Raw genomic sequence first — 121,896 nt, 5'->3', positions numbered from 1 at the left:
GACAATGATGGACATACATGCATGCGCTCACCACGTGAATACACATATGTGCTTGTACATAGCACACATGCACACATTACATGCACATACCTATGCGTGCATACACATCACACATGCACACATACAATTAAAAGTTAGTTTTTTATTTTACTCTTTTTATTTGGGAGGCTGTATCTGAATTAGGAAGAAGGCTAGAAGACAGGGAGACCTTGGGCAGGAGCCCAGAGCTCCTTCCCCAGCACAAAGCTGCGGCCCCTGACCACCACCGTATTGGTCCCAGAAGCAAGGGAGACTGACATCTTTGAGAAATGTGTCTGTCTCAAAAGTAAAGCACCAGCCAGGCAGCTTCAAAACTTAGAGGGTGTGGCCACAGCTACACCTACCCCTCTTTCTGCTTTCCAGGGCCTCAGCCCAGCCAGCTGCCTGGGCAGAAACCCTTGGCAGGATGCAGACCCATTCCAAACTTGTGGGAGGAAGACAAGCAGCCAACGCGCTGGGACCCAGAGTTCCTAGGTGGGAGGAGGCGTAGCCTACAGCTGCCTTGCCTTCGCTAGGGCAAAGGTGATGAGAAAGGAGTCCCATTGGCTGTTGCAGGGAGTAGGGACAGCACTGTACCCCCAAAGCCTAGACCAACACCCCTGGGCGTCACACCTGGCCTGCTGCAGGGAGCAGGGAGGAGGCCAGGCATTCTATCCACAGCCTTGGTTCTGAGGTGCTGGCCAGGTCCCAGAGAGACTAGGAAGGAAGAACTGGGCACCTGAGCCAGAGCAGCTCAAGGTAGCTCTGTATCAGGTGGGAGGTGGAAAGCAGTGCTCAAGCCACAGTCCAGCCCACCCCTCGGGGTTTACTGATCAGAGCTGGGAATTCTTGTGGTTGCCAGGCCCGTCACACACACACACCCCTTACCCCCCGGACAGAGAGAGGCTCAGGTTGGAAAGGGCAGTGATATAGAGCAGACCGTGCCCTTCCCTCTCCTGCCCCTCACAAGGGGGAGGGCGGCCAACCGAGGAGGAGGAGGAGGAGGAGGAGGAGGAGGAGGAGGAGGAGGAGGAGGAGGAGGAGGAGGAGGAGGAGGAGGAGGAGAAAGGGAAGGAGGGGGAGAAAGAAGAGGAGAGGGAAGAGGGGGCAGGTAGTGCTCTGCGTGCAGCGTACAGTCTCCAGCGTTATCCTGAGTCCTACCCGGTGCTTGGCATGAAGGGAAGATTGAGAGCACTGGGGGCGGGGTCTCAGATCCACACAGTGGTCTTCCCTTCCCTGCTGCTGGCGCTGCCCTTTTCGGAACCCGCTCTGGGCTTGGCACCCGACTGGCCCTGGCCCCCGCCCGTGCCCTTTGATGTGGCACTGCCTGACCCAGAAGCGGACGCGCCAGCCCTCCGGGGCCCACGGGTGGCCGCGAGGAGGCTGGGGCAGGGCGGGCGGTCCTGGTCCCCGAGCGCTTGCCCGTCCCGCAGGGCCCGCAACGCCAGGCTGGCCAGGTCTTCTTGGTCGTGGGCGCGCGCGCGTTCCGCCGCTCGCACCACCAGGCTGTAGTCGGGCGGGCAGGCCAGGCCCGCGGGTGCGGCGGGGAGCAGGCAGGGAGGCGGGCGCTGCGCGTGGTTGGGAGCAGTGGGTGCAGGGCGACGTGCGCGCACCGCGTCCTGCGCGCTACCCAGACCCAGGTGTGCCATCTCGCAGAGGTTGAGCAGCAGGCAGAGGCAGCTGACCACGTACATGATTAGCAGGAAGACCGTCTTCTCCGTGGGCCGTGACACGAAGCAGTCGACAACGTGGGGACAGGGCTGGCGGCTGCATGGGAAGTAAGGCGGCACCTCGAAGCCATACAGAAGGTACTGGCCCACGAGAAAGGCCACCTCGAAGGCAGCCCGCGCCACCAACTGGGCCACGTACACGCGCATCAGGCCCTCGCGCTGGATTCGCCGCCGCCCGTCGTGTGGTTCACTGGGGCCTGGCGTCCCCGCAGCCTTGGCGTCCCCACCAGCGCCCTTGACTGCGCTCACATCCTCCATCTCGTCTTCCTCGCCCAGGCGCTCAGCTGCCCCCTGCTCTTCATCGTCCTCGCCCAGGCCCAGCATGTGGTCCTCCTCGCCCAGGTCGATGGGCTCGGGCCAGCTGGGGTGGGACGGCGGGGACAGTGGTAGGGGCGCGGGAGGCGCGCGGGGCCCGGGGCTGCGGCGCGAGACACGGCGGCGCTCGTACTGCGCGGCGCGGGCTAGGCGGTGCACAGCATACCCAAGATACATGACGGAAGGCGTGGAGATGACCACGATCTGGAAGACCCAGAAGCGCACGTGGGATAAAGGCGCGAAGGCGTCGTAGCAGACATTGTCGCAGCCCGGCTGTCTGGTGTTACACGTGAACTTTGCTTGCTCGTCCGAGTAGATGGACTCGCCTCCCACAGCAGTGAGCACGATGCGGAAGACCACCAGCACTGTGAGCCACACCTTGCCCACGAACGTGGAGTGGTGGTGGATCTCCTCCAGCAGCCGGGTCAAGAAGCTCCAGCTCATGTTGGTCATAGGGGCGGGGGGCGGGACCTGTGGGCCACAGGAGAGCTCAACCCTGGGTAGGGGATGTGAAGGAGCAGAAGGGGGGAGAATAAAGATCAACAAAGGGCCAGTAGGAACGCTGGGACAGGGGTATGGGGCAGGGATCCTGGCACCTGAAGCCAGGGCTCCAGAAGGGCCCTCAGTCACCTTCCACTGAAAGAACAGCCCCTCCAGGAACGCAGCTCCCACCCTAGACCCTAACTCTGTCTGTGGGGTGCATACACGGAGAGCTTGGACTTGGGTGGGCCAAGGACTGAGCCCAGGCGGACAGAAGACAGGCTGCCTTGCTCCAGTTGACCACTTATCCCCGCCACCTCAGACTTGATCCCAGATCCCTGTGGCCTGGAGTGCCTGGTGCCAGCCACTCATGCTCTCCCCTAACCCCACAGGTAAACCTGACCCTGTGCAAGCCCTGCCCATCCTTTAACAATGGGGACACCAGCTTAGGCCCTGAGAGCCACAGGGAGTCAACTGGATGAGACAACTTAGTGGAGTCAACAGGCAATCAGAGGCCAGCACCACTCAAAGTCTGGGGACTGCATGGTCTCAGGCCACATGGAGTCCTGCTTGGAGCATGGGGTGAGGGGCTCCAGTTTGTCCAGCCCTCTAGTGCCTCACCCAGTCCAATTCCCCCATTGCACACACACCCTGCAGCTTCATGGGCTCCTAGGCCCCCCAGCAGTGCGGCCCTCCCCACTCCATACCCTGCACAGGGGCTCTGGTCCCTCTGCCTCTGCATAGGACCCACAGGCTCCTGTATGCCCTCCCTCTGGTCCAGCTGCACCAGAAGCTGCCGTCCGACTCTCCAGGCTGCGCCTCCCTCTCATGGGCACCCTCATGTCCTCTGCAAGCACAGCGGGAAGTCTTAGCCAGGTAGTGAGGTCAGACATCTTTCATGGGTGGAATCGTGTCCATCCAGGCAAAAGTGACCATAAGGCACCTGTGACAGAGTTAGCCATGGGCCACACACACTACATCCCAGACCAGTGCCCTTTCCAGACCAGCTGACCCTTGTGTGGGCCTGTGCCCAAGAGAAGGGGCTCTTTGAGCAAGGCCATACAACGCCACCCCCTGTGCCTCCAGGGAGGCAGGGAGGGGCTGCACCTCCAACACCCACCTTCCATACTCCACAGCTAAGGCTAGTACCTGCTCCTGGATAGTTGGAGGAAGGAGACCCCTGAGTGCCTGAAGCTTCTGGCCCCTTCCCTCCTGGAACAGGCCTGGGAGACAGTATGGGCAAGTGTGGGATGGAGAAGCAGAAAGGAGCCCTCTTTATGCAGCTGGGCCTCTCTCCTGAGGGGGAGGAGGAGGGAGGAAAGAGGGGTAGCCAGGGTTCCTGGGGAAGTGACCCCACTTCCTCACATTTGTGTGCACGGTCCATCTCAGAGCTACACATATGCAGTGTAAACACAGATGCACACTCACGCATTCACTCAGACACATGCATGCGAGGTGTACACCCAAACTCAGACATGCTTGTACACTCACATATGTGTACACATATAAACAAATACACTCGTGCAATTACCTGAAACACACACTCAGATACATGTACGATGAACTCACAGACATGCATACTCAAGTATGCACACTCTTATAAACACAGGCACACATCACCCCACACACACATGCAGTCAGACATGTGTACACAGACATGCACACTCAGATGTGCACATACACAGACACTCAGACTAATGCAGACCCGGCCCTCCAGGGCCACCTTCTCCTTGACTCTGCCTCAGGGACACTGTTGAAGTGTCCTCAGGCCTGAGGCTGGCTGTTCTTCCTCGGTGCCAGCCTTCACTCTCCTCCAGGACCTGTTCCAACCGTGACTTGACACATCATAGGAGGTTGAGGCCTACACTACCCCTGCGGGAACCCAGAAAGGGGATGGCAGAGCAGCCCCAACTTTTTCCCTTTCCCCTCAGAGATGGGGGCAGTCTCAGGGTGCAGGCAGACCTGACCTGTGCTTTGGGGTTCAGTGTAAATAACTGGTTCTCTGGGGGACAACTTTGTACCATGTTTGGCAGTTCCCATGGTAGAAATGCTTTCCCCATGCCCTTGACCAACCCAGGAGATGTGGCAGGGGGCTCAAGACCAGCTCTTGCTGGGCACAGGTCAGACTTTTCCCTGGAGGGCTCACTAGGTGCAGTCAGGACCAGAGAGAACAGATGTGTGAGGATGAGAGTGGCCCTGTGGGCGGTCAGCTAAAGGGCCATCCTGGGCAGCAGGAGGGGCAAAGAGTAAACCTTCTCTCTCTGTTCTTTCAGCACCATGCAGGAGCTCAGACAGTCTCTGGGCAGGGGGTAAAGGCTGTGGCTTTTCAGACCGGGTGCAAGGCCATGTGCTTGTACATGTGTGTGCAGGGTCTGTGTCACACATGCAGTCAAGGTGCAGTCATTCCACAGTTGAGGGGTTGACCCCACTTGGGTCTGATCTGGACAACCACGTGCCCTGGTCTCAGTGAAATGCATGGGGGTCCTCGAATTCACACATGGTTCAGCAACTTAAGAAATGTGCCTGCTGGCCGTGGCCGGTTGGCTCAGCGGTAGAGCGTCGGCCTGGTATGCAGGGGACCCGGGTTCGATTCCCAGCCAGGGCACATAGGAGAGGCGCCCATTTGCTTCTCCACCCCCCCTCCTTCCTCTCTGTCTCTCTCTTCCCCTCCCGCAGCCAAGGCTCCATTGGAGCAAGGATGGCCCGGGCGCTGGGGATGGCTCCTTGGCCTCTGCCCCAGGCGCTGGAGTGGCTCTGGTTGCGGCAGAGCGACGCCCCGGAGGGGCAGAGCATCGCCCCCTGGTGGGCAGAGCGTTGCCCCTGGTGGGCGTGCCGGGTGGATCCCGGTCGGGCGCTTGCAGGAGTCTGTCTGACTGTCTCTCCCCGTTTCCAGCTTTGGAAAAATGCAAAAAAAAAAAGAAAAAAAGAAATGTGCCTGCTGCATCTAGTGGTGCCAGAGTAAAGAAATGCTAGCAGGGACCCACCCCACCCCCAACACTGCCAGGAGTTCACAGAAGGAATTCCTGTGTGTGTCCAAGTCCAGATTAACTTGGGCAATAGAGTGAATAAAATAGTAATATAAGATTGGGTTATAGGTTATTACCAAGGTATAAAATAAACAAGTCCTACTGATACAAGTAATTGAATAAATAACTAAATGGGGAGAAGAAAATTCTAAATAGTTTTTGCAGCCACTATGCCCTCCAGGAGGGGAGTCGTCCACCTCCCTATTCCTCAGGGGTGGCTACCCAGAGCTCCCCTACCAGAGCATGCAGCAGGAGGGGAGAGAGGAACCTGGAAGTATTCCTTCAGGTGGGCACCAGCAGTGAAAAACCGGGTTAGAGCATGGGCTGTGCTATAATGTGAGGAGGAGAGCACTGCTCCTGTTACCTTCCTCGTAAAACCTCAGCCCAGATGACGGTGAGACAACAGGAGACAAGGTCCAGGAGGGGATCCTACGCCAGACCTGATCATCAACACAACCAACGACATCAGGCAAGGGGCTCTGAGAGGCCGAGGGGTCCAAGATATGCATGCTACATGGGACCCCAGGGTGAAGTGAGGACCACATGCCTCATAGGGGAATTGGGGCAGCAAAGGTCTTGGGAAAACTAAAGAATCCAAGGGAAGTGTGGGCTGTGGTTTGGACAGCATATCATTATTGGTGCATTGACTGTGACAAGTGTGACATGGAGAATGGGTGTGGGAGCTCACATGAGAACTCTTCCTGGTCTCTATAATTTCTCTGTAAAGCATATGCTGTAAAATAAAAACCTTAATTGAAATAATCCCTGCCTGGCCCTGGCCAGTTGGCTCAGTGGTAGAGCATTGGCCCAGCGTGTGGAAGTCCTAGGTTCGATTCCTGATCAGGGCACATAGGAGAAATGACCATCTGCTTCTCCACCCCTCCCTCTTCTCTATCTCTCTCTCCCTCCTGCAGCCATGACTTGAATGGTTCAAGCAGGTTGGCCCCGGGCACTGAGGATGACTTCATGGCCTTCACCTCAGGCATTAAAATAGCTCAGTTACTGAGCAATGGACCAGCAGGCCACAGGTGGGCAGAGCATCCCCTGGTAGGGGGCTTGCCGGGTGGATCCGAGTTGAGGCGCATGTGGGAGTCTGTCTCTCTGCCTCCTCACCTCTCAATAATAAAAAAAGAAAAAGAATTCTTGCGCTATCATTCCAAGCCCCTTTCCCCACATTTCTCCCTTGGCCGGCATGTATGTCTGTCTGGAGGCTATAAGCTCAAAGTAGGGATTTTGGCTGGTGACCTGTCCTGGTTTCAGGGGGCCTGTCAGTGCTGCTGGGAGGCTGCAGCCAGCAGGGGCTCAGCTGGGCCACTGGGGAGGGGGTTGCCGGCCCTTCAGGGATCCAGGTACTGGGGGTTGTCTGGGACCTTTGTTCACAGAGAATATCACCAAAGCACATGTAGGTAAGGGCTGCTCAGGGATCCAGGATGAGGTTTCGGGGGGTACCTGGGCACCTCTCAGGGGTCAGGGTCTGGGAGGTGACAGATCTTGAATAGTCAGCAAGGGTGTTGCGAGGGAGAGATGACTGCTCAGCCAGGATGGCACGAACAGGGACTCCCCATGATGACCAGTCATCTCCTCCCAGACCCTGGAGGGTGGCCCCTGTGGGCCTCAGTGGGTGTCAGGATGTTCTATCCTGGGGAAAGCTGGCCTGCTACTCCCAGTCCAGACCCAGAGGAGGTCTGCAGGGTTTGGAGCTGGGCTCTCTCTGCTTCAAATACCCCATTCTGACGTATGAACAAAGGTCCTGGGGGTTGGAAGGAGGGCACGCACAGCTGAGAGCCAGGCCATCCTGCAGTACAGCATGCCATGACCTGACCAGCAATTTCCTTCCCATGCCTGGCCAGACTTCCTCCCAGCACCGCTCAGGGCCATGCAGATGGGACTTCCTCTGCTGAGGTGAGGCTGTGGGTAGGGTCCTAGTGCTCAGCTCACCATGCCCCACCACACAGCAAGGAAGCCCTGACCTGGGAACCTTGGGGCACTGAAACAAGGAGTCTCAGGCAGTGTTTTCCTCTCCCTGAGGATATAGGGACCCTGCATGTACCTGGCTCTGACAGCCCTAATCCACAGGTAAGCACCCAAGAGAAACTCAAGGTAGATCTGTCCTGTGTAGCTGAGGACTTAGTTGGAGCCCAAAGCATGCCTGCACCTACCACCTTCTGAAGGGTCCTGGGGGTATAGGCCTTGCTCAGGCCTGGTGCTGCACGCCCACCTTCCATCAGGACCTTAGTACTCGTCCCAGGTCTTGCTTTGTCAACTCTGCAGTGATTCCATGGGGTTCTGTCTTTCCACGCCCTCCCTAGGACACTTCACTCCTGTCCTGGAGAACTTCTACAATTGTACTGCAGTTCAAATGCATACTACAGCCACCCCTGCCCCCAGCAGTCCATGGAGGGTTATAAACCCTGACAGATTGGGTCCAAGGGAGCCCATGCTCTCAAACCCCTCATTCTTACAGGGTCCTTATGGACGGCCTCGTCCATGTCTTGACTCTGACTCACACACGTGTGCACACTCACATGCACCCGCCTTCCCTTCTGGTAAGCTCCCTCCATGACAGGAAGGTTAGTCCCCCCACCCTGTGTTCAGCAAATGCAGAGGAGTGAAGACACACCTGAGCTCTGGGAAGGGTGGGTACATCTGAGGCAGACTCCATTCCCTCCCAGGGCTATGACAGTGCAGGTAGCTGGGCTACGAGGGACCCCAAGGGAGCAGAGAACCGCCGAAGCCCTGGGGCCCCTCTTCACTGTAGCTGAAACTGGGAAGTGAGGGGGAGTTCTTCCTGAAAAGGTGGAGGTGTGGTGGGGGTGAGCCTGGGGAGTGACTCATGGTGGTAACTGTGCACCCTCTAGATTTCCCTAGGCACTGGTAGCCCAAGGCAGAATGCAGAGCCCCCACCCACCTCTGCATGGTACCCACACTCCACTCCTAACCCTTACCTCCACTTCCCAAACTGCCCTGGGTAAAGCTGTAGCAGCCAGCATGCTGCCACTATTCCCAGTGAGAAGCATACCTCATTCCTTTTCCTCTGCTCTCCCTAACTCCTACAATGTCCACCTGCTCCTCTAACAACCCAGCACACAACAGACCCGAGCAGGTGTAGGTAGCCCTGTCCTGTGCAGCAGCCCTGACCACTCCTCCACCAGCCGCTGATACTTGCTGGGCCCTCTGCCCACTTCCACTCACCATCCTTCCCTGGCAACTCAAACAACTTACATCTGTAGCACACTGTGGGGCCTCTCCTAGAGGATATGGGTCTGTTCTACTAACTGCTGACTCCTGGGGTCCAGACCTTGAGGACCTGGGACCCACTAAGACAGAAGGGAAGAAAGCCCCAGAGGCTGGCTGACGATGGGACTGGAGGTATTGAGGGTAGAGAGTTGTAACCCCAGCTTGACTGTTTATGTATAGGGGAGGGGCTCCCAGATTTCCCCCAGGCCGGAACAAACTGAGGCCCCAAACTCTGGAAAAACTGTAGCTGTCTGATGGGCTGGCCAGTTCCACACAGTATGAGGGGACCCTGCTGTGGGGGGAGGTGCCGGGCACACACCACCCCTCCCCTCCCCCTCCCCAACTGGCCTAAGCAGCACAGCTCTGCCTCCCCCCACCCACAGGTTTTGTGACATCAGAAGACACTGCTGGTCAGGACATATCCATGAACTTGAGAGACCCCCAGAATGAAAAGACAACTAGCCAGGCCCAGCACCTGTCACCTCCTGGGATGGCCATTTCAGAAGCCACACAAGGCCTGAAACCCCAGCCAAGAAGGAATGGTGATACTGCTCAGCCCCAAAAGGCACCCCATACCTGGTCCCCTGGACAGCACCCTACCTACCTTTTTCAAGTCACAAAATGCAAGTCCCTCTGAGCCCTTCCACCTGCTGAACGGTCAGACACTGGCCTCCAAGGGTGTGCAGCTGGCAGAGTCCCGTGCCCGACCCAGGGCTACCTCTCACCACCAAGCACAATGCAAGGGGAGGGTTTTCAAGGGCCCCATTGTTCCCCCCAAGGCCCAGGGTCTGAATCCCTGATTGTCCCTGGAGCTGTATGGGGCCAAGAGAAGGGGCCTCCTCAGACTGCACAGTGGGTTGGGAGGCAGCTTGGCTTCGCCTCACCTTTGCTGGGGCCTGTCCAGTGCCCCTTTGCTCACTGCTGTGTCCAGGCCCAACTCCCTCCAGGCTTCTTCCATGTATCTGGGTGTACAATGCCCAGCCTCCCTATTTCTGCCTGGGCTCCCTGCCTTCTCCACATGTGTCCACTGTCTTAGTTCCACCTCAAAAGCAGGGCCTGGGCAAAGACTATACTACAGGCAACCACAGCTGCCTTTCCCCAAGACAAGTGGCAAAGGAGGTGTCTACTCAGATGCCAGGGAGCCTGGAATCCCAATAGCAGCCCCCAGGTACCCTCCCTCAGCTGACCTCTCCCTGACCATCTGGCCAGTTGAGCTCAGTAGGCTGTGCTTAAGGCTGAGAGAGCACATCCCACATATAGGCCTCTAGCCCCTGAAGCATCAGCTCCTCCAAGTCAACAGCGTCTGTTGCTCGCCACCCTCACCTGGCTTAGGGACCAGGAGGGCTGGCTGGGGCAGGATGAGCCCCCAGTACCCTGAGACAGTGGGAGAGGGGTGTGCTCTCTAGTAACCGCACCGACCCCTATTCCCATCTGTGCCTCAGGGCAAGAAGCAGCCCAGCCTTAGGGGACCCCCAAATTTGAAGATGGCTCCTGTTGGCCTTCCAGACATGAAGTTGGGCTATGAGGAGTCTGGGGGACCCCCTAGTGTCCCTGGACAGGGCATCCCCGCTGGTCACCAAGATGTGGAGCTGGAGCAGGTGGGAAGCCTGTGGGAAGTAGTGTGCGGTTGGGGAGCAGCCCCACTGACTAACAGCCCAGAGCAACAGATATGAAGTGGAACCCACTGCACGCAATCCTCCTGGGGCTGGCTGTTTGAGAGGGCTGCCAGGAGTGGGGGTCCGGCAAGAAGGATGCAAGGCCAGGAAGCAATCCCTGGGCTCAAAGACACTAACCAGCAGCTCTTTATTAGGCCGGACCAGCTCCCACGTGAGAGTGGGACTGATCAGAAATGGGCATGGGGAGTGAGGCAATAGCTGCAGGCAAAGCCACCTTGCCGGGGACACACTGGCCACCAGATTGGGTGCAGACACCGCTTAGGGAGGGCACAGTTGTTGGCATTCTCAGGAGCAGCCAGTTCCTTGGACCTTCTTGATTTCCTGTAGGAGAGAGGAAGAGGGGCTTGCCCTGGACCCCAAGTCTCCTGTACTGGGCCCTTGCCAGCATAGCAATTTAGACCTGTCCCTGGCGGAGCCCACCTCCAAGAGCGCCTCCTTCAGGGCTGAGTAGGCCTTGTCTAGGCTGTCGTTGACTATGATCAGGTCAAACAGGCCGGGCTCCTTGCCTGGGATGAAAAGGGGCAAGGCCAGTGGAGGCTCACTGAGAGGTGGGGGAGCTGCAGGTGACAGCTCCTGCCCCTGCCTCTCACCTCCGGCAGAGGAGTTGTCTGCTATGGCAGAGGGTGGGGGCACTGGCCACTCCTATACACTTACTGCTTTCCATGTCTGCCCGGGCAGCAGCCAGCCGCTTGGCCAGACTCTCCTCCGTCTCTGTGTTCCGCTGCCGCAACCTCTGCTCCTAAGGTGCCCAAGGAGGGTCAGAGCCTGTGGGCAGCCCTAGCCCTCAGCCCACCCCTCCTCTGCCTGGCTCCCTGCCCCCACCAGGACTTCCAGTGAGGGTGGCTGCACAAAGATGTAGATGGGCCTCAGGTCGGTCTTCTTTATGCTGTGCACCCCCTGGAGGTCCACATCCAACACACAGATTTGGTTCATGGCCTGCACCATACGAACAGCAGCTTTGCTAAGGAGGCAGGAGGGAAGGGACCACTCAGTCAGGGTTCCTTGGGTGCTACCACCCCCACCACCTCCACTGCTGTCCCCTGGGGTCCTGCTTCTGAACCTGGCAGGAAGGGGGAGCCTACAGGGGCCCATCCTGACTCCAGTATCTGTTCCCCCTTTCTGGAAGTACTTCCTCAGTAATCCTTGCATGCTGGGCCCTCTGCTAGGCTGGGGGCAGCAGCGGGGAGGGACAGATGGCCCTGGCTATCTGTGCTAGGCTCAGGGGTGCCCACCATTTAAGGGTAATGGCAGCCTCAGTAACCCCCTTTGAGGGGCAACCACCCTTGCCAGCTGCACCTGGGGTGGAGCATGACAGTCCCGTGGGGTTCAGGTACAGGCTGTGGACAGCAAGCCAGGGGGTCGCCTTTGCAATGCTGATGCTCTGGGTATGTGGGGGGCAACTGTTGCTGGACTGGAGACCTTCCCAGGCTGCCCTACTGGTTTGAGGGAGGTGAGGGGACCTCAGTGAAGCCTGCAGACCTCTGAGACCCAGGTCCTCTAAGTTTTTACTGCACACCAGTCCATCACATGGTTTCCTGTTCCCACAGTGGGCTGGGGCAGAACCAGAAGAGCCCAGACTGCTGACCCATCTTGACTACTGTAAGGCCGGGTCCTTCACCTGACAGCCACAGAGAAGCCCTTGGCTAGGCTGCTCACTCTAGGTCCCTGGGAGGTCTGGAAGGAGAGTGCGTGCCAAGTGTGGCTCACCTAGTCCCATACAGGTTCCCCGAGAACTCAGCGTGTTCGATGAAGTCCCCAGCAGCAATGTCCCGCTGCATCACCTCCTTGGTCACAAAGTAGTAATCTGCAAAGAGCAGGAACTCTTGAAGCTACTCACAGCCTGACCACCAGGACCTGTGCAACCTTACATAAGCACAACTAGCTCTGTCCTGGGTCTGTCGGCCCATCTGTCCACCCACACCTACAGCTCTTCTAGCCACTGGGCAGGGAGATGTCTGAGAAACGGACTAGCACCACTTTTCATACTGTCCTTACTGAAGGGGGCCTGGAGAATCCCAGCTTCCACAGGGGAGATTGGGGGGACTTCAGAGCTCTGCCTCAGAAAGGTGCAAACATTTTACTAAGATTACAAAAGATGCTTCTGATGTCATAGAATCCTAAATGCGCACGCTAAAACCTCACCTACATGACTATACAGAGTGCAGCACACATGCCAGGAGAGGTGCCCCACAGCTGCCTGGTACTGGGATCAGAGCCCCCACCAGCCTCTCACATGGACATCCGGTGTTAGCATGAGATTTGATGCCTATTACCTAACTAGCCTGCCCATCCTGGAGGAGGGCCCCCACCAGATGAAGAGAATGAGGCCTCATGCATTATCCTGACAAATGGGGTGGGGCACTAAGTGGCAGGGCCAGCTCACCTTTGCCATTCTCCTCTCCCGGCCTTGGGTCCCTCGTAGTGTCTAAAAACAAGCACCTGTGACCCACCTGGGACATCTAGAGCCTGCACACCCCACCTCCAGGGCTTTTTCACAGGGCCCAGCTCAGCCTGTGTGTGGGGCTTAAAGGGGGGGTCAGCATATCTCAAGTGTGTAAGGGAGGGTCCCTGAGAGTGACCCCAGCATGGGCAAGTCCTATATATGGTATATATGGGGGGTGGGGTCCCAGGGGGGTGAGCAGGGACCCCCAAACCCCTAGGACCTCACGGGACACGCTGAACCCGAAGATGCTGCCATGCTCCTGCAGGAGTCTCTTGAGCAGGGTGCTCTTCCCGGCTCCAGAAGGTCCACTCAGGACGACAGGCCTTGGTCCGGACATCACTGTGGATGAATGAGAACAGATATCAGTGAACCAGAGGGACCCCAGTGGGTTGGGATGGCTGTAGTCGCACCCTCCCAACTCTCCTCAGGAATCAAACAGAGCTGAGGGCCATACTCAAACCCTGGCTACAACTCCCCAGTGGGTGGGTGACCTGGTACCACAAACACACCACCTCCCCAGCTGTGGAGCCTGGACTCTACCCCACCTGTGGAGCCTGGACTTCTGCTGCTGGGAGGGAAATATCTGGGTCCCCACCCCTGCATCTCCTGGCACCCTGCCTTAGAGGTGGCCGATGTCAAGGTCAGCAGAACTCAAGCCCTGTTCTGGGAACTTCCATCAGGAAGTGAGGGGTTGACCCAAAAGACCACAGCTTCCTGACTACCTTCCCCATCTCTGAACTCATTGGAAGCCAGCAGGATAGTGGTGGTCCCTCTCAGCCCACAGCACAGGGCTCAGACATCTGCCACAGGAGAGAGCAGATGAAGGGGGTGAGTTTGGCGAGGCATCACCCAGCCAGCTCTGTACCAACCTGACACCCAAGCTCCCTATCCAGGATAGGACCTACCTCCTGGGTGGGGTTCGGCCACTTCAGTCACCCTGGGCTGCTCAGGATGATCTGAGAGAGGTGGATAATCCCAGTCTGCCCTAGCTTCTTAACACTAAACTCCTCCCAGGGCAGTTAGCCCCACTCACTCAGTGCCTTGGGGAAGAGAAGGCTGGCTGTTCACAGCCCTTCTGAAGTGGACTGCCCACTCATCCACGGAGCTTGATGGCAGGAAGGCCAGGTGCAAGTGCGCCCCACCAGAGGGAAACCCCTGGTGGGCATGTGGGAGCTGAAGCAGCTCCTTACATGTGCCTGGCCCTGCAGGTTGACTGGGAGGCCCCTGGAAAGGTCAGGAGGCCCCCAAGATGCAGTCAGTGGCTAGCAGACCAGTAATCAGGCCCAAGAGGGATGGGCTACTTGGCTCAAGGCCACCCTACTGCAGCAGCACTGCTTTCCTAATCTACAATGTAGGCCAGCTGGGTAATCTCACTAAAGCACTGCTATTCTGGAACTATCACACCATATGCATGTTCCCTGGAGGATAAGATGGGAAACACACAGGAGGAAGGAACCCAGATGACCCCATAAACACTCATGTGCCATCTCCAAATGACTTAGATCCTTGGCCACCTGTGAGTTTACTATTACAAAAGCCCCTCGTTCCCATATGGAGGTAATCTCAGTGGACTCCCAGCTCCCCTCTGGTACCCTGGCTTTCCCACAGAAATATATGTACCATATACACACCTGCAGGCCCGAGCACCTGGCTCCAAGCCCATGGCCACTGCCCAGTAGCAAAGTGCAGCCCTGTCCCTCCCATACGGCCCATCTCTCCCTCACTGGCACCCTTCACAAAGCCACGCATTTTGCAAGAATGTCCCACAGGCATCCCAGCCTACTCTGCTGGGTCTGTCCTGACTTCCTAGGCACTGGGTGACCAGTAAGGGGAGTAGAGGGAGAATCAGCAAGGCATCACCAGGTTCCAAGAGCTGAGGAGGGTAGGGACTAACCTCCACACGGCCCAGCCTCAGGCCAGGCACCTGGGGTTGTCCAGTGGCCTAGAGCTCCCAGACATGATGGTGTGGTTGGCGCTATAGGAACATGAACTCTTCCAGGGCAGGTGCAGCCCCAAGAGGAGACATGGTGATGGCCACAGCAAAGGACAAGAAGGCCTGCCCAAGTTTTTTTTTTCTCCACCTGAGTCTTGATCACAGCAGCAAACTCTCAACCCAGTAGGCACTCAACCCCGCAATCTACCCTCAGGGAGGAGAGGACTCAAAGGTTTATCTACCCTCTTGTCAGAGACATTGGGAAGCACCATCCAGGGGGCTGGGAACACCGAGAAGGGAGAGTAGTGCATCCTACCTGCTTGCACAGAAGTCCTTTAGGGATGCTGTGCTGTTGTGTGCCTGTCATTATCCCACCCCCACTCCCCCACCTCTCCCACCCCCTATGGGCACCTGCCAGCCCCTAACTGTAACCTGGCCAGCAGGACCCAGTGCTCCTTCAACATGCTTCTCTGGAAGTTTCTGCCATTCCCCACAACTGCAGTCAGGTCACACTTCCTGGGCACGAACTCTCACACCTGGAGACTTCAAACCTGCACAGGACTAGTCTTCAGCCAGTATCAAACACACACTGAGTCCTAGCGCTGACACCCACACAGTGTGTGTGGCACAGATCCTACCTGTCACCTCACATCCAAATGCACTTCACCCTGCAGTGGGACATGGGGGATGGGGAGCCTGTCCCATCAAGCTGCACCTCCAGACCATGGGGGAGCCCTTACCCCCAGGCCCACTACCTCCCTGCACTGGGCCAGCAGTGAGCAAGGGGTGTGTCTGCACAGGACTGGCTGGCGGCTGCAAAGCTCACTTCCTGCCTGGTTCCATATCACCATGCCTCTAGCCACTCCACACAGGGCTGAGCCCCCAACTACATAAAGCCTAAGCTCTGGGCCCCCAGTGCAGCCATCACCTGCCCTCCTCTGTAATCTCATACTGGCAGGGTCGAGCCTGCTCAGCCTGACTAAGGATTTGTGTGCCGAGTCTTAACAAATCCCACGTGGAGGCTGGATCCCAGAACACAATGGCTGACCCACACATACCACACTGGGGTAGCCTGGCCCTGCATAAGTGCCTAGGGAGCTGCTGGGGACAGGGCTCTTTCTAGTTACCATGCAAGAGAGCTCTCACTAAAGTCACTTCCACAGCTCACCCAGCATGGGACAGTGCTTTGGCCTCGAGGCCTCAACAATCAAGTAAGTGAAGATTGACTCTGGCCCCAGTGCCAGTAGAACCAACCAACTGAATGTGTAAATAGCAGAAGTCCTCTCTTGGGCAGACAGAACCCTCTTAGCTGGGGGCGTTTTCTCCACTCCTTGACTACCCTGGGGCATTCTGTGTTCTCCACTCCTTGACTACCTCATAACCCCAAACTCTAGCAGCCTGGCAAGAAATGGGAAAGCACACAGGACTGTGATAAAAACCCAAGATGCAAGCCAGTGCATTTTGAAATGTCCTCTGCTGGAACCCTGCCCAAGGAGCACCCACTGCAGCCAGGCAGCCTTCTTCCAAGAAGCACCTCCTCTTTCTGGCTTCCAATTTCATCCTGCTCTGTCCCAAGAACCACCTCCCTCCCAATCCTCCACAAGACACCCAAGATAAGGTGTGACCTCTGAGAACACGGAGGAAAGGCCATGTCCTGCTAGCCCTCTTGTAAGCTACAAACATGATGGGGAGGAATCTGGCTCAGGACAGCAGGGCATGTCATACACCCCAAACAGGCACTGTGGGGCAGTGCTGTGTGTGGGGGACATACCCTGGCCAAGTAGCCTTGACAAACAACTTAGACTTTGGGAACACGGCTTGAACTGAGATAACCACAAAGTGGTCAGCCATTTCCTTCTCATGTCTCCCCAAAGTGGGGTAGGGACTATTCCTCCCATGAGAGAGGAAGCTGACTCCTCAAAAGCGTGGGCAAGAGCCATGCTGTGCCTATCTCGGTGCTGTGTGGCTTATCTGGATCTCTTTCCATAAAGGAGAAGGACCAGGATTCAGTCCTGAATCAAATCCCAATTCTGCACCATGGGCAGGGGGCAGAGGAAGCACAGGAGGGGAAGGGTCCCAGGCAAGCAAGCTATGAAGCAGAAGGAGCACAGGCTCAAAAGAGAATCAGCCTTATCCTCACAGAGAGAAACTAAGACTCACAAATGCAGGGTTAGCAGAACGTGGAGGAGACCGAGGCCCAGCACACAATTGGTCAGCAGGGCCTGCCTCCATTCTAGTGCTCCCAATGGCTCACCCTCTTTTTTTTTTCTTTTTTTTTCTTTTTTTATTTTTTATTTATTCATTTTTTTTTAGAGGAGAGAGAGAGAGGGAGAGAGAGAGACAGAGAGGAGAGAGAGACAGGGGGGAGGAGCTGGAAGCATCAACTCCCATATGTGCCTTGACCAGGCAAGCCCAGGGTTTTGAACCGGCAACCTCAGCATTTCCAGGTCGACGCTTTATCCACTGCGCCAGAACAGGTCAGGCGGCTCACCCTCATTACTGACCTTCTCTCCTGGAGGGCTGGATTCAATTCTACCCCCAACCATATCACAATATTCCTTTCATGTCTATACCTTCTCAAATCAATTGAACATATTTTTCTGCACAAGGCTGAAGTTCACAGCTAGGTGAAAAAAGAAAAAAAGTAATTTTGTATGGCTGAAAAGTAGTGAGTCCACTACTATAACTCCTGGAATCTGCTCCTCAAAGAAATTGCTGATATAACCCATCTCAGTCAAAGATCAAGGCCCAGGCCCTGGCCGGTTGGCTCAGCAGTAGAGCGTCGGCCTGGCGTGCAGGAGTCCCGGGTTCAATTCCCGGCCAGGGCACACAGGAGAAGCGCCCATCTGCTTCTCCACCCCTCCCATTCTCCTTCCTCTCTGTCTCTCTCTTCCCCTCCCGCAGCCAAGGCTCCATTGGAGCAAAGTTGGCCCGGGTGCAGAGGATGGCTCTGTGACCTCTGCCTCAGGTGCTAGGATGGCTCTGGTCACAACAGAGTGACGCCCCAGATGGGCAGAGCATCGCCCCCTGGTGGGCATGCTGGGTGGATCCTGGTCGGGCACATGCAGGAGTCTGTCTGACTACCTCCCAGTTTCCAACTTCAGAAAAATACCAAAAATAAGTAAATAAATAATAATAATAATTATTATTATAATAATAAAGGATCAAGGCCCAGTTCTAAGTGAACTCAGAAACTAAACAAAGTCCAGACACAATAGACCTGTCAGAGTTGTGGCACTGACCTTGACATAAGTGAGCTTGGTGTCGCAGGCTGTTGTGTGGCATTCTATCAACAGGAATAGAGTGGGGACTCATGTGGCAGGAAATTAAGTGGTAAGACAGGACACCTCAGTCATCCCAGATCACTCTTGGAGGTGAAGGGGAGTTTTCCTGAATCCCTTACAGCAAATCATGAATCGGAAGGTCTAAGAGTGACAGAAAAGTCCACATTTGGACAGGCATGCTACCTAGGAGACTCACAAGAGGCTGACTACTAAGGGCAAGTCTTGGTCCCCTCTTCCTGTTCCTGGGGGCCCCACCACACACCAGGCAGCTATCACCTCAGCTTACAGTTTCCCTCTACCCCAGTGAAAAACAGTGGTAACAGGTGAAGTGACACACCTCACTGTTCCTCCCCAAACCAGCACCTGGATGAACTAGGCTCATTCCCTCTGTTCCCTAAAGAATGTCTAAGGATAGCAGATGGGACAGCTCCAGCAACCTAGACTTAAGTGTCTGGGCCTGAGGGAAGCGGAACATCAAATTACCACACCCACAACTCATGAATGCCTGCCCCAAAAGTCCTGCTCTTGGATGCAGTATCTGCACTGGCCAGTAGTGCTGGCCGGGGCAGACCAGAAACTTGCAGTCCTGGGGGTTCCCACGAGCTGACAGGGAATCTGGAGACTCTGCCATACCAGGCTCCTCGGGCGGCCACGTCATGGCCTCTCATCTCCCAGGGTGTTCGGCTCTACCGTGTGGCCCACCTTGGGGAGGAGTGTCAGGCTGCTTCCCCGCTCTGCCCCTCCACATCTCTCAGGGTCCACAGTGACATCCACAATTAATCCTCATGCTGCAGGGCTTTTACAAGCTGTGTGGGGCTTCGCGCCAGGGGAATTTCCTGCTACCTTTTGAGAACTGAAAGGAGGAACCAGTTTTTCATGTGTCTAAGTAAGAAAAATGGCCATCAAAAGCACCTTGAACACCCAGACACACAAACACACAGGCTACAACTTCAAAACGAAGGGCGACTCTTTTCAATGCAGTCAATTCACCTCCATGAAACACGCACTACCCTCCTCGTACCACCCGCTCTCCTCGCTAGGACTCTCTGATGAGCCAGCCCTGGAAGCCACTGAAACCCGCCGGGGAGTTCCGGTGGCTGTCCCACGAGGCCCGCTGACGTCCGGGCGCAGGAACCGCAGCGAGACCCAGGAAGGCCCCCGGAACTGCGCGCCAGATGCTACTCACCCTCTGAGGGGGCGCGGCCCAGGACGGCCGCCGCCAGCCCGGCCAGCGGGCGCCGCAGCATGAGCGCCACCGCCCCCACCCCCGGAGATTACGTCACAGCGCCGCGCCGGCGAACTTCCGCTAGCGGACACGTCAGCCCCGCCCCGCCCCTGACGGCTGTACGTCAGCGCTGCTCGACAGAGCTTGTGACCGAGAGGTGGGGTGCCGGCAGTACCCTCTGCAGTGACTGTGCGCGGGGGCGGCACGCCCCCTCCCGCTTGGCCGGTGCTCTCCGTCCTCCTGGTCCTCGAGACCGCCTCGGAGCTCAGCAAAGGCGGCAGGTTGGTGCCGCGTCGTGCGTGCGGGAGGGGCGTCCCAGAGGGCGGTCTCAGGTCCCGCTGGCATCCACTTGGGAATCTTGCAGCATTCCCCTCTTCTGTTGAGTCATTCCCTAAGCGGAGGGAGGGCTGCAGATGCCCTGCCTTGACAAATAGGGGACACTGAGGCAGACCTGTGCTTTCCTGGCAGTAGGGTCGTTTCTTGGGAGTCTTAATACCTAGACCTCAGGCATTTGGTTTTGAAACCTAATACAGTGTGTCCGTAAAGTCATGGTGCACTTTTGACCGGTCACAGGAAAGCAACAAAAGACGATAGAAATGTGAAATCTGCACCAAATAAAAGGAAAACCCAGTTTCTGTAGGATGGTGTGGCAGCATGTGCGCATGTGCAGATGGCAACATAACACCGTGTATACAGTGGAGCAGCCCACGGCCATGCCAGTCGAGAACGCTACAGAGGAAAGTTCAGTGTGTTCTTTGGCTCGCTAAATTCGAATCCGTGACCAAAGTGCAACGTGAATATCGGCGCGTTTATAACAAAGCGCCACCACATAGGAATAACGTTACCTGGAGGGATAAGCACTTGAAGGAAACCAGCAGTTTGGTGGAGAAACCCTGTTCTGGTAGGCCATCAGTCAATGATGAGTCTGTAGAGGCTATATGGGATAGCTACCTAAGGAGCCCTAAAAAATCTTTGCATGAGCCCACATCGAACTGCACGGAATAGGTATGAAACTGGGAGAGTTTTCCTTTTATTTGGTGCAGATTTCACATTTCTATCATCTTTTGTTGCTTTCCTGTGACTGGTCAAAAGAGCACCATGACTTTACGGACACACTATATCGCCGCAGAAACCGAGGCACAGACAGATGATTCACTGGTAGTCAGGGATTAGGAACGTGACTGTGGGCCACAGCTCCCTCCACGTGCCGCAGGGGCCCATATCTAGCTGGATTTTGTAAGAATTAAATGACCTTGGAGCCTGACCTGTGGTGGCACAGTGGATAAAGCATCAACCTGGAAACGCTGAGGTTGCCAGTTCGAAACCCTGGGCTTGCCTGGTCAAGGCACATATGGGAGTTGATGCTTCCTGCTCCTCCCCCCCCTTCTCTCCCCTCCCTATAATGAATAAATAAAATCTTAAAAAAGAAAAAAATGACCTTGGAAAACAAAGTGTGAACCAATCTCATTGTACGTTGCACTTATTCTCAGGGCAGCTTTCTGGCTCCCTAACTCACCAGAATGGGTCCAGGTCCAGCCCAGACTTATGAATCAGGATCTTGGGGAGTACAACCTGGGCATCTGCAGTCACAAACCTTCCCCACGTGATCTAATGCAGGTCAGGGCTGAGAGCTTGACTGGTTACTGGGAGAGACTGTCAGGGACCTGGGAATAACACGCCTATTAGGAGATGTGTTTGGGTCTGCAGCTTTTTTCCTGTCTGGGATTTGGCAAGGATCAATTATGTGGAAAAGCCTGCCTATTAATACGTTTCTTGTTCAGCAGGTCACTCACCAGGCCAGTGATTGACTTTGGGTGTCTACATGCCACAGTGGTCCTCAGGAGTAATGGCAGTTGTGGGCAACATGCTTGGGTAAGCACAAACTTCCAGCCCCTCTTGGATTGCTGTCATGGTGCCACCCAAAGGAACGTCAACTCGGGAGCCTCAGGCTATGCTGCTGGAGGGAAGCCTCCCGAGCCAGCATGTTTTTCTGGACAATATACACAAATACACATGTACAGACACCTTGACAGGGTCTTGAGAGAGGAATAGAAGCAACTCATGACTGCTTAGTATCAAATAGACATTGAGAGTCTAGCAGAGGAGATAGGCCCTCAGCCCTGGGTTTCAAGTAGGAAGTGCAGAGGGTGGGTCTGAACCCAAATTTGCATAAAAGCCAGGTTGGAGGGACGTTGGAGGTCATAAGGCAAGGCCCCAAGTGGGTGAAAGATAGGGGTGGGGCTCTGGCCTTGCCTCAGAGCACTTGCTCTGCCCTGTGCAGGAGGTCTTGGGTATCTGTGGTGTTCAGAAGCGAGTAGTTGCCACAGGTTTTGATATGCTCTGGCTGCCCCAACAGAATGCCACAGAGCAGGCAGCTTATTTCCCATGGCTCTGGAGATGTTCCTCTTCCTGTTTTATAGATGGCTACCTTTTTAGAACCAGTTTCCATTTCTTATAAGAGCACCATTCCCACTGTAGGAGCCCCACCCTCATCTCATCTAACCCTAATCACCTCCCAAAGGCCCTGCTCCTAATGCCATCTTATTGGTAATTAGGGCTTCAATATGTGAATTTGGGGTAACAGTTCACAGCACCAGGTCTGTGTTACCCTAAAAGGCAGCTTCCTGCTCCATGCTCGCATCAGGGCTTCAGACATCTAGAGACTGCGATACTAAGCCCTCTGTCCTCAGTCTGGAAGCTTTGTGTGCTTCCCCCCCAACTTGGCCTCTTGACTTCCCCCCTGCCCCTGGCTTCTATCCCCTTGGCTTGTGGAATTGGAGTTGCTATGACCATATCCCAAACATAGGAGGTCACTGTGAACCTCCACAGGAGCTAGCTGACCTGGGCTCAGGGGGCACACTGTTCCTAGCACTTGCTGTTCATTAGCATGTGTCTCTGCAGCCTGCTGCAACAGCATGTGGTGATGGGGGCTGCCCCAGTAAGCCGCTGCCTGCACATGTCCTCCTATCGGGCTGACAGCAACAGAGCCTTGCTCACTCGTGTGCACAGACAGGCCTATGCACGCCTCTACCCCGTGCTCCTGGTCAAGCAGGACGGCTCCACCATTCACATCCGCTACCGGGAACCCAGGCGAATGCTGGAGGTAAGCTTAGCTCCCTGGAGTGTAGGGCTGGGCTGGATGGGGGAGGGGGGGGAGGGGAGGGGAGGGCAGGCAAGTCATGGAACTCATTCCACATACTAAGATAGACAGCAACAGCAGACTGTGTAAAAAAAAATGTTCTGGGTGAACAAGAAGAACTTTCTTTAAAGAGTAAAAGCTTTGAAGCGTGAGAAGCAGACATCCAGAGAATATCCTGGTCCCTTCCACTGAGCGAGTGCCCACCCTTCCTCCTTCCACAGATGCCTGTAGATCTGGATGCCCTGTCCCCAGAGCAGAGGCGGGCGTGGTTCAGCAAACGTGAGGCCCGGTTCCAAAGGATAAAGGAGGAGCCAGAGCTCCTTGATGACTTTGACCTGGAGCAGTACAAGCAGTTTTGGACCAAGAAGTGACCGTGCCCACAAGCTTCCCTGGCTCAGTATGCTGTAGAAAGAAGAGGAGAGGCATTTGTCTTCAATGAGTATCAAAATTTTAAATCCACCTTGTCTGTCTTTCATACACCTGCAGGAGGGAGCTATCTGCAACTGAGCCCACTGCAGAGCTTAGAACTGAGTCAGATTGTGGTTTTAAGAGGCTCAATGGGCACATGAACTGTTGACATAAGTTGTGGGTACTCCTACCACTGCAGGAAATGCCTGTTACTGCCCAGCCACTCATCTCGGCTCTGGATCCCCATTAGCACTGTCTTTGCCTCAGTACCAAGGGCTCTACCCGAGCACTGCAACATGGGGAATGGGTGGGATCCAAGGATGTTAGCACTTAATCTGCAGCTCTTCTGCTCTTGTTCTCTCCAGGGCTTCCCCAGCCCTGCCCACTGGCAGTGGGAAGGTGCTGCCTAACAGGACAAAGGGAGCATCCAGCCCTGTTGCTAACTTTTTAGAACTTAGCTACTAGCCACAGTGGGCTGCCACCTTCTGCCCAAGGAGTAGGTTTCATACCAAGGGGGGGGGGGGGAGGCGTTCCTGCAAGACCCAAGGGGTAATTACCAACTTTTACATACAAGCAGTTGACTGGGCCTTGGGCTACACCTTGTCTTGTCCTGCAGGTTGATCCTAGGACTTTGGCTGTTAGGCTTTCTCATAAAACTGAGAGCCTGTGGTAGAATACTGCTATATAGACAGTGGGAGCCTGACCTGTGGTGGCGCAGTGGATAAAGCGTCAACCTGGAAATGCTGAGGTCGCTGGTTCGAAACCCTGGGCTTGCCTGGTCAAGGCACATATGGGAGTTGATGCTTCCAGCTCCTCCCCCCTCCTCTCTCTCTCTGTCTCTCTCCTCTCTAAAATAAATAAAATAAAAAAAATTTAGCCCTGGCCGGTTGGCTCAGTGGTAGAGCGTCGGCCTGGCGTGCGGGAGTCCCGGGTTCGATTCCCGGCCAGGGCACACAGGAGAAGCGCCCATCTGCTCCTCTACCCCTTCCCCTCTCCTTCCTCTCTCTTTCTTCCCCTCCTGCAGCCAAGGCTCCATTGGAGCAAAGTTAGCCTGGGCGCTGAGGATGGCTCTGTGGCCTCTGCCTCAGGCGCTAGAATGGCTCTGGTTGCAACAGAGTGGCGCCCCAGATGGGCAGAGCATCACCCCCTGGTGGGCATGCTGGGTGGATCCCGGTCGGGCGCATGCGGGAGTCTGTCTGACTGCCAACCCGTTTCCAACTTCAGAAAAATACAAAAAATACAAAAAAACAGACAGTGGGGAAGGTGTTCCAAGTAGAAGCCTGTGGCATGTGACCCTGCCTCTAATTACAGTCCTAGCTTACAGTCATCACCCCTGGCCCACTGAGCACCGAGCCAGCCATGTGCAGCTCCTGGATTACTGCCCTCCTAAGATCTGCCAGCCCTCTGGCCTGGTCAGGGACATACCCACCTGGGCAGCCTCCTGGGATCCCTCATCCTTCTAGCTGCTGTCTCAGCTCACTCTTACCACTCACCTTTAGGGAGACACCCAGTAACAGTGTCTGTGCTCACTGTTCAGAGCAAAGTTATTCATGACACTTGTTGAGTAAGGCAGACCTTAGGGTAGGGCTGTGGTGGTAGGTGCAGTGGAGGAGAGCGGCTGAGTGTCTCATGGAAAAGTAGGGCAGGGGTCAGTGATAGGAAGTTACTAAGAGTGCTGACCCATGGGTGTCTAAACCCACCTAACAGGATTGCTGCCAAAGGCAGGCAGGCAGGCAGACTTCTGTGGGGGATGAGGAACCAGATACATGGGGGGGGGGGGGGTCTTGCCCGAACTAACAGTGTAGAGATGTACCTAGAGGCCCAAGTCCTGATTGGAGAACTCTGGGAACAGAGTGGACGAGCAGAGTCAGAGTACTATCTGCCCTCCCTCCATTGGGGTGGGTGGAGGGCTCCTTATTGCTCCTCAGCCCCTCCCATCCCCCTTATCCTGTCAGCCTAAAATGCATCAATGCTGATTACTCCAGTATTCAGAGTATGATTGGGCCTTCCTCAGGTTCTGAAAGAATTGAGGGAGAAGGCGTAGAGCTAACCCTGCTGCTCCAGATTGCCTCCATACCCCCCAACCAGCATCTAGCCCTTGTCAGACATGGCAGTACTACCTCTGGACCCACCGTAGCTGCCCATGGTGCCCCATACCTTCCACCAGGACACTGCTGTGCAGCAGAGTCGCGACCCTGCAAAGGGCACACCTGTGGCTTTGGACTTGCTGTCCCAAACTGGAGGCCCCTTAACAGGGGCAAGTCTGGAGCTCTCATGTGGGGGAACTGAGGCTCAAACTTGACTGTGGTAGTGCACTTCAAAGGTAGGTGATCAAGTCCTGTCAACTTTCCATTGTGGTATTCCCCCAAACCCCAAAAAGGCTAGTGAACTCTGGAGACGGCTCAGGAGAGAAAGTAGAGGCCTCTCCATTGTCTTCCCACTGAGTACCTGCTGGCCACGTTAGGGGTACGTGCTAGGGCAGCGTCCTGTGAAAGAACCCTTACAAGTAACGCAGGGGACCTAAAGTCTCAAGCCTGCAGCCACACTACGGAATGGGCTCTGCAAGCATTTGCCCATTGTCACTGAGTTGGGTTTCTGACCCGTGGTGGTGACAGCAGTGAGCGCCAGGTGCCCATGCAGAGCCTTCGCCAGCTTCCAGGCAGTTCTGTCTGGTGTTGCCGCGGACCAAGCACGGTGCCGTGCACGTTCAGGCCCCTCCCCACCGTGACCACAGTAAGGTCCCAGCGCTATGTCCACGGCCTGGGTCCCACAGCTGTGGACGTGATGGTAGAAACTACGGTGTGGCTGGAGACTCGTTTTCCCGAATGTTCCTTGGGGGTGCCTGTTTGCGGGCCCCAGTACACGGGTCACATCAGGGACGGTGACTTTCGGGCGCCGCCTCTGGATCTCTGGCTCAGCACATAATGTGACTTAAAATTATGGCTATTGTGCCAGTAGTGCAACCTTGCCGGCTTGCGCCCTTTCCGGAGCCGGGGAGGGGCAGTAATTAAGTACGCGGAGGAAGCAGTGCGTAGGCACGGGCGGTGAGGCAGCACGGCGCGGATCATAGCGTCGTAGCGCGCGAGGCAGAATGCAGAGCAGCAGTCGCCGAGGTTGGAAAATGGCATGCGAAAGAGAGGCGACTGGAGGCCCAGTACCAAGTTCGGCTCTGCCGAGGCTGCCTGCGCAGGGGACCGGATCAGCTCAGGCGGAAGGACGTGAAGACCGACAAGCAGAGAGACTACTTGGGTGAGCGCGGAGCGGTGTTGCAGGACCTAGGAGGAGGGGGGCGGAGGTCGTGGATGCGTTGTCGTTGTCGACTAGCGGTCAGACTGGCCGCTGTCCCCTCAGGCAATTCGCTGATGGCCTCGGTGGGCCGCTGGCAGAAGCATCGTGACCTCATCTCGTACGTTAAGGATCCGGTGGGTTTCGCGGGGAAGAGCCGGAAGGAACAGGAGCTGGCGCTGTGAGTGCGGAGGACGGGAGGGGGGTCGAGGCGTGGCAACTACAAGAACGTGAGTGAGCAGCTTACCGTCCAGAGCAAGGAGGTGAGGGGGGTCCCCCCGGGGTGGGAGTTTGATGGGTCAATGCACCGCCACGACCGTTTCCCCGCCCTCACACAGGACTGTGGAGGTCTGCGAGCGGGAAGGAAGTGACTCCTAAGAAAAGGGAGTAGACCGGCTCCATGGCCTGGGCAACTCCCAGGTGTGGGTTGGGTATTCTCATGATGGGTGGAGGGCTCACAAAGAACCAGGGTGCGGATATTAGGGGTTTGGCTGTGTCAAACCGGTGCGGATATTAGGGGCTTGGCTGTGTCAGACCCAGTGGAAGCTGGTACCTGCTAGGAAGGAGGGAGGATAGGGAGGGTTTAGCTCACTCATATGAATGGCCTTGTCCCGAGAAGACAAGGATAGCTAAGCTGGGGCTGTGTTCACAGTAACCCAACCACAAATGTCTCAGGATCTCAAGGGTGGGAGGGGGTTGAGTGTCTCTTCCTGATGAAGGCTGGGGATGTGCCATCTCCTCTTGGGGATCCCCCCAGCTCACTGGCCCAGGAAACTAAGTTTGCTGTCCACTGTCAGGGTGCCCTACATGCCCCCAGGAACAGCTCCCTGTGCAGCACCACTGCATGGAGAGCAGTCGGCCAGACTCTCCCACCCAGAAGCCAAACCAGAGAAGGCAGAGCTGGTATAAGGGCTGGCTGAGGGTCCTGGAACCCAGAGGGTACGGAACTTAGGGCTCGCAACAGACCTGCCATCTCTCTCTTGGGTCAGTGATGTTCCTGGCTCCAGACCCCTTTTTCTACTGGGAGATTCTCTAGGTTGTATGCCCATGGCTGTCCTAGAACTGCCCACTGGAGCCCAGGGTGATCATGCAGTCCTTATGATGTGAGATGCCAGGTGCAAGGGGCCACTTGTATGAGCCCCGTGCCCCACATACTTCTCTAGAGGTCCCAGAATACTGTGCGGATTAGCAACCATTCTAAAGGCCAAGTGAGAGTGTGGTGTATAGGAGGGAGCATTACCTGGTGGTGAGTGTGCTAAAGAGGCCATGAGGTCTCACAATTTTCTATCTGAATGGGAAGGCCCCAGAGCTGCCAACAATGCCAGCTACTAAGGAACTTCACATAGTGAAAAATGGCAGTATGTGGTCAGTGGTTACTATGGTGGCCCCACAGTAGCCTCCCCCCCCCAACACACACACACACACACACACACACACACACCCTAGTTACAGGAGAGCAGGAAAGGGAAAAAACACAAGAAAGAAAAAAGCACAGGATCAGAACAGCTTCTTTGCTGTCCCTGGCTTCTGCCAGGTAGGTACAGCAGCTCTGCCTGTGGTGCCAGGCCAGATCGTAGGCAGCCTCTCATACTGGTCATTTACCAGTCTCTCCTGGGCCCGCCCATTGCAGGCCTGACTCTCACCCCTTACCCTGCTGCAAGAGGAAGGAAAGGCAAGATAGTGACTGAGGTGCCAGGCCCTGCCTACCAAGAGGACATGCCTACTCAGGAGAAGCCCACATGCCTTAGGCTCCAAATACTGCTACTTCTATTTTTGTTAATTCACCCTTTGTACCCAAATAAACTTTTTTTTTCTCTGAAATAAGAAGCAGGGAGGTAGACAGACTCCGCATGCACCCAACTGGGATCCACCCGGCATGCCCACTAGGGGGGCAATGCTCTGCCCATCTGGGGCTTTGCTATGTTACAGCTGGAGCCATCCTCAGCGCCCGGGTCCAACTTTGCTCCAATGGAGCCTTGGCTGTGGGAGCGGAAGAGAGAGATAGAAAAGAGAGAGGGAAGGGTGGAGAAGCAGATGGACGCTTCTCTTGTGTGCCCTGGCTGGTAATTGAACCCAGGACTTCCACATGCCGGGCCAACACTCCGCCACTGAGCCAGCCAGCCAGGGCCGCCTAAGTAAACATTTTAAGCTAAAGAATACATGTTGTAATACAAAGTGATGTGTGAAAATGCGCAAGACCACTTGAGACGTCATCTCATTGGTAAGAGGACTCCTGGTGACCAGCAGAGAGGTACCAGAGATGGCCTTATACCCAGAGACATCCTTGTTCCTCAGGAACTCTGGCCCCATCCCATGCCTCCCACTTTGCCTGCTGAATCTCCTCTACTTCTCTTAGGCAGAGCAGAGCTCCTGGCACACCCCACACCCCGCCCCCACTGCAGCTCCTCAGCTACAGTGGGGAAGTATGCCTACAGTCATCACCATCTCATCCACAAAAGAAATGAATACTTACAGTTGCATCTGAGTAAAGACAAAACTCAGGTGTAATACATTATGAAACATGCTGAATTTTGCTTCTGATTTTTAAATAAATAAAAAGTAAAGGCAATTCTTCTATCTTCAGAGCACTCAGGCTTGCTGCACACAGGGCTGGATGCCTCTGGGTGAAGGACATTTGGACTTTGGCTTGGCCAGATAGTGGAAGTGTCCAGAAGGGCTCCAGATCAGAGGGACACCCCCAAGGAGTGAGCAGTGGGGACTGGACTGCAGCAGAGAAAGACCAATGAGGAAGGCCCCCAGGGGTCCAAGGACCTATCCACACGTGTCCACAGGGAGGTGGGGGGAAACTGGTCTGGGGTGGGTCACACTCCCTGTGCCATCCCTGCCCATGTCCCAGGAGGCAGCTTCAGTCAGCAGAAACCAAGCACTGTAAAGACGTGGAATAGTTAAGAGATTTTATTCTAATAGCTATAATTACAGTGCTTGTCGAAATGAAAAACTGAAAAGTATACAAAACAGTTGATTACTAATCGTGTATTGAAAGCAGTAAGAGGTTCCACGACACTAGATAAACCAGTTCTGGGGTTTTCCCCAAGATAAAGTTTAACAGCTCCAGCTTCAGTATTTATCAAAATACAAAAGAAAAAAGTAGAGGTGGTTGTTTTTGATGTCAAATCTGACCCTTGCAGGCTGAGGGAGTGAAAGCACATGTCGACGGGAGCTCTGAGGAGCTAGGCTCTAAGATGACCAGCCACCTGTCCATGCTCCTACTGGTGATACCCAGACAACCTGGAGCGAGTGAGCATGGGGACCATGGGGGGGTTCCTGCTCTGGCCAGGACTGGTCCCACCAAAGCACCTACGCTGACACAAGGGAAGGCTGGAGTTAGTGAGTGGTGGCCACAGCTCCCAGCCTGTCCCCTGGGCCATGGTATAAGCACAGGTACAAGCACAAATGCTAAGTGATGCAGATGACCCAGTGAAACAGAGCCTATCAGGGACTAAGTAATCATGCAGAATGTATTATGGCTGGTTCTGCCCATCACACGCTCCAGATGGGAGACAGACCACAGAACTCAAGCCATTATTGTAGAACCTACACTAGGCACATTTCTCCCATCTGTGTGTTCGAGTGTCTCATCTTTTAACTATTTTTTAAAAATGCACTGAGTTTGGGTTAAAAACCAACCACCAAAATGAATCTCAACACAGATCTAAAGCCCAGAGAAGCGTTAGGCTGATCTGACAACTCCTTAGAGGCCCCAGGTGCCTAAATTCCCTTCTCAGTACTAAACAGTGAATTGATTCTCTTTTTACAATAAAAAAAGCTGAGTAATATTGCATAGGAGTACCAGAAACTGCCTCACTGGAAACAAGAACTATTTACATTAAATAAAAACCCGGTTGCAGGCTGCGTCTGCACATGTACAGCATGATGAAGCACACTGGGACCGACCATGGAGACAGCTTCTGGCACTCACACCACAGGGGCACATCTGCCACATGAGAGGAAAGCAAGGGTGAAGGAGGGAATGGGGGGGAGAGGAGTGCGGCTCACTTCTGGTTCCGGAGCTGATTGGACAGCCAGTCCAGTCCCTCATAGAGCCCATCCCCACTGGTGGCACAGGTGGCCTGAATGTACCAGTTCCTGTGGCGCAGAGAATGCAGGCCCAGCTTGTCTGTGATCTCAGCTGCGTTCATGGCATTGGGGAGGTCCTGGTGGGAGAGGCAGGGTGGCATGGTAACCATGAGTTTTCAAGAAGACTGGGATCCCTTCCCACCTGACCTGTGATCCCTTCAGATCCCCTGCCCCTTGGATGGCTTCTTCACACACAAGCATGTACCTGCTTGTTTGCGAACACGAGCAGGACAGCATCCCTGAGCTCATCCTCTGCCAGCATCCGCATGAGCTCCTCTCGGGCCTCGTTCACACGCTCTCGGTCATTGCTGTCAACCACAAAAATGAGACCTGCCAAGGAACAGGTGTCAGTGAAGATACCGAGGACATGCCACCTCTCTCACAGGCCCTGGCCCCTAGCCTCACCTTGTGTGTTCTGGAAGTAGTGGCGCCACAGAGGCCGGATCTTATCCTGGCCACCCACATCCCAAACAGTGAAGCTGATGTTCTTATACTCCACAGTCTCCACATTGAAACCTGCAGGAACATGGGCCCATGTGAGCCAAACCCCCCAGCTGCTGCCCCAGCTCCCTGTGGCCCAGCCTCCTCACCTATGGTAGGGATGGTGGTCACGATCTCACCCAGCTTCAGTTTGTACAGGATGGTGGTCTTTCCCGCAGCATCCAGGCCCACCATGAGAATCCTCATTTCTTTTTTGCCAAAAAGGCCCTTGAAGAGGTTCGCAAAGATATTCCCCATGTTGTAGACCAGAGGGAGAGACACTGGCCAGAGAAATCTGCAGAGGCAAGGAAGAGGTCCCTGGGTCTCTTTCTGTGCTACCCAGAATCACAGCACAAGAGTAGCTTAAAGGGCCCTGGCCGGTTGGCTCAGTGGCAGAGCGTCAGCCTGGTGTGCAGGAGTCCCGGGTTCGATTCCCAGCCAGGGCACACAGGAGAAGCGCCCATCTGCTTCTCCACCCCTCCCCCTCTCTTTCCTCTCTGTCTCTCTCCTCCCCTCCCTCAGCCAAGGCTCCATTGGAGCAAAGTTGGCCTGGGCGCTGAGGATGGCTCTGTGGCCTCTGCTTCAGGTGCTAGAATGGCTCTGGTTGCAACAGAGCATCGCCCCCCTTGGTGGGCATGCCGGGTGGATCCCGGTGGGGCGCATGTGGGAGTATGTCTGACTGCCTCCACGTTTCCAACTTCAGAAAACACACACACACACACACACGCACACAAAAAGAGTAGCTTAAAGACCACTCACCCTCCCACTATGAATGGGGACACAAACACACTGCGTCCTTCCAAAAACCCCATTTTCAGTTCCCAAGCTATAAGAAAAAACCCTGCCTGCTAGGCCTCTCAAGCCACCCACCAACCATCACCCCTGGAAGGGAAGTCTGGGAATCTTAGGAACAAAGCTGATTGTGTACCACCTACCATCCATGGTTTCAAAGGAATCCTCTCCAATTTAATAACTTTTCAAGGGGGCCAAAACCAACCAAACCAAGGCCTCAGTGTCTCTCAGTAGCCCCACCAAACCCCAGTAAAACACAGCCCACACAAGATGACGAACACACAGGGAGTGAGCTACCCCCCAATTCCAAGTATGAACCAGAAGCCAACCTTTCCCAACTTGCTGAGAGCTCAGCACTTGCCCTGCAGCAGAAAGGACACAGTGACCAACAACACCTGGGCACCGAGTCCAAGGCACAGTAAAGGCCCAGGGCAGCACTGCTGAGGGGGCTCTTTCTCACCAGTGGAGAGGGCCTGTGTAGTGTAACATTCATGTGTCAACATTTGTACCATGTCCAGGCCACACTCCCCAGACTCCTCTCCCTCAGCATAGAAGAATCACTGGGGCACCATCTAGCCAAGTCAGAGAGAGGAGAGGGCAGGAAGGGACAGGAGGCTATTAGAGGCCAAGGGCCAGGCTGGGAAAAGCAGGTTCTTGGTCCCAGATGGTTCCCAGGGCATGGGAGCTGCCTAGGCCTGGCCTCTCCACAATGTAGCACTTTCACAATTTTTTTTTGGACAGAGACAGAGCAACAGATAGAGACAGACAGATAGGAAGGAAGACAGATGAGAAGCATCGATTCCTCATTGTGGCACCTTAGTAGTTTATTGATTGTTTTCTCACATGTGCCTTGACCGAGGGGCTACAGCACAGTGAATGACCGCTTGCTCAAGCCAGCGACCTTGGGCTTTAAGCCAGCAACCATGGGGTCATGCCTATGATCTCATGCTCAAGCCAGTGACCTCAGGGTTTCAAAAGAAATAAGTGGTAAGCTTCTACTCTGGAAAACACAGTCAAGAGAAGGAGACACATTTGCAAAAGACATCTAACAAAGGACTGTCATCCAAAACACACAAAAACCAGTCAAAACCCAACAAGAAAATAAACAATCTGACTAACCAGATACCACTACACAGCCATTAGAATGGCTAACACCCAGAACACTGACATCAAATATGGGTAAGGATGTGGAACAATACAAAATGGTGCAGCCACAGCCACTTTGGAAGACAGTTTGGTGGTTTCTTACAAAACTCAACACACTCTTACCATATGATCCAGCAATTGAGCCCCTTGGTATTACCAATTCAAAGGACCTGAAAACTTACATACACAAAAACCTACACACAGATGTCTACTGCAGCTTTGCTCATAATAACCAAAACTGGGGAGCAACCAAGATGTCCTTCAGTAGATGAATGGATGGATAAATAAACTGCTACAACCATGCGATGGACTTTTATTCAGCACTGAAAAGAAGTCAGCCGTCAAGCCATGAAAAAGACGTAGAGGAAACCTAAGTGTGTATTATTAAGTGAAAGGAATCAACTGGCGATGGCTGCCTACTGTACAATCAGGTTATCTGACATTCTGGAAAAGGCAAAAACCACAGAGGCAGTAAAAAGATCAGTGGTTGCCTGGCGTTGGGGGGGGGGGGGACGGGAGGGCAGAGCACAGATGATTTTCAGGGCAGTGAAGCTACTCCTTATGATACTACATGGTGGATACATGTCATAATCCATTGGTCCTAACCCACAGAATGTGCAACACTACAGGTAAACCTAAGGCTAACTATGGGCTCTGGGTGATGATGTGTCCAGTAGATTCACCCCTTGTAATAAATGCACCACTCTGGTGGGAATGCTGGGTGAGAATTTCCCATACCACAAGTACATGGGAAATCTGTAACTTCATCTCAAGTTTGCTGTGAACCTAAAACCACTCCCCACAAAAGTAAAAAAATCAACATCTAAGACTGAAACACATTCAAGGCAGACTAAATTCCAGAACACCAAGAGTCAAAGAACTTTAAACTTAGCTTCTAGAGAGATCAGACAGAAGCAGTACTGTGAACCTGTAAATTCATTTTACTCAGTCATGATATCATTACTGTTATTGCTAAGGCCAGAACTTGTGATATCAAGGGTTAACCTTTACCTTCCAAAACAGACATGCTCCTTCATAAATATGAAAGTACAGCCAAATGAGGAAAGAGTCTGTGCCTGAGAAGCAGGATGGAGGACTGCTATTTATGCCTGTTTTATTGTTAAAGTATCCCCTTCACAGAAACCAACATAAAAATTGAAGCACCAAGGGGTTAAAAGGCTATCTGTATCCTCCCCAATCCCCATTAGGACAGAGGGAACATCTCCAAGCAAACCCCCCATTACTGGGTGTGGCCTCTGCATGCATAATCCCTGCCCCACCACCATGTCTGTGGGCCCAGATTACTAACATAGTCCCCACCCTCCCCACTGGGTTTTAAAACAGATCAAAGTCACTGATCCCCACAGGGGTAATGAGTCACCCTTGGTGGCAGAGCCAGGATAAGGATGAGCACCAATCTCAGATTTAAGACACTGTATGATACACAGCATATGGTCTTCCCTACTACAAACATCTGTACCTGCTCTGCAACTGGTCCAGGGACCCTGGTGGCTTCCTGGCCTGTCCCCTCAGCACTGTTTACTGCTTCGTCAGAGGTCCAGACCTAACCATACCTGTCATAACAGAAAAGTTCAATACTGGCCACGAGAGTTGTGCCACGTTTCTTGGCACAGATTCCACCTTGTGAGACACCCAGCCCATGCACTATTTCACCTTTTGCTCCACCAGAAACTAACATGCTCAAGTCAAAACCTGCTTTTCAGGTTCATTGTATTAGTAAGCAGAAAAGACACTGACTTGCTCAGTAGAACCACTTCTCCCCATCTTGGAGTCTGCACCTGACTTATCTAGAAGATGCAAGGGTAACTAACAAGGGAGCTTCTCGGCCCTAGACAGCCTCTAGGGTGGCATTCCAGCATGAAAGCCAAGAACAGAACACAATTCCCATATGCAAAGATCTACAGGCCAACAAACAAGGCCAATAATGGGGTCTCCCTGAGGAAAACATCATCCCACTCCAATAAACGACTGCTTTAACTGCTAAAGGGATGTAAGTGTGCCTGTGACCTCTACCTGTGCCCTCTGCACCTCCATTAAGCCTCAGTGGTTTCCCAAGAAGCAGGGACAGCCCAGGTTTGCAATCAGAGTTGTGCAACTTGTCTCTGCAGAAGGAAAGTCTGTCAGGTTTTCTGAAACCATCAGAGCTGGTCTATGTAACAGAATCTGTACCAGTGAACACCTAGATGACTTGAACTGTTGGGATCACTAGGAAGACGACACCACCAATGTGGAGAGTAGCTTAGAAAACAAAAATGTGACCTAGGAAACAAAAAGTGAGACCTGACCTCTACTCTGTGCTGCAGACGTGAGGGGCTGCATTGGTCTCCTCTGTAAATGGGTGTTCAGATGGATGAATTCCCTATTCAAATAAAAAGCTGAGTGACAGCTTTTTTCTTTTTACCTTTTTAAAAGTCAAGTTTATTAAGGTGTAAGTACATATGGTGAAATGTACAACTCAAAAGTTCATGTTTTAGTATTTGTGGAAAATTAGCAAAGTGAAGATTTCCCTAAGGAACTCAGATACATTACAAAACATTTTAAGTTTTATGAACAAGCAACTGCCTCTGGCAGTCACATATTCGAAAACCCAATTCATCCCTCACACACAGTATTTAAATTTAAAGGTGGCTCCCCCTATGTTCACAGGTGATGTGGGCACATGGTGTAACCACATGCTATAACTGTGCAAACTGCTTTTGGCGTATCACCTTAGTACTCTAGCACACCAATAAAAGAAAGCTTCAAGCCATTAATTAACTCTGCCTGTCAGCCCAACATTCAATTTCTGTAGCTCTAACAGTGGTCTGCAATTGAGTGTACTACATTTTGTCAATCAGTATTTAATAAAAATTTGTGAAAGAAGAAAACTGAATATGCCAATACTAGTGATAAGCAGGTATACCTCACAGGCCTAATACAACTGTGACAAAGATATGCATCAACAACAGGCTCAGGACAACATTCAGCCTAAGACACTCAATAGATCTAATTAGGTTGACAGAACTTTCTTTTCTTCCCACTCAGATATAATTGAGCACCACAAAAAGTCTAGATAACATCCACTTCACGTAGTTAAAAATACTTTCCTTACCCTGGCTGGATTACTCAGTTGGTCAGAGCGTTGTCCTGAAGCACATAGGTTGCCTATTTGATTCCTGGCTCAGAGCACATACAGGAACAGATTGATGTTCCTATCTCTCTCCCTTCCTCTCTCTTTAAAATCCATCAATAAATAAAGGCCTTGGCCAGTTGGCTCAGTGGACAGAGCATCAGCCTAGCGTGTGAACATTCCAGGTTTGATCTTTGGTCAGGGCACACATGAGAAGCAACCATCTGCCTCCCTTCCTCTCCTTTTCCCTCCTCTCTCTTCCCCTCTCGTAGCCAGTGGCTCAACTCAGAGCATCAGCTCCGGCTGCTGAGGATAGCTGGGTTAGTCTGGTCTCAGGTGTTGAGTTTGAGCACGGGCCTCAGATGGGGGTTGCTGGATAGATCCCTGTCAGGGCGCATGTAGGAGTCTATCTCCCCTCCTCTCATTTAAAATAGATAGATGACTTTTTTGAGATGAGGTTTAAGATCTCTCCGAACTACTTTCACATGTACAATACGGTATTGCTAACTAAAGCTACCACCCTGTACATTAATTATTGTATGTACTGGTAGTTTGTACCTTTTTACACGCCATCCCCTCCTAAACTTTCAATAAATAAAATTACATGCAACAATATTTTACAATAACATCATTCCAGACTATACCTAAAGGTGAATACTCTATTTCCCTATGTATAAGACGCATTCCCCCCCAAAAATTTAGGGTCTAAAAACTGGGTGCATCTTATACAGTGGTTGTAGATTTCAAATGCCATAGATGGAACCTAGGAAAAGGCAATATATGAAGACAGTGATTCATCATCAGACACAAGATGAGGACAAGCTAATGGATGGGAGTTTTGATAAAGATGAGGAGTTGTATGAATTTTATGAATAAAACTTGAGTTCAGCAACTTTATGTAATATTTTTTGCAAATTTCAGGCCCTAAAATTAAGGTGCGTCTTATACATGGGGAAATACACTACCTTAAAAAAATTTTTAATTGATTTGTTAGGAGGAAAGGGGAGGAGACATTGATTTGCTATTCCACCCATTTATGCATTCACTGGTTGATTCTCACTATGTGCCCTGACTGGGGACTGAACCCACAACCTTGGCATACCAGGATGATGCTCTAACCAACTGAACAATTTGCCAGGGCTAAAAATGAGTTTCAGTAAGACACTGGTTTTGTTTTGTTTTTTTTCAGAAAACTTTCAGCAAGTTATACAGGAACCAGTTAGGCACAAGGTTTGGCCTCAATGCAGGATTTTGCAACCCCCCCCCCCCCCACACACACACACACAGACACAAACATTCCTGAGGAAGGCCAGCATCCTTAAAGTGGAGGGCTGGTCTCTAACACACCCTTTGCACATACCTTCCACACCTGAAGAAGGGTATTACCTGTCAAGTCTGATTCTTAGGAGGAGCAACCAATGAAATTTAATTTAGATCATTCTTTGGCAGTTTAAGGATGAAATCCTTAAAATGACAGTTAGAAATGAGTTTCATTCATGTATATGCCTCTTGAACACCCAAGAGCCACCGTCACTGTCTACTGAACAGGCACCCAGCAACCACAAGACACATGCAAGAACAGCTTAATGCAATTAATCCTACTCATCACTATCTACAAAAGCCAAAGCATTTAATTGATTACCATATTTGTTTCGTAGTTCCCCTTTATTCAGTCTTAAAGTTTTACTTATCATTTAACATAACTGTACTCAAAGCACTTTACCAAACAGTTAATATTTTTCTGAAATCTACAGATGACAAATACCCAGATGGACTAGAGAGAATGAAAATAATATCCTGGCCCTGGCTGGTTGGCTCAGTGGTAGAGCGTCGGCCTGGCGTGCGGAAGTCCTGGGTTCGATTCCCGGCCAGGGCACACAGGAGAAGCGCCCATCTGCTTCTCCACCCTTCTCCTTCTCCTTCCTCTCTGTCTCTCTCTTCCCCTCCTGCAGCCGATGCTCCATTGGAGCAAAAGATGGCCCGGGCGCTGAGGATGGCTCCTTGGCCTCTGCCCCAGGCATCAGAGTGGCTCTGGTCGCGACAGAGCGACGCCCCCTGGTGGGCGTGCCAGGTGGATCCCGGTCGGGAGCATGCAGGAGTCTATCTGACTGCCTCCCCATTTCCAGCTTCAGAAAAATACAACAACAACAAAAATCCACATAGGACACTGAACCCAAATGTCATAGGGCCTCTACTGGAGTGAAACCAGGATGCAGGAGACCCAGAGCTGAGGCTTTGCTCAGAACTGCATGGATAACAGCTCTCACAGCTCTGTGCACCTGTCCTCATGGCAGAAGCCTGCTCCTCTGTATTTCCTCTTCCTGACTTGTCCCCAGGCAGGTTGTCCAGAATAAACCTACATTCCTGTTTTCCTGGAGCCGTGCAGGCACGTCTGAGTATTCTGGCCTGGGGAATGGGGCAACTTCCAGGCCCTACAAGCCTGGTGGTGGGAACTTGGCCCCCTGTTGAGGAGCCACCAGCACCCTACACCCCAATGAGCACTTCTACTCTGGCAGTAAGGTACAAATACCCTCTGTCTGACCCCAACTGCAGTTAAGTCTGAAGGACCAGTTTGTTACTAGAAGAAAAAATTTAAAGACCAAAAAAACAATTTGTGTTAACCCACAACAAATTAAACTGAAAATAAAGAAAACTAAAGTAATTTATGACTAAAATACAAAGCAGAATTTAAGAAACCATGGGCAACTCTAAAGCACCCAGACACCATGAGAAGTGTCCTACTACCAATCACTTATTAATTTTATAGGTTATTAGTAGTCCTTTGGAAATCAATTAGAATTCTTTCAATCCAACCCAGTGGGAACCAGAGCACCAGTAATTTGGGACTGGTTTGAAGGGCCTCAGCAAGGTGCTTGGGCATGTTCTGACCCCAGCGGGGTACCAGTCCCCTCACCACACCCATTTCTCCATGCTGTGCCCACCATGTCCTTTGCTCAATCTCTGAACAAGCTCAGCTGCCACCACTTTCCACAAGGAATACCCTTTCCTTTGTATTTTTCTCAGTGCACCCTCAACACACCAAAGGGCTAATAGTCACCACACTCACAAAAGGAGCTGTGTGAGAACAGTGCTGGGCACACAGAGTCCAACAACACTCAGTGAATCCAACTGACAGATGGCCAATAAGTGCAACAACAGTGCCTGTGCCTCCAGTCTCACCTCATTGTAAACAAATTCTTTGAAGCCTCTGGGTTAAGCAACATCAAAAGCTGCTTGTCCTGCCCTGGCCGGTTGGCTCAGTGGTAGAGCGTCGGCCTGGCGTGCAGAGGTCCCGGGTTCGATTCCCGGCCAGGGCACACAGGAGAAGCGCCCATCTGCTTCTCCACCCCTCCCCCTCTCCTTCCTCTCTGTCTCTCTCTTCCCCTCCCACAGCCAAGGCTCCATTGGAGCAAAGATGGCCCGGGCTCTGGGGATGGCTCCTTGGCCACTGCCCCAGGCGCTAGAGTGGCTCTAGTCGCAACAGAGCAACAGAGCGACGCCCCAGAGGGGCAGAGCATCGCCCCCTGGTGGGCAGAGCGTTGCCCCCTGGTGGGCGGGCCGGGTGGATCCCGGTCGGGCGCATGCGGCAGTCTGTCTGACTGTCTCTCCGCGTTTCCAGCTTCAGAAAAATACAAAAAAAAACACCACAAAACAAAACAAAAAAAAGCTGCTTGTCATCTGACTGGGGCCCTCCCAATGCAGCTAGAAGCTTCAGTTCCAGACACACACCCCCCCACACACTCTGGACAGAGAAAAAGGTGGGTGCCCACCCAGGATGCGCAAACAGTCCTCGGTTTCAGGTCTAGCAATAAGAACACGAAGAGAAAAATTATTCAGGATTCTGATTTCTACTGTGAAGTAAATCACATTCCTTTTGTTTCTGTCACTTCACTCCTTTTGTCATGTGATCATGACATGCCTCAGCAGTCTCTGGTCTGGTGCTCTGCTCAAAGTGGCCATCCAGGCCCACCGTGTGGACTCAGACCCTCCACCAAAATGAGGGCTGGGCTATGAGACCCCTCTCCATACCCTTGAAGAAAAAGAGAACTGCAACAAGGAGTCCTCAGAGTCCCCCCTCCTCCCAGCCTCAGAATGCCAGGAGTTCCTGGGGCTTTGGTGAGGGGTTAAGCCAATATCCAGACCTGATTTTGGCCTTCAAGGAACTTTCATTTTGAAAACAATTTTAAAAAAATCACTGCCCCATCTCTTTTACTGAGGTTACAGGCTTTTGAAGGATGCAGAAAAGGAAACTGTATTGGGTTAAGAGCCTCTGTTGGATCCCCCCACCTTTGGGACAGGTCCCTGCCAGACCTGCCCTTCTTCCTGTGACCTCTGTCAGGGTAGCAGCCAGTGCCAGCTCAGAACATTCAGAGACATGGGGGCTCAGGATGGCCTTCACTTCACCCTCCAAAAAGCTGCTCTTGCTCAAGGTCACAGCAATCTCTCAGCAGGCCTCTTCCAACCTCTGGTCACACTTGAGACTTATGTACTGGTGTCAAGGAAATCTCATTCACACACCTGCTCATACCATCCCCTATTTAAAATCTCCCAAATCCCTGCTGCATCTGGCACACTGCTCTACTCCGCCATTTACTTCCAAGGGAGTGCAGCAACCAAACATGCCCCCATATTTCTATTCCCAGCTAGACTCCCTTCCTCGCCTCCAGGCCCCATTTTTCTGTCCCTTCCACACAGAGATCTGCCAGTGAAATCTAACCCTCCAACATAAAGGGCTTGCCCTTCCCCACTTTAACACTAAACAACTTTCTTTTTTGTGACAGAGACAGAGAGAGGGAGCAATAGGGACAGACGGACAGGAAGGGAGAGAGATGAGAAGCATCAATTCCTCGTTGCAGCACCTTAGTTGTTCATTGATCACTTTTTCATACGTGCCTTGCCTGGGGGGCTGCAGCAGACTGAGTGACCCCTTGCTCAAGCCAGCAACCTTGGGCTTCAAACCAGCAACCTTGGGCTCAAGTTGGTGAGCCTTGCTCAACCTGGAGACCTTGGGGTTTCGAACCTGGGTCCTCCATGTTCCAGTCCAACACTCTATCCACTCCTGGTCAGGCTACAGTACACTAAGCAACTTTCTTACAGTTTCTAAGACCCAAACCTCAAAGACAGACACAATCTTTTTCTTTGTCCCTCTCATCCCCAAAACCACATGCCCGTGCCTAGGCAGCCACCTCTTCTCCACCCTGGCATTCCAACAGTCTATAGCTTCCATCCCACAAGGTGTTCTCAATGCTAGTGACAGAGGCCTGTAGGACAATTCAGGTGACTGAACAACAGTCTGATTCGGGGCCCTTACATATATCAGAACAGGCATTTCACAGTGCTACTTCCAATATCCCCCCAAAGAAGCTAACAGACAACCCAACCAACACCTGCACCAACTGTAAAACACCCATTACGTTGCCCAGCTGTAATATACAGTATAGGGGAAGTGAAGGGCAGTGACTTAGAACATTTCAAGACTAGGTATGAGCATACCACCAGTTCAGGCAGGCTGTCAAAGAATCACCTCAGGCCTGACCTGTGGTGGTGCAGTGGATAAAGCGTCAACCTGGAATGCTGAGGTTGCCGGTTCAAAACCCTGCACTTGTCTGGTCAAAGCACATATGGGGAGTTGATGCTTCCTGCTCCTCCCACCTCTCTCTCTCTCTCTTCTCTCTGAAATGAATAAATAAAAAAAGAAAAATTAAAAAAAAAAAATCACCTCAGGTGCAACACACTGCCAGAGCCTGTACCAGCAGCTCAGGCCCGGGGACTGTTGTGTCCATGAAGCAGGAAGAAAAAGCAACTCGTAAGATTCTGCAAAGAACAAAACGCAGACCTTGCCCCCCGATTTATAAGGTAGTTGGCTTTGCTGGAAAATTCAAAACATTTATTAAAACCATGCAAAGAAAAACAAAATGTTGACTGTGTACACAATGCAAAATTAGTTCTGAGACATGACAATCACAGAGAATGTGCTCTTGCTGCTCTCACAAATTCCCCAAACACCCTTTCAGGGGAGCGAGCCCTCCAAGGTCCACTGACGCACATCAGACTTCCCTCTGCTCTCTGCTCCTCACCCACTTTGCTCCTGGCAAGTCTCCAAAACCACCCAGGAACTCTATACACTCACTGTTCCCCTGCCTAGGAGAAGCTTCCTGTTTCTCCCACAGACCCACAGGACCCCTGCCCCCTTGCACCTCTTCTCATCCCCCATGGTAATTCCTTATCCTCCTAATAAGTCAAAGTCACCCCTTTCCGGTGTCCTGTTGCCCTGCCTTACCTCTCTGCTCACTGCCAAAAAGAGCCTCCATCTCCACTCGGCCCCACTCTCCCAGTGGGACCTCCTCTACTCAAAATTCACCATCCTCCTCACACCTTCACCATCTTCCTCTATTGGGTACCTCTCCTTTGGAGATCAAAAGGATTCACCAGCAGGGAGAAAAGAATTATAAAAGAGTACTTACCCAGGCCCTTAGAAATTAAAAAGCAAAAATACTAATCATGCATGTCTACAAATATGCTTCCCTAAAAATTAATTTGTTGGGGAATACTTATCAAGTCAACAATAAATTTCATGCTGGTTTAAAAGCGTATGTGAGTGGTGTGTTCTCAACACTCCTCTGACTTTCTAGAGAGGAAACCAGGGCTCTGGAGACACTGTGACTAGGCAGGGCAAAGGTGATCACCTCAGCAGTATCCAGTACACGGGAGGGGTGTGTGCAAAATCTGCTTCCTACACCTGCCCTTAGATGCCTGCAACTGGTGACTCAAATATACTGTTCACAAAAATTAGGGGATATTTCAAAATGAATATGAAGCAATCTAATATCCCCTAATTTTTATGAGCAGTATAAATACATTTTCATTGATTTCCCCAGGAATTAGCAAGATCGTATATCACTGACAGAAAAGAAATGCTAACAGCTAAAATTACTTTAAGCAAAGTTTCACCACCCTAATTGACAAAAGATGTATTTTAAATATAAATAAATGAATCTGATCAGTTAATTAGGTACTGCATGCTTACTGACACAGAAAACTTCACCGGAAAATACACTGTTAATTTTTAAAAGACATTCTTTAGCCTGACCTGTGGTGGCATGGTGCATATTAAGGTCACCAGTTGGAGGCTCCGAGCTTGCCCAGTCCAGGCACATGTGAGAAGGAACTATTATGAGTTGATGCTTCCCGCTCTTCCCCCCCTCTGTCCTCTCTCTAAATATCAGTAAATAAAATCTTTAAAAAAGAAAAACAAAACAAAACAAAAAAATTCTTTGTTCTAAATCAGGGGTCGGGAACCTTTTTGGCTGAGAGAGCCATGAACACCACATATTTTAAAATGTAATTCCGGGCCTGACCTGTGGTGGCGCAGTGGATAAAGCGTTGATCTGGAAATGCTGAGGTCGCCGGTTAGAAACCCTGGGATTGCCTGGTCAAGGCACATATGGGAGTTGATGCTTCCAGCTCCTCCCCCCTTCTCTCTCTCTAGCTCTCTCTCTGGCTCTCTCTCCTCTCTAAAAATGAATAAATAAAGATTTAAAAAAAAAAAAAAAATGTAATTCCGTAAGAGCCATACAATGATCCGTATACGTTACATATTATCCAATAAAAATTTGGTGTTGTCCCGGAGGACAGCTGTGATTGGCTCTAGCCACCCGCAACCATGAACATGTGCAGTAGGAAATGAATGAATTGTAATACATGAGAATATTTTATATTGTTAACATTTTTTTTAATTAAAGATTTGTCTGCGAGCCAGATGCAGTCATCAAAAGAGCCACATCTGGCTCGTGAGCCATAGGTTCCCAACCCGTTCTAAATCCTTTGATCAAAACGCTGGCTCTTCTAACTCTGCCTGTATTCCTACTCTTCCTAAATGGGTCTAGACAAAGTGTTAAAAAATTTTTTTGGCCATTTGTATTTAAGTCAAAGTGACAGGACACTACAAAAACAATCTTGATATATAACACAAATTGAATGATGCTAGCTTTTTTGCATTACGACTTGCTAGCATCCCTCTAAGGATCATTACTTACTAATCTGATTAAACATTAATTGATGTTTCCAAAAATGTACTATACACACTTTAACTTCTGAAAATGATCATGAATCATACCTAGGCCTCCCATTAATTTATGCCATATACTAAGTCACTCTGTGGTCTCGGATATGCAAAAACGTTTGCCTCCTAAAAAAGAATCACTCCCAATTGCTATGTGTGTAAAATCTGTTATTCCCCATCTCATTCCTTTCTGTTTGTCGGTGACATGTTGCCAAGCTCTTGTTGCCACTGTGTGCAAAAAAACAAAACAAAACAGGAAATAAGGGTCTATTAGGGACAAGGAGGCTAGGTTCCTGCAGAGACTCACCATTCCTTCCAACTCATATAAGGAAGCTGGGGCGATAGTATCTTGGTTGAGCATCTAAAAGACTTTCCTAGAAATAAGAAGCTTTGATATTCTATGTTAAATCAGTGGTAATCAACCTGGTCCCTACTGCCCCCTACTGGGCATTCCAGCTTTCATGGTGGGCAGTAGCTGAGCAACCAAAGTATAAATAAAAAGATAGATTTAACTATAGTAAGTTGTTTTATAAATATTTATTCCGCCAAACTTAGTGAAAATCGACATAAAGTACTTGGTAAGTAACTATTATTATATGCTTTAACTTGTTGTAACTCTGCTTTATAAATTTTATAAAGTCAAGTTACTTCCCTACTTTATAAATCACCATTACTGTGGAACCAGTGGGCGGTTAGAAAATTTTACTACTAACAGAGATACAAAAGTGGGCGGTAGGTATAAAAAGGTTTACTGTCCCCATGTTAAATTTTGCCACATTTCCCCCTGCTAATCAGGTCATCTGATCCAACTGAGAATTCGGAACTACATTCCAGAATAGTAATAGAGCCGTAGTCACAACAGGTGTAGTGCAACTACGTTTTAAAGGGTTTCTAACAAACACAAGAGGATAGATCCTAAAGATGAAGGAAATGAGCTAAGATGTTTTATGTGATCTGAAATCAACCCCCCCATACATACACAAACACTCTCTCTCTCTCTCTCTCTCTCTCTCACACACACACATATTCCTAAGGTGCCCTTTATTTTCCAGTAAGAAGGGTTACACCCAACCCACTAGTAGAGCGTATCGTTTCCAAAAGACCACTTCAGATAGTGCTGGAAAGACCTCTCTAACACCACCCACCTAGTGAGGTACACACAGAGCACAAGACAGAAATTCTTATCTAATTTTAAGATCCCAAATAGAAGAAAAATTTTCATTCATGTTTCTCTCCCACCCACCTCTGACAGATGTATACTTTTATTTCTTTTCATTCTCCTAATTTCACAAAGGTTGGAAGGTCAATGAGAAGAATTTCAATGGGACAATGTGCAGATGGTCATAAACAGTAGTGGCAAGCCCAGGCTAGCTGAGGTCTGAGCACTGGCAAGGTAAATGATCACAGCCCTTAGGAAGACTGACCTTATGTGATGAAGAGCACATTTAAATACATATTTTAAGGCAACATTCAATTTGGTAAATATAAAGAAAACTGATTGAAATCTCTGAAACCCAGTTAACATATTATTAATGACCTTGTACCAGGTTTTCCCCTTGGTTTACTCCTGAGCCCATCTGACTCTGCATATCATCCCTGTGGGCAATGGTCCACACCTAATTCCACTGAAGTCTACAAATAAGTCAAAATGTACCTTCCTATATAGTTTCATGTCCATCTGGTCTTTGGAAGGGGCAGCTTAGCATATCTGATCATCCTCTTCATATTGTGCAAGAAGGCAAACCAAATAGCTAGACCATGTGATTTAAAAACCACAACTGTGAGAAGCACAGAACTAATTTTTGCTTTCTACTAACTTTTTCTTAGTGAATATGAGAGTCAGCTATTATCCAAACCAACTATTTTAAATCTTTTTAAAGTAGCAATTCTGAATACCTGTCTTTGAAAACAGCCCTCACAGGAAATAGCATGTTTCTTATGCCCAATTAATATGAATTTACTTTCAATAGGCCTTCTTGAAGATGGTGACACCAATGAGTTGGCACAGCTACATTCTGCAGATTAGAGGGAAAACTTCTATGACAAGAACATAGTACACCCTAACAAGTGACCAGATTTGAGATTAATATATACACATTCAATTCCTCTTAATTTTGAACCCAGCTAGCTAGCAACACCATGCATTCAAGTTCTTAAACAGTTCTGGCTACTCAAGGAGGTTGCTCAAAAACTCTGAGGACACTTGCAGCCCTATATATTAAATACTAGGAATTGCCCCCAGCAGAGGGCCACAGTGCACCCCAGGATCTCACACTCCTTCAGATACACAGTTGGAAACAGAAGACCCATAATGCTAATAGCTGGCAGAAAAAGTGCTGCCCACTAGTTCTGAAACTAAGAGCTGACCACTGGAACACCAGCAGTGGCACCGACACAGCTCTCAACAGTCACTTCCCCAACCCACTCCTCCAAAAGGTTTGAATTCCCTCCGCTCCTGCCAATAACTTCTTGTGCAATTCCTCTCAATTCATTTAAACAACTTCGTGTTTTTGAAGAAAGGGGAGAGTGCCACCTAGCTCATAAGTGCCATCTGGGTTGACTAGCTAATATTTTAAGTACTCTATAATTGGCATGGCTTATTAACAAAGCTACAATTTTGTACGCCTTAATATCTGGATTGTGCAACAAGAAAGTGTTAGAGCATTCTTTGGAGAGTCCACCCGACCCCAGACCAGTCGTTCTATGGGTAAAGATTCACCAGCTCGGCAGTGTCCTTATATTTCTGCCAACGGAGCCAGGGAAGCAACCCCGGCGTTGCACCACCTCTTGATCAGGAGACTCTGCACTGGCGTTCCCATTCAGACCTAGGACCTCGGCCTACAGCACAGCCCAGGAACCCGGGCACTACTCTGACCCCGCCCTCGGAGCAAACAGGAACTGGGCTCAAACCCTGGTCATCGCGTGACCTTGGCCGCGTCCCGGGCCACGAGCCTCAGTTTCTTAGTCCTCGAAACCCCAAGGAAGGAGGCGGAGCAGGAAGCGGAGTTTCCTGGGGAGCCCGCAGCCTGACCGGACTTCCGGGGCCCTCTCTGGCGGCTCCGGGAGGCTCGGGGCCGAGACAAATGCTAAGTTGGAGGCTGACCCTCGACCCAGTCCGATCTCAATTCGTTCACAACCTCGACCTCGACTTGACTCCCGGGGCGGGCTGACACCAGCCCCAACCCCCACCTGGCCGAACGAGACCTCCATTCCAGCCCGACGCGCCCGCCCCGCCGCACCTAGGTCCTAGAGCCTGGACTCGATCCTCACCGCCCGGCTTCGTCTCGGTCCCCAACTTGGCCTCTCCTCGTTTCCGAGTCGGCCCTCACTCTGGCCGCAGGCCCTGCCTCACGTCGCTTCAGCTTCGGCCCTCATCACGGCTCCCGGCCTCACTTTCGCCCTCCCTGCGGCCCCCGACCCGGCGTCGGCCCGCCCCGCCCCTGCAGCCGCGGTAGGCAGGACCTCGCGTGGCCCAAGCAGGTCCCTGTCTCCCACCTCACCCTCGGCGGCCACGGCACTGTTGCTGCTCGGAGCCAGGCGTTGGTTTCGCTCCCACAAGATGGCGGCTCTGACGGCAGCCACGTCAATGCCTACTGCCGCGGTGGACGCTGGGGAATGGGGCGGCCCGCCTGCGGTCCCTCCCTCTCCACGCTGTGCGCAAGCGCAGAATTGGGGAGCGGGAGCACAGTGAAGGAAATGCTCCGCCTACCGCTGCACGTGCCCGTCCCTCCTCTGCGCAAGCGTGTTCCCGGGACCAAGTCTATCTACGCCTGTGCCGGGCGTTCCCTGAGAAACCGGCGTGTTGAACATAGGAGTCTATTTCGCAGATATAGGGACTGAGTCTGTCGAACGGATCTTGGGGTTCTGGAGTGGTATCGCCAGGGTGCCAGATTCCATTGCCGGTCAGGAGGTCCCCGCGGACGGCCTGGCCGCCGGTATTGTGGAAATCGTTGCCACCAGCAGGCGGCTATCGCGGGAAGGGTTTCCGGGTCGTCCGCCCTTTGGAGACGCTCGCTGCGACCCACGCAATCCCGTCTGCGCCTGAGGAGCTGCTACTGGGAAGCTGGCCGCAGATTAAATAAAAAAATGTCAGTAGTAGGGGCCGGGCAGGTGTTGGGGGGGGGGGGGGGCAGCGCTGCCTCCAGGGGGAGGCCGTTTAGCTACATTCCCGCTGACAAGAGTGGGCTCCCTCCTCCAGGAAGCCTCTCTGGGCTGGCCGTCGCAGCCCTCTCCGCGTTCTCCAGGCTCGAGGCCAGACTGTGGCTCTCACTAGGAACCTTACGGCTGCCGACTTGAGTCCTCCACTTCTGCTACCTGGGCTTCTCCCAACTCCCCTCGTGTTGCTGCGTGGGGCCCCCAATCAAAAAGCATTGAGACTGGTGGGGGTGGGGTGCTCTTCAGCCTCGTGCCTTTGTGTAGGGTGCAAAGCAGAGGCATTACCTAGGCCTTGGCCCAGGGGCCTGCTTGGTAGAGGAAGGCCTGAGGTGTCCCTGGTTGGGGGGGGGGGTGCGGCAGGCGGGGCGGGGTCTCCTGCAGCTCTCTCACTACCTGCTCCCTTTGGGCAGATCCCCCTCACTGAACTGGAGCGGCTGGGACCTCACCAGCCTCTAGTGGCCGCCCGACCTCCCAGTCAGCCCCAAACACCGATAACCTCTTCTGAGAGGCTGGGATTTTCGCCCTGTGAGCCAGGAACGCTGGTCCCCCTGGCGAACCCCAGCCCTCTGAGACTTTGCCACCTATGTGTTCCAGACCTCGACTCTGAACCCCAGTGTCATAAACACTCCAGAATTGCTCAGGCAAAGTGCCTCAGGGGTCTGTATCTCCAGGGAGGAGCACAAAACCTTCCGATGGTGCTGGCTCCCAGCCTTGGAGAACTGACTCGTGGCCAGTTGTCTGCAAGTGCTCACCCATGTGTACTTAGAAGCAGTCTTTAAATTGTTTTTTTAATTGTGAAATATATAGGCAGGAAGGAGCATGTGACAGATACACAGTTTAAAAAAGAACAAGATGGCTTCCTGTGTACCTGCTGGAAGGTTAAGGAATTTACCATCCTGATGGGGGAGGGGGACAGCAGGGGCGTCCTAGTTTGCCCCCCTCCATTGGGAAAAGGAGGCATCTTCAGGCCATTACAGATATGGAGGTTCCAGCCATGACCCAAACAGATCTGTCAGGGAGGTAGGAAGTGCCAGGCAGTTTCCTGGGAACTGAGGCCTTGCTGTTTTCCTGAGGTTACCTTTTGAGCCAGAACCACTCATTGAGTGGGGAGCCTGCCCAACTTTGGACAGGAAGGGTTGAGGCAAACTGGCTCGATGGCCACCAGCCTGGATTCCTCCACTGTCAGACTGAACACTCCAGTGCCCAGATCCTCACTCCATCTTGACCACACAGGAGATGGGGACCTGGGGTTGAACTCTTCCCATCTAGGGGTCCCTAGGCCAAGGACTAAGTTATATACAGGTATGTTGAACAGTAAGCACCCCCCCCCCCAAGGATGGTGGCTGCAAGAACAGGACAGCTGGAGCAAAGGGGCAGGAGGGGGAGTAGGAAATGTTCATACTCTCCAGGACCCAAGTTGGCAGTCAGCTCTGCACCTGTGTGCAGCACCTGTGAAGTGAGTAATGTTAACCGGCTATGGTAAGGGCTCAGAGGGGTTACGAGCTCATCCAAGGTCACACAGCTAGGGTTGAGCCCTTAGAGATCCAGCTTCACAGCATGCCTGTTACCACACCTTTGCTCTTCTGCCCCACCAAGCCTCACAGAACACTGAAGTGTCGGTGTTTCTGCAGGCTGCAATATTGCCTTGGACTCCTCCAGTGACAGGGAGCTCACTGCTTAGTTAACACACTCAACATTCAGCACCTAGTTGCACATTATCCTCTTAAAACTTTCCCTGGATGGTGAAGAGAAAGGTGGCTCTGGCTCCCTGTGCTTTGCCATATACTTCTGGCCCTATTGGGCTGACCTCTATGGACCCCCTGAGCCCAGAGCAGACTCGAGACTGGTTTCTGTCCAAACTGGGATGGGTGGGGAGAGGGCCCCCACTCTTCTTTCTGCTGTACCCTACTTTCTTATTCTCTTCCAGGTCCATCCCCAGAGCCTACCCTTTTGCAAGCCCCTCATAGTTGCAGGCTGCAGGAATTATGGCCATAAGGGGGCCTGCACAGCCTCCATACCCACACTAAATTCCCTGCTTCACCCCAGGGCAGCTCATTTCCTCCACCGGGCCTGGGTTGGGTTCTGGAGCCAACCAGGTCTTGACTCCATTACTCTCATGCAGAAATCTTGAAAACCTGCAGGCCACCTGTAGCCACACAGCAGCTGAGGGCAGAATGCAGGCCACAGCCTAGTTTCATGTAGATGACAGGCCTCTCTCACCTCAGGGCCCTCTAAATGTCACCTGTCTCAGTTTCCCCATTTTTATGCCAGTCCCTCCTTTCCCTGCATCCCTGTTATGACCCCCTGACCCTGGCTTAGCTCATGGAGCTCCTTCCTGTTCCTGAGACAGATCAGGATCTTTCCCTGAGGGTTCTGTTCCCTCCACCTGTGATGCTCTTTGGGGTAGCTTGGCTGGGCTCTTCCAGACACTGGCTGTTCCTGGAAGGCTAGTTCACAGGGCAAGGGTGTTTCCTGCCTGAGTCTGAGTCTCAGGCTCCTCCCATACCTAGGTAGACAGCAGGTAAGGTGACTTTGGGGTGGCCTGCTCAGCAGGGCTTACCCAGGGTTGCTGAAAACAGCTTTGCTTTTAGGAGGACCTTGTAGTTGACATTGAGCATTTCCTCCCATTTGGAATGTAGGCAACATTCCCAAACACTATGGTACACAGGATGTATGATGTCAGCAACAGAAATGTCAGACATTTTTCTGTCATGTCACGTCTGTTGCAGGAACCATAAGATATTATTTTTGCTCCCTGCTCAGCTGAAATTATGAGGTTGTCCTCTGGCCTTGTCACCTCCAGTGCTGATAACTAAGGCTGACATCCATGACTGTCCTGCACCCTGTGCCCACTTTCTGCACAGCACTTCCATGTTTCTTGGCCTTAAGGGGGTGCAATAGGACACAGCTGGATGCACTGGAGGTGTGCGGTCTGGAAAGTTGTAATCACATTTGGTACATCTCAGTATCCTTGCCTCCATAAAGGCAACAGAAACCTGCAACTGCTGGAGTCACATGCCACAATAGTTTTATAGCTTTTGATAACTGAATCTGTTTCTTTGAAATGGTCTTTTATTTTAGGCTGGCCCCTGCAGATGAGCCGGGTAGGAGGCTTGGCACCAGAGCCCCTCCCCCTATCATGTGCATGCAAACACACACACACACACACACACACACACACACACACACCTCCTTATACTCTGTAGCCCTAGTGCCTGTGTGGGCCCCTGAGCTGATTCAGGAGACTCTGAGGGTTATGGCAGCATGGTGGTAAGAAAGCTGTGGCTGGTGGGATGGAGGGAGGATGATAGAAGGCAAGAGTGAACTGCGGGTAGGATATGAATGTGTGATGTGAGCTTGCCAAGTGCCCTTGTGCAAGTCATGCCCTGGTGAAGGTCAGTTTCTCTATCTATGCATAGAGGACCCCCTTCAGCTCAGAGTGAGATCAGGGTGTGGGACACAGGCTGAGGCACTTCAACTCCATCTGTGAGCACTGCGGAGCCATGGAAGATTCTTCAGCAGAAAAGGGACTGGCTCAGGGCTGTGCAACCCATGATCTCAGTTCCTGAGGTTCTAGCTCAGATCTGGATACTGAAAGCACATGTGGTTAGGCCCGGTTGGCTCAGCGGTAGAGCGTCGGCCTGGCGTGCGGGGGACCCGGGTTTGATTCCCGGCCAGGGCACATAGGAGAAGCGCCCATTTGCTTCTCTACCCCCCCACCCTGCTCCCTGGTGCAGAAAAATACAAAAAAAAAAAAGTTTCTGAAAGCACATGTGGGAAGAAGCACATATAATCAATCTACGGAGTTCCCTCCAAACAGCCTTGCCCTGGGTTCCTAGTCTTGCCTCTCTGAATGCTTTGAGCTGGTGGGCTGAGCCTTGCCAGGTGAGGTAGGGAGGATGAACCCACTGGACTGTAAGCAGCAGAGGGAGCTAAGGGGCTGCTTGGGGTTGTGCATGGGCCTGCTGGCCTGCCTCTCCATGGGGCCATTGTCAAGCAAGGGATAGACAGGTAGGGAAGTCCCTTTCTCCCCACTGCTGTCTGCCTGTGCCTGGAATTCCACTATTCACCCTCTAACATTCCTGTCTTCAGGTCTGTAGATGGCTGCTGGGGTAGGGAGGAGTGTGTGCAGAGTCCTGACATCTGCCATCAGGACTTGGAGCAGGTTGGGGGAGGTGACAGAGGCTGTGGTTGGAAGCAGAGCATGCCAGGGAGGGAGGTGAAGGCTCCGGTGAGCTTTCTGAACTCCCTTTGCAGGGGCCTCTCTGCCATGGAAGCCTCACCTCTTCCTAGAAGCCCTCTGATTAACTGCAGTGCCACCTCTAACCACATAAGCACTTGGCCAGCAGGATTCTGGCCAATGCCAATCCAATGACCCATCTGGCCCCTTTCTTCAGACTGGGCTAAAGGGAGCAAGATGGCCTCCTCCTTCAGCCACCCCGCTCTTCAGAGTGGAGAAAGCCCCCCCCCCCGAAATGGGCCTCCATGGGTGGGAGGGTGTGCTGTCCCTCCCAGGCAGCCGTGCTTGGGTGGACGGGTCCTGGTCTTCACATCATAAACACCAATTTGCAGGGCCTGAGAGCCAAATGACTGTTTACTGTTCACTCCAAGGACTCAAATAAAAAGAGAGAGAGAGAGAGACATGAGCAGAGGAGCCAGCCTAGAGCTAAATATCAATTATCACCTTCTGACTAGCTACTGTCCCAACTGCCAGGCTGGGCAGTGACGGCCCCCAGGCTGGGACCCTCCCCAGGGCTTCCATGGTGCCCTGGCTACCCTGGCTGGCCCTGAAAAGTATAAGAGGCCTAAAGGGCCTGTACTGAGGATGTTGGAGCCAGAGAAACAGCACTGCTGTGCTCACCTCCTGGAAGCCCTCCCAGGTGACCCAATAAGGAGGTCAGTTGTCCAGCTTTCCAGGCTCAAGCCCACCTGGGGGAGTGAAGGGTGGGATGGGTGGGAGTGTCATCTGTTAGCTGCTTCCAGTTGCCCTACTTTATAAAGGGACAGGGAGGGAGGAAATAGGAGTGGCCTCACCTTTATGAACTCACACCCTGGAGAGGAGTAGTAGTCTTATCCATCAGGCTTCAGGTTACTCGCTGGTACCTGTGTATAGCAGGGTGGCAGCACCGGGGTACAGAGGGATGCTATCCTATTCTCCTGAGAGCCCTGGGTGGTGCCCTTGGAGGTTGTGCACCCTCCAGACTGAGGTTGGACTCCAGGCAGCACTGAGCTATGCAGGGTGGAGGGCAGTGTGGGCAGGTGAAGGGTTTAGTTTCTACTAAGACCAGGAGGCCAAGGGACTGTTGGAAAAGAAGCTGCCGGCTCCAGACCAAAACCTCAGAATGCCCTGTCTTTGGGTATCCCAATCACAGAGTTTCATGAAGGGAGACAGGGTTCCATCAGGGAAATGGATGACAGACAGGAGGGCTATGGGCCAGGGCCAGGAAGTCCATTGTAGGGGAGAGCCAAGGGAGTGTGGCCACCCCAGGTCATTAGGCCAGACCCCAAGATAGGCTGTGTGCCCAGACCAGAGCTCAGGGCCAGGCTGTGTCCTCCAGATCTCAGGGGAGGGCCATGTTCCACATACCAGACCCCAGGGCAGGGGCAAAGTTCAGTCCAGCAGGGTCTTGACACTGGCCCACCCATCCAGGCTCTGCTTTGGGGGCAGAACCCTTCAACATTTGGGGCAGATACTGGGGTAGGGTCCTTAGTCCTCCACAAGCTTCCCTTGGTTCCCAGCCCTGGGGAGGATTTGGGGGTTGTTCCGAGTGTCCCTGAAGGGAGGAAACTGAGGGTCCAGGACCAAGAAAGCGAAGGCCAGAGGAGGGGCCGGCCACACCGCTGCGGGACTTCAAAGCTGCTGTTTAGAAAGTGTGAGATTTGCAGGGGCGGGGTCAGGAGGCCCTGGGGCAGGGTGGGAGCCTACCACCTCTGGGCCTTTAATATGGTTATTCCTCTCCTGTCTCAACTACCTGTGAACAGGCCCACCAGGCCCATTTCCTCCCTCCCAGGGCGGGCCGGACGGGCTATAAACTCCCTGGAAAGGTGTCTTCAGAGGCCACCAGGCTGCCTGGGGCTCTGCCTTCCCTTTGAGTGGGGGTTAAGGAGTGAGCTGGGGGCTGGGCTGGGGGTGCATAGGGACATGCAGATAGATCTTGGCAGGTGAGAGGGTAGCCAGCTGGGTTCCAGTGATGGCTCTGGATGGAATATTTTACAACAAAAGGCAGGAACAGGAAGGCCCTGGGGAGACAACCACTCATCCCACTTTTTCTTGCACTAGAGGGAAACTTAGGCTGGCAGAGGGATGGGGCTTTCTCCAAGCCAACAGATAGCTGAGGGTTTCCCCTCCTTACTCACACAAGCACCTCCCAGCCCTTTCAGTGTCTGTGTGTCCTGTGGCTGCATGGGCCTGGGTGCCCCATCCTGGACCTTTTCTAGTGGAGTTCTGCCTCTCTCCACCCTGGAGCCATGCTGGCGGGAATGGTGGGCATGCCTCCTAAGTCAGCACTGTCATGGTGCCTCACCTTGTGGAGAGTTGAGACCATCTCCGCATTAGTTCTGCTCCCTGGCCTGAAGTGGGGCCTCAGGGTCCAGAACCCAGAGGCCAGAGTGGGTCCCCATGCTGTATCCTCAGGTCAGTGCCACCCCCTCTCTGGGTCCTGCCTAGACAGAGCGTGGATGCTGATGGTTTGCAGTCCTGTGACTCAGAAGTGGGGGACAAGACAGGCAGAATCCATCTCTGCATGACCCCAGGGTGATCCCATCTTGTCTCCCTTCACAGGCCAGTCCCACCCATGCCCAGCTCATCTCTCTGGCCCTTTCATTTGTGGAGTCCCTGGCCCCTCGTTCTCAGCAAGTGTCAATTAGGGTGGCTCCTGCCCAGCCCCTGACTCAAGCGCTGCACATCTGTGCTGTCTGCACTCTGGACACACCCACGGGTGGCTCTAGGGAGCACCCATTACCCCCACCTCCAAGGTCTGACTCCTGTGCACAGTGTCTGATCAGCTCTGTTACCCATGATGGCCTGGTGGGCAGTGAGAGCCAGGGTTCCCCTAGGTGACTCATCCCAGTGAGATTGCCACCAAGGCTCCAATCTCCTGCCCTGAGCACTTAATCACTGGTTCCCTTTTTATAGAACATCTGCTTGTGGACCATCTGGCCCTGGCTGACCTCTTATAGCCCCAGCTGGGAATCTCTGGTCATCTGTGGCCCCAGAGCAGTGATCCAGCCTGGAGTAGGTTTACTGGGGGATCAGCAGCCCTGAGCCACTGAGGCCATGGGGTTGGGGCGGAACATTGGGTTGCCAGCTCATGAGGGCTGGGAAGGGATGCTGAGAGTCTGGATCCTGGGCCTGTCCCCTTTTTGCCCTACTGGGCCCCATCTAGGTCTGTCTTCAGTGGCTTGGAGCCTTCAGTAAGAACACTGTGGCCATAAGAAATAGTGGGGCAGGCCAGAGAGGTGCTACCCAGGCCCTATTTTGATGATCAAGGTCATGATGTCCCACCACCAGGCTTCCCTTTGCCTCCCTCAACTCTGATGGGACCCCACTCCATCCTTTAAAGCATCTCCTTACACCTTCCCACAACCTTCAGCATAGGGCTTGGTGAGAAGTGGATATCTCTGCCTGTACCCTGAGTCTGCACACTGCAGCCCAGGACTCCCTGCCCTGCATCTGCACACTCGTCTGTGGAGTTAGCAGTTGCTCTCTGTCAGCAGAGGGGGCCCTTGCTTCCTGGGCCCTCAGTGGTATTTCAGTGGCAGGAGTGTTATGACCAAGTGAGCCCTGGTCAAGTGTGTGTACTGGGCATAGAGCTGACTTAGAGCAGGTGTGAAGTCCTGGTAGGAGCCAGGTTGGTGTCTGTGTTAAGAGCTGTGGCAGAGGCAGTAGGTGGCGAAGCTGAATGAAGGGCTAAGTAGGGTCAGTGGGGGTACATGTCCCCGAGCAGAGGCCAGGCAACCTTAACATCTGAGCTCCCCTTGGAAAAAGCTGAGTGGTGGTGAGTGGCATGGGCAGACCCTGCTTCCCAATGCTACGCTGACCCCACCTCCCTCCTAACCCCACAAATGCCTGTATTGGGCTCCTTGTCTACGCCCTTTGTGGGCACGGGGTTCCTTACAAGGCTTCCTCCTGCCCCTTACCTCCCTTCCTTCCAGTAAATTGCCTATATAGGGCCTGAGCTTTGAGAATGTAGGGACTGGGCCTCTTGCCTTCAGCTTCCTCTTTATGCCCCTCACCCTCTACCTGTCCCAGCCTGATGGGGGGGCAATTCCCATTCCCCAGCTTTCTCCCTCCCTTTGATTATGGCTGGATATTAGAACAGAGCTCAAGAGGTAGTAGCAGGGGCTTTGGAAGGGCAGAGATAGGTGCAGGGACCATGCACCCAGCTTGAAGAAGCAAAGATGTGGCTTTGGGAAAGTCCTCTCCCCTTCCCACCTGGATAGGCCCAGTGAGGGTGAACATAGGCAACTTCCAGGCCTTAGTTGGATGAAACTCTGGTTGAGGGAACGTGTCTTGCCTCCCAGACAGGCTGGGCTCCTGGAGTGCCCTGTGGTGGGCTACAATGGGGGCCCCACACAGGGGCCACATCCCCAAATCCTGGGGTTATGGCCACATAGCCAGCACTGAGTATAATGGACATTTGAGGAAGTGGCTTCAGGCTGACTTGGTTGATGTTCCATTGCTCCACTGACTTTAGTGGGGCTTCTGCCCTACTCAAGGCATTGTACCACCTCTGCAGCAAGCAGGCTTCCTTCTTCTCCCTGCACCCCACTAGAGCCTTCTGCCTGGGTCTAGTTCCCCTGTCCCAGACCTCAGCGTCACTGTGTGTCCTCCTTTTCTTGTGGCGGTCCCTATTCCTCCTTCTAAAATTCTGGCCTCTGGAGGGCCACCTCTAAGGCCCCAGAATTCTCTGTGGTACGTGCCCATGGCCTCCTCCCCTGGCCCATGGGTGTGTCGTGTCTCAGAGGTCACCACCCATCCAACCTCCACGCCTTGCCAACTCACCACCAGAAATCCAGCACAATCCACAACGTGTGATTGCTTCTGCTTTTTGTTTGTCTTTTACTTCCCCATTGTTTGAAACTCACAAGCTATGACTAAAATAATTTCTTTCACAGAAAGAAAAGAGAAAAAATAACACATCTGTTTGTCTAGCTCCAGTGTATGGTGGATGTAGCAGCAACAAAAATAAAATTAAAACCCAAAATGCAAAATTCAAGGCAAGGCAGGTCTCATCCTGGGAGGCATGCAGGTCATCCCTGTCTGGCTGGTCTCCTCTCCCTGCCTGGAGGTTGGACTGAGGGACATTTCACAGTGGCAGTCTTCATGAGGAGAGGCCTGGGGTGGACACTGCTGAGGGGTCCAGAGGCCTGTCCTTCCTGGGCTAGGTGGATGGGTCAGAAGGTGAGGGAGCCTGAGTGGCCAGCCAGATGCTCCAGGACAGTGGCCAGTGTGGCAAGTACAGCACACCATAGATGCATCAGGAGGTCCTAGGCAGCAGGGCTGAAAGGGATGACCATCCCACTGGGGAATGTGGGTCCTCTGCAGCACAGGTGTGGCTCCTCCTACCAAAACCTCCTATACAACCCAAGCCTACTCTAAATGAGCCTCCAAGACAGGATGATGGAGCTGGGGTTGTGCAGGCTGGCAGCCCTGGGCAGATTTGGGGTCTGGGCTGTGAATAAGGAAGGTGGGGGAGGTACTGAGGCCAAAAGGGAGGCAAGGTGGGGCTGAGACAGGAGGCTATGCTCCTCTCTTGTGAATGGCAAGTGAGAGAGACCTGAGGAAAGGAGGTGGAACCTCCCTTTCCACAATGGGATATTCCATCAGCTGCAAAGCAGAGGGCGCAGCTGACTAGGCCAAGAGTAGGCCTAGCCAGGACCTGCGTGACAGCAGGAACAATCAATGGGAAAAGCCCCTGGGTGTCTGATGCCCTGCACATGACAGCGCGGGCAGAGCCAGGTTTCAGGGCCCAGCCTCCTGGTCGCCTCTGCCAACAGGCCCCTCTTTCCTCCAGGCTCAGCTGGTTCTTGGGGCTCTGCAAGGCGTGGTATCTATCCATAGAGTTCTTAGTTGGAAACGTTGACAGATGCAGGGCTGAGGGAGGGGTGCCATAGGCCTCCGGGCGCTGGAGCCAAACTTGGAGGGCCCCTGGTCACCAAAGTTCAGAGAAAAAGATGGAGGACTGGGGCCTCGGTCGCTATTCTGCAGAAGAGGGGCTCTATACAGAGGAGGTGGAGTGGATGGAAGCTTACACACGGGCTGACTTGGAGAAGGTGGCGGGGCTGACTACCCCAGCGAGGGAGCCCCGCCCCCACCCAAAAGCCTCACCCCGAGCCCCGCCCCATCCAGGGAGGAGCTCCAAACCTGTCCGGAAAAACCCCACCCCACTCGGGAGCCGCATTCTTGCCCTCTCCTAGAGGACCCCGCCCGCCCCGGGAGGAGCCCCGCCCCCGAGCCAGGCACGCGGCTACTTGCAGGTGTGCACGTCGTAGACGCGCGCGCACTCTTGGCAGCTCACGTAACAGCACCAGTGGAAAACGCAGAGGCACTTCTCTCTTCGCCGCTCCGCCCGTGCGTTGTGGCCGCGCCCACAGCACAGCAGGTCGCAGCCGTCGATGCCCGGCGAGCTCACGTTGCAGGTGCGGTCGCGCGTGCCAAAGGAGCCGGTCTCGGGGTTGGGCTCGCAGAAGTTGGGCGAGGCCTCGTAGTAGACAAGGTCGCGCTCCGTGGGCTCCTTGAAGTAAGTGTAGCGTGGTCGCAGCGTCTCCACCCAGCCGCGCGACTCGCGGTGCTTCTCCACCATCATTTCCGAGGCGCTGTCGTACTTGTCCTTAAGGAAGTCCCCGATGGCGCGGAAGTCGGGCTGCGACCACCAGCAGGTCTTCACCTCGCAGCTGCCGGACAGCCCGTGGCACTTGCACTTAAGGTGCATGTGATTGGCGATGGCCTGGAGGAGCGCGGGCGTCAGGGCGCCAGGGCGCGTGCTCAGCCCCGGTTCGTCTGCGCCGGACAGTCTCCCAGGAGGTTGCTCCTTGCCTGGAGCCTCCCGAAGGCTCACCGGGCAAACCCAGCCCACCTACCTGCTTCAGAAAGCACCTGGGGCAGGGAGTGGGGAGGGGTGGCTCCCAGGAGGAGCAAGTGCCCTATCTGTGGGCCCGCGTGCCATTCCCTTACGTGTGCCTCCCCTGGCCAACCCGAGCTCCCCGCAAGGGGCGGATGACAGGGCATGGGAGCCTCCCCGTTCTCTCCTAGGCTGAGTCTAATTCTTCCGCATCTATGACAGGGTGAGAGAAGGCCCAGGCTGTAATGTGATGATAAAAGTGCGGACATAAAGGAGGAATGTGTTAATTCTGACCTGGAGAACCCAAGCCCGGGGCCCAAAGGTGTATGTGGGCTGGTGGCAAAGTTGGGGGCTACCTGAGTGTGGGTAATGAGGGTGGTTTCCATTGGGCACCTGCAGGGCCCAGGAAACTGGATTCTTGGATAGTAGAGGAGTGGGAAGAGAAGGAGCAAGGCAGTGTAGGGGACAAAGCTATAGGGGCCTTGAGGCACCTGAGGGTGGACATCAGAGCCTGACTGAGGACTATGTGTATGTTTCTCTGTGGGGAGCAGGGAACCCCAGGTTCTCTTCCTTTCTCCCTTTGGGGGAAGAGGTGAGGGTGGGTGACTTAATCTGACCTAATGTTGCCTTGTCCATTGTAGTGGGCACCATCACCCTCGAGTCCCTGAGATGTCACTGGTCTAAACTGAGAGGTGCTGTGAGTGCAGATCATACACTGGGTTGCTGTAAGTCACCAGACTGCCTACAAGAAGATGTAAAATATCTTATGTCTAATTTTAATATTGATTGTATTACTGAAATGACAACATGTTGGGTATAGTGGGTTAAATAAAATTTAGTATTAAAACGAATGTGAACTGTTTTCTTTTAAAATGTGGCTCCTAGAAAAATTTACACATACATGGCTCCCATTGCACACCTATTGGATGGTGCTGGGCTAAAGCTTCAGGTGGGCTCTGCATCCAGACCCTGCCCTCACCCCATCTCCCTCTCATACAGGCCCTTTCCCCAGATGTCTATGAGTTGCCCCCTACACCAGTCCATTTCTGTCTAATCTTCATCTTCTTTTCTTTTGTGGCCAAGTTTTTCCAAAAGCAGCTGCTTCCCACCTCTGCCTGCTCAGTCTCTTGTTTTTTGTCTTTTTAAGTGAGAGAAGGAGTGATAGACTGATGCATGTCCCCTGGCCAGGACCAGGACCCACCCGGCAACCCTCTTCTGGACCTGATGCTTGAATCAACCGAGCTATTTTTAGCACCTGAGGTTGACACACTGGGACTAGCAAAGCTCTCCTCAGTGCCTGGGCCAATGCTCGAACCAACTGAGCCACCGGCTGTGAGAGGGGAAGAGAGAGAGAAAGGGGAGAAGCAGATGATTGCTTCTCATGTGTGCCCTGACTGGGGACCAGACGTCTGCATACTGAGCTGATGCTCTATCCACTGAGCCAAATGGCCAGGATCTCAGTCTCGTTTTAGTTTGACTTTCTATGTATCTATTTTAAAGAGCCCAATATTTCATAAACTCTTTCCAAAAAAAACAAGAGTTTTGGACTCACTTTCACATAGCACTTTCCTAATCACTAAGTGCCACGTGCCTCTCATAAACCTATGTTTGGCATGGTCTCTGGACCTCTCATCATCTACCACTCTGATGCACATTCCCAAACCTCTTCCTGCTGTAAGAACTAGAACAGTGGTAGTCAACCTGGTCCCTACCGCCCCCTAGTGGGCGTTCCAGCTTTCGTGGTGGGCAGTAGCTGAGCAACCAAAGTATAAATAAAAAGATTTTACTATAGTAAGTTGTTTTATAAAGATTTATTCTGCCAAACTTAGCATAAAGTACTTGGTAAGTAATTATTATTAAAAGGTCTACCGGAAAGTTCTATCCGTTTCTATCACAAGTTTTGACATGTAAGCACATGTTTATTTGGCTCATGAGTGCCTCTCTATTTTTATCACTTAATGTATACATACTGACGTAGCAAATTAACTCAAACAAAGTTGATTCACGTTAGTCTTATGTGTGAAGCGATAGTGTACCCATGGCTACTGATAAAGTTCATTTACGCCACTGTAATTTTTACGAATTTCAACAAGGAAGAAATGCTACAGAAGCATGTCTGTCGCATCCACCATATTCTCCAGACTTAGCACCCTCTGACTATCACTTGTTTTTGTCCTTACAAAATTTTTTGAAGGGCAAAAAATTCAAAAATGAAGAAGATATCAAACAAGCACTGGTTCAATTTTTCACATCAAAAGATAAAACATTTTTCAAAAATGGGATATACAAATTGCCCTCACGATGGCAAGAAGTCATTAATAATAATGGCAATTATATTGTTTAATAAAGTTTATTGATGGTAAGAAAAATTTGTATTTTGTTTTATTCCAAAAACGGACAGAACTTTCCGGTAGACCTTATATGCTTTAACTTGCTGTAACTCTGCTTTATAGATTTTTTTTTTTTTTTTTGCATTTTTCTGAAGCTGGAAACGGGGAGGCAGTCAGACTCCCGCATGTGCCCGACCGGATCCACCCGGTATGCCCACCAGGGAGCGATGCTCTGCCCCTCTGGGGTGTCGCTCTATTGCATCCAGAGCCACTCTAGCACCTGAGACAGAGGCCATGGAGCCATCCTCAGCGTCCAGGCCATCTTTGCTCCAGTGGAGCCTTGGCTGCGGGAGGGGAAGAGAGAGACAAAGAGGAAGGAGAGGGGGAGGGGTGGAGAAGCAGATGGGCGCTTCTCCTGTGTGCCCTGGCCAGGAATCAAACCCAGGACTCCACGCCAGGCCAACGCTCTACCACTGAGCCAACTGGCCAGGGCCATGCTTTATAGATTTTATAAAGTAAAGTTACTTCCCTACTTTATAAATCACCATTACTGTGGAACCGGTGGGTGGTTAGAAAATTTTACTACTAAAATAGATACAAAAGTGGGCGGTAGGTATAAAAAGGTTGACTACTCCTGAACTAGAGCATACTTCCAGTTAGATCAATGTTTAGTGCTGATGGTATTGGGACTGTTAAATGTCGTATTCAGTTGAGCCATGTGATGTTATGATTACTTTTCCTTTCCTACTGGATTTATTGTTGCTTTTTAAATATACATATCATGGATTCAGTCTCAAGCTCTCCCTTAATAGTCTAAATATCTTCTTTAAGACATTCAAACACACCAGGTGTTCTATGGATTTCATCTCTTCGAGAGTCTGGTAAATTTTATGAATTGTGCATGTCTGGGAACAAATCTTTTCTACTTAAAAAGTTGAAAACATGATTTAGTTCGGCATAAAATTCTTGGCTGAAAATTTTTTCCCCGTAGAATTCTGAAAGCATTGCTCCATTTTATTCTGGCATTCATATTGTTCTTGGAGACTGATGACAATTTGACTCCTATTACTTTGAGTGAACCCAACCTTCCCCTGAGCAGCTTGGAGGACATGTCAGTGCTGTCAGTGTGGTGTTGGTCTTCCTTTCTTGTGCCAGTCACTTCTTGGGCCTGTTTGATCTGAAACCCATGATCTCCAGTTGTGGAACCTTCCTGGCTTATTTCTGTGCCAACTTCCTCCTCTTCAAGTTCATCATTGTCTTTCTTGGGTAGAGCCTCCATATTTTCTATTCCTTCGTATTTTCATGTCTTTGTCTTTTTCCCTCTGCTCTGTGAAAAAGTGTCTCAACCATCTTCCAAGTTTTCTGCTGAGAGTTTTGTTTCTGCTATCCTATTTTTAGTTTCTAAGAGCCCCTTTCTCCCCTCTGAAAGTTCTCTTATTTAATATCCTTCATGGGTACAGTGTGTTCTCTTATCTCTCTTGGGATAGTGATAGTTTTCATCTCTCTTTACAACATCTCTTTCCTGTAAGTTAGGATCTTGTTTCTTTGTTTTGGTGTTTACCTTTGTGGTTGCTGGAGGCTTCCTTGGGTGTCTGGTGGTCCTTAGTTGTCTGCTCATATTTAAATGTGGGCTATTAAAAAAATCTTGCTGGAAATATGTGTGCTTGAGAGGGATTCACCAACTTGAGCCCTTGTCCCAGAATGACCTGGCCACATTGTTTCATTGGAGAAGTTAAGTCTCTTCTCCTGGGTTTGTCTGATTTCCAGGGCAGAACCTTCCATTCTCCTACCTGGAGGGTGATCAAGTTTCACTGCAACATTAGGAGATTAGGAAGAGAAATGCATATATAGATAGACTGTTTTTACTTGAGTGGCCTCACCCTTAGCTGTGCTTAGGGCTCCACAGTCCAGACACCCCGTGCTTTACCCTTGTTAGAGAATAAACCTGCAGACTCTGGTAAAGAAGAGTTGTTGCCTGGGTGCAAGGAGTTGGACAAGAAGAGTTGGTGGGTTAACAAGTGCTTTTAAAATAGACTTTCAACCAGTCTTCTTGATTTCAGCCCCATCCTTATCTCTGCTTCTCAAGATACCTGATATTACTCATTCTTGGGTTGTTTCTTAGATTTCTTCTGTACTGGCTTAAGACTCAGCTTTCTTGTGTCTACTGAGACATTGAGTTTTGTCAATCTGTCTTTTAGCTTTCAAAACTTTGTTGCCATTGTCACTTCTGTTTTCCATGTCCTCAAGAGTTTATGTTAAAACTACATTATCATTTTAGTGGATGTCTAGGAGGGTGCAGAGGGAAACACTTGTGTTTGTTTTGTTGTCTTTAACTGGAAGCCCCCATTCATTCTTCAGTTCTGCAATTTCTATGATTTTTTTCCTTCAAATCTATTATAGTATCTTTATAGTTTCCAGTTGCCTGCTGAAACCTTGCATTTTAGCTTTATGAACTAAACATATTTTTCCCCTGCTAATCTGTGTCTAATCATTGTAGTCTTTGAAGTCTTGCTGTTGTTTTAATTTTCTGATTCCCACTCATTCAGTATATCATCAGCTCATGTACCAGGTTATTTTTGTTTGTATGTTGGACATTGTGTTTGAAAATTATTTGTAGAAATAATTTTCAGCCTGGCTCAAGGTTGTCATCCTCCAGAGAGGATTGGTGTGTGCTTTTTCCAGGTGCGTAAGGATACAAGCATTTGGGATCACCTTAATTCATTCTCAGGTCTTGAGTTTTGTTTTTTTTTATTTTGCACAGGTGCACAAGAATTTGTCTCCTTCTAGTTTTTTTTTACTCCCTAGGTTCCTAAACCGAGGAGTGATTTTCTAGAGACCACCCTTGGTGGGCCCCTTAGCTCTGCTAGGCAGCTGGAAGTATAGCTCAGTGTGTGTACTTTCTTCCACCTCAGCAGACAACCCTGGATAAGAGCTACCTCAAGTACCAGGCTCAGAGTCCTGTCTTTTGGACCTGGGACTGCTAAGTCCTCACTCTATGGTTAATTATTTGACCACTAAAAATCATTTTATGGAAGTATAGTATAAAAAAGTATATAGGTGCTTGACTAGAAAGTGGCACAGTAGTTAGAGCGTCAGCCTGGGATGCGGACGACCCAGGTTCGAAAGCCCCAAGGTCACTGGCCTGAGCGCGAAATCACTGACTTGAGCCCAAAGGTCACTGGTTTGAAGCCCAAGGTCGCTGGCTTGATCAAGGGGTCACTGGCTCAGCTGTAGACCCCCCCAGTCAAAGCACATATGAGAAAGCAGTCAATGAACAACTAAGGTGCCGCAATAAAGAACTGATGCTTCACATCTCTCTCCCTTTCTGTCTGTTTGTCCCTATCTGTCCTTCTCTGTCTCTTTCTCACTAAAAAAAAAAAAAAAAAAGCATATGCTTCATAATTCAAAACATGACAGAATTTCAGAAATCCCCAGCCCCTCAGAAATTCCCATCATGCTCTCTCTTCCAATGGTTATCCTTTCTTTTTTCAGGGCACTGATTATGACAGCACTTCCATGATGACTGATGATACTTAGCACCTTCCCATGTGTTTACTGGCCAATTCTATATTTTCTTTAATGAAGTGGCTTTCCATTTTTAGCAAACTTTTCTATTGGGTTACCGGTCTTTTTAAAAAAAATGAATTTGTAAAGCTTGATATAGCTTTTATTTTTATTTTTGAAGATATGTCATCTCCTCCTGTGTGTGTTGTTTTCAGTTTCATGGCATTATCTTTTATGAATAGACATTCTTAATTTAAATACAGTTCATATTATTCTATTTATCTTTGGCCTATTTTAAATCTTTGCTGTCCTGGCCAGATAGCTCCATTGGTTAGAACATCGTCCTGATATGCAGAGGTTGTGGGTTTGATCCCCTGTCACGGCACATGTAGGAACAGATTGATATTTTTCTTTCCCCACTCTTCTCTCTCTAAAATCAATAAACAAATTTTAAAAAAAAAGAAAGAAAGAAATCTTTGCCTACCCCAAAAATGTCTCCTGGGTTTTCTTCTAAGCATTTTTGTTTGTTTGTTTTACCTTTTCTGGTAAAATCTTTTGAGTTTGTCATTTATTTAATATACAGTGTGAGGTAGAAGTAAAGCTTATTTTTTTCCATATTGTGATTCAATTGACTGAACACCATTGACTGAAAAGCCCATTTCCCGCTCTGCACTGCACTGTCTTCTCTGTGATAGATCAGGTGATTATATACATGTGAGCGGTCTTTAATTGTAACAGGGCACTTTTTGCATTCCATCATGCATTTGTAGTTGTCTTCAGCGGGGAGATTAATGTGACTCACCTAGTCCCCACTGTTGGAAGTTGAATGTTCTTGTTCACTGTTCAGCCCTCTGCAACCCTCTGGTTCCACTGGTCAAAGCCAGTGCCATCTTTATTGTTGCTAATTCTACTGGACACCTCTAGGTCCCTATACTGTTACTTCTTCTTTTTTTTAAATAAGATTTTATTTATTCATTTGAGAGAGAGAGCGAGTGAGGAGAAGGAGCAGGAAGCATCAACCTGCAGCAGTTACTTCTTGAGTATGTGACTTGACCAGGCAAGTCCCGGGTTTCAAACCAGCGACCTAAGCATTCCAGGTCAAGTGCCTTATCCACTGTGCCACCATAGGTCAGGCCACAGTCACCTCTGTCCGTTTCTCACTGACCTTCTTACCTAGCCCTTTTTAGCAGGGTTCACAACGCCCTCACAGCGTGGTCCCACTAGGCTCTCCATCCCCCAAATTCTCTTTCTCCTTCTGTTCTCCATATTCTACCTAGACTAACTAACACACAGTCTCACCTCTGGGCTGCCTAGATGCTCTCCTGGCCTCCCACCACCTAGATAACTTCCATTGCTCTGCATTTCTCCACTCATCACTGTTGGCAACAGAAGTGTTTTTTTTTTTTTGAGACTCCAGCCTGGGTCTGGACCCTCTCCTGTACCAGGTCACCTGTGTTTGTGCATTTCCTTATCACAGAACTTCCCACTGGGTGCTGTAGCTTTCTGGCTCTCTCTCTCTCTCTCTGGTTGTACAGGAGCTCCTGCAAAACAGGTCTTTATCCCATTCCTCCTTCCTGGTGACCCCCAACTCTAGAGGTGGACCTACCATTCTGTGTAGACAGTACTGTGTTTCAGACAGCCTGGGTCAGAGATGAGCAGACCCCCCCACCCAGCCTGGTCATCATAGACAGCCAATGGACTACACTCTTCAGGGGACCAAGGCACACATCCTGCTCAGGAAACCTAATTCCTGGAGACCTACAGGGTTGTGCTCAGAGGGCCCCCTGGAACACACCTAGGGCACATAGTGCCGAGGTCAGAGACCCCCCCCCCCTCAACAACTCCAAATGCACAGGACAGGTACACCCCTAGGACACACAGGTGGACTTACCTGGCGCCCAGCCTCATTGTTGTGGCGGTTCATCGCAGAGCGGGCATCGGGCCTGTTCTCCCGTGCGTCTGCAAACTCCCGAGACACCATCCCTCCAAACTCGATGTCCTCGCTGCAGCCACCCCACTTCCATCCATGGCCCGGTGAGCCCTGGTGACGGCTGCTGCATCCACAGACGGCAGCAGAGCCCTCGGCGCAGGAGCGTGTCACCGCGAAGGCCACGCCAGCCGCTGCGATGGCGTGCACAAAGGCGGACTCACGGGTGGCTGCAGAGACAGGCATGCGGTCAGTAGGGTGGAATGGGGCAGGGCAGGCTTAGGGGATAGAGTTTGTGTCTCCAGAGGACCCAAGGAGGAAAGAGAGCTCCTCCAAAGAAAGTCCACTCAGGGCAAAGGAACCCAAGAAATGATGCCAGATGGCACTTGTGGTAAGGAAGAGCAGGATGATGTAATCAGAAACATGGATCACAGGGAATTCTGGTGAGGACTTTAAACACTGCTGGCTGGAGGGAAATGGGAGTGTCCTTTGGAAAGCAGTTTGGAAGCTTCTAAAAACATACACATACCCCGTACCGTCTGACATTGCCATCACCTACTGGGTACTTACCCCGCAGAAAGCCCACATTGATGCAAAGACCAGGAAGCAAATGCCAGGGTTGCTTTATTTGTAACAGCCCAAAGTAGGAGCTTCCAAATGTCTAGCAACAGGTAAATAGATAGAAAACTGTGATATAAGATAACTAAGTGCTGGAATGTAATATCCAAGGTGGTGACTGTAGTCACCATTGCTGTAATTTATACCTGAAACTTGCTGAGAGTGGGTCTTAAGTGTTATCATCACACACAAGAAATAGTAACTATGTGTGGTTGATGGATGTTAACAATACTTCACAGTATCTACGCACATCAAATTATTATGTTATACACCTGAAACTAATACAATGTATTTGTCAATGATATCTTCATAAAAAATATTGTGGCATTTTCATAAAATGAAATTCTATTTAGCGGTAATTGGAAAAAGAGTATGGCTTCAAAATAATCATGCTGACTGAAAAAAGACCACCCTGTGGCCCTGGGGTGCAGCCCTCCTGCCCAGACTTCCTGGAGCTTCCAGCAGCTCTAGGACATGCCCAGAGTGTGGCACTGGCCCATGTGCTGCTACCTATGCTGTTATTATGCCTGCACATCCTCCCCTTCCATCACCCTGGACACCAGGCACTGCCAGTGCACACCTCATCTGAGGGCTACCTGATGCCTGCCCCAGGACAGCTTCCAGGCCCCCATTAACCTGGAGGCTGGTATTGGGGCTACCTGGACTCTCGCATGTAGCCTCTTGCTTTCACACATGGGAAACTGAGTCAGAGGAAGTAACATTGATTTTGCAGAAGGGAAGTGTGGGCGGGCTGGAGCTTAGGAGGAAGAAGCAGGTGAGGCAAAAGGATCAGACCGAGGTGTATACTGGCGTCCAGGGAGGCCCTGAACCTCGCTGGGCAGGGGAGGTGTAGCCTGATCCTGATAGACAGAAGCATTGAACAGCTGGTCTTGCAGGACAGTTAGGAAGCACAGAGGTGAAGCAAGGGTGTGGGTGTTCCGCTGGGCTGGCAGGACCTGAAGGAAGCACAGGACATGGAGGGAGCAGCCTAGCACCTCCCAGCAGGACTTGACTTGAGGGGAAGAATGCACCGCCTCCTGGGTGTGTGCAAACATTCAGAGTGGCTCCGGGTTCTGGGTGAAGGGGGTGGGACTGCCCTGGTTCCCCAGGTGAGCTGATAGAACTCACTCCCTCCTCAGCTCACCATTCCACAAGCTTGCATATGGAGTGCCTGCTGTTTGCCAAGCCCTGCTGGAGAAACAAACAGCAGGGAGCCAGATGGCCTCATGGAGGTTCCCCCGCAACTAGCAGGAATTAAAAAAACTTAGCAAAAAAAAACTCCAAAGGCTTTGGAGCCCAGCAGGCCCAGGTTAAACCCTAACTTGGCTCTGATGGCTAGAGTGCCATAGGTGTCTTTGCTTCCCTTATGTGGGGTCCTGCACCCCACCTTTCTGGCTCTGGCTCCTGTCTCTCTTCAAGCCCTAGGTTAGCAGGAGGGAGAAGGGAGCTGGAGAGATGTGGGAACAAGACTGACTAGGGCACTGGGCAAGAGAGTGCCCTGTGGTGTTCCCCTAAGCTCCTCCTGGGCAGAGGCACAGAGGCAGGCCTGGACCCTGCTGGGCTCCCACTGGCCACGGGAGAGGAATGGGGAAGGACTGTTGCTGTCTCCTCAGCCCACCTCAATGCCCAGGGACTTTTCTTCTGGGAGGGATATGAGGAGGTGGGCTCCACCCTGGGAGTGAGCAGAGGTTTCAGGTTGCTTCCAGGTTTGCAGCCAGGAACGCATGCCTCAGGCCCAGGTGTTCACATCCCACCCAGCTTCATTTACACCCATAAACACCTGCTACCAAAACACTGGCATTTTCACAGATACCGAGAACATGCGCAGGCTGTGTTGCAGGAAGCCCTCTGCACTGGCCTCCCACTGGTCATCTGGCCCCACTTCTGCTTTTAATGACTTTCCATAAATTTGCCAACACTTTCTGACAGCCCAGTGCAGGCCCTGGCATCCCCTGTCCTCCCTCTGCTCTGACCAGAGCAGCCCTCGACTCTCCCTGCTTTGGGGAAGCTCTGCGCCACACACCCAGGCATACGCCCCACAAAGCCTCACACTGCCAGCTCAGGACTGCCCCAGACTGAAAGCTGCTCTGGCCTGGGGTGTGAGGCGGCAGGCCCATCCTGTCCACCCAGCACTTCCCCAGAAGTACAGCCCAGGACCAGGACCAGAGGGAGCACCTGGTGGGACCTGCACGCTAGCCTCCAGCTTCCTCCCCTACTCATCTGTGCACCACACACACGGACACACAGACATACAATAGATATACAAACACACATGCACACATGCATGAAACACACATGCATGCCCGTAAAAACTCACAAACAGACACACACACACACAGACATTCACTCACATACACATGGCCACACAGCCACACATACATACACACCCACAGACATACTCTCTCTCACATATAGACACACAAACATACATGGACACACCTGCAAATACACGTACACAGAGACACAGGCAGACCCAGACACACATACCCATAGACATACTCTTTCACACACTCATAGACACCAACATCTATGCATAAACACACACACATACATGCACATATATATGCACACAAACACACATACACAGGCTGTGGGCACAGCGCTTTGTCCACAGCGCTTTCTCTGGCTCTGCCTGGCCCCTTGTCGAGTTCTTGACGCTATGTTCTTGTTTGACTGAACACGGGCTGACTCCTGCCTGTGTATGGCCCTCCCAGGACTGTCAGCTACTACCTGGTCTCCAGCTACGCTCAGCTAGTGTCCTTCCCTCAGGTTTCTCTAGCTGTTCCAACGCTCATGTGGCACCTGTCTTACTCCCCACTGTCTGGGGCACAGGATAGGGTCCTCTGGCCGTGATGTCTGCACATGGTCTACTCTTGGCAACTCAGGCTCTCAGGCACCATGGGAGATCCCTCCTTGGTCTAGAAGTCCCCTGAGGCAGGGACTATGTCATGCTCATCTTTTGTTTCCAAGCAAGAGCACCAGGCTGTCACAAAGATGTTTGTTGAGGAGCAAGGACCCGGTTTGAGGACTGGGTGGGGCCCTGGGCTGAGGCAGGTTGTTCAGTAGGGTCTGAGACCATCTGGGCAGGTCTACCCTGTGGGGCCTGGCTCTTTGCCCCTCCCCAGTCAGTTTGTCCTTGAACAGATCCAGGAGAGTTCTCCTCATCCTCTCCTTTCTCAAGTACCAGCCAGGCAGCTGCCTTCCCAAGACTCATGAAGCCTCCTCCCTCTGTTTCTTACATAATACAGTGGACCAGTTCACAAGCAGGACTGCAGCAGCCTTATGCTGGCCCAAGGCATCTGAGTGAACAAATGCCAGTATGTGCTGAACACAGATCATTTCCCTTCCTGTCCCTACACTTAGCAGAGCCCTTATTTTGTGTTGTCAAGGATGAACGCTGCCTCCTCCCCACTTCTCACACCTTCGGCTCCCAATTCCTCCTTTCCTTTCCCCTGCAGGGCTAGCCTGATGCCTCCTTGCCCGCTGGTGCAGCCCGCGTTAGGGGCTGTTGTTGGGATGGCCCATGGACTCCTGGGGGCCAGCCTTCCTGGCCACCCCTCCCACAGCAGCTCAGGGTACAGGGCAGAACCCATATGTCCTGGGCTCTCCAGGGACCCCCCACACACACACACAGCCTGGTGCCTTCCTCCACTGCACCCTCTTACTCTCAGCTGGTTAAAGACCCTGGTCACCATCCTCAAGGGTCTCTAAGGCCTGAATACTCTCTGCCAGCCCCAGCAAAGCTTGCCTTACAGCCCAGGGTACTCAGGGCAGTCTCCTATAGAAGGACCCTAGCTGTGCCTCTGCCTCTTACCCTACTAAGCCCCTCTCCACCACTCCCCTCTGGAGATAAGGGGAGAGCAAGCAGGGATCTTGCCCCACAGCCCACAACAAGGGCTTAGAGATCCCTGCTTATCAACCTCAGGCAAATAACCCAGGTGGCCAGACACACTGAGGAAAAGGCTGTGTGGGTGGGGGTGGAGGGTTGTGGGGGCTTCCCCTTGAACTTGGAGGAAAACAAACTTCATTCTTGTCCAGCTCTGTCGCCATCTACCTGTGCAATCCTGCACACATCCTCTCATCCACTGAGGGCCTCAATGTCCCCTTCTGCCAGATGAGGAGGGGCCTCTCATATAAAGCGCTGATAGCTGAGGATGCCATGGTGGTCTTCAATGTGCTAGAGGAGGAAAGAAACCTCTGCGCTTCATGTTTCAAAAACACATGATATGGTTCATACGGGCAAAGAAAGTCCACTTTAAAACTGAAGACACAGGCCTGAACAGTTCCCTGAGCTACTGATCCAGCACCAAGTAAAAACTGTGACTGCGCTGGAGAAACCAGGCATGGCCACCTCACCAGAGGGACCAAGGTGGCCACACCAGCACGAGACAGACGTGTATACCGTGCACTTCTCCAGACAGATGGCACTCTGAGGACATCCCATCACCTTCAAAGGCATTCCCGCTGAAGACGCGTAACTTTGATCTCATCATCAGGAAACTCAGAGACTTGGGCAGACTTTCCAGTCTCAAGGGCATGAAGGACAAAGGCCAGAATAAGATCCTGGACAGAGAAGGAACAAGTGAAAAAGTGGGTGAAACCTGGGTAAAGTCTGGAGTTTAGTTAATGGTGATGAAACTTAGTTTGGATGGCTGCAGCTGGGTTTGTGTGACATCACAACCCTGAGAGAGGCCGGGGAGTGGGTTTGGACTCATTTCTGCAATGCTTCTGTAAGGTGACAATTGTTTCCAGAGGAAAAGTTAAAATGCATCTTGAGGCCATGTAGAAGGAAGACCTTTTAACCCAGGAGCACCGAGCAGGCTTCTGGGGATTCATAACGCTCCTGAAACTGTGAGCAGGAATGGCAGCACATGTCTGGAAACTCCACCCAGTTTCTAGATAGAGAACCCACTGCCTTTGTCAGATTTCCACAAGGGTTTGAACATTGAGGTCATTACCTACTGGCTGGAATGGCCTCAGTGTACAGAGGTTATAGGTGGGGAGGGTCTCCAGCCCAGGGGCTGCCCCAGTCACAGCAAAGTTCTTATCCACAGACAGCACAGCTTCTGTAGGGGTTCCTATTTCTGTTTACACAACAAAGTAGCTCCTGAGGAGGGGCTGGGGAACCATCTTGCTCTGGGGAGACACCTTCTTCACCAGCAAAATGCCTTCTTTCCAATGGGCTATATGAGGTTAAGAGAGAAGGAGACACAGGCTACTGAGGGGAGAGGGAGTGCTTAAGAACCAGTGCTGCCAGTGTGTCATGCCTCTGGAGTGGAGCCTAGATAAGCTTCTGAGAGAGAGAGAGAGAGAGAGAGAGAGAGAGAGAGAGAGAGAGAGAAAGGGAGAGAGAGCGGGAAGGAGGGAGAGAGGCAGAGACAGGCAGGAAGGAAGAGAAATGAGAAGCATCAACTAGTGGTTGAGGCACTTCAGTTGTTCATTGATTGCTTCTCATATGTGCCTTGACCAGGGGGCTTCAGCCGAGCCAGTGACCCCTTGCTCAAGCCAGAGACTTTGGGCTCAAGTCAGTGACCTTTGGGCTCAAGCCAGCAACCACAGGATCATGTCAATGTCCCCATGTTCAAGCTGGGGACCCTGTGCTCAAGCCAGATGAGCCTGCGCTCAAGCCAGCAACCTTGTGGTTTCGAACCTGGGCCCTCAGTGTCCTAGGTCAACACTCTATCCACCGTGCCACCACCGGTCAGGCTAGATAAGCTTCTTGTGCTACCTCAGGTCTGCATCCTTCAGGCCCAGAACTCTTATTCCCACACTGTGATCAGGCAGGGAGAATTAAGGGAGGAAATCACATGACAAAATCATTTTGTAAGACAATATCTTCCAGTAGGAAAACCATCTTCCTGGTTGTCTTACTAACTTAATGAGACTTAATGTTGTCTCACTAACAATTATTTATTGAGTTCATGCAAACTACCAATGATCTAACCTCCCTTCTACCCATCTCCCATCCATCTACTACCAACCATCTATTCATCCATCCACCCGCCATCTATCCTTCTTCTATCTATCCATCAACCCTTTTATCCATCCAGGATCTGAGAGTCTATAATGAGATATACAAACTCAGAACTAAGAATACGAGATGAGTAAGATGCAAGGTGCCTATTCTTAAGAGCCAAGATAAGAAGAATTCTGAAACAAAGTGGGTTGCTGCTCCATGTAATAAAGCTTCTAACAACCCATGCTTTCAGAAGGTGAAAGAGCTACCTGTCCCACTGGCAATTAAGCAGAAGCTGGATGGCTGACCTATTGTTAGGTGGAGAGAATCTTTGCAATGGGAAGAAGGAAGGTGAACCAGAGGAACCCTTCCATCCCTTTAGTAGCCAGCTCTGCTGTTGTCAGGTTCCTTGCTTTGGGCTGTGTGGAGTCATCTGCCTTTGGGAACTTACAGTTAATGAAGGAGCGAGTAGGGGGAATATGGCCATACAGTAGGCCTGGCAACACGAGCTTTGGGGCAGGCCTGGGAGGGAGGGATGGATGAATGGGGGGTGGGAGATGTATGCATGGTAGAGGGATGGATAGGTAGATGATTAATGGATAGATGATAGATGGGTGGGTGGTGGATGGATGGGGAGCATCTGGTACAGATGAGGGAGTCCTGTGTGGCAGGAGTTGGGCATCTGAAGGAGGGCAGGAAGAGCTGTCTGGTGGAACCCACCACAGACAAGGCCAGTGCAGCCCGAGGTGTGGGCAACCAAGTGTCTGTCACCTATGAGTTGGGCTTTGGCAGTTACATCACCAAACTCCCAGAACTTAGAACTAAAGGGATCTTAACAATTCTCTTGTTTCCAGGAGCTTGTCAAGTAATCAGAGACCATTTGAGGACTGAAAGAGAACTGCCACATGGTGTTACTTTGTCACAAGAGGGCAAAACATATAAAAATGACTCTTATCATTCCAGAAAAGGACTTCGTCAACTCTAGTTGCTTCTCATAGGATCCTCGACTGGGGGCAAGCCTGGGCTTTCGAACTGGTGATCTCAGCATTCCAAGTTGATGCTTTATCCACTATACCACCACAGGTCAGGTTCAGAAGAGGAGTTTTTTTTTTTAACATCAAAAAAAGCTCTATTCCTAAAGTCCTATATATTGAAGAAACTTTCAAAAAATTATTCCAAGGATCTTGTCTTTCATATTTCATCACAAAATTGGCAGAAATTTATTGAACACCAACTATGTTATAAGTGGAGACGAAGGCCCCATTCTCTGTTCCCAAGCTGACCTTCCCTCAGGGAGGTCACCCAGGAGGCTGTTTCAGTCAGACTGAAAGGAAAGGACAGCCTGGAGGCCAGTCTGCCCCAGACTGTGAACCCTTTGTCACTGATGAGAGAACCAGCCCAGACAGGGAGAGGAGTGCTCTGCTCGGCCCCAGCATGTGGAGGCTCAGAACAGGGCAGCCACTGGGCCGGGCTGCACAGCAGTGAGTCGAGAGCCCAGACAGAAGGTCCTGAGAGGCTTCTGCACTTCCAGCAAGGGGTCCCGAGACTCCACCAGACTGTGTCTGTGGCTGCAGCCTTAAGGAGGCAGGAATCCCACTGACCCTGCAGGGCCCACACCCCACTGCCATGGTGGGGTGAATGAATACCTATCTTTTCTCTCCTGGGAAAAGAAGACTGTAGGGTGCTAATATTGGATGAGGAGTAGGGGTTTCTGAGACTAGCCCATTGACCTGAGGAGAAACTGGAGCGGACTTTCTGAAGGACAAGAGTAACCCCAGGCAGTGGAGGTCCCTGGAAGGGGACTGTGGTTCAAACATGGCCTCTGAACAGTAAGCTGAATCTCCTGGGATGTTCTGTCTGTGGGGTCCACTAGATGGTCTTCTTGGGAAGCTCTGCAAGGACAAGGTCACCCAAGCCCTGTGTCACTGCAGGTCTACCAGTGGGCTTGAGGCCACAGTTCTGAAGGACATCTATATCTGTAAAATGTTCCAGGTGATTCTCATGCATCCCCAACTTTAGGGCGGTAATGCTGGATGAAGAGGAGGTGCTCCTGGGATGAGCCCCCAGGCACCATTACAGCCTCATATTTGTAAGCCTCCTTCTCTTGATGGTGGCCAGACCCAGCCGCTGTGTGGAAGGGGAGGAGCTCACCTGGGGGTCTCTGGCACACTCCCTCTCCCCGCTCAGGTTCCTATTGTGTGCTATGTGTCTCTGGCCTGTTCCATATGTGAAGTCAGGCCCTTGGTTACTGACCTCTGGGACTCAGGGGCCTGGCTATTGTCATCTGGTGGCCAGGTGGAGACTCAGCCAAAGGCAAGGTTGGGTGTGACTCCCTTAGGAGCTGTAGGACCCACTCGTCAGAGTGTCTTCTTGGCTGACCTCCTCCCTCACATGGGTGCGGCCCTCCCCGCCACCCACCAGACTCCTGGGCTCCATCTCTCCTCTGGGCAATGTTAACCTTCAGGCTTCCTTGGGGTCCTCCGTGTGTCACGTTGCCCCTGCCTGCCTACAGACCTTCCTTGATGGATCATGGAGAGAACTGGAGTGCCCTCAACCATGCTGTACCCTCAGCCTCCCTCTAAGGGCCTCCCAACCTCCCCAGGTGGCCTAGGGCCTTATAGGGTCTTCTTACCTGGCAGGTGAGAGGCCCAAGGCACTCCTAGAGTGATCATTGGGTTGGCATCTCTCCCTCAATCAATGCCCCAAGACTGTGGCCCTGCAGGGCCAAGACTTGACAGTGTCTCCCCCTCCACAATGATTACCTTCCCTGGCCCCAAAATGAGGTGGGCAGCGGTGGTGGTGGTGGGGTCTCAATGGCATCTGGTAATCCTGCTTCTGGGAGCCACCTGAGAGAGGAATGCGGCTGGCGTCCCACTGTGGCCAAGGCTCCTGACACTGCCGCACTGGCAGCCCTGCCAGTGTCCTTTGATTACCTGCTGAGGCTAATGAATTTGGCTTTGTGAGCCACTGTCACGCCGCGTTAGGCCCACAATGGCGAGCGATATTTTATATGAATTTCCCCCTCATCTGCGATTAGGCCATAGCAGGCTGGTCATAGCAACCGGGAGGTATGTGCAGGGAGCACTGTTCACACGCTGAACACGGCCCTTGGGCGTGTGAATCCGGCAGCATTTTCCCTTGTCTCTGTGTTTAATCTTGTCGTCCTGGCGGGCACATTGTGCTCTGAGCCGGGCACAGCAGGGCATCATGGGGTTTCTCTGGCGCCTTCACCCCTCCCACTGGGGAAAGTTAATGATATAGGAGGGAGCTCCCACCATCGAGCACAGAAACACTTTCCGATGAGGGTCAGAGGTTGCAACCCGAGCTGGGAATGCTGATCCCCTCCAGGCCTTCTATTTAGGCCCCTCCTGTGCCCTGCGCCCAGCTCGTGCCTGCATCCAGCCCTCCCAGGGAGGCAGCAGACCACCTCTTGGAGCCTGGACGGAGAGCTCTGCCAGAGAGGGGACAGGCTGTGCTGCCCCCATCCTGCTCCTCTCCAGCTCAGCCCCACAACAAGAATGGGGAAGATTGGGGGACCAGGCACATACCAGCTGAGAACTTCATTGACACCACAAACCTTGCATGAGGGGCTTAGAGGTCCTGGGGAACCAATCAGTACTCTGAAGTGACAGGCTCCTGACTCTATTAACGCCAGAGGCACAAAGCTCGTGAAAGGGCATGGCCTAGTTCCTGGGGTCACTGAAGGATGCAGCTGGGGGTTACTTCCTATTGTGGATAACTCACCCCTCATGACCCCTTCCATTGCTTTTAGGTGAAATGCCCCACCTGGATGGGAGCTCTGCTCCCCACAAATCCATGTTCCCCAGCAGAGTCCCTCTTACGCTTGGACCCTAGGCTGGCCCTGTGTCACTGTGCTCCCTAGATTCATGGCCTGGTTGGCTTTCCTTCAGGGCGTCTGCTCAGGCTCTGAGCTCGGAGACCTGCCTTTCCTGCTTTGTGCCCTCCCCACTCCTCCACTTCATGGGTCAAGAAGGGGTGTTGGCCAGCTCTGGGGAAAGCAGACATTTCAGGTGTCCAGAGCCCTGCTTGGGATAGGGAACAGATAAGCTAAGCAGCAATTCTGCACCAGCCTTTATGCACGCAAAAATTCTTCACATGCTTTCTGCCCCATGAGGCAGGTTACACGGTCCTACTGCTTTGTCCCAAGCCAGGGTTCACCTCTACCTCCCAACTCCACTTACCCTGCCGGCATGTTCTAGGGGTCCAGCCACAGACCAAGCAGGTGGCAGGTAGTGTGTGTGCACATGTGTGTCTGCATGTGTGTGTGCTAAAAGTAGCAAGTGTGACCATACACTCTTCCCCTCATATCTTTTTTTTTTTTTTTTTACAGTGACAGAGAGTCAGAGAGAGGGACAGAAAGACAGGAATGGAGAGAGATGAGAAGCATCAATCATCAGGTTTTTGTTGCGACACCTTAGTTGTTCATTGATTGCTTTCTCATATGTGCCTTCACCATGGGGCTACAGCAGACCGAGTAACCCCCTGCTCAAGCCAGTGACCTTGGGTCCAAGCTGGTGAGCTTTGCTCAAATCAGATGAGCCCGCGCTCAAGCTGGCGACCCTGGAGTCTCGAATTTGGGTCCTCCACATCCCAGTCCGACACTCTATCCACTACGCCACCACCTGGTCAGGCATTTCCCTCATATCTTTTTTTTTTTTTTTTTTTTTTTTAATTTTTCTGAAGCTGGAAACGGGGAGAGACAGTCAGACAGACTCCCGCATGCGCCCGACTGGGATCGACCCGGCACGCCCACCAAGGGGGATGCTCTGCCCACCAGGGGGCGATGCTCTGCCCCTCCGGGGCATCACTCTGTTGCGACCAGAGCCACTCTAGCGCCTGGGGCAGAGGCCAAGGAGCCACCCCCAGCATCTGGGCCATCTTTGCTCCAATGGAGCCTCGGCTGCGGGAGGGGAAGAGAGAGACAGAGAGGAAGGAGGGGGAGAAGGGTGGAGAAGCAGATGGGCGCTTCTCCTGTGTGCCCTGGCCAGGAATCGAACCCGGGCCTTCTGCACGCCAGGCCAACGCTCTACCACTGAGCCAACTGGCCAGGGCCTCCCTCATATCTTTATACCCCCCATACACACTCACACACATTCAAACATTTACACACACATGCCCACACACAGTTGGGCCCCTCTCCTCAGCTGGCCGGGTGGTATGAAATTCTGTTCAATGAGGCTGCCACAGTAGGGTGGTGGTGGGAGTGGCAGGCACCCTGTGAACCTTACCCTAAAGCTTGGTTGACCTCTGACACAATTAGGATTGCTCTGACCCTAATCCAATCAGATGGATTACAGCCAGGGGGTGGGGGGAAGCTGAGGTTCTCCATAATGGCCTCGAGGAGATGGCCTCTCTCTGGGACCCCGGGATCCTTCACTACACCTCTGAGCCATTCACCACAATCATCAAGCCACTTCTCAGCCCCATGGAAAGTAAGGGAGGGGGGCTGCTTCTGTCCCATTTAGAACAAGTGGTGAGGGGTGGGGACTGATGCAATTGTAATCTAGCAGAAAGGGGAGAAGGTGGGATATGTAAGAGGGAGGAGGGATGGGACAGACTGGATAGGGGAGCCAGAGGGAGCAAAGGACAGAGGCAGGAGCTTGGATGTGGGGGAGTGAATGTGAGGAGAGTAAACTTGGGGGTGGGGGTGGGCATGGGGAATGGATGTGGGAGTGTGGAGGAGTGGGTGTGAGGGCATGTGAGAGTGGGTGTGGACTTGCAGATGGTAAATGTGGGGAGAGCTGACATGGGGAGAATGAACATGGGAAAGTGAAGATGGGGATGTGAATAGGAGAGATCAGCCACAGGGAAGTGGTTTTGGGGGCATGGATGTGGGAAGGGTGGCTTGGGGTGAGTGGACATGGAGTAGTGAACATGTGGGAGTGGGTGTAGAGAAAGTGAATGTGGGAGAGTAGACATGGAGAGAGTGGATGTGGGGGCACAGGGGGTCAGAACACTGAGGCCAGGTATCCTTGTGGCTTCTGGTGTTTAGACTTTACAGGAGAGGCTTTGAGAAACTTGGGGGATGCAGAAGAGCTGAAGGAGGCTCCCTAGGCCCTGGGCACCTTCAGGTTCAGCTCTTCCCTGGAGAGGCCCTGCTGACTCCACACGGTCTGGGGCACCCTCAGTAGTCCTGGCCAGGCCCCTCATTTTGCCTCAGTTTCCTTACTTAAAACCATAGCTCTGGCCTGACCAGGCGGTGGCGCAGTGGATAGAGCGTCGGACTGGGATGCGGAAGACCCAGGTTCGAGACCCTAAGGTCACCAGCTTGAACCTGGGCTCATGTGGTTTGAGCAAAAATTCACCAGCTTGGACCCAAGGTCGCTGGCTCAAGCAAGGGGTTCCTCGGTCTGCTGAAAGCCCATGGTCAAGGCACATATGAAAAAGCAATCAATGAACAACTAAGGTGTCGCAATGCGCAACGAAAAACTAATGATTGATGCTTCTCATCTCTCTGTTCCTGTCTGTCTGTCCCTGTCTATCCCTCACTCTGACTCTCTCTGTCTCTGTAAAAAGTAAAATAAAATAATTTAAAAACAAAACAAAACAAAACAAAACAAAACAAAAAAACCCCATAGCTCTGGCTCATTTGACAAGTGTTAGGATTCAATTTATTGCTTGGTATAAAACACTGAGCACGTTGCCGGAAAGCACTGTGTACATGTGGTAGAGGAAGAGAGAAAACTCTATGAGATCCAGCTCAGGTGCCATCTTCCCTGAGAAGTGTGCCCACACAGGATACTCGGGCATATCCTTCGTCTTTCAGTCACTTGCTCAGAAACTCCTTACTAAACACCTACTGTATGCCAGGGCACACATCAGAGCTTCCCCGTGCATCTGCTGTGCATCTGCTGGGTGTTGGGGCCACATAAGATTCTTGTCCTAGAGAGGGATGGCATTAGTGGGCCACAGACAGAGCCAGGAAATGCCGAGCAGCTCTGGGGGCCTGGAGCCACTGCCCAGGCGGGACCTGTGGGCTGAGAGCTGAAGAATGAGCAGGCACTGGACAGGACGAGGACTTTGAAGATGGGGTCACAAAGACTGCCCTTGTTTCAGACTGTGGAGTGCAGTGAGGCAGGAAACAGAGGCATGCAGCTCTGGGCAGGCAGGCGACGTCTGGGGCAGTGTCGTCTGAAGCATGCAGGGAGCAGGACGTGCCTTGAGGGAAGCCGCGAGGCTCCAGTGCCTCCCGGGGAGAAACAGGTCAGGCAGGCCTCGGGGCTTCCACAGCCTTGTTGACTGAGATGCTCATGGGCCTGAGCATCGTTGGAAGAGTGCAGTTTGGAACTGACGATGATAGGACCCGATATACTGATGTGTGAAGGAAGGACAGAACCTGCATCCAGCGAGGGCAATGCCATGTGAACAATGGATGACCCCACAGGGTCCTCCAGGCTAGTCATGTAGCCCGGGGCTGCACAGAAAACGAGCCAGGGCCATTAGGTGGGATGGGTTGTCCAAGGTGTCCTTGCTCAAGCTCCTGACTCCCCTTCTAGGCTTAACCTCTCCCACTCTGTCCAAGAAGAGACTGCTGTACAGCCTGGCATTGGCTATGACCACTGGGCCACAAAACCTCATGCAAATCAGATGCTCCCAATTCCTTTATTTCCCACAGAATGAAAGAAAACCTAACTGAGTCATGAGCTGACAGATTTTTAAAATGTTTTGATGACAGATTACTATGTGATTTTTGGCACATGTAATTTTAAAAAATGCAAAGGATCAAAAAACATATTACATAGATATATATGTATCTTTCAAAACTCTCCCACATTACCTATTCATGTGGACTGGCATCCTCACCCTGAGATCGGTAAAACCAGCTAACATTATACTCGGTAGTAAAAGAATGAAAACTATTCCTCAAAGATCAAGAGGAAATCAGAACTCCTATTCTGCCCACTGCTCTTCAACATTGTTCTGGAAGCTCCAGCCAGGGCAACTGAGCAAGAAAAAAATAATAATAAAGAGTGTACGAATCGGAAGGAAGAAGGAAAAGAAGAAAACAGTATCTGTTAGCAAACAGCACGAAAATCCTTAAGGCATGCACAGAAACTATCAGAGCTGATAAACCCGCAGCAACGTTACATTGTACAAGATCAATACTAAAAATCAACTGTTTCTTTACACCAGCAATGAACAATCTAGGCACGAGATTAAAAAAATTCCACCTTCTATAGTATTGGAAATAATAATATACTTAAAAAATAAATTTAACCAAAGAAATGCAAAACTTGTACACTGAAAAGAATAAAATGTCATTGAAATTAAAGACAGAAGTAAGTGGAAAGATACCCCATGTTAATGGACCAGGAGACAATATTGTTAAGATGACCATACTCCCAGAATTTATTTGCAGATTCAAAGCAATCCTTAAAAATTCAAGGTTATTGCAGAAATTGATGAGCGGATCCTAAAATTCATATAGAATGGTAAGGGGCCCCAAATAGCCAAAACAAGCCTGGGAAGGCAGAACAAAGTTAGGGACTCACACTTTCAGATTTCAAAATTTACTGCAGGTAGTCAATATGGTATGGCCTGAGCATCAATGGGATAAACGTGTTTACCAATGGGATAGAATAGAACCCAGAAATAACCCCCCACTTTTCTTCCTGACTTCCAGATGGGGCCTGACCTCATCTGAAACAGCCTTTCTCCACCACCTTATGGTAGCCTCTCCACGTAGGACGGGCTTTCTCAAATCCTACTGTTTCCTTCTGAGGGAATGGGAACAATAAGAGCCTCTATTTGGGCTCTGAAGCCAGGAAGCCAGATGGCACCACGACCCTATCTAAAGTCCCCAGCCATGGTGTAAATGCTGACCATTCTTCCTTGCCTCACAACACCATTGACCAAGACACAGCATGGAACCCACATAGGCAGAAACTGTACCATATACATGCTTGCGAATGTGCACACACATGTACTCATACATGTGCATGCACATACACCACACGACACACGCATGTACATTTACATACACCACACACATGGACACATCACACATGTATATACATGAAATAAACACATACATGCACACAACATATGCACACCACACATACTACACACATATACTCAAACATGAGCACACTCATACACACATAGTCATGTACAACATGCACAAATGCTCCATGCTCACACATGTACACACATGCATACACACACACATACACGGACTCATGCATACATGTCCCCACATGCCTGATGTGCCACATTGCCCTGTGGACCTAATTCCTCCCCCACATATCAGTGGCCATCCCCATGGGGAACTCCTAAGTAATTACTCTTACAGTAACTCTGTAAAGTCAGCTAAGTAGCAATTATTTTTCCATTTTGTAGATGGGGATGCTGATGCTTCAGGAAGTGAGCAAACTTGCTGGTCAAGGTCACACTGTATGACCTCCCCCACCAAGCTCTAGAGAACCCAGACTCACCTGGGGAGGATTGTCATGATCATCTGACACTGAGGAGTCCTGGGTCCTTGAACAAACAGTCAGGTCCCAACATCTCTCAAAGCAACACTCAGCTATGTTGTGGACCATAAATGGCAAAAAGCCTTTGTAGATTCGAGGCTTAGCAAAAGGCTAAGTTCTCCCCCCTTCACCTCCATATTGGCTACGATGCTGAGTATTTGCACCCACTTCACTTGCTTCCTTAACTTGCTGGAAGCAATTTACATGCCCTTTCTCTTACTCTTTGTTTGTTTAGATGTTGGTTGATTTCACTTATGCACGGTAGGGGGATTCATGTTTTAGCCTGGATGTGTAACTTTGTATCAAGGACTTCCTTGATTTGCATATGACTATATAATAAAGCAAACTGGGGCTTTGGGGCACTCGGATATTGCCATCAGCATTTGAAAAGTCCTCCGGGTCCCATTTTTTCTTAATAAGTGTGTTTCCTTAATTCCGCACCGTTATTAGGAGCCGTGCTGGTCCGCGGCACAGCTACATTCTCAGGACTCCTCCTCAGCAGGCCCTTGCTATACTCATGCCAGCAGTCCAAGGACCTGGTGAATCTTCCTCCCAGACATCTCTTGTTATTTTTACTTCCTCTGCATTCCCAGGTTGGCTGCACCAGTGCACATCCCATCCTTCATGCTCATTTCTCAAGGTGACTTTGACATGCTATCAAGGGGTGGGGTTTGTGACCCCCACCACAGATTCTGGTTGGGCTTTCAAAACTGCCTCAATCCATAAATGTGGCAATGCATGGCCCCTGAGACTAGATCCCAAAAGGCGATATGAAGTCACATCAGGAAAATGGCAGAGTAGGAAGTGCTAAGGTCACTTTCTGCCCCTCCACAGAAACATGGGGAAAAAAATCAAGAAAACACTGTCACATCCTCAGAACTCTGAAAAGGAGCCCAAGGTTTTCAGCATCCAAGCCAATTCTGAGTCAAGGAAAATTCTGACAAGGTTGAGAAGCTTTCTGGTGTTTTTACACGGCCATGGCCCACCAATCTCTGTGGCACAGTGAAGTCTTGAGATGACAGTCTTTGTTGTTTCCATGTGGGTAGATGGTTCTGGAGGGAGTGTAGTGGACATTGTTCCCAAGGAGTGAGTTTGGTTTGACCTGTCTTGGGTTCCCTGAAGGACGGATATCTAAATCAGAACTCTCATAGTGGAGGGTGTTTCTTGAAATATTAAAAATCAAATGAATAAGCCACTGCTACCTGGGGAAAAAGTAGAATTCATCTCCTGGGAGGAAAAGCCGGGAGAAGAGCTATGTTGCTGAAAAGCTCCTGTGTATCCTGGAAGGGCTAACGTTACATGCATATCAAAGACAGATGCATGCTCAGGGAGTATCTTCAGCTTTCATGTCCAGCTGATCTCTAGGTTCAGTGGAAGGGAGCAAAACTAAGGCAGAGCTGTGAGCAGACTAGCAACATGGAAAGAGTGCACAGCATGCAGCCAATCTAAAAAAACCAGAAGAGTATTTTTTTTCCTTTTATTTGCATGTTTTTTGCTCCAGAATATTAAGGAAATTTCTGCCAAACCATTAGCTGACCACAACCTAAAGAAATAGATACTTCAGAGACCACACATACCAAAGAATACACTAGTAAAAAACAGTTTAAAAAAGTCACTAAACAGATAAGTAACCATAACGCATAACAAGTACAAGAAACCCTGAGGATGACATTTTCCAGACTTATCATATTATAATACTCAAAGAGGTACATAATTTCAACCAAAAATTATGAGGTGTGCAAAGAAACAAGAAAATCTAGATGAAATGGAGAAATTCCTAGACAAACACAAACTACTAAAACTAACTCAAGAAGAAATAGAAAATCTGAATAGATCTAGAACAAGTCAAAAGGTTGAATCAGTAGTTTTACACCTCTCAACAAAGAAAAGCTTGGAGGAATTATACCTAATATTTAAAGAAGAATCAACACCGATCATTCTTAAACTCTCCCAGAAAGCAAGAGGAAGGAACACTTTTAAACACATTCTGTGGCGCCAGCATTACCCTGTTACCAAAACCAGACAAAGATAAGAAAAGAAACTATAAACCAATATCTTTTATAAACACTAATGCAGGAGTCCTCAATAAATCCTTGCAAGCCAAATCATCTAGCAGATGAAAAGAATTGTACATCATGGCCAAGGAAGCTCTATCTCAAGAATGGAAGAGTGGTTCAATGTAGAAACATCAACCAGCACTAACACATCCCATTAATAGAATAAAGGGGACACCACATGATCATTTTAATAGATGAAGAAAAAGATTTTTTAATGTAATCCAACACTTTCATGATAAAATTAAACAGACTACGAAAATGAAGGAATTTTTTCAATCTGAGAAAGCATGTAATGACAAACCCACAGCTCAAATAATACTCAAAGTTGAATGACTGGACGTTTTTCCTCTCTCTTTTTTTTTTTTTTTAACAGAGACAGAGAGTCAGAGAGAGGGATAAATAGGAACAGACAGACAGGAACAGAGAGAAATGAGAAGCATCAATCATCAGTTTTTTCATTGCAACACCTTAGTTGTTCATTGATTGCTTTCTCATATGTGCCTTGACCATGGGCCTTCAGCAGACCAAGTAACCCCTTGCTCGAGCCAGCGACCTTGGGTCCAAGCTGGTGAGCTTTGCTCAAACCAGATGAGCCCGTGCTCAAGCTGGTGACCTCGGGATCTTGAACCTGTGTCTTCCGCATCCCAGTCCAATGCTCTATTCACTGCGCCACCACATGGTCAGGCCGTTTTCTCTCTAAGATCAAGAAAAAGACAAGGCTGACCACTCTTGCCACTTTTATTCAACAGAGTACTGGAAGTGCTAGCCAGAGCAATTAGGCAAGAAAAAAAAAAGTCCATCAACTGGGAAAGGAAGAGTTAAAAGTATCTCTATTCACTGATGACATGATATCATATATAGAAAATCCTAAAGAATCCACGAAAATTTTCAGAGCTAATGAACAAATTGAGCAAAATTGTAGGATGCAGAATTCAAACACAAAAACCAGTTTCATGACTATGTATCAACAATGAATGATTGGAAACAGAAATTAAGAAAGCAATTTCACCCTGGCCGGTTGGCTCAGTGGTAGAGTGTTGGCCTGGCATGCACAAGTCCTGGGTTTGATTCCCGGCCTTGGCACACAGGAGAAGCGCCCATCTGCTTCTCCACCCCTCCCCCTCTCCTTCCTCTCTGTCTCTCTCTTCCCCTCCCACAGCCAAGGCTCCATTGGAGCAAAGTTGGCCCGGGTACTGAGGATGGCTCCATGGCTTCTGCTTCAGGCGCTAGAAAGGCCCTGGTTGCAACAGAACAATGCCCCAGATGGGCAGAGCATCGCCCCCTGGTGGGCATGCTGGGTGGATCCCGGTCGGGCACATGCGGGAGTCTATCTGACTGCCTCCCTATTTCCAACTTCAGAAAAATACAAAAAAACAACAACAACAACAACAACAAAATTTTCATTTACAATAGCATCAAATAAAATAATATATTTAGGGATGCGTTAACCAAGGATGTACAGACTTGTTCACTGACAACTACAAAACTACTGAAAGAAGTTAAGCAACACCTGAATAAATGAAAGGCGCCCTGTGTTCGTGGATCGGAAGACGTAATATTGTTAAGATGGCATTCTCCCCAAAGTGCTCTGCAGATTCAATAAAATCCCCATCAAAATCTCAATAGCTATTTTTACAGAAATGAAAAAACAAATCCCAAAATTTGTGTGAAATTGGAAGGGACCCCAAATAGCCAAAGCAATCTTGTAAAAGAAAAACAAAGTTGGAGAACTTATACTTCTCAAATTTAAAACATACAACAAAGCTACAGCAATCAAAATCATGTGGTATCAGCAGAAGGATAGACATATATACCAATGGAATGGAATTGAGAGTCCAGAAACAAGTCCACACACCTATTGCCAGTTGATTTTTGACAAGAGTGCTAAGACCATTCAATAAGGAAAAAATAGTCTGTTGAACAGATGGTGTTGGAATAACTGGATTTCCACATACAAAAGAATGAAGCTGGACCCTAACCTCATACCAGATACAAAAATTAACAACACAGATCAAAGATTAAATGTAAGAGATAAAACTATAAAACTCTTAGGAGAAAACATAGGTATAAATCTTTGTAGCCTTAAATTAGGCAATGCTTACTTTGATATGGTATCTAAATAAATAAATTAGACTTCACCAAAATTAAAAAAATTTTGTGCATCAAAGGACCACTGTCTCAAAAGTGAAAGGGCAACCTACAAAATGGGAGAAAATATTTGCAAATCAAGTGTTGACAAAGATGTGGAGAAAACTGGAATGTTAAAATGGTGCAGTTTCCATGAAAAACAGTTTGGTGGTTCCTCAAAAACTTAAACATAGGTCCTGGTGGGTTGGCTCAGCAGTAGAGCATGGGTCAGGTGTGTGGAATTCCTAGGTTCGATTCCCGGTCAGGGCACACAGGAGAAGCAACCAGCTGCTTCTCTGCCCCACCCCCTTCTTCCTCTCTATCTGTCTTCTCTGTCTTCCCCTCCTGCAGCCATGGCTCTGTTAGAGCAAGTTGGCCCTGGGCGCTGAGGATGACTCCATGGCCTCCACCTCAGGCGCTAAAATAGCTTGTTGCAGAACCAGGGAGAGTGGCCCCATATGGGCAGAACACCACCCCCTAATGGGCTTGCCAGGTGGATCCCAGCCGGGGTGCATGTCTGTTCCTCCACTCCTCTCACTGAATAAAAAGAAAAATACAAAAAAACACAAAAAACAAAACCTTAAACATAGAATTGTCCTGAAACTGAGCAATTATACTCATCCACTCCAAAGGTTTTGAAAACAGGTATTAAGAAATAGCTGTAGGCCCTGGCTGGTTGGCTCAGTGGTAGAGCATCAGCCTGGAGTGCAAAAGTCCCGGGTTCAATTCCTGGCCAGGGCACACAGGAGAAGCGCCCATCTGCTTCTCTACCCCTCCCCCTCTCCTTCCTCTCTGTCTCTCTCTTCCCCTCCCGCAGCCAAGGCTCCATTGGAGCAAAGTTGGCCCGGGTGCTGAGGATGGCTCCATGGCCTCTGCCTCAGGTGCTAGAATGGCTCTGGTTGCAACAGAGCAACGCCCCAGATGGGCAGAGGATCGCCCTTTGGTGGGCCTGCCGGGTGGATCCTGGTCGGGCGCATGCGGGAGTCTGTCTGACTGCCTCCCCATTTCCCGCTTCAGAAAAATAAAAAAAGTAGCTGTATAAAAATGTCCATAGAAGCACTGTGCACAATGATCCAAGGTGGAAATAACCTAAATGTCCAATAGTGATGAATACATAACAGAATGGGGTATATCTATTCAGTGGACTACTATTCAGTCACAAAAGGAATAAAGTGCTGTAACATGCTACAGTGTGGATGACTTTTGAAAACATCCTGCTAATGAAAGGAGCCTTTCTTTCTCTCTCCAGCTACCATATTGTAAGGGAGCCCAGGTCACATAGGCCCAGCCTCTTGTGGGTACGTCGACCACCAGATGTGTGAGAGAACAAGGATTAGCTGACAGGCAGAGGCCAACCCTGCCTGCAGGTGCTGCACTCTGATCTGTTGGGATATATGACATATCATCATTATTTAAACCAGCGATTCTCAACCTTTTTCATCTCATGGCACACAAAATTGAATTACTAAAATTCTGTGGCACACCAAAAACTATATTATATATTTTTTTCCAATCTGACAAAATAAATAGGTATAATTTTTTATTCATTTACATCGGGTGGCTATTGTTGTGTTGGCTGTTGTCAAATTTTTATTTGACAACCTAAGGGAAAAGAGGTTGGTGCCCCTGACTGAATAGTTAGGTAATTCTTTCAGCAGTCCAGTGTGCCTGCCATGTCACAACAGTTGAAAATTGCTGGTTTAAACCATTACATTTTGAGAAAAATTGCTCTTCATCAAAAGCCTGACCGGTTGTGGCTCAGTAGATAGAATGTTGACCTGAAACATTAAGGACCCAGATTCAAACCCCGAGGTCGCTGGTTTGAGCTTGGGATCATAGACATGACCCTGTGGTTGCTGGTTTGAGCCCAAGGTTGCTGGCTTGAGCAGGGGGTCAATGGCTCCACTGGAGCCAACCTCTTCCCCCTCAGTCAGGTATGTATAAGAAGCAATCAATGAACAACTGAAGTGCTGCAACTATAAGTTGATGCTTCTTATCTCTCTTTCTTCCTGTCTGTGTCTGACCCTGTCTCTCTCACATTCGTGCATTCTAAAAAAAAAAAAAGAATTAACATGCAGCTCTCCTCCTCTTTCTCTCTTTCCAGAAATTATCCGTGGCTCCAGGACCCTGGATAGCTTCCCCCATGTGCCTCTTAACCCCCAACCCTCCCCCCCCTTTTTTTGCTCTTTTCCCTCTAAGACCTGTCTGAAGTGTCTGTCCCCCCGCCCCCACCGCCATGCAATTTCCTTTTAGCGGAAGCCGGAGAAATCTGTGCGGTCCTGTGCTCTTCCCAAGTTCCAGGAGCCCCTCAGAGCCAGCAATCATAGGAAGAAACCACATCAGAGATACCAACCTCCTAAGGTCTGCGCAGCACGCACACCTGTCGGAGGCACTGCTTCCATGCCCAGGATGGGTGAGACACCAGGTCAGAGCAGAGTAGCTGTTTGGGGCTGCTCCACCCACAGGCTGCCACCTGCACCCGGAAGTCATACCTTTGTCTAGCACAGGGCCGAAAATGGCCAGGCTGTTGTTGATGGTGGTGCAGTTCCACCGGCGTCCACGGAACTGGTGCTGACACTCCTTGATGCTGATCCTCACACCCTCTGCCACACTGGGCATGATGTCCACGTAGTTCCGGCAGAAGCGTAGCTGTTTGGGTACTAGACCCGGGATGCTGGCGCAGAGGATAGGCTGTGTGCCCAGGGACAAGTACTGGGGCCCAACAGCCAGGGACCTGGGAGAGAAGGGCAAGGAGGCCTGGTAAGTTGGAAAGCTGCCCTTGCAGCCTGCAAAACAGGAGCAGAAGCTGGGTCTTCCTTGGAGAGAGCACATGAGCCCTTTCCTTTGGGGCACTTGTGCAGTCCAGGGTGAGATGTGCGTTCACCCTGGAGGTAACCTGTCCCTATACTGCAACCATGATTTAGCAGAAAACCTTAAGATGAGCCTGGGTCATGATGGTGGGAAGTGAATCAAGGAAGGGCAGAGGTTGCCTGCTGCCTAGAGCAGGGGCTGCTGGTCTGGGGCAGCAGCAGGGGTGAGACAGGTGAATCAGTGGCCTCAACAGAAATGAAAACATGTGTCCCAAGGAAGATGAGTTCAAGAATGTTCACAGAGCTGAGATCACGAGTACAGACTTGGGAGCCACTGGTGTGCGGCACAGGCGTGTGGATAGCAGAGCTTCTATAGTAGAATGCTGCTAGGAGACAGAGGGGCAGGTACCGTAGGGGGCCTGGCACAGGTACAATACCTGCGCTCCATTCCTCTGAGACAAAAGCCGGCCACACCATGAATGGAAACAGAGACCAGGGTGGCGGTTCTCGCATGCACACAGCAGGACAGGCCTGACTGTGGCACGAAAAATGTTTCTCAGGCTGCAGAATGGGCTCCACTGTTCACAAATACCTAAATTTAAATGAAGTAAAATGACATAAAAAGAGAGAAACTTGGTTCTACGTCGCATCGGCCACTGATGGCCCAAGGCTACCATGGTGGAGGGTTAGATATTGGACATTTCAGTCCCTGTGAAGTTCTACTGGACCACAGTGGACTAGAGTGACAGAGTGCTCTGTGTTTGATTTCACATGTGTTTATGTGTCAGAACTGACTTGACCGTGTACATTTTACTGTATGTAATTGCACCTCGATTTAAAAAAAACTCTAGGTCCTCTTGGCAAGAGGATGGAGAAAGAGCTTCTCCAATCTGTCAGGTGATGCACAGTCCTGCTATTTCTGGACTTGCCATTTCCATAGTGGGTACTCCACCATCCTGCCACCCCGGTCCACCTCCACAGCTGGTGCCGGCTGTCCTGCTGCCTGTAGACATGTCCACCTCCACAGCTGGTGCCGGCTGTCCTGCTGCCTGTAGACATGTCCACCTCCACAGCTGGTGCCGGCTGTCCTGCTGCCTGTGGACATGTCCACCTCCACAGCTGGTACTGACTGTTCTGCTGCCTGTGAACATGCTGTCTCTGCAGTGCTTAGTGGCACTTGCAGGCTGACCTCTGCACCTCAGTACTTCCTTCACCCTGGGGTGGATAGTTCCAGGTTGTGTAATCGTCTCTCCTATCAACTGCTGATATTATAGAGGTGCTGCAGGGTCTCTAGGAAGGGGCTATAGAGACCTTCAGGTTGGCGGGTGAGGCCCCATATCCAAGAGGCCCACTGGGAGGGTGGTTCTAGGGTACCAGTATACATGGTTTCTGCATGCACCATCACCAGAAATATGCTGACTCTTAACATAGATGTACCCATGCTCACTCAAGCCCTGGGCAATACGTGCTCTGCCCTCTTCCTCCTCAGGGAGCCTATTCCCTCCTTCCTCTGGACTGTTTGGTGTGGGGCATCTCAGGCCCAGATCCAGAGCAGTCCCTGCCTGGACCTTTGCTTATCTGGAAGATTGCTAGCCAGACTCCAGGTGGGAAGGCCTTTCTCCTTTCTTGTTTGTTGAGGAGACCAAAGAAATGGCAACTTGACTAATGCCTCAACCAGAACTCCTAGAGGTTTTTCTTTTTTAGCACCTCCACTCCCTGGGGAGGGCTGAGTACCTCAAGAAGATGGGACAAAGGCTTTTGTGTCCTTCAGCAACCACACATTCATATTATGATACTGATGTTTGGTAAGTTCTACTCTAAGTCTAACTCAGTTCCATCTAGCTTTGATGAGAGGAATAGGAAACAGAGAAAGAAGTCTGCTCTCTGAAGTACAAAGCAGATCCTATCTTTTTTCCCCCTTCAGTCTCCAAAATCTTCAAAGGCTACTTCGCCTGAGGCACAAAGCCTGGGCTCTTCAGCTTCTGTGCACCTGCCGCCTCAGACACTCAAAGAACATTTTCTCATTGCAGGTCCTGCTGGTATGTGGATTTCTCCAGTTTGTTCCTTTCACACCCTGAAGGCCTTGCATCTGGGCCACACCAGACTCCCCACATTCTTTCTCTGTCTCCAGAGTAGGGCTTTGTCTCACTAACCCACTGCCACACACATGTGCAGTTCCACCTTATTTAGTCAGCCAGCTGGAGAGTGGGCCACTTCTCCGTGGAAGACATGAATGAGGGCTTCCCACATACGATATCTTCCTATCCCATGCCCTCCTGTCCAAACCCTCAACAACCTGTGTGTTCCCATCATTCCTGGGGGCCTTCCTTCTTCTAGATTATGCACATCTCTCAGGGGTCAAACCTGTCTTCCTCCAGGAGTGTCCACCCACTTTGCACCCAGATGTCCTATCAAAACCAAGTTTCTTTTCTGTGCATGTTGGCTTCCATGTCCCTGATCCTGAGGGAGGCCCAGCTTCCAGACTCTTGACCTTTTGGGTCCCTTGCATGTCCCCACCCTGATATCCTAGAGCTCTTCCTGCCCTGACCATTATAAGCTCAAATGTCTTGAGGAGCCTCAAATCAGCCATGACCTTGTGCCTGACACTGAAGACCTCCCCTATCCCCATCTGAGTCTGTGTCCCCGGTATGGTGGGTGATGGCAGGGGCTGGCTCATTCACTCCTTGTGGAACTCAGTGAGTGTGAGAGCCAGGCCTGACTCTCTCAGGTTTCTTTTGTGACTGCCTGATAGTCCCAGGACCCCAAAGTTTCCAGAAAGGCCAGCCCTCTGTTTTCACCTCATTTGTTTGATCTCTCTTCTAGGGGACACATTCTGCATTCTGCCCTGCGTGGATAACTCTGAGTGGGAGCCTCTGTGCCAACCTGGCACTTGGCTTCCTGATGGACAAGTTGGAGCCAAGTGGACAGGTGGCAGAATGTGCTGAGGTCAGCTGTCTCTGACTTCAGGAACAACCAGTTGGTTGGAGTAAGGTCTCCAGGCTGGAGAAGTTGGGATTGGACTGCTGCTCCAGCATAGAGTCAGGGTAAGAGGGCAAGGAGGGGCAGGGGGCAATGGGGAGAGACAGTCTGTAGCTTATCTGCACGCCCCCTGCCCCTTGGCCACTTGGGCACGGAGACCATAAAGAGAGAGCACAATGCCCAGACCCTGGTTCTTACTACCTCTTCTTCCTGTCTAGTCCACTCCAGCTGGTTTTTATGACACCTACCCACCAGATGGCCCTGTCCCAGCCCAAGGGACTGAACAGCCTATGTTGATGCTGTACATGGACGGATGGCTCTGCCTGCCTCAGGCTGAGATCAGTGCATATCTCTGAACCTTTGTGTCCCCACTTCTGAACCCTGCCTAGCAAGAAGCAAGTGCTGGGGGCTCCACACCAAGGGCTAGGAGTCAAAATCTTCTCGGTGGTACATCCACCAGGTCACATGCCCACAGCCACTGGGCACCAGCTGGATAGACTTGGAATCACAGTACCAGGGGTGGGGGTGACACCCTCTGCAGTGAGTGGGTAGATGCAGGTATAGAGCCCGTGGAGAAGGCTGACTGTCCAGCAAGAAGCTGGGTGGAGGGGAGGAACAACTGTGGCTCAGGCTCTTTTAGCAAATTCCATGGTCCATCCATGGGGGAGCCCACCTCTCACCAGAAGGAAAATTCGCAGAGTTGAATATGCTCATTGACTTAGAGACTCAAACAGAAAGAAAAGAGGACTCCATTTCTCTGTCTTTACCAGTCTCAAGGTGCTGGCCTCCTGCCAGATGTGAAGCCAGATGCATTCTGGGTGGGGAGGGGGTACAGGAGGGGTGAGGTGCCCATGCCAGCGCCCCAACCCCCCTCAGAGAGCATGGAGCCAGGACTACTTCAGCCTTCCCACTTTCCTTCCTGCTTGTGAGTTAGGCCCAGGGCAGGGAGAGTGAATCCAACCTGTCTCCTTCACATCCCAGGCTACTGCTCTCAGGGAAGCGGGTATGTGTGAGGTTTGCTGAATTAGCTCCAATCTGCATCCTCCTGGCCTTCCCTTGGGGCAGTCCTGGGCTCTCACCTCCTCCCTCAAGGCCAGAGTTCCAACGCCACCAGCCCAGATGCCGCTGCAGCTGTTCCAGCTTCCATCAACCCCAGCTGGATCCCTCTCCCACGCCTTTAGCTTTTTGAATTGCTTCCAGGAAGGTTTATCTGGTCAAGAGCCAGGTAACCACTGGGGCCTGGGTGATGCAGTCCTTGGCTGAGAGCAGGGGGTAGGAGGGTGGGGGTTGTCCCATCCTTTGAGGGCAGGGCCAGTGCTGAGCAAGAGGAGGGGCAGGGAAGGGCCAATGGGGTCAACTGGGCCACTAAATGTTGGCTAGGTCTCGAAGGATAAATTGGCTCATTTAAAAGAAATCATATAGCCTGACCAGGTGGTGGCATAGTGGATAGAATGTTGAACTGGGATGCAGAGGACCCAAGTTTGAAACCCCAGGGTTGCCAGCTTGAGCGTGGGCTCATCCAGCTTGAGCGTGGGGTCGCTGGCTTACGTGTGGGATCATAGACATAACCCCATGGTCTCTGGCTTGAGCCCAAGGTCACTGGCTTGAGCAAGGGGTCACTCTGCTATAGCCCCCCAGTCAAGGTTCATATGAGAAAGCAATCAATGAACAACTAAGGTGCTGCAACAAAGAATTGATGTTTCTCATATCTCTTCCTTCCTGTTTGTCCCTATCTGTCCTCTCTCTGTCTCTGTAAAAAAAAATAATATAAAAAAATCAAAAATGTTTACTACATGTATCAAATCATTGCACTGTATACCCGAACCTCACACAATGTCAAGTGGCACCTACATCTCAGTAAAGCTGGGGAAGCATCCACACTGCACACACCCAGGGTCCAAATTTCTGAGGAGAAAGTAGACATCCTCAGTTAATCAATAGTTGGAAACCACAGTCTAACTCTCTCTTCCCACACCCTTTCAGGAGAAACTGGGGGGCCCTGGGCTGGGACTAGGGGGTAGATCAAAGGGTAGGAAACAGCTTTCACCTGCAGCAGTGACTGTAAGGAGCTCAGTTTCCTGGGGTTATCACGTACTGGCCTCTCTGAGGGTCTCCCAAGGACTAGAGGCCACACCAAATAAGACGGGCAGAGAAAGGATGTCCACAGATAGAATGGTGAAGTTGGCCATGTGTGGCTAGTGGCACTACAGAGGACAGACTCTCCATCCTGACAAATGCGCCTGTTATGCAGGATGTGAGTGTGAGCAGAAGTGGGCACAGTGTAGGCATAGGTGGGTAAAACTCATCCTAAACCCAGAGAAGAAGACACCGTTATGAGGAAGCAGCAGACTGATGTGCAATTGCAGCCGCAACACAAGGTTGTGATTCAGGAATGAGTGTGCTTTTTGTTGAGCTGATGCCTGGGCTGAGAGCACCAGGACATTGTGTAACCTCTGCCTCCACCATCATCCAAGATGAAAGTATCTGCTTTCTCCAGTTGACACGCAGAAACTGCCAACACTGCTACAGTTTGCCGCTGTGTTCTTAACGGAAGGAAGGTCACCAGGGGTAAGTGCAAATACAGATGTCATCCCTGTCCCAGGGGCTGACATTGCGACTGTTAGGAGCGTCTGTGTATATGGGGGTTTGCATGTTGTGGGGAGGGACAGTGCTGGCAAGGAGACCCCCGACGACTCTTCAAGTCCAAACCCTTGGGTCTGGCAGCCAGGGTTTCCCCTCTGGTTTCTGCTTCTGGATCTCAGGACTTCCAGAGACATACAATGCCACCTTTGAGAAAGTGGGTTCAATTAGACCCAGGAAGGCAGCGTCTGGTCCAGGTCAAGAGTGGGGCCAGACATAAACTCCTGCTCCCCCCAGCCTCAACCATCTCTACAGGGTGGCCATGTGCCTCTCTCCAGCCCAGTGTCCCAGAACCAGAGATGAACAGGTCAGTGGGACTGAGCCCACGTGTCCCTTCAGAGACACCGGCAGGAAGAGGCGGCACCAGCAGAATGTTCTACAAATTATGTGGCAGGAAAGGCAATGCCTGGAGGAAAGTGACAATCTGTTCCCCAGTCTGAGGAGACAAGCTGGAGTCTCTGTCCAGCACTAATGAGAGAGGCTCTTGGGAGGGGCCTCAGTGTGGACTCAGCCTCATCCACCCCCGGAGACTGTGCTGAGCTTTTACCTGGAGTCTGGGTGTCAGGTTAATCTTCCAACCTTTCCTGAGCCCCTCACATGCTGCACAGGTACACAGCAGTCCAGATGAGAATCGGAGGGGCTTGATTCAGGGGCCACTCACATGAGAAATGGCAGTATCCAGGTGGAGCATCAGCGGTAAGATCCTGAACTCGGTTATCTATCTTTGAATCCAGGTCACAGCAAGGCCCTGACCCTGCTTTAAGGATACCATGTGTCCCTTCCTGCTCATGGCCGTTACCTCTGCAGGACATTCTAGCCAATGGTTACCTAGAGGATTGGACAGCCCTGCCCTTATGGGCCCTGGGATTGTGGTCCTGTGTGCCTGGGAACCTCGAGGGCATGGCAGCACTGCCCATCCTGCTGCCTGACCTCTCTTCACCCATTTCGTCCACCTGCCCTTGGCCATGTGATTCCCCCTGTGAGGATGTCTGCCTTTCCCTTCCTTTGCCAACCCTGAAGTGTAGGATGGCATCCCAGGAGGCGCCCATACCCCAGTAGAGGACCTACAATCTTAACTGCCCAGCTGGACATCACACCCCACTGTCCCACAGGCCTCTCAAAATCAGAGTGTCCCACTTTGAATGCACCTCCAGATATGTTGCTCTTTCTGCCCCTGAGCTCTGAGCCTTTGCCCTGGATCCCAGCTCTGGAGACACCCTCCCTGCAAGTGTGTCCCACTGCAGAAGGGCCAACAGTCAGACATAGCATACCCACACCACGGGGCTCGGTCCTGCAGTACCATCACCGAGAAGGCCCCAGAGATCAGAAAATGCTTCATGGATAAGGAAAACCTTAAAATGCAGAGCACAAACTGCTTTGCATAGTTTTTATAACCATGAAAGATGGTTATAAAAGGACCCACAGTGTTAAGTTGGTGAGATGACAGGCTTGTCTTTTTTCTGGGTGGAGATGTCACCTTCAGCCAGAACACAACATGTGCAAAGTGGCCCTGGGCTTGGTCTGAGCTGTGGCGGGGCCACCTCTAGCACTGGTGGCTCTTCTCTCCCCGCCTTGCTCACTCCTGTTGAAGATGATGAGGCTGAGAGGCCAGGAGCCTCACCAGACGGTCTTGCTTGGGGCAGGTCGCCTGGAACCCAATCTGGCGGATGGCCTTTGCCATGTGGCTTTTACCATAGTTTTGTGGTGGAGCCAGAGGACAGAAGATGCTCTGGCGAAGGCGCAGGTTCCCAGTCAGAGAGGCTGGCCTTGTACACTGTCCAGGTGGGTCAAGATGGGCGGCAGGATCTCAGGGTTTTTGAATCCTGGCTGTGAGCATTCTGGAGGCTCTGTGGGTGGGAGCTTGGCTTGGCTTGGCTTGGGGGGCAGGGTATGGGCACTCGCTGTGCTGTTATTTTCTGGTTTAAATTGTTCTGCCTTTCTCTCTTTAACTTCAGTTTCCCTGTCTGTTTCAGGAGACAGTGAATCACATTCTATCTCAGGCTCCCAGAGGGAGGGGAGCAGTGGGGAAGTGGGTACTCTGCACCTGAGTGGCCCCAGACATAGTCTACCCCACATTATCAGGCTACCTCTTCCAGGAAGCACCCTGAACCCCAACTCTGCTGTCTGCCTTCTTGTCCTGCTGGTGCTTGCCACCTCTTCCTGCATGTCCTCCTGTGTCTGGGCCATGAGGAGCTTCTCCCAGATGGCAAGGGCATATCTTCTCTTGCCCTTCAAGGGCACAGAGAGGGCACAGAGCTCTTCCCAGGCCCTGGGGGAGCAAAGAGGTTGGATGCCTCTACTGCCCAATCCCGCGGGTTTTCTGGTACGAAGGGTCCTGGTTTGTCTCCCCCTTGATGATACACAAAGCCTCCAGAGCACCTGCTCTGTTGAAATCACTGTCTTCCAAGATCAGAGTCTCACCATGGGAGGAATGAGGTTTCTGTCCTGAGATCTGAGGCCCCAAGTGTGGTCTGGCCATCCTGAGGGTTCATGCTGCCCAGCTTGACAGCAGGCTTTGCTCCTCTGGGTGTATCTGTCCAAGAGCCATGATGAACTGGGGCTCCTCCCTGTGTGCAGACCAGCCTCAAGAACATGCAGGTTCTGCTGACCAAGGGAATCCCAGGAATAGCCAAATGCCTCCGTTCTCTCTCTTCCACTAGAAAGATCCCTCCTGGGAGCTCAAGTACCTTCTATGTAGGAAAGGCCAATGACAGAGGGGTCCCAGGACCCACCTTTTCCTGCCCAGCACATGACCCTGCCTGTAGCCCTCTCAGCACCCTTGACCCCCTGGGGCCAGCAGGCATTACTGACACATACTTTGAGCAAGTCCCAGCAGGTGGGCAGAAGCTCATGTGTCTGCGGCCAAGCATTTGCCAGCTTCCCTGGGCGGCAAGCAGCACGTTTTGTCTGGGAAGGAATGTGGAAATGCCAAAGTGTGACAGAGCTCCAGGGTGTCACCTATGGAGGTTTGGAGGGAGATCGAGGCAGCGCTCCCTGATGAGTCATGGGCACCCAGCCCCAGAGCAGGGAACTCTTACAGGGGGTTGTAAAAACACTCAGCTGTGTCCTCATGTCCCCCAGCTCAGGCCACCTCATAGGGCTTCTGACTTTTAACAGGAAAGATTCCATCAGTTCATTCATTCATTTATTCATTTGTTAATTCAACAAAATCTGATCAGCCATTTCAGGCGGTAGAGGGCTGAGAAGGAAGAAAGAATAAATCCCCTCATGGGATTTCATAACCGGTGACACAGAGACAGTCCTGTGACAGTTCAATGAAGGGAAAGACAGACTGAACTGGGAGCAAGCAGCCTGGCTGTTGTCTCTTTTCCCCACAACCTGAGACCCAGTGGGTACTCCAGGGGAACTGTCCCTGCAGTTTGTGCTGGGGCTTCTTTGCAAGATCCACCCAATGTAATGTATGTCTGACCCCAGCCGTTGAACAGACAAGCTGCCCAAACTGCAGACTGCACCTGGTGGAGTTTAGGGAAATGATTAGAAGGACTGCCAGCTGCAGTGCTGAACCCCAGTGTCCATGGGTCAACACAACAGTAGGCTATCCTTTATCACGCCTCCAGGGACGGGCAGCTCACCACCTCCTAAGCACCAGCTCTGGTACTGCTCTCAGTTCCAGGGAGCCTTTACTATCCCGAGCCAAAATTCATTTCCTGGTTTCCTGTGGCCTGTGGCCCCCACCCCTCAGACCCAGCACAGCAGTGTGGGTTTCTAACACTTAGTCCTCCAACCACACTTAAAAGGGGCAAATACAAGGCTCGCATTTGGTTCAAAAACCCAAATGACTGCGGTGGCGCAGTGAATTCTATTCACTGCGTGGACTTGGAATGCTGAGGTCGCCAGTTTGAAACCCTGGGCCTGCCTGGTCAAGGCACATACAAGAAGCTACTACTAGCCCTGGCCGGTTGGCTCAGCGGTAGAGCATCGGCCTGGCGTGCGGGGGAACCGGGTTCGATTCCCGACCAGGGCACATAGGAGAAGCACCCATTTGCTTCTCCACCCCCCCTCCCCTCCTTCCTCTCTGTCTCTCTCTTCCCCTCCCGCAGCCAAGGCTCCATTGGAGCAAGGATGGCCCGGGCGCTGGGGATGGCTCCTTGGCCTCTGCCCCAGGCGCTAGAGTGGCTCTGGTGGCGGCAAAGCGATGCCCCGGAGGGGCAGAGCATCCCCCCTGGTGGGCAGAGCATCGCCCCTGGTGGGCATGCCAGGTGGATCCCGGTTGGACGCATGCGGGAGTCTGTCTGGCTGTCTCTCCCTGTTTCCAGCTTCAGAAAAATACCAAAAAAAAAAAAAAAAAAAGAAGCTACTACTAGTTGGTGCTTCCCACTCCTCCCCCATCCCTTTCTTACTCTCTCTCTCTCTCTCTCCCCTCTCTCTCTAAAATCAATAAATAAAATCTTTTTAAAAAACCCACCCAAACGCAGTGCTAGGTGATGGAGCAGAAGGGCAGAGGGGTCCACCGGTTTGCTTTCCCCTGGGGGCTTCTTGCTCAAGGCAGACAGAGGTACTTTGCAAACTTGCTAGAGAACAGCTTGCATCGTGAGGTTTTGTGTTTTTAACTTTCAATTCATTATAAAATACCTAAAATGTGGCAGTGCAGGCACTGCCAGGATGTCTTCATGCATGCGTTTTCAATTTCTGTTCTTATTTCTTCACGGACAATCTGTGGGTTACCCTCTGTATATAACTGATCCTTGCATGAACAGTCGGCACATCCCAGCCCGCTTTCCTGTCCTGGGTCATACCTGCAGGACCTGGCCCAGTGCTTCTCGTTCTGCAGGCTTGAGACATACACAGGGGACCCACTGTGAAAAGTGCACTTTGCAGCCTCCCTGAGACTGCTCCTGTGCGTACTCATCCTGCTCTCCTGCCACATAGGGTTCCAGCAGCTTTATGCAAATATAACAGAAAGTCACTTCATAAAAATTGATAATGAGCCCAGCAAAATGGAGGGCAGCCATCCTGGGAGAAGCTGCCACATCCAGGCCCCAGATAAAAACTCAAGTGTTAGGATGGCTAAGTCAGAGGGATGGATGTGCGAGTGAGTGTGTGATAGTGGGCTTGTGAGGAGTCAAGGTGAGGAAGATCTGACTCCGTTGTATGAACCAGTGTTCTGACCATATAGACTTTACCCATGGCCACTTCTGACACTGCCCCTCAGTAAAAGGATGTCTGTCAGTGTTTTTGTGGGGGAATGCTGTTCTCAGTACCCCAAGATCCTACAACACTTAGTGGGGGCTCAGCTGGTGTCTGAACTTCTCTAGTTTTCTAGGCTAGCTACCACCATCACTAGCCTTAGGGGCAGGGAGAGAGAGAGAGAGAGAGACAAAGATAGAGAGACAGGCAGAAGGAAAAAGAAGGACATATGCCCCTGGGAGGGTGCATAGGGTGCAGCTCATAGAGGGAGGGCAACTCTGAAGTTTTGCCTAATTGGGCCCTGCCTGTCTGAGAAGCCTCAAAGCAGTGGTAGTCAACCTGGTTGCTACCGCCCACTAGTGGGCGTTCTAGCTTTCATGGTGGGCGGTAGCAGAGCAACCAAAGTATAAATAAAAAGATAGATTTAACTATAGTAAGTTGTTTTATAAAGATTTATTCTGCCAAACTTAGCGAAAATCGACATAAAGTACTTGGTAAGTAATTATTATATATGCTTTAACTCTGCTTTATAAATTTTATAAAGTAAAGTTACTTCCCTACTTTATAAATCACCATTACTGTGGAACCGGTGGGCGGTTAGAAAATTTTACTATGAACATAGATACAAAAGTGGGCAGTAGGTATAAAAAGGTTGACTACCCCTGCCTCAGAGCCTTGCTCGGCCCTCTTCCTCTTTCTCCCCTTCCTCCTCCTCCTCCTTGCCCATGCTCTGAGGCTGTGGATCCTGGACAGCGCCTCCTGAACTCTCCTCTACCTGCTCCTGAATTCAACATGCACCTTCATCACACAAACAGTGGGGCCCACTGAGGGAGGCCTGTGTCCTGCCCCCAGACTTAGAAGACCCTGTGTGCCAGGAGCTTGTGGGGCCAGCGTGACAGAGGGCCATCACAGAGAAGATTTTGGAAGGTGGGGGGTAGGTGAGCATCTTCCTTAGGGGCCAGAAGGCGAGAGAGGGCTAGACACAAGCTCTTAACTTAAGCCTGCATGCCCAAGAGTGGGGACCAGCAAGGTCTGAGGAGGGGGTGGGGGGAAGAGGCCAGGAGAGAAGGGAGAGGCAGGGAGTCCATCCCAGGCCTCTGAGCTCTCTCTCTATCTCTACACTGCTCTCTCTCTGAGTCAGCTGGGGTGACATCTGATACAGGGCATGGTCTCTGTGCTGGGGAGCCTATGGTCAGCAGAGACTGGTGAGGGACCAGGCGGCAGGAAGGGGGTCCCTACAAGGAAAGGGGGGCAGGCTCTCCATGTAGGTGAAATCAGAGCAGTAATCCTGGGCAGTAGGATGTGGGATTCACTCAGAAGGCAGGAGGGTGACAATGGAGGCAGAAGATGGTCCCCAGGGCATGCTACTTGGGTGTTACAAAGTGTCATCAACCCAGAAAAGGGAAGTGGAAGGAAGGAGGCCAAAGCAGAACAAGGAACACCATGCCCCTGGGAGATGCTCTCCAAAAGGGTCTGTGTCCTCTTGACTCTGATACCTTCTGTGTCCCCAGGGCTTTCTGCCTAACTCTGATTGCATAGAAATGTAGCTTGGCCATGGGGTCAGGTGCCCAGGCCTCATCCCTTCTCTGGGTTCCCACTTTCATCTGTCACACAGGAACACATACTTGCTCCTGGAGGTCTCCACAGCTCTCCATGTTCTGGTCTTAGGACTGCTTCACCTTGAGACCTTGTTTGGGCCTCAAGTATCACTCTCTGAGATGGTCCTGAGGAATCTGGCCCTTCCAATTCCTATAGGTCGCTCTGTTGCACAGCCTGTGGCACCAACTCCTCCTCTCCCTCCACCCTCCCACCAAGTGCCATACTAACTTCAAAAGCCTAATTACTCCTGATTTGGGCTATTTCCTGGCTGTTTCTCAGGTGAGGAAGTCTGTGTCACTTTCACTTTTGTATATGAGCTGCTAGGGTGTGTGGGGGGGAGAAGTGATGAGACAGTGGCTTCCTTTTGGGGAGGGGTGGGTGAAGCAGAACAGCCAATTAGGGAGGCTGGGTGTGAAGGTTAGAAGTTATAAAAGGACAGTCTCTCAGGCCCTTTGGAGGGGGGCAAGAGAAGGGAAAAGCGACCTGTGGGAGCTGGACAGGTGGGGCGTGAAGATAGAAGCTTCTTCCTTCCTGTAAACTTTCGTCTTTCCGTGAGCCCTTCTCTCTGTTCTGCCTGTGTGCAGCTAGGGGGAGACAGTATGCCTTCTGTGTCCAGCTGACCTGGGCGATCCCCCAGGAACCCTGGGGAAACGTGTCCATCAGACACCTTTTTTCTCAGGAAACGAAGAGTCATGGAATGTGCAAGCAAAGTGGGGTTTTATGGCACCCTTACCCTCTGAGGCCACGGACTGCCCTAGCTAGACTCTTGTTCGAGTGGGTGCCACGTGGTAGCCCTGGGGAAAGAACCCGTCTGTTCATCTGGAGGAGGCTGGGTCAGGGCCCATTCAGACGGAACACATATGGCCCAGGTGAACAGGATGACACAAGTGCGTTGTGGGGGCAAGGCTAGGGTCTCACGGGGCCAACAAGACAAAGCCTTCATTGCGTGGGGTAACCAAGAGGCTGGGGACAGGGCCCTTCTTTATGGGAGGAGCGCGAGGGCGAAGGAGCTTCTTCCCGCGCCCAGGAATGCAGCGGCGGTTCTAATTAGAAGCCTGCGCGGGAGCTGGCGGCTGTGGGGCCCTCTGGAAGCGCTCTCCGGCACCCCGCCCCCCCCCCCTCGTTAACGGTGGGCCGGGCGTCAGTGTCTCCGCGTCCCAGGCGCGCCCGCTAAAGCCCGCACACGGAGGGCACCCAGCGCTGCAGGTGCTGCGCTGTTGCGGGACGCGGGGGTCCTCTAAGCGCATCCCCGCCGCTCAGCCGCCTCTCCCAGGCCCCCGGACCCGCCCCAGCCATCCTCCCGCCCCGCCCCGCCCCGCCCCTCCTGGCTGCGCCTGGACCGCAGTCCCCACCCCAGGTACCCCCGCTCTTGAACTATCTCGAAAAGAAAAATTATTATCGGATTAGATGTACTTGGGCTCCCTGGGTCTCCCCCTTCCCCTCGGCTTAATTATTATAATTCCAGGAAAGCCGTCGGGGAGGGTTCCTGGGAGTGCGCGTGCAGCGCGCGCAAGTGTGTGGGGAGGCTTCTCTCCAACTCTGGGTCTCCTCCAGCTGCGCGCCAGGCCCCTCGGCGCTCTCCTTTCCCCTAGGAAGACTGGGGCGAGCTTGGCCTGCCTAATCAGATGCCTCCATATGTCTAACAGACCCTCGGGATCCTTCCCTCGGTTTGTCTGCGCTTCCACTGCCAGGTTTAGGGCGGTCTTACAGGAATGTGCCTTGTCTGGGGCAGAGGACAGAGCACGCCAGCCTTCTCAGAGGTGGGTTCCAGGGCCCTTCATTCAGGAAAGCTTATTCTCGATGCTCTCTCGCTCTGTACCTCTCGGCAGCCCCTCCTTATCATCGAGGTCCAGACAGAGGGCTCGCAGAGAGGGCCTCTCCTGACACTGTAGCCGGGCCAGTCTCAGGAGGCGCGGAGGGCCTGGCGCTGGCCCCACTGCGCCCGCCACTCCTGGCCAGTCCCCACTGCTGTCTTTACGTAACTGCGCTGCCACGAGCTGTTCGGTCTTGTCTCAACGACTTTGTTTTAAGGTGTGTGTGTGTGTGTGTGTGTGTGTGTGTGTGTGTGTGTGTGTGTGTGTGTGTGTGTGGTGTGTTAGACACGGTCCTCAAGGAGAATCTCTCCCTCTCAGCTCGCCCTCTCGATTTCCCTTGGGCTCAGGCTGCCCAGACGTTCATGACATCTGTGCGGACCCTCTCTCCGGATCTTCCCAGCCCCACTGTTCGCCCCGTCTGGCGCGGGGCCCCTTTGGGCCCCGGGATCAATGTCCCCGGAAGCTCCGCCACCCGCATCCCAACCCCAGCCCGAACAGGTCGAAAGTGGCTGCCAAAGAAAACAATCCACCCGTGGCCCGCGGAGTCGAAGGGGTAGAGAGTGGGATTCAGACCACTGAGGGCCTTGCCCGAGGGTATGGCGGCTGGGGGGCTCACAGAGGCCGCGGCGAACGCGAGGGAGGTTCACTCACCACCAGATCGGGTAGCTGCCCAGTGCCTGCTTCAGGCCGTAGAGGAATAAGAAGTACCCGAGCGAGGCCATCGCAAGGCAGTAGAGCGAGGGCGCCGAGCGGGCCGGGGCCCTGGGAGCTGGTGGGCGGTGGCGCCGGGCCCTCCTGCAGCCACTGGGTGAGCGGGGTGCGCGGGTGTTCGCGGGTATGCGGGCTCCCAGGGCGGCGCTGCGCCAGGTGGGCAGGCGGCCGGGCGGCGGGCCCCGGCCCGAGGCGGCGCGGGACGGCGGGGGCGGGGCAGTGCCGCGGGGGGCGCCCGCCTGGGCCCTGGCCTGGGCGGGGCAGGAAGGGCCGGGCAGGGGACGGGCGGGGCCCTGGGAGCCGGCGCAACGGAGGCGCTGGCTCCTCCTGAGGCGGCGGGATGCGCGAGGTGCGCTGGGTGCGCGGAGAGTTCAGGGTTTGCTGTCAGATGGGGGGAGGGGGCGGGGACCATCGGCTGCCATCCCGGACCCTGGACAGCGTGGTGGGCAGTCACCCTCTCCGAGTTTCAGGGCCGTCTCTTGCTTTTGGAGCCCCGCGAACCCCGCGCACACCGTGGGGCGCGCTGTCCTGCTTTTGCTCCTGTCTCTGCTGTGTGGCGCGCTCTGTTCCTTGCCCCCATTGTGGTCAGTCTGCCGCTCCTCTCCACTCACCCCCTTGCCAGGAGGCAGAATGGAGGGTCAGTTTGTCCGAGCCAGCCCCTCGAGCCGCGCCCTGTTGGTCCGCTGGGATCCAGGCTCCCGAGCAGCCCGACGGATGGAGATGGGCGAGCCTGGGTGCGGCCTGCCTTGGGGATTGCGGCTGGATGGGCGTCTAGGGCGCAGGCAAATACCCGAAGGTTAGGACTGGGAAACAGGTGGTGACATTCCAACTCTCTCCCCACATCCCACTAAGGAAGAAAATGCTGAAGTCCCTGGTGTTTCCAAGCGGTGTACAGAGCACAGCAGCTGCGCCCTAAGCTCAGGGACCTCCGACCAGCCATCGGGTCTGCCGAGGCTGACAGTTTCTTCATCCAAAAGTGATTTCTGACCCTTGCTGTAAGCCTTATGGTTTAGCTTAAAGGGGAAGGGAAGACCACAAAGGGAAAGTGACTTATCCAAGGTCTTAGGGAGTAGTAGCTCTCTAGCTCTAAGCTTGCAGTTCATAGTGAGGCTGTCTGCATATTTGTCTGTAGCCCAGGGAAACACAAAGGCTTTTATTTGGGGAGGAGAGACCCCCAGTTTCCCCTGGCGCGCATGATAATGGCAGGCGAGCCGCCTGCGCCCACGGGGAATTGGCCGGTCTCAATGATGCTGTGAGGAAAGGGAAGCCGGGGTCGTGCCGTCGTTGGGGGACTGGGGGCGGGGCAGCGCTGCAACTGGAAATCCTACGTCGCAGTTCTCCCCGGAATCTGGGGTCCAGATATCTCTTTTCTACCGCTCCCCATGTCTTCTGAGCTGCCTTTCATTGCACAGTGCCATCTGCAGAGTGGGGGGGGGGGGGCACGGAGAGGCCGCAGTGCAGAGGATGCCTCTGTGTCTCTCCAGGTTTAACACTGGCTGGAGGCCCAACGGCAGCTTGCACTCCATAGCACGCAGCCTCATCATCTGCCAAGGGAGCGCTGGAGGAGTCTATGGACGTTTGACCCAGGGTCACCTGGTGACTTGTGTCAGAAACCCTTTCCTGACATGAGAAGCCCTTTCCTGGCAGGGAGCAGAGCCACTGTGCTTCAGGGAAAGCTCTCTTCCCCTTCGCCAGCCTTAGGATCCAGTTATGTCTATGCATGCCCACCCCTCTACCCCACCCACAGAGAAAAGGAGGGACAGATTATGGAATGAGGTGGGTGGGCAGGAGGGAGCTGGGTTGTCCTCCTCTGGACTTCCCCTCTCTCTCAGAAAAAACTCCACCCAATTATCAAATTACTGGGGACCTGGGCTATGGGAGTAGGGTAGGGGCCACGCTGCAGCTTCCACTCCTGCCTCCCCAGCTGCTTGTCTGCCTGGGTTTAAAACTGCAAAGGGGAGTCCCCAGAGGCTGCTGGATCCACACACACACACACGGGTAGCCATCTTGTGGGGATGGGAGCAGGTAGGTCTTGTCTCTTCAGCTCTCCCACCTGTTCTTTACCTGCCAGGCCCCTTTCAGCTCCCCTGCTGCTCTTTCCTCCTTCCTAGGCCTGTCCTCCGCTTTGCTAGGTGGAGGAGAGGGAAGGGAGAGTGAAAGTTGAGTCCTTCCACTCCCAGGTGGAAGCTCCCTGTTCTGAGAGTTCCCTGAAGACATGCACCATAATGAGCCGTCCAGAGAGCTGCAGTCAGGGCAAGCTCTTCCTTTGCCTCGTTTTCCAGGAGCCATCAAAGCCGTTGAGTCTGTTTTTTGCAAACTCAGGAGCATGGAGCGAGGTCATCCTGGGGTTGGTGTGCAGAAGAGCGCAGGTGCAAGAAAGGGGTTTAACTGCAGTTGGGTGGTGTTCCCTTACTTTCAGCTGGAAATTCTATACTCTAACTGGAAGAGAGGACAACCTCCACATGTCCGCTTGAAGCAGTGGCCAGTGCCCATGTGTGTGACTCCCTCCGGCTCCAACAAAGCTGCTGAAGGAGAGTTCCTTCCTGGCAGCGCCCTCTGCTGTCATCCAGAGGGAGTTTCCTTACCACTGGTCTGATTCCACAGCATTCCTCCTTTGTGGATGATTCCTTAGGAAAGATCTTGTTTTGCACCACTGGCAGAGGCCTCTGAGAGTGCTTTCCTTCCAGAATAGGCCCTGATGGGAAAGGAGATTTGATCTTAGGAGCTCTGAGAGGCCCCTGCTGGAGTCAGGGGAGTCAGAAGAGGTGAGGACCTGGTGTGGACACAAAGCCAGATGGGAGGGCAGTTTGCTTTCTTGCGTGGTAAGCTCCCTATCTGGGGTGGCATTTAAATCTTTCATGACAGGTACCAGGTGGAATTTTGCAGTGGTACTTTCTGTGTTGGGGAGAGGAAAGCCAGGCTTTCAGATATTGCCTAATCATTAACTTCCTTCTTTTCCAAGAAGTTGGGGAGGCAAGAAAGGATGTGGGCCACCAGGGTCTGGAGGTGGGAGCCATGGCTATGCTTCAGAGGGAACAAGTACAGGCAGGATGGGAGTCTCAGGTTCGATGTGGGGGTGTTCCTTCTACCCCCTCTGGAACCTTCCCTTATCGTCTGTGTGTGTGTCACTTGGGGGCACCTGCTTCTCAGGTGTGGCATCCTTGCACTCATAGGCAATGGGCCCAGACTTTCTGTCCATGCTCAGTCATCTCTTCAGAGTGCCCCAGGCTAATGACATATCTGATAGTATTGTTTAGCAAGTAATTAGGTCCAAAAAGCATTAATCAGTAGTTAAAAAAAACCCACATAAGTTAAAAGTATACTATTTTTAAAAAGTCATTTACTAACTTTTTAGAGAGAGAGAAGAAAGAGAGAGAAGCATCAATTCATTCCTCTATGTACCCTGACCCATAATCCTTGGGTATTAGGATAATGCTCCAACCAACTAAGCTATCCATCCAGGACAAGAATTTTGTGTGTGTGTGTGTGTGTGTGTGTGTGTGTGTGTGTGTGTGTGTGTGTGTGTTTGCTTAGAGAGAAGGAGGGAGGGACATACAGGGGCAGACAGGCAGACAGACAGGAAGGGAGAGAGATGAAAAGCATCAACTCATAGTTGTAGCACCTTAGTTGTTCACTGATTGCTTCTCATATGTGCTTTGGCCCAGTGGCTCCAGCTGAGCCAGTGATCCCTTGCTCAAGCCAGCAACCATGGGCTCAAGCCAGAGACTTTTGGGCTTAAGCCAGCAACCATAGGCTCATGTTGATGATCCCACATTCAAGCCAGTGAACCCATGCTCAAGCTGGATGAACCCATGCTCAAGCCAGTGACCTTGGGGTTTTGAACCTGGGTCCTCAGCATCCCAGGTCAACACTTTATCCACTGTGACACCACTGGTCAGGCAAGAATACTATTTTTATTTCATTCTCACACAACTGCAGTTATTTACCAATAAAAAGCTATGCCTAGCCCTGGCAGGTTGGCTCAGTGGTAGAACGTTGGCCTGGTGTGCAGGAGTCCGGGTTCGATTCCTGGCCAGGGCACACAGGAGAGGCGGCCATCTGCTTCTCCACCCTCCCCCTCTCCTTCCTCTCTGTCTCTCTCTTCCCCTCCCACAGCCAAGGCTTCATTGGAGCAAAGTTGGCCCGGGCACTGAGGATGGCTCTGTGGCCTCTGCCTCAGGCGCTAGAATGGCCTTGGTAGCAACAGAGCGATGCCCCATATGGGCAGACCATCACCCCCTGGTGGGCATGCCGTGTGGATCCCGGTCGGGCGCATGCGGGAGTCTGTCTGACTGCCTCCCCGTTTCCAACTTCAGAAAGAAAAAAAAAAATATATATATATCTTTATTATATGCGGCTTAAGTGTCTGTTTGTCGCCGATAGCTTATTGGTTGCTTGCGTAACTGTACTAGCCAATGGGGTGAAGTTGCTACGGCATTCAAATAGTCCCGCCTTCTGGCATGCCACCTCACAAATTGAGGTTAAATATTGGAGCAATTATTATGCTGTTAAGAAATCTTAACACCAGAAGGGGTCTTTGCAATGGTATAAGACTAGAGGTTCTCCAATTGAAAAATAATGTCATAATAGTTAAGTCTTTGACTGGCTCCTCTAAAGGTGAAATACATGTCATTCCAAGAATTGATTTGGCTCCATCTCAAACAGGGTTGCCGTTTCAATTGAGACGTAGACAATTTCCTGTAAAACTTGCCTTTGCTATGACCATCAATAAGTCTCAGGGCCAAACGCTTAAGCGTGTTGGCATTTTTTTACCTGAGCCTGCATTTGGACATGGTCAACTTTATGTTGCCTGTTCAAGAGTTCGTGAAAGAACGGACGTAAAATTAAAAATAATTGATGGTCCTCTGCAAGGCGAGCTTAAAAATGATGGAAAAATCTACACAAGAAATGTTGTGTACAAAGAGATCTTTGACATGTGAATTAACATTTTATTATTTAAATCACCTTTATTTATTGAGCTAGCGGTGGCTCTTAAGAAATGTACCGCCAGTGGTTTCCTTCATTGCACTCTACTTTAAGCAATTAAGCAAGTAGAAGGGGGGAAACCCCGTGGGGCAGTAAGCAAAGGGGCGTCCTCGCCGCCTGCCCTGGGTAATTCAGTTTGAATTAGCAGACACCTTTGCACAAATCATTTTAATTACAATTTATAATATCTAGAACAGCGGTCATTTCGTATGACCGCTGGGCTTTCTAGTGTGTGTGTGTGTGTGTGTGTGTGTGTGTGTGTGTGAGCTATGCCTATACTTGGCAAGGACACCTTGCTTTTTTATCATAGCACCTGCCAGAAAGCCAGCCTTACAGAGATATGATAACTTCCAAAGGAATGTGGTTCATCCCAGCTGAAATGGAACTACCTAGAGCCAGTAGGTGTTTTTCCTGCAGATGCGGATATCACTGTTTTTCTTGAGTGTGTAGTGCTCTGGGAATTTGCTATAATACCTCAGGTTACCTTGGCACACAGTTTGGAAACTATGGCTCTAACAGGAGTAGCTGGGAGTAACTTCCAGGTGCATGGTCCATCTCAGCTTCTCTGCTTTCCCATCTCTCCCCTGACCTCAGAAACACCCCTTGATGTGCCTTGCTGCACATCTAATCTGGCTGTGTGTTCCTCGGTCTTTCCATTGGCCTATCTCCTTTTTTCTTAGTTTGTGGGCATATTGTATTCTAAGAGACTCTCCTTTACAGCCCAGAGCCCTGGTCATATTTTTGGCTTTCCAGAAGATTTTCCTTGTAAAGGCAGGCTATTGGATCAGATGATTTCTCCAAGCCCTATGGGACTATGACAACAACTCATGCTCTGGGTTCTGGGCTTTGCCCAGTACTGTGATTCCTGTTTTCACTCGGAGCCCCAGAAATATCTCTCTTCATGTTTCAGGTGTGTAGAGATGCCCCACATTCTTGGAGAGAGGTCTCAGTCTCTGTGAATTATGTGTTTCTCATGAGAGTCAGTCCATTCATGATCTGAATACCAGAGGTAGAATTTGAAGTTCTGAGGTCATGTGCTGGAAGACCCCTTACCTAGAGAAAAGCTAGAGCCAGGATATAGAGGTGGGGTGGGGGCATGTGCACTCATCTTTCTGATTGTCCCACGGATGGACAGTGAGACCCCTCCATTTCTGAGAACCAGTCCATCTGTCTCAAGATATCCCACAGCAGGTCCTGGCCGGTTTGCTCAGTGGTAGAGCGTCGGCCTGGCGTGCAGGAGTCCTGGGTTCGATTCCCGGCCAGGGCACACAGGAGAAGCGCCCATATGCTTCTCCACCCCTCCCCTTCTCCTTCCTCTCTGTCTCTCTCTTCCCCTCCCGCAGCCAAGGCTCCATTGGAGCAAAGTTGGCCCGGGCGCTGAGGATGACCCTGTGGCCTCTGCCTCAGGCGCTAGAATGGCTCTGGTTGCAACAGAGCGATGCCCCAGATGGACAGAGCATCGCCCCCTGGTGGGTGTGCTGGGTGGATCCCGGTTGGATGCTCATGCGGGAGTCTGTCTGACTGCCTCCCCATTTCCAACTTCAGAAAAATTAAGCAAACAAAAAAAAAAGATATCCCACAGCAGATGCCCCTCTCATGGTGACCACTGCTACCTCCTCCTGAGAGCTCTATGTTGATTTTGATAGGAGGCCCTGACTAAACTGTGGAAACAACTGGGCCCTGAGGTCAGCTGTACCTGTATGAGAAAGTAGGCTCAGGGTGAGTGGCAGAGAGTGAGGTGAATGGATGAAACTTCTGTTTCTGGACTCTACCCCCCAGGGACTCCATGCTTTTAGGATCATCAACTCTGAGTTACCATGCAACTAGCCTCTGCCTCTGGATGTCATGTGGGAGGCTCTCATCCCTGGCAACTGGAATGAACACCCCAGAGCCAGACTCCCATGTATATCCCAGGCAAACAGCCATAACTCAAGCAGCTTTTTTTTGGCATGACCTCCCATCCCTTGCTCCAGGAAGTGCAGCCATCAGACCTCCACATCTAAGATTCTCAGAGCAGTGAGTAGATCTTAGAAGCATAAGAAAACAGAATTTGGGGATAAGAACCAGCACTGTAGAGTTCTGGATTCACAGACTCTCATCACAGTGGTTAGGACTGTAGATTGTTTTTCTGGAATCTCTACTTCCTGGGGGCCTGGAATCTTGGCTTTGTGGTCTTACTCACTTATAAAAATAACAGTGTTAGCCTTTCTGTCTCAAGCTATTTTGCTGTGATGGTCAGATGGGCCATTAGTGTTTGAATGGTCACCTGTGGAAGTTCCACTTCTGGGCCAACATTGCCACCGTGTGGACTGAGGTGTCAGGGTGGACAAGACACCTGGGGCACACCACACTGAGGTCACCTGCAGGCGGTGCACACTTGGGCTCCCCTGTGGGTGGAACAAGCTTCAGTCCTTCCTCAGCTCTTGGCCTTCCTGTGGCCTCTCCTCTTAGAAGACCAGAGTCATGGAAGATCTTTTTTTTTTTTTAATGGATTTTAATTTATTGTGTTTATATAAATTCTAGTGTCGCCCGGAATGCATCCTCCGTCCTCCATATTGCCCTCAACATCTCCCTGTCCCCCTTCCAACAGCGCCCTCCCCCCTTCCATTCAGGATTATCCTATCCTAACATCCCCTTTCCCAATGTCCTCTTTTCCTTTGGTCCCTTTGATCCCTCCTCTATTTCAATTCCGTTCCTCAGTTCACATTGTTCATTGGATTCTTCAAATGAGTGAGGTCACATGATGTTTTTCTTTCTCTGCCTGGCTTATTTCACTTAACGTAATAGTTTCCAGGTCCATCCATGTTGTCACAAAAGGTAAGATTTCCCTTTTTTTATGGCCCCATAGTATTCCACTGTATATATGTATCACTGCTTTTTTTTATTATTTATTTTATTTTATTTTTTTACAGAGACAGAGAGTCAGAGTGAGGGATAGACAGGGACAGACAGATAGGAACGGAGAGATGAGAAGCATCAATCATTAGTTTTTTGTTGTGCATTGTGACACCTTAGTTGTTCATTGATTGCTTTCTCATATGTGCCTTGACCATAGGCCTTCAGCAGACCGAGTAACCCCCTGCTCGAGCCAGGGACCTTGGGTCCAAGCTGGTGAATTTTTGCTCAAACCAGATGAGCCCACACTCAAGCTGGCGACCTCGGGGCCTCGAACCTGGGTCTTCTGCATCCCAGTCTGATGCTCTATCCACTGCGCCACCGCCTGGTCAGGCTGTACCACTGCTTTTTAATCCATTTGTACACTGATGGACACTTGAGCTGTTTCCAGATCTTGGCTATTGTAAACAACGCTGCCATAAACATGGGGGTGTATTTCTTTTTTTGAATCAATGATGTGGTATTCTTGGGATGTATTCCTAAGAGTGGGATGGCTGGGTCAAAAGGCAATTTCATTTTTAACTTTTTGAGGAATCTCCATACTGTTTTCCACAATCTCTGTACTAGTCTGCATTTCCACCAGCAGTGCAGGAGGGTTCCCTTTTCTCCATATCCTCGCCAGCACTTACTCTGTGTTGTTTTGTTGATGAGCGCCATTCTGACTGCTGTGAGGTGATATCGCATGGTGGTTTTAATTTGCATTTCTCTAATGATTAGTGATGTTAAGCTTTTTTTCATATGCCCATTGGCCATCTGCATGTCCTCTTTGGAGAAGTGTCTGTTCATTTCTTTTGCCCATTTTTTGACTGGACTGTTTATCTTTCTGGTGTTGAGTTTTATAAGTTTTTTATAAATTTTGTTTATTAACCCCTTATCAGACGTATTGTCGAATATGTTCTCCCATTATGTGGTTTACTTTTTTATTTTGTTCATATTGTCTCTAGCTGTGCAAAAGCTTTTTAGTTTAATATAGTCCTATTTGTTTATCCTGTCCTTTATTTCACTTGCGCATGGAGATAAATCAGAAAATATATTGCTGCGAGGGATGTTGGAGAGCTTATTGCCTATGTTTTTCTCTAGGATGCTTATGGTTTCATGACTTACATTTAAGTCTTTTATCCATTTTGAGTTTATTTTTGTGAATGGTGTAAGTTGGTGGTCTAGTTTCATTTTTTTGCAGGTAGCTGACCAATTTTCCCAACACCATTTGTTAAAGAGGCTGTCTTTACTCCATTGTATGCTATCACCACCCTTATCAAATATCAATTGTTCATAAAGGTGCGGGTTTATTTCTGGGTTCTCTGTTCTGTTCCATTGATCTATATGCCTGTTCTTATGCCAGTACCAAGCTGTTTTGAGTACAATGGCCTTGTAGTATAACTTGATATCAGGAAGTGTGATGCCACCTACTACTTTATTCTTCTTTTTCAAGATTGCTGAGGCTATTTGTGTTCTTTTTTGGTTCCATATTAATTTGTGGAATATTTGTTCTATATCTTTGAAGTATGTCATTGGTATTTTAATAGAAATTGCATTGAATTTATAAATTGCTTTGGGTAATATGGACATTTTAATGATGTTTATTCTTCCTATCCATGAACACGGTGTATGCTTCCACTTGTTAGTATCTTCCTTGATTTCTTTTATCAATGTTTTATAATTTTCCAAGTACTAGTCTTTAACCTCCTTGGTTAAATTTACTTTATTTTTTTTGTTGCAATAGTGAAGGGGATTGTTTCCTTAATTTCTCTTTCTGAGAGTTCATTATAGGTATATAAAAATGCCCCTAATTTCTGAGAATTAATTTTATATCATGCCACCTTGCTGAATTCATTTATCAGGCCCAGTAGTTTTTTGACTGATACACTAGGGTTTTCTATATACAGTGTCATATCATCTGCAAATAATGATAGTTTTACTTCTTCTTTTCCAATTTGGATGCCTTTTATTTTTTTTTCTTGTCTGATTGCTGTGGCTAGCACTTCCAGAACTATGTTGAATAAAAGCAGTGAAAGGGGGCACCCCTGCCTTGTTCCTGATCTTAAGGGGATTGCTTTTAATTTTTGCCCATTGAGTATGATGTTGGCTGTGGGTTTGTCATAGATGGCCTTTATCATGTTGAGGTATGTTCCCTATATTCCCACTTTGCTGAGAGTTTTGATCATAAATGGGTGCTGAATTGTATCAAATGCTTTTTCTGCACCTATTGAAATTATCATGTGGTTTACTCCTTACTTTTGTTTATGTGATGAATCACATGGATTGATTTGCAAATATTGTACCAGCCTTGCCTCCCCAGAATAAATCACACTTGATCATGATGTATGATGTTTTTTGATTAAATTTTAATGGGGTACACTTATAAATCAGGGTACATATGTTCAGAAAAACATCTCTAGGTTATTTTGATTATGCTGCATTCCCATCACCCAAAGTCCAATTGTCTGCCATCACCTTCTAACTGCTTTTCTTTGTGCCCCTCCCCTCCCCCAAACTCCTCCCTCTACTCACCCCCACCCTGTAACACCCACACTCTTTTGTCCATGTCTCTGAGTCTCATTTTTATGTCACACCTATGTATGGAATCATATAGTTCTTAGTTTTTTCTGATTCACTTATTTTGCTCAGTATAATGTTATCAAGGTCCATCCATATTGTTGTAAATGATTTGATGTCACCATTTCTTATGGCTGAGTAGTATTCCATAGTATATATGTACCAAAGCTTTTTAATCCACTCGTCCACTGACGGACACTTGAGCTGTTTCCAAATCTTTGCTATTGTGAACAATGCTGCCATAAACAGTGCTATGGTGTTCTTGGGGTATATTCCTAACAGTGGTATAGCTGAGTCAAAAGGCAGTTCGATTTTTAATTTCTTGAGGAATCTCCATACTGTTTTCCACAGTGGCTGCACCAGTCTGCATTTCCATCAGCAGTGCAGGAGGGTTCCCTTTTCTCCACATCCTCGCCAGCACTTATTCTGTGTTGTTTTATTGATGAGCACCATTCTGACTGTGTGAGGTGATATCTCATTGTGGTTTTAATTTGCATTTCTCTAATGATTAGTGATGTTGAGCATTTTTTCGTATGCCCATTGGCCATCTGTATGTCCTCTTTGGAGAAGTGTCTATTTATTTCTTTTGCCCATTTTTTAATTGGACTGTTTGTCTTCCTGGTATTAAGTTTTACAAGTTCTTTATAAATTTTGGTTCTTAACCTCTTATCAGATGCATTCTCAAATATATTATCCCATTGTGTAGTTTGTCTTTTAATTCTGTTCTTATTGTCTCTAGCTGTGCAGAAGCTTTTCACTTTGATAAAGACCCATTTGTTTATCATGTCTTTTATTTCACTTGCCTGTGGAGACAAATCGGCAAGTATATTGCTGTGAGAGATGTCAGAGAGTTTACTGCCTCTGTTTTCTTCTAAGATGCTTACGGTTTTATGGCTTACATTTAAGTCTTTTATCCATTTTGAGTTTATTTTTTTGAATGGTGTAAGTTGGTGCTCTAGTTTCTTTTTTTTTTTTGCAGGTAGCTGTCCAATTATCCCAACACCATTCGTTGAAGAGGCTGTTTTTACTCCAATGTATGCTCTTACCTCCTTTGTCAAATATCAGTTGTTCATAGAAGTGTGGGTTTATTTCTGGGTTCTCAGTTCTGTTCCATTGATCTATATGCCTGTTCTTATGCCAGTACCAGGCTGTTTTGAGTACAATGGCCTTATAATATAACTTGATATCTGGAAATGTGATACCTCCCGCTTTATTCTTTCTTTTCAAGATTGCTGAGGCTATTCTTGTTCTCTTTTGGTTCCATATAAATTTTTGGAATATGTGTTTTATATCTTTGAAGTAAGTCATTGGTATTTTAATCGGCATTGCATTGAATTTACAAACTGCTTTGGGTAATATATACATTTTAATGATGTTTATTCTTCCTAACCATGAGCATGCTATATGCTTCCACTTGTTTGTATCTTCCCTGATTTCTTTTATCAATGTTTTATAATGAGTACAAGTCTTTAATCTCCCTGGTTAAATTTATTCCTAGGTACAATGGTACAATTGTACCTCAGCAAAGTGGGAAAAATTTATTCCTAGGTACAATTTTTGGTTGCAATGGTAAAGGGAATTGATTCCTTAATTTCTCTTTCTGACAGTTCATTATTAGTGTGTAAAAATGCCTCTGATTTCTGAGCATTAATTTTATATCCTGCCACCTTGCTGAATTCATTTATCAGGTCCAGTAGTTTTTTGACTGAGACTTTAGGGTTTTCTATATACAATATCATATCATCTGTAAATAATAATAGTTTTACTTCTTCTTTTCCAATTTGGATGCCTTTTATTTCTTTTTCTTGTCTGATTGCTGTGGCTAGGACTTCTAGAACTATGTTGAATAAGAGTGGTGAAAGGGGGTACCCCTACCTTGTTCTGATCTTAAGGGGATTGCTTTTAATTTTTGCCCATTGAGTATGATGTTGGCTGTGGGTTTGTCATAGATGGCCTTTATCATGTTGAGGTGTGTTCCCTGTATTCCCACTTTGCTGAGAGTTTTGATCATGAATGGGTGCTGGATTGTATCAAATGCTTTTTCTGCATCTATTGAAATTATCATTTGGTTTTTCTCCTTCCTTTTATTTATGTGATGAATCACATGGATTGATTTGCAAATATTGTACCAGCCTTGCCTCCCAAGAATAAATCCTACTTGATCATATTGTATAATTTCTTTCATATATTGATGGATCCAGTTTGTTAATATTTTGTTGAGGATTTTAGCATCTAAATTCATCAGGGATATTGGCCTATAATTTTCTTTCTTTGTGTTGTCTTTGCCTGGTTTTATGCTTGCCTCATAAAAGGAGCTTGGAAGTCTTCCTTCCTCTTGAATTTTTTGAAATAGCTTGAGAAGGATAGAAGTTAGTTCTTTTAATATTTGGTAGAATTCACTTGTGAAGCCATCAGGCCAGGACTTTTCTTTTTTGGGAGTTTTTTGATAATTGTTTCAATCTCATTTATTGTAATTGGTCTGTTTAGGATTTCTGTTTCTTCCAGATTAATATTTGGAAGATTATATGTTTCAAGTAATTTGTCCATCTCATCTAGGTTGTCTAGTTTTTTGGCGTACAGTTGCTCATAGTATTTTCTTACAATATTTTGTATTTCTGTTGTGTCAGTTGTTATTTCTCCACTCTCGTTTCTATTTTGATTTATTTGAGACCTCTCTCTTTTTTTCTTGGCGAGTCTGGTTAAAGGTTCATTGATCTTGTTTACCTTTTCAAAGAACCAGCTTCTGGTTTCATTGATCCTCTGTATTGTTTCTTTAGCCTCTATGTCATTTATTTCTGCTCTGATCTTTATTATTTCCTTCCTTCTACTACCTCTGGGCTTTACTTGCTGTTCTTTTTCTAGTTCTTTTAGATGTAGGGTCAAGTTGTTTATTTGAGCTTTTTCTAGCTTCTTGAGGTATGCCTGTAATGCTATGAACTTCCCTCTCAGGACTGCTTTTGCTGTGTCCCATAAATTTTGAGTTGATGTATGCTCATTATCGTTCGTTTCTAGGAATTTTAAAATTTCTTCTTTGATCTCATTGTTTACCCATTCATTATTTAATAACATGCTATTTAGTTTCCAAGTGTTTGAGTATTTTTCAGTTTTTCTGTTGTGCTTGATTTCTAGTTTTATGCCATTGTGATTAGAGAAAGTGCTCGATATATGGTTTCAATCTTCTTAAATTTGTTGAAACCGCTTTTGTGCCTTAACATGTGATCTATTCTAGAGAATGTACCATGAGCACTTGAAAAGAATGTATATTCTGCTGCTTTAGGGTGAAAAGTTCTGAAGATATCTATTAAATCGAGTTGATCTAGTATGTCCTTTAAGTCTGCTGTTTCTTTGTTAATTATCTTTCTTGAGGATCTATCTAGTGATGTTAGTGGGGTATTGAAATCCCCTACTATTATAGTATTGCTGTTGATCTCACCTTTTAAATCCATCAAAGTCTGCTTTATTTATTTAGGTGCTCCTATATTAGGTGCGTAGATATTTATAACGGTTATATCTTCCTGTTGGATTGCTCCCTTTATCATTATGTAGTGACCTTCTTTATCTCTAACTATAGTCTTTGTTTTAAAGTCCATTTTTTCTGATATAAGTATTGCTACCCCAGCTTTTTTTAAATTTCCATTTGCATGAAATATTTTTTTCCATCCTTTTATCTTCAGTCTATGTGTATCTTTTGTTTTAAGGTGTGTCTCTTATAGACAGCATATGTATGGGTCCTGTTTTCTTATCCATGCAGCTACCCTATGTTTTTTGATTGGATCATTTATTGCATTTATGTTTAAGGTTATTATTGATATGTAATTGTTTATTGCCATTTTATTCTTTAAAACTCTATTCCTCTTTTGCTATATTCTTTTTCTCCTTTGATCTGTTTACAACAGGCTTCTTAGCATTTTTTGCAGCTTTGGTTTGGTTGTAGTGAATTCCTTGAGTTTTTTTTGTTTGGAAAGCTTTTTATATCTCCTTCAATTTTAAATGATAGCCTTGCTGGATAAAGTAGTCTTGGTTGTATGCTCTTGTTCTGCATTACTTTGTATATTTCTTTCCATTCCCTCTGGCCTCAAGTATTTCTGTTGAGAAGTCGGAAGTCATCCTTATGGGGGCTCCTTTGTAGGTGATAGTCTTTTTTTCTCTAGCAGTTTTTAATATTTTCTCTTTATCACTTAGCTTTGGTATTTTAATTATGATGTGTCTTGGAGTTGATTTCTTTGGGTTTCTCTTTAGTGGAGTTCTCTGTGCTTCTTGAACGTGTGAGATGTTTTCCTGCCTTAATTGACGGAAGTTTTCAGCTATGATATTCTTAAACAAAGTCTTTATCCCTTGTTCTTTCTCTTTTTCTTCAGGAACCCCTATGATGCAGATGTTATTTTTCTTCATGTTGTCACAGAGCTCTCTTAGAGTTTCCTCAGACTTTTTGAGTCTCTTTTCTTTTTTCTGCTCTGCTTCTGTGCCTTTATTTATCTTGTCCTCTAACTCGCTGATTCGATTCTCAGCTTCATCCATCCTCCTTTTAATTCCTTCCACTGTGTTCTTCATTTCTGATATTGTATTTGTCATTTCTGACTGATTCTTTTTTATTATTTCAATGTTCTTTTTAATATTTGCTATCTATTTAGGTGTTCGTAATGACCATCTATTGTTGTTCTAATATCTTTGAGTATCCTAACAATCATTATTTTAAACTCTGCATCTGGTAATTTGGTTATATCTGATTCATTCAGGTCCTTTTCTGGGTATTTCTCTTGATTCATTTGGGTTGCATTTCTCTGGCTTCTCATTTTCTCTGTGTAAAGGAAGGTTTTGGACACTGGAGTCCATTGGGTGTGACCTCTGTTCCCTAGGTATGGTCTGTCTGCTGGGCTGCCACCTCCTCTGCTGTTGCTGCCTAGGGTGTTTGGGTATGGGCATTGCTGGTGCCTGCCCACTGGGGCTGTTGCTGTGGTTTCTGCCTCTCCTTCATGGGAGTGGCTTTGATCACGTGCTTGGGTGTACAAGACTTGGTGGCCTTGGCCTTTGCCCCAACCTATGGGTGGCGTTATGCTCGGCCCTGAGGGCAGTGGCGAGCACCTTTGCTTAGCTGTGGGTCTCCTCCTGTTTCTGGGTTTTCACCCCACCCTTGCAGGAGGAGCCCACTCGTGGGATGCCTGCAGGCTTTGGCTCCATAGGCCAGGCAGGTCTGCGTGCCCACGCACAGTAGCGGAACTCTGCCTGTTCTGGGTTTTTGGCTCCACCCTCATAGGAGAAGCCAGCTCCCAAGTCAGGCCACAAGCCTTGGTTTTGCGGACGGGGCAAGGCTTTGCTCCTGTGCCCTTGCTTAAGGGCTGATGTCTACCCCTTCCGGGGTTCTGGCCCTTCTCCTGCAGGCTGGATTGCAGGCTGCCTGCAGCTGGGCTTGACTGCTTTTGCACACCCCCTCCTCCCCAGCTGGGTAAGATTGAGCTCACACCTGGGCCCAGTAGTGGCCAGCCAGCTTCCACCCTTGCCAACAGAACCGCGCTTCCATGTCCCTCCGCCGCCCACCCTTCGGCGAGCCCTCAGCCATTTGGGGTGTGGGTGCTGCAGCTCAGACCCTAACACTCACTACTGTAGTCTTGAAAGCTCCCTCCTTCTAAGTGACTCTGCTCTGAGTGCCCTGGGAGAGCTTGTTTGGCTGGTGTCCTGCTTCCCTTTGCTGGTCTTGCTATTTCCAGGGGAAATATTCACTTCAGATTTGGGGAGTGACCCGTCCCAGGATTTAGGGTGGCTGTCTCCCAAAATGTTTCTCCCTGTGCCTCCTAGATTACAATCTCTTCCTGCTACTCCGGTACTCTCCTCTCTCCCCGTCTCCCAGAGCCCCAGGTGAGTGGTTGTGAGAGAGGTGTTCTGCTTGGTCCCTTTAAGAAGAATCCTGGGTCTGAGAAATCAGTCTCTTTCTCACAAACAGTATCCTGATTTGTTTCCAGCTAAATACTGTCCATACACCTCTTCTAGGCTCTGGGGCTGCAGGCTGGGGCTTTGTTCCTGGGACTCAGGACCCTCCTCTCTCTGCTAAACTCACTTCCCACCACGCGAGTCTCTCCTGGCTGCCGTTCACTCCGGGGAGCTGGGCAGCCCTCTCCACATTTCCGCTTTTCCAACCAGTCTTGGTGTGGCTTCTTCAGTGTTCCTTGGTTGAAGAGTCCTCTTAGTTTAGTCCAAAGTTGGTTTTTCCAGATGATAGTTCTTAAAATTTGTTTGTAATCCATTTTGGTTCTGGGAGGTGGATGTTGCTACATCCGCCTACTCCAGCACCATCTTGTCTCTATCTGTGATTTTTTTCATGTATTGCTGGATCTGGTTTGCTAATATTTTGTTGAGAATTTTAGCATCTAAATTCATCAAGGTTATTGGCCCATAATTTTATTTCTTTGTGTTGTTTTTTTGCCTGGTTTTGGAACAAAATTATGCTTGCCTCATAAAAGGAGCTTGGAAATCTTTCCTCTTGAATTTTCTGAAATAGCTTGAGAAGGATAGAAGTTAGTTCTTGGAATATTTGGTAGAATTTGCCTGTGAAGCCATCTGGTCCAGGGCTTTTGTTTGTTGGGAGTTTTTTGATAACTGTTTCAATCTCATTTGTTGTAATCGGT

At 50.7% G+C, this 121,896-nt stretch overlaps 6 protein-coding genes and 1 long non-coding RNA gene across 19 annotated transcripts; 3 read left to right on the top strand and 4 right to left on the bottom strand.

Annotated features, from left to right (window-relative positions):
- Positions 1 to 1,121: 1,121 nt before the first annotated feature.
- Positions 1,122 to 9,500, bottom strand: GJC2 (gap junction protein gamma 2). The gene is made up of 2 exons (XM_066352998.1): positions 9,411 to 9,500; positions 1,122 to 2,559 (listed from the first exon to the last, which is right to left on the bottom strand). The coding sequence occupies exon 2, from the start codon at positions 2,514 to 2,516 to the stop codon at positions 1,227 to 1,229; it is 1,290 nt and encodes a 429-aa protein (XP_066209095.1). The 5' UTR covers positions 2,517 to 2,559; positions 9,411 to 9,500; the 3' UTR covers positions 1,122 to 1,226.
- Positions 9,501 to 10,585: 1,085 nt separating this feature from the next.
- GUK1 (guanylate kinase 1) lies at positions 10,586 to 19,433 on the bottom strand. Of its 8 annotated transcripts, none has more exons than XM_066352902.1 (8): positions 19,329 to 19,433; positions 13,151 to 13,264; positions 12,866 to 12,907; positions 12,190 to 12,286; positions 11,305 to 11,443; positions 11,137 to 11,221; positions 10,903 to 10,988; positions 10,586 to 10,803 (listed from the first exon to the last, which is right to left on the bottom strand). In XM_066352902.1, the coding sequence occupies exons 1-8, from the start codon at positions 19,387 to 19,389 to the stop codon at positions 10,768 to 10,770; spliced, it is 660 nt and encodes a 219-aa protein (XP_066208999.1). In that variant the 5' UTR covers positions 19,390 to 19,433; the 3' UTR covers positions 10,586 to 10,767. The 8 variants fall into 8 exon arrangements, with proteins under 8 accessions (XP_066208999.1, XP_066209028.1, XP_066208990.1 ...); XM_066352931.1 differs by lacking the exon at positions 19,329 to 19,433 and adding an exon at positions 19,133 to 19,273; XM_066352893.1 differs by lacking the exon at positions 19,329 to 19,433 and adding an exon at positions 18,101 to 18,120.
- Positions 19,434 to 19,469: 36 nt separating this feature from the next.
- MRPL55 (mitochondrial ribosomal protein L55) lies at positions 19,470 to 22,961 on the top strand. Of its 3 annotated transcripts, none has more exons than XM_066352973.1 (4): positions 19,470 to 19,648; positions 21,149 to 21,239; positions 22,269 to 22,470; positions 22,728 to 22,961. In XM_066352973.1, the coding sequence occupies exons 2-4, from the start codon at positions 21,190 to 21,192 to the stop codon at positions 22,875 to 22,877; spliced, it is 402 nt and encodes a 133-aa protein (XP_066209070.1). In that variant the 5' UTR covers positions 19,470 to 19,648; positions 21,149 to 21,189; the 3' UTR covers positions 22,878 to 22,961. The 3 variants fall into 3 exon arrangements, with proteins under 3 accessions (XP_066209070.1, XP_066209061.1, XP_066209079.1); XM_066352964.1 differs by having other exon boundaries at positions 19,471 to 19,648; positions 21,152 to 21,239; XM_066352982.1 differs by having other exon boundaries at positions 19,489 to 19,524; positions 21,152 to 21,239.
- A 2,587-nt stretch (positions 22,962 to 25,548) lies between these two features.
- C1H1orf35 (chromosome 1 C1orf35 homolog) lies at positions 25,549 to 27,467 on the top strand. Its single transcript, XM_066360238.1, is given in 4 exon segments — positions 25,549 to 25,713; positions 25,950 to 26,163; positions 26,266 to 26,380; positions 26,472 to 27,467. Coding segments are annotated over 4 exon segments (705 nt in total). The 3' UTR covers positions 26,683 to 27,467.
- A 1,633-nt stretch (positions 27,468 to 29,100) lies between these two features.
- On the bottom strand, positions 29,101 to 47,551 carry ARF1 (ADP ribosylation factor 1). Of its 4 annotated transcripts, XM_066352866.1 has the most exons (6): positions 47,408 to 47,519; positions 41,382 to 41,516; positions 30,888 to 31,072; positions 30,703 to 30,813; positions 30,503 to 30,627; positions 29,101 to 30,374 (listed from the first exon to the last, which is right to left on the bottom strand). In XM_066352866.1, exons 3-6 carry the CDS (start codon positions 31,033 to 31,035, stop codon positions 30,213 to 30,215), a joined length of 546 nt encoding a protein of 181 aa, XP_066208963.1. In that variant the 5' UTR covers positions 31,036 to 31,072; positions 41,382 to 41,516; positions 47,408 to 47,519; the 3' UTR covers positions 29,101 to 30,212. The 4 variants fall into 4 exon arrangements, with proteins under 4 accessions (XP_066208963.1, XP_066208948.1, XP_066208954.1 ...); XM_066352851.1 differs by lacking the exon at positions 41,382 to 41,516 and having other exon boundaries at positions 47,408 to 47,551; XM_066352857.1 differs by lacking the exon at positions 41,382 to 41,516 and having other exon boundaries at positions 47,403 to 47,549.
- A 9,574-nt stretch (positions 47,552 to 57,125) lies between these two features.
- WNT3A (Wnt family member 3A) lies at positions 57,126 to 105,004 on the bottom strand. Its single transcript, XM_066352840.1, has 4 exons — positions 104,780 to 105,004; positions 89,631 to 89,872; positions 66,851 to 67,116; positions 57,126 to 59,011 (listed from the first exon to the last, which is right to left on the bottom strand). Exons 1-4 carry the CDS (start codon positions 104,848 to 104,850, stop codon positions 58,532 to 58,534), a joined length of 1,059 nt encoding a protein of 352 aa, XP_066208937.1. The 5' UTR covers positions 104,851 to 105,004; the 3' UTR covers positions 57,126 to 58,531.
- Positions 58,573 to 59,944, top strand: LOC136383237 (uncharacterized). The gene is made up of 3 exons (XR_010747380.1): positions 58,573 to 58,703; positions 59,348 to 59,449; positions 59,767 to 59,944. It is a non-coding gene; the product is annotated as an uncharacterized lncRNA (long non-coding RNA).
- Positions 105,005 to 121,896: the final 16,892 nt, after the last annotated feature.

Source organism: Saccopteryx leptura, chromosome 1 (assembly GCF_036850995.1).
Source record: "Saccopteryx leptura isolate mSacLep1 chromosome 1, mSacLep1_pri_phased_curated, whole genome shotgun sequence".
NCBI classification, from domain to species: domain Eukaryota; kingdom Metazoa; phylum Chordata; class Mammalia; order Chiroptera; family Emballonuridae; genus Saccopteryx; species Saccopteryx leptura.
Note: the sequence above shows the minus strand (reverse complement) of the source record. Positions and strands in the feature narration are given on the sequence as shown.

Coding starts and splice junctions, on each gene's coding strand:
- GJC2 (XM_066352998.1), bottom strand. CDS start 2,516: ATGACCAACATGAGCTGGAGCTTCTTGACCCGGCTGCTGGAGGAGATC.
- GUK1 (XM_066352902.1), bottom strand. CDS start 19,389: ATGCTGCGGCGCCCGCTGGCCGGGCTGGCGGCGGCCGTCCTGGGCCGC. Junction 12,287..12,865: donor GGGAGAGGAGAATGGCAAAG/GTGAGCTGGCCC, acceptor TGCTCTTTGCAG/ATTACTACTTTGTGACCAAG. Junction 11,444..12,189: donor GGGAACCTGTATGGGACTAG/GTGAGCCACACT, acceptor CTGCCTCCTTAG/CAAAGCTGCTGTTCGTATGG.
- MRPL55 (XM_066352973.1), top strand. CDS start 21,190: ATGCCACAGTGGTCCTCAGGAGTAATGGCAGTTGTGGGCAACATGCTT. Junction 21,240..22,268: donor GTTGTGGGCAACATGCTTGG/GTAAGCACAAAC, acceptor GTGTCTCTGCAG/CCTGCTGCAACAGCATGTGG. Junction 22,471..22,727: donor AACCCAGGCGAATGCTGGAG/GTAAGCTTAGCT, acceptor CTCCTTCCACAG/ATGCCTGTAGATCTGGATGC.
- ARF1 (XM_066352851.1), bottom strand. CDS start 31,035: ATGGGGAATATCTTTGCGAACCTCTTCAAGGGCCTTTTTGGCAAAAAA. Junction 30,814..30,887: donor GACCACCATCCCTACCATAG/GTGAGGAGGCTG, acceptor ATGTTCCTGCAG/GTTTCAATGTGGAGACTGTG. Junction 30,375..30,502: donor TCGTGTTCGCAAACAAGCAG/GTACATGCTTGT, acceptor CTCTCCCACCAG/GACCTCCCCAATGCCATGAA.
- WNT3A (XM_066352840.1), bottom strand. CDS start 104,850: ATGGCCTCGCTCGGGTACTTCTTATTCCTCTACGGCCTGAAGCAGGCA. Junction 89,873..104,779: donor GGCAGCTACCCGATCTGGTG/GTGAGTGAACCT, acceptor CTTCTCTCCCAG/GTCCCTGGCTGTTGGGCCCC. Junction 59,012..66,850: donor ACAATGAGGCTGGGCGCCAG/GTAAGTCCACCT, acceptor GCGCTCCTCCAG/GCCATCGCCAATCACATGCA.